General features: G+C 50.2%; 8 protein-coding genes across 8 annotated transcripts; 4 read left to right on the top strand and 4 right to left on the bottom strand.

Annotated features, from left to right (window-relative positions):
- Positions 1 to 3,688: 3,688 nt before the first annotated feature.
- Positions 3,689 to 27,779, bottom strand: nwd1 (NACHT and WD repeat domain containing 1). Its single transcript, XM_072388830.1, has 19 exons — positions 27,674 to 27,779; positions 26,895 to 26,980; positions 24,180 to 24,296; positions 23,524 to 23,878; positions 22,163 to 23,453; positions 21,225 to 21,428; positions 19,724 to 19,877; positions 18,300 to 18,417; positions 16,744 to 16,908; positions 16,463 to 16,660; positions 15,899 to 16,021; positions 14,589 to 14,782; positions 10,629 to 10,886; positions 10,275 to 10,365; positions 8,149 to 8,297; positions 7,726 to 7,999; positions 5,947 to 6,500; positions 4,560 to 4,665; positions 3,689 to 3,999 (listed from the first exon to the last, which is right to left on the bottom strand). The coding sequence occupies exons 1-19, from the start codon at positions 27,777 to 27,779 to the stop codon at positions 3,689 to 3,691; spliced, it is 4,854 nt and encodes a 1,617-aa protein (XP_072244931.1).
- Positions 27,780 to 35,738: 7,959 nt separating this feature from the next.
- Positions 35,739 to 44,165, top strand: LOC140311460 (uncharacterized). The gene is made up of 3 exons (XM_072388835.1): positions 35,739 to 36,008; positions 39,480 to 39,929; positions 41,998 to 44,165. The coding sequence occupies exons 1-3, from the start codon at positions 35,837 to 35,839 to the stop codon at positions 43,470 to 43,472; spliced, it is 2,097 nt and encodes a 698-aa protein (XP_072244936.1). The 5' UTR covers positions 35,739 to 35,836; the 3' UTR covers positions 43,473 to 44,165.
- A 1,633-nt stretch (positions 44,166 to 45,798) lies between these two features.
- LOC140311458 (nardilysin-like) lies at positions 45,799 to 75,155 on the bottom strand. Its single transcript, XM_072388831.1, has 31 exons — positions 75,070 to 75,155; positions 73,340 to 73,543; positions 70,818 to 71,040; positions 70,620 to 70,701; positions 70,291 to 70,444; positions 69,660 to 69,733; positions 69,485 to 69,580; positions 69,278 to 69,400; positions 66,536 to 66,593; positions 66,110 to 66,183; positions 65,885 to 65,954; positions 65,370 to 65,447; positions 65,170 to 65,290; positions 64,984 to 65,042; positions 61,529 to 61,583; positions 61,284 to 61,388; positions 60,736 to 60,859; positions 60,428 to 60,514; positions 60,216 to 60,335; positions 59,128 to 59,179; positions 58,823 to 58,973; positions 57,646 to 57,773; positions 54,097 to 54,259; positions 53,466 to 53,497; positions 52,800 to 52,938; positions 51,222 to 51,269; positions 49,655 to 49,707; positions 48,385 to 48,468; positions 48,091 to 48,298; positions 46,863 to 46,952; positions 45,799 to 46,379 (listed from the first exon to the last, which is right to left on the bottom strand). Exons 2-31 carry the CDS (start codon positions 73,516 to 73,518, stop codon positions 46,167 to 46,169), a joined length of 3,243 nt encoding a protein of 1,080 aa, XP_072244932.1. The 5' UTR covers positions 73,519 to 73,543; positions 75,070 to 75,155; the 3' UTR covers positions 45,799 to 46,166.
- Positions 75,156 to 78,361: 3,206 nt separating this feature from the next.
- Positions 78,362 to 93,461, bottom strand: rab3b (RAB3B, member RAS oncogene family). Its single transcript, XM_072388817.1, has 5 exons — positions 93,244 to 93,461; positions 90,271 to 90,495; positions 83,307 to 83,425; positions 82,530 to 82,654; positions 78,362 to 80,480 (listed from the first exon to the last, which is right to left on the bottom strand). Exons 2-5 carry the CDS (start codon positions 90,493 to 90,495, stop codon positions 80,296 to 80,298), a joined length of 654 nt encoding a protein of 217 aa, XP_072244918.1. The 5' UTR covers positions 93,244 to 93,461; the 3' UTR covers positions 78,362 to 80,295.
- Positions 93,462 to 98,265: 4,804 nt separating this feature from the next.
- On the top strand, positions 98,266 to 104,058 carry dbt (dihydrolipoamide branched chain transacylase E2). The gene is made up of 11 exons (XM_072388816.1): positions 98,266 to 98,368; positions 99,394 to 99,526; positions 99,857 to 99,932; positions 101,047 to 101,228; positions 101,302 to 101,429; positions 101,615 to 101,867; positions 101,950 to 102,116; positions 102,194 to 102,271; positions 102,349 to 102,540; positions 102,636 to 102,707; positions 103,329 to 104,058. Exons 1-11 carry the CDS (start codon positions 98,324 to 98,326, stop codon positions 103,494 to 103,496), a joined length of 1,494 nt encoding a protein of 497 aa, XP_072244917.1. The 5' UTR covers positions 98,266 to 98,323; the 3' UTR covers positions 103,497 to 104,058.
- A 1,826-nt stretch (positions 104,059 to 105,884) lies between these two features.
- On the top strand, positions 105,885 to 114,132 carry lrrc39 (leucine rich repeat containing 39). The gene is made up of 9 exons (XM_072388815.1): positions 105,885 to 105,933; positions 106,493 to 106,708; positions 107,044 to 107,152; positions 107,226 to 107,382; positions 107,484 to 107,620; positions 107,908 to 108,053; positions 108,122 to 108,274; positions 113,353 to 113,534; positions 113,779 to 114,132. The coding sequence occupies exons 2-9, from the start codon at positions 106,578 to 106,580 to the stop codon at positions 113,802 to 113,804; spliced, it is 1,041 nt and encodes a 346-aa protein (XP_072244916.1). The 5' UTR covers positions 105,885 to 105,933; positions 106,493 to 106,577; the 3' UTR covers positions 113,805 to 114,132.
- Positions 114,030 to 121,253, bottom strand: trmt13 (tRNA methyltransferase 13 homolog). Its single transcript, XM_072388814.1, has 11 exons — positions 121,102 to 121,253; positions 120,727 to 120,779; positions 120,534 to 120,600; positions 118,383 to 118,442; positions 118,220 to 118,289; positions 117,880 to 117,986; positions 117,508 to 117,693; positions 116,778 to 116,850; positions 116,624 to 116,698; positions 116,075 to 116,465; positions 114,030 to 114,468 (listed from the first exon to the last, which is right to left on the bottom strand). The coding sequence occupies exons 1-11, from the start codon at positions 121,210 to 121,212 to the stop codon at positions 114,294 to 114,296; spliced, it is 1,368 nt and encodes a 455-aa protein (XP_072244915.1). The 5' UTR covers positions 121,213 to 121,253; the 3' UTR covers positions 114,030 to 114,293.
- Positions 121,254 to 121,697: 444 nt separating this feature from the next.
- Positions 121,698 to 137,998, top strand: map1sa (microtubule-associated protein 1Sa). The gene is made up of 7 exons (XM_072388809.1): positions 121,698 to 121,865; positions 123,980 to 124,081; positions 125,117 to 125,199; positions 125,317 to 125,457; positions 132,179 to 135,272; positions 135,664 to 135,878; positions 135,957 to 137,998. The coding sequence occupies exons 1-7, from the start codon at positions 121,736 to 121,738 to the stop codon at positions 136,110 to 136,112; spliced, it is 3,921 nt and encodes a 1,306-aa protein (XP_072244910.1). The 5' UTR covers positions 121,698 to 121,735; the 3' UTR covers positions 136,113 to 137,998.
- Positions 137,999 to 139,073: the final 1,075 nt, after the last annotated feature.

The raw sequence follows: 139,073 nt of genomic DNA, 5'->3' as shown, positions 1-139,073 counted from the left end.
ATGCCGGTCAGCCACTGAGGCAGCAGCCGCTCACTGGTGTTCGGCAAAGCTGTGATGAGGATGGAGGGGTCAGAGGGTCAGGGTTCATACAGTATATATATATATACAGTTAATACCTGTTCCATACAGACAGTATAGAGCAAGTATTTCTTTTGTCATATGGATTATAAATATGGAAGTTAACAGGCTTTGTGCTGACAACACAACTGTAATGATTTTACATGATTTAGGAATTAATTTCACTGTACCACAGACCAGAATCACTGGTTTTACATCACTCTTACGTCCCAATAGATTATGTACAGAAATCCTATTTTCTGTCTGTCAAACTGTGTTTTCTTTGCTGTTTTTCATAGATGCAGCTAAAGAAATGGGAACAAATGATGTGTCTTTGTGACAGGCTGCTGGTAACAAAGTGCCTAAAGATCTAAAGATCTGAAAGAGCTTCAGAAAGCTGGAGAACTACTGATCAGGACACTTTAAAGGTTACAGAAAGCTGCAGAACTGTTGATCAGGACACTTTAAAGGTTTCAGAAAGCTGCAGAACTATTGATCAGGACACTTTAAAGGTTACAGAAAGCTGCAGAACTATTGATCAGGACACTTTAAAGGTTTCAGAAAGCTGCAGAACTGTTGATCAGGACACTTTAAAGGTTTCAGAAAGCTGCAGAACTGTTGATCAGGACACTTTAAAGGTTTCAGAAAGCTGCAGAACTATTGATCAGGACACTTTAAAGGTTTCAGAAAGCTGCAGAACTATTGATCAGGACACTTTAAAGGTTACAGAAAGCTGCAGAACTGTTGATCTGGACACTTTAAAGGTTTCAGAAAGCTGCAGAACTGTTGATCAGGACACTTTAAAGGTTTCAGAAAGCTGCAGAACTGTTGATCAGGACACTTTAAAGGTTTCAGAAAGCTGCAGAACTGTTGATCAGGACACTTTAAAGGTTTCAGAAAGCTGCAGAACTGTTGATCAGGACACTTTAAAGGTTTCAGAAAGCTGCAGAACTGTTGATCAGGACACTTTAAAGGTTTCAGAAAGCTGCAGAACTATTGATCAGGACACTTTAAAGGTTTCAGAAAGCTGCAGAACTGTTGATCAGGACACTTTAAAGGTTTCAGAAAGCTGCAGAACTATTGATCAGGACACTTTAAAGGTTTCAGAAAGCTGCAGAACTATTGATCAGGACACTTTAAAGGTTTCAGAAAGCTGCAGAACTATTGATCAGGACACTTTAAAGGTTTCAGAAAGCTGCAGAACTGTTGATCAGGACACTTTAAAGGTTTCTGAAAGCTGCAGAACTGTTGATCAGGACACTTTAAAGGTTACAGGAAAGTCTGGCAGAAAGAAACGTTTCTCTGAAAATAATTAATAATTAAGTGATAAAGTAGAAGTGGCACAAAAGAGAATTACTTTAAAGTAACAATACCTTTAAACTAAATGAACATAAACAGATTAGGCATTTGATTACCAAAGTTTTATGACCACAATAACAAGAGTAGCAGGAAATAACAGCAGCTTCCTGGATGTTCCTCCGAAACACTGAAATATGAAGAGAAAACTGGGTCCGAACTGACCCGGTACTCAGAACCCTGTCGGATATTTACTTTATCTTCTTTAAACAGTGTTGAACTGATGCTGCTTCCTGCTCCATTATGTGAGCAGCTTCCATGGTTTTCTGTTTCAAATCAACTAAAACTCTTTGTTTAGGAGGTTCGGTTGGAGTGTTTCCCGTGATTTACAGAGAACTACTGAAGAAAACATGGTTCAATCAGTCAGAAAACACGGCTGGTTGCTGCTCTGAGCTGTTCTGGTGTCGGTGTATCTGTAGAAGAAGCACTTTCCACAGATCTTACCTGTCTGGGCCGTCACTTCGCCAACAGCCAGCAGCAAACAGGACGTCAGCACAGATGCTTTTCCCATGTCTCAGTCTGAAAATGCTGAAAAGCTGAGCAGGGAAACAGAAGCTCCAGCAGGGAAACAGAAGCTCCAGCAGGGAAACAGAAGCTCCAGCAGGGAAGCAGGAGCTCCAGCAGTGAAGCAGTGCGAGTGTTGCAGGTATTCTCGGTTTCTGTGGATGGGCACGGCAGATTGTTAATGTTTAACTCAGACTCTGCTCTGAGAGCCTGAGTCGATCTTCGCTCTGTTTCCTCTCAGCTCAACATTTCACTTTAAATCCCTACAAACGCCGTCATGTGTGCAGTTTGGAGCTCAGTCGGGCTTCTTTACTGTTACTTTCCTGTAGAAAACTGAGGACACCTTGGTGTTGAAGTGTTCCCGGTATCTCCTGTTTACACACAGTTGTTAAGGTAACCACCGGTAGAGTTTGTACCGAGAACAGAGCCACTCTGTCATGATTTATTGAGGAGTTAGTTTGAATGTTTCAAGATGATTTCAGCTGCTGCTGCACAGAAAGCAATGTTTGTTCAGGAGTTTCTATAAATCACGTCATTTAATTAAATAATTTACTGTTCAATTCAGTTTTATTTATAAAGCGCCTTTTATCAATGAGGCACTTTAATGACAATTAATTCAATTCCAAATGAGTCCAATTCATTCAGAGCCAATTAAGAGTTTCTTCACTAAGGAAACCAGCAGATTAACTGAAACTTCTCTCTGATCCTGAGCTGCAGGAGAGATCTGTGGAGAGAAAAAACTCCTTTTTAACAGGAAGAAACCTCCATCAGAACCAGAACCAGGAAGGGTCCATCTGCCTGGACCAGCTGGGGCTGAGAGGACAGGAAAGAGGGGACAACAAGCAGCGTAACACCAGGCCAGAGATCCCTCTGAGATGGTACAAACTATTTAAGTGGTTTGTTCTCATAGATCTTTGTCATTGTGACACATCGAAGGGATTCTGACCAGATGCCCAAACCACCTCAGCTGGTCTCTTTCCATGTGGAGCGACTCGACTCATTTCCAGAGCTTGTATTAACGATCTCTTTCAGTCTCTACCCTCAGCAGAGGTTTGGAACAAAGATGACCTCGTAAATCTAGTTTTTTCACTTTTTCTTCACCACAACAAACCAAGCTCCACTCTAACTGCTGTTGGTCGTCAGCTGATTCCACAATGTGGGCTTGATGTGTGAGAGGAGATGCTGGGCTTTACTGCCTCTGTTTGGCATGAGAGCAGCAGGAGCAGTGGCAGGTTAGGCATGAGACCAGCAGGAACAGTGGCAGGTTAGGCATGAGACCAGCAGGAACAGCAGGAACAGTGGCAGGTTAGGCATGAGACCAGCAGGAACAGCAGGAACAGTGGCAGGTTAGGCATGAGACCAGCAGGAACAGTGGCAGGTTAGGCATGAGAGCAGCAGGAACAGTGGCAGGTTAGGCATGAGAGCAGCAGGAACAGCAGGAACAGTGGCAGGTTAGGCATGAGTTTTGAAGCTGGTACTTTTATACTTCCAGTTGAGTAAAAAGCTTAAGTTGATACTGTTTAAACTCTGGTGTCTGTTCTGGTACTCGGGTAATGAATGTGAACACCTCTGACGAGCAGCCACTGTTTAATCATCTAAAACAGATGTTAAAAACAAGATAAACAGCAGTTTACTGAGCATGTGCAGTAGGTTTACAGGGCAGCAGGTGCATACATATCAACTCCTAAACTTTTCAGTAAAACTACATTTTTCCTCATGTCTTGGAAGCGGCTGCTGGAGGTCTGGGAGCCTGGGGTTGGACCCTGGTGTCCTACAGAATGGTGCAGGTGGAGGACGGTTTGTCTCCAAACATGTTCGGGAGGCTCAGGTTGAACTGGGCCGGGTTGAAGTCCTTCAGGTCAGACGCAGAGTTCTGCTGGCTGTTCTGGTCTTTGTCTCTGGAGGTGACCCGGTACTGGGCCTTGATGTTCTTTAGTGGGTTGTAGTCTGGGCTGATCTGGTCCGGGCAGCGGAACGCCTCCCTGATGACAGAACCCTGCTGAGACAACGCCACGAAGCCGTTCCTGAAGGTCACCATCCGGACGACGGGGGAGTAGACGTACTGAACGTACAGCAGCTGTCCTGGTGGGAGGAAACGTGTCAGAGCTGAGTGTTAGAGCTGCTGGCAGACTGAAACATTACAAAGCTTTTACTGTCAGTCTGAGGATATAAAGTACTGCTCTACAGCGCTCCTGACTGTGGAGATCCTCAGGGTCACGGTCAAAAACTGGTCCATTTTTAGCAGAGAGAAGGTTTCCCTCCATTGTTTCAGATGATGATCAAATAAAAAGTTAAACAGCCTTTACTGGATGGTCAACTGACATTAAAACATTGTGAATCTTAGTGAGAAGGAGATGGTTTCCTTGGGTTCAGCTCAGTTATCAGGACAAACTTCTCTCGGTTCAGACTTTTAGCCAAAGTCAAACTCTGTCTCAGAAAGAGTGAAAAACTCATTTGTGCTTTGGTTTAACTCGGCTGTGGCGCCTGGAGGAGGAAGATCGCTCATCTCTTCTTCTACTGCAGTTCAGCGTCGGTCTCAGTCCACCAGCTTCCTGCTGCAGGACAGACTTCAGGGCCAGTCAGGTGGTCCGGATCCACACGCCTGGCCGGATGAACCACGTTGAGCACACCTGAACACTCACCTGAGGCCACATCCCACACTTTGATGGTTCTGTCCAGAGATCCGGTGAAGACGAAGCGGTCGCTTTCGGAGAACGCAGCAGAGAGGACGCCCTCGAAGAAGAAACCCTGATCGTGACAGAAAAGCAGGAAATTAGACCTACTGACGGCCGTGAGCCGCTTCACCGGCAGATGACATCACAATAGTAACAGGATACACACACATATCTCTGGCTCCATCAAAGGTTGCTAGAAACTTGGGTGTCCTGACTGATGACCAACTGACCTTCAAAGATCCCGTTACCTCGGTTACTCGTTCTTTGCATTACTAAACATAAGAAAGATCAGACCATACCTGACCCAACATGCCCCCCAGCTCCTGCTGCAGGCCATGGTCATCTCCCACCTTCACTACTGCAACGCTCTCCTAACTGGTTTCCTAACTGGTCTCCTAACTGGTTTCCTAACTGGTTTCCTAACTGGTTTCCTAACTGGTTTCCTAACTGGTCTCCTAACTGGTTTCCTAACTGGTTTCCTAACTGGTTTCCTAACTGGTTTCCTAACTGGTCTCCTAACTGGTCTCCTAACTGGTTTCCTAACTGGTCTCCTAACTGCTCTCCTAACTGCTCTCCTAACTGCTCTCCTAACTGGTTTCCTAACTGGTCTCCTAACTGGTTTCCTAACTGGTCTCCTAACTGGTCTCCTAACTGGTCTCCTAACTGGTCTCCTAACTGGTCTCCAGCCTGTGAAACCTCTGCAGATGGTCCAGAACGCGGCGGTGCGTCTGGTCTTGGATCAGCCTAAAAGAACCCGCCCCCCCTCTGTTCATTGAGCTCCTCTGGCTGCCCTTAGCCGCCAGCATCAGGTTCAAGTCCCTGATGTTAGCTACAAAGAGCTTAATGGAACGGCTCCATCTACTTGAATGCTCTTGCAAAGGCTTCTGTCCCAACTGGGTCCCTCCGTTGGTCCCAGGATTGTCGTCTAGCAGCTCCTACACCACGCCTAAGACAATCCAAACTCTGTTCATGTGTCGTCCCACGATGGTGGAATGACCTACCGAGCGCTACCAGAACAGGGGCGTCCCTGTCTATCTTCAAGAAGCTCCTGAAAACCCAGCTCTTCAGAGAGCATCTCCTATCCCAGCACTTACCTTGTACTTCCCTACCCCCTCTATCTCTGCACTTTATCTTTCTGCACTTCCTTCTATGCCTGCACCCTATCTCTACTCTGTCCCCTCTGACAGAGTCCGACTCCTGGGTTCCTTCTATGTAGCTTATTGTTAGCTTTTTATATAGCTGTTATATCTTCATTTGTAAGTCGCTTTGGATAAAAGCTTCTGATAAATACAGAAACAGAAACATATTGAATCCATCTGTCCTCGGAGGACTGAGCTCTGAGATCTGCTCTGACCTTGAACTCCATCGTGTGCTCCAGGGCCGGCGGGTTCAGGGCCCAGAGCCTCTGCACGGCGTCCTCGGAGCCCACCAGGGCGTGTGTGCCCCAGTTACTGGCCGTCACACAGGTCACTCTGCTGCGATGAGGCTGCAGGTCGGCGCCGCCGCCGCCGCTGAAGGCGTGGAGCTTCACCTCCCCGCAGCCCGTCCCGTACAGCAGCCTGCGGTCGGGCAGCAGGGCCATGGCGGACAGCGGGGCGTGCAGCAGCGACAGGGAGAGCCTCTGCAGGGGCCCCTCCACCGTGGGGAAGCTGTCTCTGGTGGTTATCTCAAACAGACACACCGAGTCCATGTAAGCCACCGCCACCTGTTTCTCCTGGGAGCTGACGGCCAGGCAGAGCACCCCGGACAGGCTCTCCGGAGGGGGGATGCAGAGTGTCTCCTGGGGAAGGTTTAGTGGGTAGATGAGGACGGTGCCGCTGGTCAGACCGCAGAGGAGCAGACGTTTGCTCTGAGCTAACTCCAGACAGCAAACCTCCGTGGACACGGGCAAACGGTCCGATAGGGAACCTGCAGGGGGCAGCAGGGGGCAGCAGGGGGCAGCAGAGGGCAGCAGGGGGCAGCAGAGGGCAGCAGGGGGCAGCAGAGGACAGCAGGGGGCAGCAGGGGGCAGCAGAGGGTAGCAGAGGGTAGCAGGGGGCAGCAGAGGGTAGCAGAGGGTAGCAGAGGGTTCAGGTGCAGTTAGCAGAGGGCAGCAGAGGGTTCAGGTGCAGTTAGCAGGGGGCAGCAGGGGGCAGCAGGGGGCAGCAGAGGGTAGCAGAGGGTAGCAGGGGGCAGCAGAGGGTAGCAGAGGGTAGCAGAGGGTTCAGGTGCAGTTAGCAGAGGGCAGCAGAGGGTTCAGGTGCAGTTAGCAGGGGGCAGCAGAGGGCAGCAGGGGGCAGCAGGGGGCAGCAGAGGGTTCAGGTGCAGTTAGCAGAGGGCAGCAGAGGGTTCAGGTGCAGTTAGCAGGGGGCAGCAGGGGGCAGCAGGGGGCAGCAGAGGGCAGCAGGGGGCAGCAGGGGGCAGCAGAGGGTAGCAGGGGGCAGCAGAGGGCAGCAGGGGGCAGCAGGGGGCAGCAGGGGGTAGCAGGGGGCAGCAGGGGGCAGCAGAGGGCAGCAGGGGGCAGCAGGGGGCAGCAGAGGGCAGCAGGGGGCAGCAGAGGGCAGCAGGGGGCAGCAGGGGGCAGCAGAGGGCAGCAGGGGGCAGCAGGGGGTAGCAGGGGGCAGCAGGGGACAGCAGGGGGCAGCAGAGGGCAGCAGGGGGCAGCAGGGGGCAGCAGAGGGCAGCAGGGGGCAGCAGAGGGCAGCAGAGGGCAGCAGAGGGTTCAGGTGCAGTTAGCAGGGGGCAGCAGAGGGCAGCAGAGGGTAGCAGGGGGCAGCAGGGGGCAGCAGAGGGTAGCAGGGGGCAGCAGAGGGTTCAGGTGCAGTTAGCAGGGGGCAGCAGAGGGCAGCAGAGGGTTCAGGTGCAGTTAGCAGGGGGCAGCAGAGGGTAGCAGGGGGCAGCAGAGGGCAGCAGGGGGCAGCAGAGGGTTCAGGTGCAGTTAGCAGGGGGCAGCAGAGGGTTCAGGTGCAGTTAGCAGGGGGCAGCAGAGGGTTCAGGTGCAGTTAGCAGGGGGCAGCAGAGGGTTCAGGTGCAGTTAGCAGGGGGCAGCAGAGGGTTCAGGTGCAGTTAGCAGGGGGAGCCAGTGTGGAGGCATCAGAGTTATGTTTTAAAACAGCAGAACCACAGTCCAAAGTGATAAAATCATCCTCCTGACCTGTGACGCTGTTCCAGCTGATGACCTCCCTCTGGCTCCGATGGCGGACGTAGAAAACCTGATCACCATCTTTGGTGACGGCAACGTGGGCGGAGCCTGCGGGGATGTGGGCGGGGGGTTTGTGGCGGGTGTCATATTTCAAACTCCAGAGCCGGATGCAGGCTGCAGCCGACGAGGCAGAAACCACGAATCCGTCGTAGAAAAGCACAGAAGTGACGGCAGCGTCTGAACCACAGAGTGTGTCCAGCAGCGCTCCGGTGGTCACCGACCAGATCTGCGGAGAAAACGCCACTGTGAGGTCAGAGGTCGTGTTATTAGCAGCAGTTTACTCTGAAAGCTGCAGCGAGCTGGTTCTTTTCCACGTTTAAACCCATGTTAACAGGAATGTTAGCTGGAGGCTGGCCTCGTGGTTAAGCTGCTCACTCGGATCAGCTGGTCAGCTGCTCCGGAGGCGAGATGGCGGCGGTCTGAGGAGACGCAGGCGGACAAAACGCTGTCGTCGTGCTGCAGGTCGAGGAATCGGTCCACGGAGTCGCTGTTAATGTTGAAGAGGCTCAGAGTGCGTTCACAGCCTGCGTGGACAGAGACAGGAAGTGAGGCTCAGGCTCTGGGTCGGTCTGGGTCAGACTCTGGGTCAGACTGGGTCAGGCTGGGTCAGTCTGGGTCAGACTCTGGGTCAGTCTGGGTCAGTCTGGGTCGGTCTGGGTCAGTCTGGGTCGGTCTGGGTCAGTCTGGGTCAGACTCTGGGTGAGTCTGGGTCAGGCTGGGTCGGTCTGGGTCAGTCTGGGTCAGTCTCTGGGTCAGTCTGGGTCGGTCTGGGTCAGTCTGGGTCAGACTCTGGGTCGGTCTGGGTCAGTCTGGGTCAGACTCTGGGTCAGTCTGGGTCGGTCTGGGTCAGTCTGGGTCGGTCTGGGTCGGTCTGGGTCAGTCTGGGTCAGGCTGGGTCGGTCTGGGTCAGTCTGGGTCAGTCTGGGTCGGTCTGGGTCGGTCTGGGTCAGGCTGGGTCGGTCTGGGTCAGTCTGGGTCAGACTCTGGGTGAGTCTGGGTGAGTCTGGGTCGGTCTGGGTCGGTCTGGGTCAGTCTGGGTCAGGCTGGGTCGGTCTGGGTCAGTCTGGGTCAGACTCTGGGTCAGTCTGGGTCGGTCTGGGTCAGGCTGGGTCGGTCTGGGTCGGTCTGGGTCAGTCTGGGTCAGGCTGGGTCGGTCTGGGTTGGTCTGGGTCAGGCTGGGTCGGTCTGGGTCAGTCTGGGTCAGACTCTGGGTGAGTCTGGGTGAGTCTGGGTCGGTCTGGGTCGGTCTGGGTCGGTCTGGGTCAGTCTGGGTCAGGCTGGGTCGGTCTGGGTCAGTCTGGGTCAGACTGGGTCGGTCTGGGTCAGTCTGGGTCAGACTCTGGGTCAGTCTGGGTCGGTCTGGGTCAGTCTGGGTTGGTCTGGGTCAGACTCTGGGTGAGTCTGGGTCAGTCTGGGTCAGTCTGGGTCGGTCTGGGTCGGTCTGGGTCGGTCTGGGTCAGTCTGGGTCAGACTCTGGGTGAGTCTGGGTCAGTCTGGGTCAGTCTGGGTCGGTCTGGGTCAGTCTGGGTCAGACTCTGGGTGAGTCTGGGTCGGTCTGGGTCAGTCTGGGTCAGTCTGGGTCGGTCTGGGTCAGTCTGGGTCGGTCTGGGTCGGTCTGGGTCGGTCTGGGTCAGTCTGGGTCAGGCTGGGTCGGTCTGGGTCAGTCTGGGTCAGACTCTGGGTCAGTCTGGGTCAGACTCTGGGTGAGTCTGGGTCAGTCTGGGTCGGTCTGGGTCGGTCTGGGTCAGTCTGGGTCAGTCTGGGTCGGTCTGGGTCAGTCTGGGTCAGACTCTGGGTCAGTCTGGGTCGGTCTGGGTCGGTCTGGGTCGGTCTGGGTCGGTCTGGGTCAGTCTGGGTCGGTCTGGGTGAGTCTGGGTCAGTCTGGGTCGGTCTGGGTCGGTCTGGGTCGGTCTGGGTCAGTCTGGGTCGGTCTGGGTCGGTCTGGGTGAGTCTGGGTCGGTCTGGGTCGGTCTGGGTCGGTCTGGGTCGGTCTGGGTCGGTCTGGGTGAGTCTGGGTCAGTCTGGGTCGGTCTGGGTTGGTCTGGGTGAGTCTGGGTCAGTCTGGGTCAGTCTGGGTCAGTCTGGGTCGGTCTGGGTCAGGCTGGGTGAGTCTGGGTCAGTCTGGGTCAGACTCTGGGTCAGTCTGGGTCGGTCTGGGTCAGGCTGGGTGAGTCTGGGTCAGTCTGGGTCAGTCTGGGTCAGACTCTGGGTCAGTCTGGGTCGGTCTGGGTCAGGCTGTGTCAATCTGGGTCAGTCTGGGTCAGTCTGGGTCAGACTCTGGGTCGGTCTGGGTCGGTCTGGGTCAGGCTGGGTCGGTCTGGGTCAGGCTGGGTGAGTCTGGGTCAGTCTGGGTCAGTCTGGGTCGGTCTGGGTCGGTCTGGGTGAGTCTGGGTCAGTCTGGGTCGGTCTGGGTCGGTCTGGGTCGGTCTGGGTCGGTCTGGGTCAGTCTGGGTCAGTCTGGGTCAGTCTGGGTCGGTCTCAGAGCAGCCGGCTGCTTTTACCTGTCAGCAGCGTTCGTTCATCTTCAGTCACCGAGAGAAAAGACGGCCGCAGAGGAAACTCAGCCGCTGAGTGTTGCCCTGTCCTGCAGATCTGCTCTCAGGAGATCAATCAGGAGATCAATCAGGAGATCAATCAGGAGATCAATCAGGAGATCAATCAGGAGATCAATCAGGAGATCAATCAGGAGATCAATCAGGAGATCAATCAGTCACAAACTAACTCAGCTTTTCAGAGTCGGACAGTGAATTATTAAAGCTTTTATCTGATGTTAGATTAAATTTCTGTTCATTTTATCCTGAAATGTGTGAATACTTTGCTCTGATTGGTCAGCTGGGAGACGGCGCCGAACACACCTGGTACAGAAAACCTTCCTCGGACACCACGAGCACCTTCCCCCGTTTGGGCAGCGCCACCGAGTCCAGCGGAGTCACGCTCCCCGCCGAGCCCCCCAGCTGAGTCGCCACAGTTTGGGTTCCGTCTGGATTAGAAATTCTGACCCGATCCAAGTCGAACAGACACACCACAGAGTCTCCCAGAACCCCCAGAACCTGTGAGGCCTGCTCAGTGCTGCTGAGGGGGAGCTCCGCCCCGTCCGACCGCCACACCTTCACCTGCAATGACATGACAGCTAGGGTCAGGACCAGGGGCCTGAGGGGCCAGGACCAGGGGCCTGAGGGGCCAGGAGGGGCCAGGAGGGGCCTGAGGGGCCTGAGGGGCCAGGAGGGGCCAGGACCAGGGGCCAGGAGGGGCCAGGAGGGGCAGGAGGGGCCTGAGGGGCCAGGAGACCCAGGACTAGGGGCCTGAGAGGGGCAGGAGGGGCCAGGAGGGGCCAGGACCAGGGGCCTGAGGGGCCTGAGGGGCCAGGACCAGGGGCCTGAGGGGCAGGACCAGGGGCCTGAGGGGCCAGGAGGGGCCAGGAGGGGCCAGGAGGCCCAGGACCAGGGGCCTGAGGGGCAGGACCAGGGGCCTGAGGGGCCAGGAGGCCCAGGACCAGGGGCCTGAGAGGGGCAGGAGGGGCCAGGAGGCCCAGGACCAGGGGCCTGAGGGGCCAGGAGGCCCAGGACCAGGGGCCTGAGAGGGGCAGGAGGGGCCAGGAGGCCCAGGACCAGGGGCCTGAGGGGCCAGGAGGGGCCAGGAGGGGCCTGAGGGGCCAGGAGGGGCCAGGAGGGGCCTGAGGGGCCTGAGGGGCCAGGAGGGGCCAGGACCAGGGGCCAGGAGGGGCCAGGAGGGGCAGGAGGGGCCTGAGGGGCCAGGAGACCCAGGACTAGGGGCCTGAGAGGGGCAGGAGGGGCCAGGAGGGGCCAGGACCAGGGGCCTGAGGGGCCTGAGGGGCCAGGACCAGGGGCCTGAGGGGCAGGACCAGGGGCCTGAGGGGCCAGGAGGGGCCAGGAGGGGCCAGGAGGCCCAGGACCAGGGGCCTGAGGGGCAGGACCAGGGGCCTGAGGGGCCAGGAGGCCCAGGACCAGGGGCCTGAGAGGGGCAGGAGGGGCCAGGAGGCCCAGGACCAGGGGCCTGAGGGGCCAGGAGGCCCAGGACCAGGGGCCTGAGAGGGGCAGGAGGGGCCAGGAGGCCCAGGACCAGGGGCCTGAGGGGCCAGGAGGCCCAGGACCAGGGGCCTGAGAGGGGCAGGAGGGGCCAGGAGGCCCAGGACCAGGGGCCTGAGGGGCCAGGAGGCCCAGGACCAGGGGCCTGAGAGGGGCAGGAGGGGCCAGGAGGCCCAGGACCAGGGGCCTGAGGGGGGCAGGAGGGGCCAGGAGGCCCAGGAGGGGCCAGGAGGGGCCAGGACCAGGGGCCTGAGGGGCCAGGAGGGGCCTGAGGGGCCAGGAGGGGCCAGGAGGCCCAGGACCAGGGGCCTGAGGGGCCAGGAGGGGCCAGGAGGCCCAGGACTAGGGGCCTGAGAGGGGCAGGAGGGGCCAGGAGGGGCCAGGACCAGGGGCCTGAGGGGCCAGGAGGCCCAGGACCAGGGGCCTGAGAGGGGCAGGAGGGGCCAGGAGGGGCCTGAGGGGCCAGGAGACCCAGGACTAGGGGCCTGAGAGGGGCAGGAGGGGCCTGAGGGGCCAGGAGGGGCAGGACCAGGGGCCTGAGGGGCCAGGAGGCCCAGGACCAGGGGCCTGTGGGGCCTGGAGGGGCCTGAGGGGCCAGGAGGGGCAGGACCAGGGGCCTGAGGGGCCAGGAGGCCCAGGACCAGGGGCCTGTGGGGCCAGGAGGGGCCTGAGAGGGGCCTGAGAGGGGCAGGACCAGGGGCCTGAGGGGCCAGGAGGGGCCAGGAGGGTCAGGACCAGGGGCCAGGAGGGGCCAGGAGGGGCCAGGAGGGGCCTGAGGGGCCAGGAGGGGCCAGGAGGGTCAGGACCAGGGGCCTGAGGGGCCAGGAGGGGCCAGGAGGGGCAGGACCAGGGGCCTGAGGGGCCAGGAGGGGCCAGGAGGGGCCTGAGGGGCCAGGAGGGGCCAGGAGGGTCAGGACCAGGGGCCTGAGGGGCCAGGAGGGGCCAGGAGGGGCAGGACCAGGGGCCTGAGGGGCCAGGAGGGGCCAGGAGGGGCAGGACCAGGGGCCTGAGGGGCCAGGAGGGGCCTGAGGGGCCAGGACCAGGGGCCTGAGGGGCCAGGAGGGGCAGGAGGGGCCAGGAGGCCCAGGACAAGGGGCCTGAGGGGCCAGGAGGGGCCAGGAGGGGCCAGGAGGGGCAGGACCAGGGGCCTGAGGGGCCAGGAGGGGCAGGACCAGGGGCCTGAGGGGCCAGGACCAGGGGCCTGAGGGGCCAGGAGGGGCAGGAGGGGCCAGGAGGCCCAGGACAAGGGGCCTGAGGGGCCAGGAGGGGCCTGAGGGGCAGGACCAGGGGCCTGAGGGGCCAGGAGGGGCCAGGAGGCCCAGGACAAGGGGCCTGAGGGGCCAGGAGGGGCCTGAGGGGCCAGGACCAGGGTCCTGAGGGGCCTGAGGGGCCAGGACCAGGGGCCTGAGGGGCCAGGAGGCCCAGGACCAGGGGCCTGAGGGGCAAGGAGGGGCCAGGAGGGGCAGGACCAGGGGCCTGTGGGGCCTGGAGGGGCCTGAGGGGCCAGGAGGCCCAGGACCAGGGGCCTGAGGGGCCAGGAGGGGCCTGAGGGGCAGGACCAGGGGCCTGAGGGGCCAGGAGGGGCCAGGAGGCCCAGGACCAGGGGCCTGAGGGGCCAGGAGGGGCCTGAGGGGCCTGAGGGGCCAGGAGGGGCCAGGACCAGGGGTCTGAGGGGCCAGGAGGGGCCAGGAGGGGCAGGACCAGGGGCCTGAGGGGCCAGGAGGGGCCTGAGGGGCCAGGGGCCTGAGGGGCCAGGAGGGGCAGGACCAGGGGCCTGTGGGGCCAGGAGGGGCCTGAGGGGCCAGGAGGGGCAGGACCAGGGGCCTGTGGGGCCAGGAGGGGCCTGAGGGGCCAGGAGGGGCCAGGAGGCCCAGGACCAGGGGCCTGAGGGGCCAGGAGGGGCCAGGAGGGGCCTGAGGGGCCAGGAGGGGCCAGGAGGCCCAGGACCAGGGGCCTGAGGGGCCAGGACCAGGGGCCTGAGGGGCCAGGAGGGGCAGGACCAGGGGCCTGTGGGGCCAGGAGGGGCCTGAGGGGCCAGGAGGGGCCAGGAGGCCCAGGACCAGGGGCCTGAGGGGCCAGGAGGGGCCAGGAGGGGCCAGGAGGCCCAGGACCAGGGGCCTGAGGGGCCAGGACCAGGGGCCTGAGGGGCCAGGAGGGGCCAGGAGGCCCAGGACCAGGGGCCTGAGGGGCCAGGAGGGGCCAGGAGGGGCCTGAGGGGCCAGGAGGGGCCAGGAGGCCCAGGACCAGGGGCCTGAGGGGCAGGACCAGGGGCCTTAGGGGCCTGAGGGGCCAGGAGGCCCAGGAGGGGCCAGGAGGGGCCAGGAGGGGCCAGGAGGGGCCAGGAGGGGCAGGACCAGGGGCCTGAGGGGCCAGGAGGGGCCTGAGAGGGGCAGGACCAGGGGCCTGAGGGGCCAGGAGGGGCCAGGAGGGGCCAGGAGGGTCAGGACCAGGGGCCAGGAGGCCCAGGACCAGGGGCCTGAGGGGCCAGGAGGGGCCAGGACCAGGGGCCAGGAGGGGCCTGAGGGGCCAGGAGGCCCAGGACCAGGGGCCTGAGGGGCCAGGAGGGGCCAGGACCAGGGGCCAGGAGGGGCCTGAGGGGCCAGGAGGCCCCTGGTCCACAAACAGACACAAAAGAATGACAGAAATCTGACATGAAAATGCAAAACAACTTCAAAATGAAATAAAACAACAACAAAGAGACGGAACACAAACAACTTTTCTGACTTTGGAAAAGGAAGCATGAAGGACGTGGCTCCGCCCACAGCGCACCTGTGTCCTGGTGTACACAAACAGCAGCTGCTCCGACAGGTGGAGGTGAACAGATGAAGCAGTGCCGGGCACCGCCTCCTGGATGCAGAGCAGCTGTCGGCCGCTCTTTAGGCTCCACCTCCTCAGAGAGCTGTCAGCAGCCAATGAGAGGCAGTGGGCGGAGTTATCGATCAGCTTGACCGACAGGACGGCAGCTGCAGGACGAAGTTAGACACAAAGTTAGGATTTCAGGAGGTTTTCTAACGTGTGTCTGATCAGTAAAATGTTCTGATGCAGCAGTTTGGACCCAGGACTCCTTTAAAACTAGAGATGTCCCGATCCAGACTTTTTTACCTCCCGATACAATCTGATGTTTCTAGTGATTAGTCCTGCCGATCCAGAAAAACAGCGCGGAGTTATGTTAACAAACGGTGAATTTCATTCTGTGGAAAAGTCTGGGATCATTCTTTTGTGCAACATCAGACTTAAAAGTTTCTTTCCTATTTTTTAAAAACAAACAGATATAAATATACTGAATTACTTATTTATTTAATAATTGTGCAAACAATCTTAACCATAAAAATATAACAAGTGTAACTGGTTCTGTTCAAAATCCAATTTAAAACAAAATATTAAAAGATAAAGGAGCTGAAATTCAGAAATAAAACAACAGAAACTGTTGGTAAAAACTTTAAAAAGTACATGTTTTCACCACTAGAGGGCGCAGAAGGCCCTTGAATGAATGCTGGACAGAGGGAAATTAAAAATAAAGCCGGTATGGATCGGCCCATTATACCTGATCCAAACATCGGATCAGTGCATTTAAAACATTTTCTGTTCTTATTTCACTCTATTCCACTAGAATTCTCTTCAGTTTGCTGTGAATCAGTGAAACTGCAGAAATATCACACAAGGACAATAAATCCACCTTAAAAACCAGAGGGTTCAGTTCTAATCTTTTTCTTTCTGATGCCACCTGCTGCAGTATGTGACGTGGTGATGATGTCACGCATGAAGTCGTATCAGCTGCTCGTCTCTCTCCGCCTCTGCTGCACGCCACGTCCTGGCGCCATGTTTAAAGTTTGCTGCTGGTTCCTCTGTGGCGCCGGATCTTTTTTAGACCTCAGTGAAAGTAAAACTGAGGATAAAACCCTCTCTGCTGGAGTCAGAACCAACAGCATCAGCTGAGCTGGGAGCCTTGAACAGGAACCAGAACCTTAAAGAAGCCCGGCGGATCCCAGCCTCTTCTCTGGGTCTGTTACCTGCCGTTTCCTCCTCCATCTTTGCACATTAACCCTTCACATGTGGCTTCAACAGCCCATCAGACTGACCTGTGTGACCCTGCAGAGCGTGCACCAGCTGCCTGTCCACGAGGCTCCAGACCGCCACCACGCCGCCGTCTGAACCCGCCACCAGCAGCCTCAGCGCCGCGCTGACCTCCACGCAGACCACATCTGGAAACACAGTCCGTCTGTGAGCTTTCTTCTCAGGTCAGAAACCTCTCATCATATGTGGAATAAACTTAAATGTGTTTTTTGGAGATAAATTTACACGAATGTTGGATCAGATGTAAAAACAGCAGATGAACAGAGTGGAAAGAAATCAGTTTGTTGCAGGTTTCTTCCTGTTTAAAGTGAGTTTTCTCCCCTCAGCTCAGGGATCGGATCAGACAGAAGCTTCTCTGATTGTTTTCTTAGATACTTTATAAAATCTGACTTTGTAGGAGCAAAGAGACACAAAAACCATCAGAAAACAACTGCTGCAGGAAGAAAGAGACGATGGAGTTTGGGCCGTTTTTCTCCATCAGAACCTCCTCAGACTGGAAGCTTTTTCACAGACTTGCTCGGTTCTGCCTGAGTCCGTTTGGTGTTTTCTGTGTGTCGTGTGACTCGGACCTCCGTGCAGAGCGCTCAGCGTGTGCTGCAGCGCCCCCCCCGGCTGCTGCAGGAAGCTGCTCTTTGGGATGAGAACCGCTTCTGGACACGTCCGGAACCACTCGTCACACTGGCTGCACAGTCGGCCAATCACAGCGGGGAAGGCGGGGCGCAGGGAGGAGAGTCGGGCCAGCAGCTCGGAGTAAAACAGGGAAACATCTGGAATCACAGACAAACAGCAGCTGCCCACGGAGTTCTGACCCAAACAGGCTGGAAAATAACAGAACCTGAACCGCACCCACCCTTGTGACCATCCAGGAAATCCAGGCTGGGCTTAATAAGGACCAGAGTGTCTCGGACCAGTCCCATTTCAGGGCAGTCCATGTACTGGGAGCACTGGTCCAGGTCGTCGATCACACTGGAAACCCCACAGACCCGGATCTTACAGAACAGCCAGTCAGCGCTGCCTGAACAGAGCAAACACAGAGAGACTGGAGACGCTGGGTCCATTGGACCTCACAGGGGTTAAAGTGGGTCAGACAGGGGTTAAAGTGGGCCAGACAGGGGTTAAAGTGGGCCAGACAGGGGTTAAAGTGGGCCACACTGAGGTTAAAGTGGGCCACACTGGGGTTAAAGTGGGCCACACTGGGGTTAAAGTGGGCCACACAGGGGTTAAAGTGGGCCACACAGGGGTTAAAGTGGGTCAGACAGGGGTTAAAGTGGGCCACACAGGGGTTAAAGTGGGCCACACAGGGGTTAAAGTGGGCCACACTGGGGTTAAAGTGGGCCAAATGGTGGTTAAAGTGGGCCACACAGGGGTTAAAGTGGGCCACACTGGGGTTAAAGTGGGCCACACTGGGGTTAAAGTGGGTCAGACAGGGGTTAAAGTGGGCCACACAGGGGTTAAAGTGGGCCACACTGGGGTTAAAGTGGGCCAAATGGTGGTTAAAGTGGGCCACACAGGGGTTAAAGTGGGCCACACTGGGGTTAAAGTGGGCCACACGGGGGTTAAAGTGGGCCAAATGGTGGTTAAAGTGGGCCACACAGGGGTTAAAGTGGGCCACACAGGGGTTAAAGTGGGCCACACTGGGGTTAAAGTGGGCCACACTGGGGTTAAAGTGGGCCACACAGGGGTTAAAGTGGGTCAGACAGGGGTTAAAGTGGGCCACACTGGGGTTAAAGTGGGCCACACAGGGGTTAAAGTGGGCCACACAGGGGTTAAAGTGGGCCACACTGGGGTTAAAGTGGGCCAAATGGTGGTTAAAGTGGGCCACACAGGGGTTAAAGTGGGCCACACTGGGGTTAAAGTGGGCCACACGGGGGTTAAAGTGGGCCAAATGGTGGTTAAAGTGGGCCAAATGGTGGTTAAAGTGGGCCACACAGGGGTTAAAGTGGGCCAGACAGGGGTTAAAGTGGGCCAGACAGGGGTTAAAGTGGGCCACACAGGGGTTAAAGTGGGCCAAATGGTGGTTAAAGTGGGCCACACAGGGGTTAAAGTGGGCCACACGGGGGTTAAAGTGGACCTCACAGGGGTTAAAGTGGGCCACACTGGGGTTAAAGTGGGCCACACTGGGGTTAAAGTGGGCCACACAGGGGTTAAAGTGGGCCACACAGGGGTTAAAGTGGGCCAGACGGGGGTTAAAGTGGGCCAGACGGGGGTTAAAGTGGGCCACACTGGGGTTAAAGTGGGCCACACTGGGGTTAAAGTGGGCCAGACAGGGGTTAAAGTGGGCCACACAGTGGTTAAAGTGGGCCACACAGGGGTTAAAGTGGGCCAAACGGGGGCTAAAGCCCAGCTGGGTTTCATGTACAGAACGAAATACTTGACCTGGTTCTGGTTTAAACTTCCTTATCTCACCTACGACCTCCTGCTGGAGCTCCTCCCACAGGCCGGCGTGCAGCAGCTGATAGGGCAGCTCCTGGAGCTTCCTGACGTTGGCCAATCCCGGGGCAAACCACAGCGGCTGGGGCGGGACCTTTGACAGCACAAGGCCAATCAGAATGTCAGCTCAAAGGTTTTTATTTGTTTCTACTGAAAGACAAAATGTGAGTTTCTGGTTTGATTTTCACATTTTTCAGAATTAAAGATAAATATTTTAACCGCTGCATTTATCAGATCAGTAAATGAAGCTCAGTTCCTGCGGCGTTTCCATCTTACTGGCTTTTACACGATGTTCTGTTCATGGTTTGTTCCTGAGAGTCGGATCTGGACCTTGGATCAGAAACAACCACCAGAACACTTGAGACCACAATGAACCGGACTCAGCTGGACTGAACCTTTAAGGTGCCTTAAGGTGCACGCCTGTAAGTAACCTGAACTGAACTGAAGCTGGATTAATCTCACGTGCACATCTCACGTGCACAGGGTCACACGCTCATGGAGACAGATGGCGTCTACACTGGAGCGGTGGGCAGCCAATCACAGCGCGCCTGGAGCGCCTTTGCCTTGCTCAAGGGCACCTGGGCCGTGGAAAGGAGGAGGACCTCCAGCTGTCAGTTCACCAATATTTGAGCAGGGAAAGTGGGAATCGAACCGCTGACCTTGGGAATCGAACCTTCAGGTCACTGTTTGCTGACTTCAGTTCAGCTTTAACTGCGAGTCAGACTGAGACGCCAGCACCGTCCTTAACTCTGGCACCCGGCTGAGTTCTCAGTCCAACCCAAACCCTCCTCCTACATTCAAACTGTTCAGGTTCAGCCGGGCCCAGATCCTACAGAAGGAGGTCAGTTTCCTGGTGTCACTCCAACAGTTTCACCAAGAAAACTAAGTAAATCCTCAGGGATTTCAGAGAGTTGTGGGGCGCTCCCATGAAGTCAGTCGTTTGGTTTAAGGCGGTCATAAAACCTACATAAAAGGCTGTTTTAAGGTGGTATTTCTCACATGAAAATCAGTGACTCATTCTAACCTTTTCTTTAAGATTTTCAAAGCTGTCCCGTGTATTTTACTGTTAACCTTCAACTAATAACCAGGTAATTGATTTACAATTAATCTCTTCATGTTCATTTTACTTTGATACAGTGAGAGGAAAAACAACTAAAGCGGCAGAAGAAGAGCTGCTGTGGGAACTGGGATTTTAGAGTAGGGAGTCGTGGAAAGTAAAGGTTTTAGAGGCAGTGATGCTGATGATGGGCTGAAGCTCTGTGGCCAGCTGCTGCCGCTGATCTGGGAGTTATAACATGAATTAATCTGTTCTGGTATCATAACCCTGGTTAGAAACGTGATGTCACAGCCTCTGTCAGTGCAGGTAAGATTCATGGTCGCTGTTTAAGAGTCGTTTGTACCTTTCTGTCGGACAGCAGCAGCGACAGACCTGGCAGAGCCGCCGGCTTCAGTTTCCCCGACCACCGGCCCAGGAAGTACTCTGCCAGGATCCTGTGACTCCGCCCCCGTCGCTCTGATGTCAGATAGCGAGCTGTGACTGCCTCAAACAGACGCCTAAAGAAAGAAGCATCTGAACATTACTGAATAAACCGGTGTCACCAGAGGGGGCGCTGTAGGCTGCGCTGTTAGTGGCTGTAATTCAGTAGAAGAAGAAGTTCTAACAGAAAACAAACCTGGAGGACTGTGGTGGACATCCATAAGATGAAAATGGAGAGAATACCTGGAATATTCTGTTAAATCTGGGTGTATGTGGGATATTATATCACAGGCACTTCATAACAATACCCTTTACGAACAGTTCCAGTCCGGATTCTGCCCACAGAAACAGTAACGACCTCCTGATGGCAGCTGGTTATTATCCATCCTCATCCTCCTCGACCCCCCACCCCAGGACTGGTTTAAATCTTATCTCTCTGGAACGCTGGAGTTCATCCAGTTGAAAACCTTCACATCACAACCATCTCCCTTCTCCTCTGGTGTTCCCAAGGCTCTGTATTCGGCCCTATCCTGTTCATCTTCTATCTTCTCCCCCTTGGTCAGATTTTCCACTGATTTAAGATCCACTTCCATTGTTACGCAGATGACACCCAGCTCTACCTTTCTACCAAACCCACCTCCACCTGCTGATAACAAATCAAAACCCTGTTCCCTTCTAATTTTCTGAAACTGAACAGTGATCAAACAGAGGTTCTCCTCATTGGTTCCTAAACCATTCTTACTAACACTCCGAGTTTCCCCGATAACTCCTCTGTTTCCCCCTCCCTACAGGTTAAGAGTCTGGGTGTCATTCTCTCACTTCATACCCACATCAATAACGATACCCGGTCAGCCTATTACCATCCCGTCCATCCTTTACTCTGCTACCACACACTCTGGTTACATCCCGCCTGGATTATTGCAACTCCCTGCTCTTTGGTCTCCCCCACAACTCCACCCATAAGCTCCAGTTGGTCCAGAACTCCATCATCACCAGGATTCCACCCATCATTCACTTTACATCCGTTCTCCAACAGCTTCACTGGCTTCCCGTCAAATTTCGCTTTGTCTTTAACATTCTGCTCCATAAGCTTTCTCCCCCATTCCTCTCTGACCTCCTCCTATCAGCCTCATTGTCCCTCCTGGCCGTCTGTCCACCATGGGGCCCAGAGCCTTCAGCCGCTCTGCCCCCCGTCTCTGGACCCCCCCGGGAATATGTAGGATATTATATCATATCTGGGAATACCTGGAAATACCTGGAAAATTCTATCATATCCGCAAATACCTCTAATCAGGGTCTTCTGGTTGGACCTCGTTCCAGAATCACAACTAAAGGGGCCTAAACCTTCAGGTTCTGGCTCCTAAACTCTGGGACTGTGTTCGTTTTTAAAAACTTTACAAACGATCAATTATCTGATCTTTTACCGGCTCTTGAAGGCAATGGTGGCAACTCCGCCAGTCCAGCGTTCCTCCAGCTGGTCCTCGAGGTCCCACCTGAGCCTGGCCCAGAGGAGGGGGGGCAGCCGGATCAGTGAGGGGGTCGGAGGGAGGGAGTGTGTGTACACCTCTCTGATGACATCATCATCCAGGGACATGACATCACGCAGCTCTGCCTCCAGAAGACCCTCCCTGTGGAGACATCACTGCAGTTTTTAAGCATAGAGACACAAACTTCCATCTTCTATACCCGCTTTAATCCAACTGTAGGGGCTGGAGTCTATCCCAGCCATCATTGGGCGAGAGGCAGGGGTCACCTGGACAGGTCGCCTGGACAGGTCGCCTGGACAGGTCGCCTGGACAGGTCGCCTGGACAGGTCACCTGGACAGGTCACCTGGACAGGTCGCCTGGACAGGTCACCTGGACAGGTCGCCTGGACAGGTCGCCTGGACAGGTCGCCTGGACAGGTCGCCTGGACAGGTCGCCTGGACAGGTCACCTGGACAGGTCGCCTGGACAGGTCGCCTGGACAGGTCGCCTGGACAGGTCGCCTGGACAGGTCGCCTGGACAGGTCGCCTGGACAGGTCGCCTGGACAGGTCGCCTGGACAGGTCGCCTGGACAGGTCGCCTGGACAGGTCGCCTGGACAGGTCGCCTGGACAGGTCGCCTGGACAGGTCGCCTGGACAGGTCGCCTGGACAGGTCGCCTGGACAGGTCGCCAGTCCATCACAGGGCCACTCAGAGACAAACGACCACACACACTCACTGCTAGAGACAGTTTAGAGTCACCACTCAACCTCACATGTACACAAAAATCTAAATGTTGAGCCCAAATTCAAAGGTTAAAGACTAAAGTTCATCAATTAGTTATTCAAAACAAAGCTTAAATTAAACTGATCAGGTGACGTTATTGATGTCATCTCACCTTGCCAAAGCAATGTACCCCAAAGCCCCGCCCACCAGCTCCTTCCCATGCTTCTCCTCCAGCCTCAGCAGGAGCTGTGACATCACTTCCTGCGTGCTGGCTCCCAGCTCGGTCCGTGGGGTGAAGGACCTCCAGCGTTTGGCTGCAGACAGAATCAGTTTGAGGTGGAGCGGACAGCCGGTCAGTTGGAAGCTCTGCAGCACGGCGCCTTTCTGCTCGCCGGTCAACGTTCGCTGAGACGCTCGCAGATACGACTCAGTGATGCGTTCGCCTTCATCAGGAGACAAACGCTCCACCTCAAAGAAACCGTTCAGAGTGGCGATCTTCAGTCGCATGCTGGCGAATGCCTCGCTGTTGGTGTCCATGGAGACGAGCAGGTGCACATTGGGCGGGACGTCGGCGGGCAGCCAACGCAGGCTGTGAGCGTGATGCCGGTCTGCGAGCTGCTCCAGAGAGTCCAGGACGATGAGCAGAGTGTTCCCGAGCCGAGAAACCTCCTCCAGGATGTTCCTGAAGACCCGCAGCAGCTCCAGGTGAGCGCCGGCCCTCAGCTGCGAGGGCGGAGCCAGACCACAGGTCAGGCACACCTGCAGGCAGACACCGCGGAGCACGTGGTCGAGGTCAGGCCTCTTAGGATGGCGAGCCGCCAGCAGCCTGATCACCACTGCCGCCCTGGCATCCAGGACACCTTGCATCTCCTGTGCAACTTTGCACAGCAGAGTGGTCTTCCCCATCCCGGCAGCGCCGTGCACCACCAGCGGGCTGTGACGGACGTTGGTGGACTCCCACATTGTGAGGCAGATCTTACCCAGAAGCCCCTCTCTGCCGTGGACACCCTCAGCGCTCATGGCGTGCTGCCTCCCCTCTTCAACCACCCAATCTGCCACGTCCTGCTCTTCCTCAGTGCTTCCCCAGAGCTTTCTCCGTCTCCCTGCCTCCAGTGAATCCACGGCTGCTCCAATCCGAGCCTTCACCTGCGAGACAAACTGCTGGCAGATGCTGTCCAGGTACTGAGCGTGCTCTTTGCGCTTCGGCTCGACGTTTCCTTTGCTGAGCTCCACACTGTGCAGGTTGAGGATCTTCTGCGATGAGGCGTACAGCCGTGCCTTCAGCCTGGTGAGGAGCTCCTGAGCTTCAGCGTCCAGCAGCTCGGCGGCGGTCAGGTCCGTAAACTTGGCGATACGTTTGGGTCTGTCCTTCATCTTCTGCCGAGGGGTCTCTCTGATGAAGAGCAGAGCGGAGGATTCGCAGCCTTCCCCCCACAAACCCTGCTGGAACTCCTGCTCTGTGCCTGCGGACCAGGGAAAGACACTGAAGGTTAACGCTGTGAGAGGATGAACTGCGAGGGAGTTCGCTCTCACCTGATGTGTAGAAGTGTTGTTTCTGCTCAGCTGTGATGTCACCGGCGACCTCAGCAGCTGCAGCTGCAGAGCGGAGCAGCTGCAGCAGGCGACCCTCTGTGAAACGCCACGAGAGCACGTTGTTGTCATGCTGCTGCCTACTCTCAGGTCGAAGGTCGCAGTAGTGGGGGAAGTGAGTTGGGATTGGCTGCAGGACGTAGGTCGGCGGGACAGCATTGGTGTCCTTTAAGTACCATTGCTGCAGCTGCTTGACACCTTCTGGGTTTTTGGAGAGTTTGGACAGAAGAACCTCAAACTGTTTTTCTGGAATGAGACGAGGAAGAGCTCGGTGGCCGTACCTGTACCCCAGCAGGGCCTTTGGAACCCACAAGAAGTTAAGTGAAGAGAAGAAGAATGATGGGTATTGGTAAGTCTTGTTTGAATTGGGCTGTATCTTTTGAAATGTGTTGGGATTTGGTGCTTTATAAATAAAACTGAAATTAATGGGAAAAAAAGTGGGCCAAAAGACTGAAAATGTCAATAAATAATTCCTCTGAGGCTGGATTTACCTGCTGAGGAACAGGACTTTCTTTACAGCAGTTACCTACCTCCCACAGAGCAGCAGAGCAGACACATACAGGTTCATTAATTAATTAGTTATTAGTAGGAACACTCACAATGAAAGCTGGACCAGCTGAAATCCTCTTGCACTGTTGGAGCTCAAGCAGGGAGATCTCACAGGCCTCGTGGTCCCCAAACGGGACGCTTCGAATCCCCCAACGCAGATCCACCACCTGGACAGGAAGTGTTTCTGTATTTATCAGACGCTTTTATCCAAAGCGACTTACAAATGAAGATATAACAGCTTTATAAAAAGCTAACAATAAGCTACATAGAAGGAACCCAGGAGTCCGACTCTGTCAGAGGGGACAGAGCAGAGATAGGGTGCAGGCATAGAAGGAAGTGCAGAAAGATAAAGGGCAGAGATAGAGGGGGGAGGGAAGTACAAGGTAAGTGCTGGGATAGGAGATGCTCTCTGAAGAGCTGGGTTTTCAGGAGCTTCTTGAAGATAGACAGGGACGCCCCTGTTCTGGTAGCGCTCGGTAGGTCATTCCACCATCGTGGGACGACACATGAACAGAGTTTGGATTGTCTTAGGCGTGGTGTAGGAGCTGCTAGACGACAATCCTGGGACCAACGGAGGGACCCAGTTGGGACAGAAGCCTTTGCAAGAGCATTCAAGTAGATGGAGCCGTTCCATTAAGCTCTTTGTAGCTAACATCAGGGACTTGGATCTGATGCTAAGGGCAGCCAGAGGAGCTCAATGAACAGAGGGGGGGCGTGTTCTTTTAGGCTGATCCAAGACCAGACGCACCGCCGCGTTCTGGACCATCTGCAGAGGTTTCACAGGCTGGAGACCAGTTAGGAGACCAGTTAGGAGAGCAGTTAGGAAACCAGTTAGGAGACCAGTTAGGAAACCAGTTAGGAGAGCAGTTAGGAGACCAGTTAGGAAACCAGTTAGGAGACCAGTTAGGAGAGCAGTTAGGAGACCAGTTAGGAAACCAGTTAGGAGACCAGTTAGGAAAGCAGTTAGGAAACCAGTTAGGAGACCAGTTAGGAGACCAGTTAGGAGACCAGTTAGGAGACCAGTTAGGAAACCAGTTAGGAGAGCAGTTAGGAGAGCAGTTAGGAAACCAGTTAGGAGACCAGTTAGGAGAGCAGTTAGGAAACCAGTTAGGAAACCAGTTAGGAGACCAGTTAGGAGACCAGTTAGGAAACCAGTTAGGAAACCAGTTAGGAGACCAGTTAGGAGAGCAGTTAGGAGAGCAGTTAGGAAACCAGTTAGGAGAGCGTTGCAGGAGTCAAGGTGGGAGATGACCATGGCCTGCAGCAGGAGCTGGGGGGCATGTTGGGTCAGGTATGGTCTGATCTTTCTTATGTTTAGTAATGCAAAGAACGAGTAACCGAGGTAACGGGATCTTTGAAGGTTAGTTGGTCATCAGTCAGGACACCCAAGTTTCTAGCAACCTTTGATGGAGCCAGAAATAGGGATTCAGTTTGGATGCAGATGCTGTGGTGTTTGGTTGGTTTGGCTGGGAAGACCAGCAGTTCAGTTTTTGGGAGGTTAAGTTGGAGGTGATGGGCTTTCATCCATGTTGATATGTCAGAGAGACAGTCTGAGGTTCAGCTGAGAGCGTGAGGTCGTCAGGTGGGAATGACAGATAGAGCTGGGTATCATCAGCATAACATTGGTATGAGAAGCCAAGTGATTGGAAGATCTGTCCCAGTGAGTTGGTCTATATGGCAAAGAGAAGAGGTCCCAGTACTGAGCCTTGGGGGACCCCTGTGGCGAGGTGGTGCGCTGCAGAAGTGTGACCAAGCCAGGATACTTTGAAGGACCGACCAGTGAGGTATGATTCAAACCAGGAGTGTGCTCTCCCTGTGATGCTAGAGAGTATGGACAAAAGGATAAGTACAGAGGACTTAGCTGTCGCTCTGGCTTCTTTTAAGGCTTCTGTCACAGCCAACAGAGCCGTTTCGGTGGAGTGTCCACTTTTAAACCCAGATTGGTTTGGGTCAAGGAGGTTGTTCTGTGAGAGGAAATCGGTGACCTGCTTAAAGACCTTTTCAATGGTTTTAGACAGAAACGGGAGGAGAGAGACCGGCCGATAATTCTCCATGAGTTGGAGGGAGGGAAGGTTTCTTGAGCAGCGGTGTAACCTGAGCTTGCTTGAATGTGGAAATGTGCCCGATGTCAGTGAAGCATTAATCACATGCTGCTGCAGTTACAGTAGGAGCAATGGACTGGAGAAGATTAGTAGGAACGGGGTCCAGCGGGCATGTAGTAGGACGGCTACATGTGAGGAGTTTAGACACACTGCTCTGAGTCAGAGGGGTGAATGATGCAGTAGGACTTCTGCCTGCAGAGTTTGTGGTACCAGGTTCGGTGAACGGTTTGCTTATAGCTGCCACTTTGTCAGTAAAAAATGGGGCGAAGGTGTTAGATTGGTCATCAGTAACCGCAGAGCAGGTATTTAATACAGAGACAGCATTCATAATAACCACCAAAATGAGTCATCAAGGAGATATTTGGAACAGCTGTTGGGAAACAATAACATAAAAATGGCCATAATCTTTGACTAACATCTCAAGACTTTATAATCAGAAGTAGAAGTAATGGTGCCCCCTGGTGGTGAATTATTATCTTAACAACTAGGCAAACCCATTTCTGACTCATATCTCTAAATAATAACATTTAATGATGAACAAGAGTCCAATAAAACTTTTCATGGAAACTGTATTTCTTTAGTCTCCTCTGACTTTTAGTGATCTTCTTATTGAATTTACTGCAGGCAACATGTTCTTTAAGAAGAAAAGCAGTTAAAACTGACCTCAAAGTGCAGCCCCAGACTGCGGCAGAAGGACAGGACTTCTGGGTAAGCTTTCTCCAGCAGAGCTTTCCTCTCGCTGCTCATATCTGAGCACAGAGCAGAGAACGGGTCAGTTTCACCAGGAAGAGTCTGTGGCGGCGTTCAGAAAACAGCTGACATGCAGCTGCAGTTCAAGGATATTATAGAAGGGTTTACTGTTCCTTTTACTGTTAATTCTTCCTGAACTTCATTCAAATCTTAGCTCAAAGTTAATGAAACGTTTTCAATTTGCTGTATTTCAACTTTTTCAATTCTTTTTAGAGTTTAAAATGTATCAAGTTTAAAATGTATTTTCTACAAAATGAGCTGAATATAAAAACAACATTAAAAAATATTATTTTTAGATTCTCTCCTATCAGGACATTATTTCACCTGCACCTATAAAATGGAGGCAGTTGCATTTAATTTAATTTAACATGGAAATAAATGATCAAACTAATTTAAGACCAGCTGATAAAAAAAGTATTTTTATTGAATAAACACACATTGACTCTAATTAAATGATAGATTTAAAGCATATTCTGTTGATGCCATTAAGCTCAAACTTTCCACAGAAGATGTGCAGAGAACTGAACTGATGGAATAAAGCTTTTCATCAGGATAAAAACATGAGACATAAGGTATAATCTCTTATTTCTGAGGCAGAAACTTTGGGACACGTGTCTCCGTGAAGCTTTGAGATGAACTCTGAGCATCTCCTCAGATCTGAACATCAGGAAACACGGATGAGTTAAACTCACCTGTAAAGGTGGAGCTGAGGAACAGCCGGATCATGTTGGTCCTCTGAGCTCCATCCGTCCGCACCGTCAGGATGTCTCCTGCTGCTGCTGCTGGACGCTCCGCCATCACCTTCCACCTGAAACCACTGTCTTCTTCTTCTTCTTCTTCTGCTGCTGCTGGACGCTCCGCCATCACCTTCCACCTGAAACCACTGTCTTCTTCTTCTTCTTCTTCTGCTGCTGCTGGACGCTCCGCCATCACCTTCCACCTGAAACCACTGTCTTCTTCTTCTTCTTCTGCTGCTGCCGCTGCTGTCTGATCTGTCCTCCCTCGGCTGCTTCCAGCCTGTTGGTGCCTCAGAGAGTTTCCTCCACGACAACCTGCCCTCCCAGAGGAGCTGCAGGTGTACCTGCTGAACACCTGTCAGTGTTTCTATTCACGGTTGTAACGTTGTCCAAAACATCGACTTCAGTCCTGACTGGATGTTTCTGCATCATGTGACCTGCCAGAAGCTGACAAGGTGGCTGCTGCTGCTGCTGCTGCAGGTGTCATTATGAACCCATTAGTTGTTGGATTATTAACAATTAACCAGAGAGTAAAGCATGTTCGGCCCAAATATGGCCCACATGTGATCTTTAAGCCCAGAATAAACTTGCTATTAACCACAGATACGTGTTTATCATGGCTTTGGGGCATCATGTGTGCAAGCTGCAAAATGGAGGTGACCTGTAGGGGCAGCGCATGGTCAACAAGCTGCAATATGGAGGTGACCTGTAGGGGCAGCGCATGGTCAACAAGCTGCAATATGGAGGTGACCTGTAGGGGCAGCGCATGGTCAACAAGCTGCAATATGGAGGTGACCTGTAGGGGCAGCGCATGGTCAACAAGCTGCAAAATGGAGGTGACCTGTAGGGGCAGCGCATGGTCAACAAGCTGCAATATGGAGGTGACCTGTAGGGGCAGCGCATGGTCAACAAGCTGCAATATGGAGGTGACCTGTAGGGGCAGCGCATGGTCAACAAGCTGCAAAATGGAGGTGACCTGTAGGGGCAGCGCATGGTCAACAAGCTGCAATATGGAGGTGACCTGTAGGGGCAGCGCATGGTCAACAAGCTGCAATATGGAGGTGACCTGTAGGGGCAGCGCATGGTCAACAAGCTGCAATATGGAGGTGACCTGTAGGGGCAGCGCATGGTCAACTGGTCAGACGTCAGATCATAGGGTGGAGGCAGTTAAAAATGGCGGGAAGTTTTAAAGATAAGCTTGTAGAGACAGTCGTCAGTGACTCGAAGCCACTGCACAGGGACAAACTCTGTTTGTCAAACTCGCTGACAGGAGGTTTGTACCATTCTGGAAATCTGTGCCTGGAGGAAAGTGTTGGAGAAACGGAGTGGGGATGGGGATGTTCCTGGCCTCTATGACCTGTTGGCTGCCTAACTACAGACATGGATTATATTTAACCACATCTCGCTGGTGCCGTTACAGAACCCAAAGTACCATATCTGGCCCAGATTAGCCCCTCATGAGTCTGCTAGCTTACCTTCCCATGTGAGCAGGTGAGCTGAGAGTCGGCTCTGGCCACAGCTCATGGTTAGTGAGCCACTCCTGGCCCAGTGATGGTGGCTAGGATGTGATTTTTTTTGGTCTGATCAGTTCAGAATGAGAATGATTTGGTCGTATTTGACAGTGGACCTTCCATTGATGGTTAATACACGATGGATAACACTGCTCTGATGTAACCTGCTGGTTTTATGCTGTCAACATTTTGCCCTTTCTGTAGAAGACCAGAAGTGACCATTTTTGGACAAGAAGGCGGATCTGGACGAAACCAGGAAGCTCATTGGACTAAAGTGCGTTTTATTCTAATTACATTACAAAGATGTCATAATACATATTGGAGGATGTCATGTGTAAGGTTTTACAGAACCGGCCCTCTGTTGTTGTTTCAGCAGTTGAATTATTTTAAGGTTCTGATTCTGTGGTGATCCAGAATCCGACCGGTGTGTGTTTGACAGATTATTTTGTTCAGAGAAGAAAGAATGCTCCTTTAAACATCTTCCTCCTGAAGGTTACAGCTGAGCTTAGCTGCTCAGGTGTTAATGTCTCTCACCTGAGTGTTTACTGAGCGGGGCCAGGGGGAGTGGGGCCCTCAGGGGCCACCGCTCACAGCTGCAGCCCAGCCTAATTACGCCACAGAAGGGAGAGGAATATGAGGACAACAGGTGTGTTCAGAGCACAAACAGTTACAAACTTATGACATCACAAAGGTGCTGCTTTAACACCTGTTTTCTGAGTCTGTTAATGCAGAATATTAAATATCACCTGTCTGCAGCTGCAAGGATCAACATCTCTCATCAACCATTAATAAGTATTAAAAGGCTAAAGTAGTTCATTAGGTTATACCACAGGGGGGGGGGTCTGTATGTGATGTGTTACTGAAATCTTCAAGGTTTTACTACCTTTAACCACAGTTTGTAACGACACTTTGTATTCATGACGATACAATAAGAACCGTAGGAGCAATTTGACAAAATGCTGTGAAAAAACTAAATTAATCTATATGAAGTTAGTTAAAAACAAGCAGTTTGTAGCAGATGGAATAACTGGAATTATTGATTAACTGAGAGAGAAGCAGATCTTTAATTTCTTTGGATCAATAATAATAATGAGAAATTTTTCCCCAATAGTTGGGATGGTAAAAGTGAAGTGATTCTTTATTTAAGCTTTACATACCGAACGGATGGATGGAACATATCTATGGGGGGGTGGGGGGGTGATAAACAGGTGGTGACACAGTAATGTGGAAACAAAGCCAACTGAGGACATTCACAGAAAATAAAAAAATAAAATCCAAAGACAAGAGCCAAACTACAAAAGTATGAATTAAACTATAAACACAGAAGATAAGACTAACGAAATAAAACAAGAAATGGACCAAAGACCTATTTAACGACAGAGCAGCTGTGAAGCAAAACTCACTGAATTACAGATGAAATGATTTTAAAGTTGTTTAAAATATAAGAGAACAAAGGATTACCAAATAAAACAGCCAGATTTCCTTAACTATCAGAGCAAATCTTATTAAAAAAATCCCCAAAAACAAACATGAATCCGACTCGTTTCCATCGATGGTTTGAAGTGAATAAACCGGCTGTGTGGTGTCACCAGAGGGGGCGCTGTAGGCTGCGCCGTTAGTGGCTGTAATTCAGTAGAAGAAGTAGTTGTTCTAACAGGAAACAAACCTGAAGGAGGAATAAACAACAACGGCTGTGGTGGACATCCAGAAGAGGGAAATAGGGACCTACTTTCATCTCTGGGAATATCAGGGATATGATATAATATGAGCATCAAATCTTCTTAGAAACAGATAAAACCGCCTTAGACAGAATAAACTGACTATTTCTGGAAGTTCCTTTCATCTTTTTTATTCACATCTTTGAAACAGGAATCAGTCTAAGGATGGAAGTTAGTGGTTTTCTATCTGTACCTGAATACCTTTTATGCCTTCAACTTTGCTAACTTCACCTGTGAGATGAAACTTTTAGAGACAAACTAACCTGAAACAGCTGGATCCACAACAATCTCCTGTTTTTTATTATTATTTCCAGTGTCTGCAGGAAACACAGGTTTTACTCCAGGATCTGAGCGTCAGCAGCTTTGGGAAGGCTGATGGGTCACCTCTCTGTTGACCTTTTATAGATTAATTGCTATTCAATTCAATTCAATTGATATTTATATAGCACCAAATTACAGCAAATTTCATCTCAAGGCACTTCAATAATACAGTCCAATTCAAGCCAGTTGGAGTTCAGTTCATTGTAATCATAATCCAATAAAATCCAATTAATTAAATTCCAAATTAGTCCAATTAATTCAATCAGAGCCAATTCAAAACAGTTTCCAGCTCAGGAAACCAACAGATTAACTGAAACTTCTCTCTGATCCTGAGCTGCACGAGGCGACTGTGGAGAGAAAAAACTCCCTTTTAACAGGAAGAAACCTCCATCAGAACCAGAACCAGGAAGAAACCTCCATCAGAACCAGAACCAGGAAGGGTCCATCTGCCTGGACCAGCTGGGGCTGAGAGGACAGGAAAGAGGGGACAACAAGCAGCGTAACACCAGGCCAGAGACACCTGCTGAGAGAGAGAAACACAAGTTAATGACAGCAATGATGTCATCTGTACATGGAGGGAGGAGAGGTGCATCATGGGAGCTCCCCCAGCAGGCTGGGCCTATAGCAGCAGAACATGGAGGGAGGAGAGGTGCATCATGGGAGCTCCCCCAGCAGGCTGGGCCTATAGCAGCAGAACTATGGGATGTTTGACAGTTGCTAACCGGAGGATGGAAGTGGTCTGAACGCCGTTTCCACTGGTTGTGTTTCATCTGGAGCTGTTTGCGGTGCAGTTTTACCTTCAGGCTGTTTTTTTGGCCTGCAGCTCTCTGAGGACGTTACACCATCAGCTCCAGCTGGGAAACACCACCTGCTCACCCTCACTTAGCTGGAATACAACATGGTGTGAGTTCTTCCTGACACTCGTGTGCTCTCTCTGCTGCAGGTCTTTAGATTAATGCTTTAACTGCATGTGAGGAGAAGGAAAACACATGGTTGTTGTACCGTGCATCTGTAACAGGACACTGTGCAAAAGTGGAGAGCTGTGGATACTTTCCGGATGCAGTGTAACTGTCCACCGATCCTTCAGATTGCACAGAAAACCTTGTTGGCATTATTGCAGAGAGAAGAAACACTGCCCTCTACAGGAAGTAAAAGTGGCAGTAAATTGGTGCCACAAATGGTCATTTTTCATCATTTTATTTTTTTAAACAATGTCTTTTAATCGGCTCTTTTGTTCACACAGAGTTCTCCAAACAGCTGGGTGGTGACTGTGAGCTCCGGTCTGCAGCAGCTGGAGTCAGAAGTGTCCTGATCAATAGTTCTGCAGCTTTCTGAAACCTTTAAAGTGTCCTGATCAATAGTTCTGCAGCTTTCTGAAACCTTTAAAGTGTCCTGATCAACAGTTCTGCAGCTTTCTGAAACCTTTAAAGTGTTCTGATCAATAGTTCTGCAGCTTTCTGAAACCTTTAAAGTGTCCTGATCAACAGTTCTGCAGCTTTCTGTAACCTTTAAAGTGTCCTGATCAACAGTTCTGCAGCTTTCTGAAACCTTTAAAGTGTCCTGATCAATAGTTCTGCAGCTTTCTGTAACCTTTAAAGTGTCCTGATCAACAGTTCTGCAGCTTTCTGAAACCTTTAAAGTGTCCTGATCAACAGTTCTGCAGCTTTCTGTAACCTTTAAAGTGTCCTGATCAACAGTTCTGCAGCTTTCTGAAACCTTTAAAGTGTCCTGATCAACAGTTCTGCAGCTTTCTGTAACCTTTAAAGTGTCCTGATCAATAGTTCTGCAGCTTTCTGTAACCTTTAAAGTGTCCTGATCAACAGTTCTGCAGCTTTCTGTAACCTTTAAAGTGTCCTGATCAATAGTTCTGCAGCTTTCTGTAACCTTTAAAGTGTCCTGATCAACAGTTCTGCAGCTTTCTGTAACCTTTAAAGTGTCCTGATCAACAGTTCTGCAGCTTTCTGTAACCTTTAAAGTGTCCTGATCAACAGTTCTGCAGCTTTCTGAAACCTTTAAAGTGTCCTGATCAACAGTTCTGCAGCTTTCTGTAACCTTTAAAGTGTCCTGATCAATAGTTCTGCAGCTTTCTGTAACCTTTAAAGTGTCCTGATCAATAGTTCTGCAGCTTTCTGTAACCTTTAAAGTGTCCTGATCAACAGTTCTGCAGCTTTCTGTAACCTTTAAAGTGTCCTGATCAACAGTTCTGCAGCTTTCTGTAACCTTTAAAGTGTCCTGATCAACAGTTCTGCAGCTTTCTGTAACCTTTAAAGTGTCCTGATCAACAGTTCTGCAGCTTTCTGAAACCTTTAAAGTGTCCTGATCAACAGTTCTGCAGCTTTCTGTAACCTTTAAAGTGTCCTGATCAACAGTTCTGCAGCTTTCTGAAGCCTTTAAAGTGTCCTGATCAACAGTTCTGCAGCTTTCTGAAACCTTTAAAGTGTCCTGATCAATAGTTCTGCAGCTTTCTGAAGCCTTTAAAGTGTCCTGATCAACAGTTCTGCAGCTTTCTGAAACCTTTAAAGTGTCCTGATCAATAGTTCTGCAGCTTTCTGAAACCTTTAAAGTGTCCTGATCAATAGTTCTGCAGCTTTCTGAAACCTTTAAAGTGTCCTGATCAATAGTTCTGCAGCTTCCTGAAACCTTTAAAGTGTCCTGATCAATAGTTCTGCAGCTTTCTGAAACCTTTAAAGTGTCCTGATCCACAGTTCTGCAGCTTTCTGAAACCTTTAAAGTGTCCTGATCAACAGTTCTGCAGCTTTCTGAAACCTTTAAAGTGTCCTGATCAACAGTTCTGCAGCTTTCTGTAACCTTTAAAGTGTCCTGATCAACAGTTCTGCAGCTTTCTGAAACCTTTAAAGTGTCCTGATCAACAGTTCTGCAGCTTTCTGTAACCTTTAAAGTGTCCTGATCAACAGTTCTGCAGCTTTCTGAAACCTTTAAAGTGTCCTGATCAACAGTTCTGCAGCTTTCTGAAACCTTTAAAGTGTCCTGATCAACAGTTCTGCAGCTTTCTGAAACCTTTAAAGTGTCCTGATCAGCAGTTCTGCAGCTTTCTGAAACCTTTAAAGTGTCCTGATCAATAGTTCTGCAGCTTTCTGAAACCTTTAAGTGTCCTGATCAACAGTTCTGCAGCTTTCTGAAACTCTTTCACAGTTTTTCTGCTTTTTCCCTCATCTTCAGTCCTTGTTCCTGAGCATTTTCAGAGGAATGTGTTTTTTCTTTGTTCAGAAATGACTTAAAGAAATGACAGAAAGCTTGTCTCAGAGGGTTCAGGCTGTGTTGGAGAATAAAGGAGCTCAGACCAGAGATTCACTTTAAAGCTGCTGAGAACTGATAAAAACTCTGTTTCTGCCTCAGATTCTGGATTTCAGTGGCAGGCCGTGCATTTCACACCTTGGCCTTCAGTGATGCTCCGTCTGAATCAATCCACCATCAATAACTATTTTATGGCTGTAAAAAACATCTTTTTATGCAGAAATGCAACATAAAGAGCTGTTGCATCGCAGATAGATAACTGCTGTAGTCAGAATAAATGCATTTACTGAAGAAACAAACTCGGGTGCACAAGTCTCCTTCTGCTGCAGCCGCACACATAAAAAAGCACCAATAACAACCTCAAATTATTTATTAAAGTAGCAACAGTCTATTTCTGGCATAAGTTTCATAAGTTTTAAAGATTTAAATCCATTTCTTCTCCTCCTTCAGCCATTGTGGGTTGACAAAACAGTTATAAAATCAACACAACTATATTTTGCTCGTGCAGCTCGCTACAGATGCAGTTTGCTCGCTCCGGCCGGTTCACTCCCTGATATCCAATCAAAGGGCACGAATATGCTGACGTCACCGTCCGCCTGCTGGAACATAGACATTATAAAGATATATAAAAATATAAATATCTTTATATCACTATGTGCTAGAAGGCCTTGGTGTCGCCAACTCAAAACCTGATTGGTTGAAGCAACAGTTTAATCAACGCTACAGGGTGAAGGCCTCCGGGCAGATTTCTTTCACCCTGGCAACAAATGATGGCTGAAATGTGATTGGTTAAATGCTTTAATATGAAAATACACGTCTGGAATCAGCGCGACCAAGAGAAAAGATGTGAAAGGAAGCGGACAGACTATTTGGAATTATTTAATAAGTATTCATGGACAAAATATAGTTAACATCAGTCTGTGGTTCAGATGTTTTAGGCCAGCAGAGAAGGCCTCGCAGGCCCTGACGGCCCAACACTGCTGTATATATTAATGTTTGACCATTATAGAAAGAAATGGGGGCTGATCAGGACTTTTGAACTGTACCGTTCATTCATTTTATAATCAGAAATAATAATGAACTGTGAGTGAGCAGCTGATTGTGTAAATCAGAATAACAGCGAACAACATTTTGTTTGCGGTCGCAGGCGGAACTGAATGTAACTTCCTGTTTCTGGTGGGACATCTCAGTGTGACTTCCGGCGGATGTGAACAACACAAAAGACGATAGCAGCGTTAGCTTCCCTTTTGTTTGGAGGCATTTGGCTCTTTGTTTTGGTGTCTGAGCTGAATATCAGAGAGTGAGCAGCAACGATGTCTTCAGCTCAGCATCTGAGAGAGTTTATCAGCCAGCGACTAACTGCTGCTGCTGAAGAAATATTCTCAGAGTTTGAGAAAACCATCGTCCAGTACAAGGAAGAGATCGACCGCCAGCGCAGACTGCTGGATATCACCTGGAAACCCCGAATAAAGCTCCACAGAATAGGTATGAACCACTGACCGTTTCAGGCTGTTTGGGGCCTGTTGGCCATCATCACGTCTCACTAAGTTCAGCTCAGGAAGTTTCACTTCATCCTGTGGATAAAATCCGGCTCTTCCTCCGTGTTTGTGTCCAACATTTCTTCAGCCACATGCACGGAGGCACCGAGCCGTTGGGAATGATCCACCGGCCTCACCTGCTCTGCAGCGGTCTCTAAGGTCTGGTCGGGACACACGTTTGATGCCAAAAAGACTTTTTGTTGTCTAAACGCTCGTGTGACGGTAAACTACAGGAACAAATGACTAATGTTGGTTTCATGATGATGTCATCACCACACAATTGACTTTATTGGGCTCGTTTAGTCGACCTCAGAAATGACTTAAAATGCCAAGTCGGATCAATAGATAACAGAGTTTTTTGCCCAGCTTTATGGGCCACTGGAACAGTCTGAGCTGTGGGCCGCTCTTGGTGGTGTTGGTGCCGCTCTTGGTGGTGTTGGTGCCGCTCTTGGTGGTGTCGGTGCCGCTCTTGGTGGTGTCGGTGCCGCTCTTGGTGCTGTCGGTGCCGCTCTTGGTGCTGTCGGTGCCGCTCTTGGTGGTGTCGGTGCCGCTCTTGGTGGTGTCGGTGCCGCTCTTGGTGGTGTCGGTGCCGCTCTTGGTGGTGTCGGTGTTGCTCTTGGTGGTGTCGGTGCCGCTCTTGGTTGTGTTGGTGCCGCTCTTGGTCCTTTGGTGCTGCTCTTGGTTGTGTTGGTGCCGCTCTTGGTCCTTTGGCTCTGCTCTTGGTTGTGTTGGTGCCGCTCTTGGTCCTTTGGCTCTGCTCTTGGTGGTGTTGGCGCCGCTCTTGGTCCTTTGGCTCTGCTCTTGGTGGTGTTGGCTCTGCTCTTGGTTGTGTTGGTGCCGCTCTTGGTCCTTTGGCTCTGCTCTTGGTGCTGTTGGTGCCGCTCTTGGTCGTTTGGCTCTGCTCTTGGTCCTTTGGCTCCGCTCTTGGTCCTTTGGCGCCGCTCTTGGTCCTTTGGCTCTGCTCTTGGTTGTGTTGGTGCCGCTCTTGGTCCTTTGGCGCCGCTCTTGGTCCTTTGGCGCCGCTCTTGGTCCTTTGGCTCTGCTCTTGGTCCTTTGGCTCTGCTCTTGGTTGTGTTGGTGCCGCTCTTGGTCCTTTGGCGCCGCTCTTGGTCCTTTGGCTCTGCTCTTGGTTGTGTTGGTGCCGCTCTTGGTCCTTTGGCGCCGCTCTTGGTCCTTTGGCTCTGCTCTTGGTCCTTTGGCTCTGCTCTTGGTTGTGTTGGTGCCGCTCTTGGTCCTTTGGCTCTGCTCTTGGTGCTGTTGGCGCCGCTCTTGGTGGTGTTGGTGCCGCTCTTGGTTGTGTTGGTGCCGCTCTTGGTCCTTTGGCTCTGCTCTTGGTCCTTTGGCTCTGCTCTTGGTTGTGTTGGTGCCGCTCTTGGTCCTTTGGCGCCGCTCTTGGTCCTTTGGCTCTGCTCTTGGTTGTGTTGGTGCCGCTCTTGGTCCTTTGGCTCTGCTCTTGGTTGTGTTGGTGCCGCTCTTGGTCCTTTGGCTCTGCTCTTGGTGGTGTTGGCTCTGCTCTTGGTGCTGTTGGCGCCGCTCTTGGTGGTGTTGGTGCCGCTCTTGGTCCTTTGGCTCTGCTCTTGGTTGTGTTGGTGCCGCTCTTGGTCCTTTGGCTCTGCTCTTGGTGGTGTTGGTGCCGCTCTTGGTTGTTTGGCTCTTCTCTTGGTCGTTTGGCTCTGCTCTTGGTTCTTTGGCTCCGCTCTTGGTCCTTTGGCGCCGCTCTTGGTCCTTTGGCTCTGCTCTTGGTCGTTTGGCTCTGCTCTTGGTCCTTTGGCTCCGCTCTTGGTCCTTTGGCGCCGCTCTTGGTCCTTTGGCGCCGCTCTTGGTCCTTTGGCTCTGCTCTTGGTCCTTTGGCTCTGCTCTTGGTCCTTTGGCTCTGCTCTTGGTTGTGTTGGTGCCGCTCTTGGTCCTTTGGCTCTGCTCTTGGTTGTGTTGGTGCCGCTCTTGGTGGTGTCGCTGCCGCTCTTGGTCCTTTGGCTCTGCTCTTGGTTGTGTTGGTGCCGCTCTTGGTCCTTTGGCTCTGCTCTTGGTGGTGTTGGTGCCGCTCTTGGTCGTTTGGCTCTGCTCTTGGTCCTTTGGCTCCGCTCTTGGTCCTTTGGCGCTGCTCTTGGTCCTTTGGCGCCGCTCTTGGTCCTTTGGCTCTGCTCTTGGTCGTTTGGCTCTGCTCTTGGTCCTTTGGCTCCGCTCTTGGTCCTTTGGCGCTGCTCTTGGTCCTTTGACGCCGCTCTTGGTCCTTTGGCTCTGCTCTTGGTCCTTTGGCTCTGCTCTTGGTTGTGTTGGTGCTGCTCTTGGTCCTTTGGCTCTGCTCTTGGTTGTGTTGGTGCCGCTCTTGGTGGTGTCGCTGCCGCTCTTGGTCCTTTGGCTCCGCTCTTGGTCCTTTGGCGCTGCTCTTGGTCCTTTGGCGCCGCTTTTGGTCCTTTGGCGCCGCTCTTGGTCCTTTGGCTCTGCTCTTGGTCCTTTGGCTCTGCTCTTGGTTGTGTTGGTGCCGCTCTTGGTCCTTTGGCTCTGCTCTTGGTCCTTTGGCTCTGCTCTTGGTTGTGTTGGTGCCGCTCTTGGTCCTTTGGCTCTGCTCTTGGTTGTGTTGGTGCCGCTCTTTGTGGTGTTGGCGCTGCTCTTGGTCCTTTGGCTCTGCTCTTGGTCCTTTGGCGCCGCTCTTGGTCCTTTGGCTCTGCTGTGTTGGTGGGAGTGAAAATAAAAGTTAAATAATGGAGATTGTCCAAAGTAGCTGCTGTTGTTTTTTTTTGTTTTTTTTTTTGGAGCTTTGTTCTCTAACTTTCAACCAATCAGGGATCAACACACATCGTCACCTCTGAGGTTTATGCACAGCTTGTTTTAGTTGATCAGTGATGGTTAAAATACCCACAATCCTTCACTCTGCAGTGGCTGGGTCTCACCGGCAGTCCAATCTCTCAACTCAGAAGTTGTTGTTTCACACACCTGACGCAGCTTTCAGCTGGATTGACTCGGATAGGAACACTTAGATGGAAATGAGCCGTTCCAGGTTTGGTTTTAAGCATTAAAATGTGAACTGTGAGGGACTAACACCAGGAGAAGAAATGAATGGGTGGAAATAAGGAACAGGAATAAGTTTATCTGATTGGCTGACAGCTTCACTAACGTCACGATTTCTTCTTCGTTTCTCCCCCAGAGAGGCTGTAATGTGCCTTATTTCTCATTTTCCACTTCTGGACTCCGTGAAACCGGCTGCATTTTTGTTTGTAGCCGTGGTTCAGTTTTATTTCTCCTTTTCACTTCCCTGGAGATGTGATATGAAGAACATTTCTCTCTAAAGGTGTTTCTCTTGCTGGTTTCAGCCACCTCTGGGAGTCGGGTTTCACTTCACCTCGAGCAGGTTTTAATCGTACAATGTGGACTTTTCTGCTGCGACCATTAACAAACCTTTTCTCCTGTTTTCATCCAGACCCGCAGCAACGTGACGATAAGGAAGACGACGTTCTCACTCTGCAGCAGCTGTGTAACCAGGAGAGGAGCTCCAGTCTGGACCAGGGGGTTCAGACTGGACCGGTGGAACCAGAACTTCCTCAAATTAAAGGAGAACAACAGGAACTTTTCACCAGTCAGGAAAATGAGCAGCTTGTTCTGAAGGACGAGACTGATACTTGTATGGTGACTGTTAACTTTGACCAAAGTGAACTAGAACTGAACCGAAAGCAGCTCCTCTCCCCAAACTCTGCTGTAACCGAGAGCCTCCATCAGGGAAGAATCAAGCATGAAGAGCCGGAGTTAAACACAAATGAAGAGCCGGAGCCAGAGGACAAACTTCACAGAAACAGAACTGACTTGAACAGAAGTCGCAGTAATACTGTGGACAACTCTCCCGTGTCAGAGAGTCATTGTAATGCTGATGCAGGTAAAAAGTCTGTAAAGTGTGATGTGTGTGGAAAAGCTTTTAAATATCAGTATCTATTGAATACACATAGGAGAATCCACACAGGTGAGAAGCCGTATTCCTGTTTAATGTGTGGCAAAACTTTCATGAGAAGTAACGGCTTGCTCGTCCACATCAGAGTCCACACAGGGCAGAAACCGTTTTCCTGCAAAATATGCGGTAAAAGTTTTACGCAGTGCAGCGGTTTGACTTGTCACATGAGAAGTCATGCAGGTGAGAAGCCTTACTCCTGTAACACCTGTGGTAAACGTTTCACTGCCAGTGGTCAGTTGACGACTCATGTGAGAACCCACACGGGTGAGAAGCCTTACTCCTGTAACACCTGTGGGAAACGTTTCACTACCAGCGGTCAGTTGACTGTCCACACGAGAACCCACACGGGTGAGAGGCCGTATCCCTGTAAAATGTGCGGGAAACGTTTCAAACGGAGTGATGATTTGTTGAGCCACATGAGAATTCACACAGGTGAGAGGCCGTATCCCTGTAAAATATGTGGGAAAAGTTTCGCCCAAAGTGGCAATTTGACACTGCACATGAGAAGGCATGGCGATGAGAAACCTGACAACACTTAAGGGAACATTCACTCTGCTTAAAAAGCACCATGGAGCACCCAGATGGGCTTATCAATGTGTTTGATAAGCACAGCAACGTCGAGTAATGCTTTGGACATCTCACGAGCATCTTATTTTTGCAGATGCTTGGATTTCTTTTTTGTTGTTGGGGTTGGATCCATAATTTAGATTTGTTTTAAATCATTTTAGTGCTTTAAAGAAATGAGGATTGTGTTCAGCAGTTCTCATACTTCCTGTTAATCAGCTGACAGTAACAACTGAACTTCCTGTCTGAGTTCGATGTAAATAAACATTGTTATCAGAGAACGAGCATGAAGTACATTTAAATACATTGTGTTAATATCATGGAGTCACGCATAGATTTTCTATCTTCTTGGGACTCATAAAAACATGTTTTAGTTTTTTTTATACTTCCAGTGGACATGGATTGAGCATTTTTATCATGAGAAGTGAAAAATGACTAATATGCTTACAGAAAGTGTCTGTGTGATGGGAGTGAATTGAATACGGTCTCAGTGACATCAGTGGGAAGTTAGAAAAACAGTGTTCGACTATCAAAGCTGCAGCACCGAGGTCAAATAAGTCCAATAAAAGCAGGTTTTAAATCCCATTTTACACCTGAAGTCTCCCAGATTGATGCTTTTCACAACGATTATACAAGTTTATGAAATAATTTGATTAAAAACAGACTTTTCTAAAATGTATAAACTGGTCTGTAGTTAAATATTCATCAAAATCTGAACATCTTCGCTATTTCCATCAAATTTTAATTGGAAAAGTTTTAAGTTGTGTAAATGGGACCTAAAATGTGTTTCCAGCATCTGAGCAGCGGTTTGTGCTGAGATTAAATTTGAAATTAGTGAACATGAGAACGAATTAAAGTGGATTCTCTGGTTGTTTTGGTTTTTCTGTTCATTTGAAGTGGTCAGAACATTATACCTTATTGTAAATTATACGGTTTTATTTATTCTGGTTGTTCTGTTACATCTTAAATGTACACAAATATAAAATTTCCCTTTTTGAATAAAGGTTACATCTTGGTGTTCGGTGCATCAAAAACGTGTGAAAACTTTTGTATAATCAATATTTGGGTTTAGTATGAATGGATTATATCTGCTGCAGTTATTATTACTGCAGCTGTTCTCCTGAACCCGATAACGGTACCGATGGACTCATTGGTGTTTCAGCTCTAGGATTCAGAGGCTGGGGTGTGAATACTTGCTGTAAATGATATGAAGTGTTCAACATGGTCAGAGATGCTCCAGATAAAAGGCTGAAACCTACTGAAAACTGATATTTTAAATGTCAGCTGTGATGATCGCTGTCAGGACTCACTCTGGTACCAAAATAATTTGCACACTTAAAAAGTTTCCTGATTTGAACAACCTGCTGGTGCTTGAAAACAGATTTTCTCTGATGTGACATTCTTCTATATAAACCTTTTCTTGTCTTTTCAGACCTCCCACAGCAGCATGACTGCAAGGAGGAGGTTCCTGTTGACAAACTGTTCTGTAAGCAGAATATCTTCCGTTTGGACCAAGGAGAACCAGAACCTCTTCACATTAAAGAGGAACAGGAGGAACTCTGCACTAGTCTGAAGGAAGAGCAGCTTGCTCTGAAGGATGAGACTGATATTTCTATGGTGACAGTTAATTTTGGCGAACCAGAACTAGATAGTGACGACCTCCTCACTCAGAACTCTCCTGTCCCGAAGAGCCAATATGAGGAAAGAATCAAGCATGAAGAGTCGGGACCATCTGGAACTGGAGAGCTGGAGTCAAAGAATAAACATGAACGAAACAGAAGTGACTTTGACAGAAGTCGCAGTAATAATACGGACGACTCTCCCATGTTGGAGAGTCATTTTAATACTGACACAGATAAAAAGTCGGTGAAGTGTGATGTGTGTGGAAAAGCTTTCAAGTACAAGTATCTTGTGAGAATACATCAAAGAATCCACACAGGCGAGAGGCCATATTCCTGCAAAACTTGTGATAAAAGTTTCTCCCAACTTAGCAATTTCACATACCACATGAGAAGGCATGCAGGTGAAAAGCCTTATAACTGTAACACCTGTGGGAAACGTTTCATTGCCAGCGGTCAGTTGACTGCTCATATGAGAACCCACACGGGTGAGAAGCCGTATAGTTGTAACACTTGCGGGAGAAGTTTCAGTCAAAACGGCAGTCTGAAAGCCCACATGAGAACTCACACAGGTGAGAGGCCGTATCCCTGCAAGATGTGCGGTAAAAGTTTCCAAAGAAATGATGACTTGTTGAGCCACATTAGAATTCACACAGGTGAGAGGCCTTATTCCTGTAAGACATGCGGTCAAAGTTTTAACAAAAGCTGCAATTTGACTGTCCACATGAGAACTCACACAGGTGAGAGGCCTTATTCCTGTGAAATGTGCAGTAAAAGTTTCAAAAGAAGTGACGATTTGTTGAGCCACATCAGAACTCACACAGGTGAGAAGCCATATTCTTGCAAAACATGTGGTAAAAGTTTCACCAAACGCTATCATTTGACTGCCCACATAAGAACTCACACAGGTGAGAGGCCTTATTTCTGTGAAAGGTGCGGTAAAAGTTTCACACGAAGTGATGACTTGTTAACGCACAGCAGAACTCACACAGGTGAGAGACCGTATTCCTGCAAGCTGTGTGAAAAAACCTTCACCCAAAGCTGTCATTTGGTTGTTCACATGAGAACTCACACAGGTGAGAGGCCTTATTCCTGTAACACCTGTGGGAAATGTTTTTCTGAAAATCGTATTTTAACTGTCCACATGAGAACTCACACAGGTGAGAGGCCATATTCCTGTAAAACATGCGGGAAAAGTTTCACCCAAAGTAGCAATTTGAGTGTCCACATGAGAATTCATGCCGGTGAGAAACTTCTCCCCAACAATCACGTGTTGGACGGCGTTTAAGACTCATCAGCTTATCAATGTAATGTACTCTGTCTTGTAAATTATAGGAAAGCTGAAATCATTTTTGTTGGATATGGAATAGAAGCCTAAAATATTTATGAATGTCTCCAAAGTTATTTTACAGTTGAAATTGAATGTTTTTGACTACGTTGTAATGCCTTCAATGGCAAAAGCATGATGAAGGACAGCTTGTATTGTTTCTGTATCACCTTATAAAACAGATGCTTTGTTTTCTTTTTTGCTAGACTAACCCGTCTCCGCTTCAGTAACTTAATTCTCTGACTTGTGGATATTGTTTTCATGCCTTAGTTGTACCGATTGTGTTTATCATTCTTGCTCTTTTAATTGAATTAAATTAAATTCAGTTTTATTTTTATAGTGCCAAATTACAACAAATGTCATCTCAAGGCACTTCAATAATTGGACTCCATTAACTCAGCTGACTCAGAGGACGGCTAAACTTTACTCCAGTAGAACTTGACTCTCTTGTTGACAGCACTATAGCTTCAATGCGTACAACACTGGACAATGTTGCCCCTCTGAAAAGGAAGGTAATCAGTCAGAAGAGGTTGGCTCCTTGGTATAATTCACAGCTGCTTTAAAGCAGACTGAAGAAAGCTGGAGAGACAGTGGCGTTCCTCTAATTTAGAAGAGTCTCAATTAGTCTGGAAAGATAGTTTAATAACGTATAAGAAAGCCCTTCGTAAAGCTAGAACTGCTTATTATTCATTATTGATAGAAGAGAATAAGAATAATCCCAGGTTTCTTTTCAGCGCTGTTGCCAGGCTGACAAAGAGTCCGAGCTCTGTTGAGCCATGTATTCCTTTAACTCTCAGCAGTGATGATTTCATGAGATTCTTTACCAATAAAATTGTTTCTATCAGAGATAATATTAATGGAATCCTTCCCACTATTATCACTGATGTATCATCAAGTAGAGCAGCTTTAGAAGTATGTTGTTTAGAAGGATGTTATTGGGATTAAAGGAACTGCATTAGGCTGGATTTAGGCTGGTTTTAGGCTGGTTTATCCTGGACACCTCGAACCCTTGGACCGCCCGAACAGCTCAGGCAGACTCCTGTTTGCTGACTTCTCCTCAGCATTAAAAACCCTCCAGCCTCACATCCTGGCCAACAAACTCTCCTCCTCCTTCCACCTTGATGACTCCACCTCATCCTGTGGCTTCTCAGGTCCCACAGAGTGTATATCAACATCTTCACTGACACACAATTCACCTCAACTGGCTCCCCACAGGGCCATGTGCTGCCCCCCCCCTGCTGTTCATCCTCCACTCAGTGGGTTTACATGATGAGATGAACTGGATTATAGCTATATTTGGGTTATGCTCCTTATCTGAGGGGAATTATCCTTATTTTCGTCGTATTTCAATGGACACGACTTACTCTGTTTGTCCATTCTGGTCACAGCCTCTCCCAGATGTTTTCCATGTTGCGGTTAATGACCACAGTAATGGGTAACACAGCTCTTGGGGTAGTTTTGTTTCCTTGTGGGGTTTTAAACTGTTCTCCTGCCAGTTTCTGTTTTCTTTGCTGTGATTCGGTGAATCAAACATTTCATGGCTGAGATGCTTGAGTAGAGATTAAGGTTCCTCCTTGTTTCTGGACTCTGAAGTATTTTTGCATTGAAAGATTATTTTGAGTAATGTGCAAAATGCAGAGCAGCTTTTCTGTGTTATGCACTAAAACAGATGAAATTTCAGGCTTTTCCTGACTGTCGTTTCTTTGTGCCTCGAGGTCCCAAAGGTATTCAGTTATTTATGGGCTTTTGTGGAATGTAGGATGATGATGAGGATAAATTTGGACACTGAAGTATGAATGTTGCAGTTGCCAGCTGTAATTCTTTGGGAAAACATGGTTTTGAACATCCTGGTTTATTTTTTCCTTAGTTTCATCTTTGATGAACCTTAGAGTAAAACGAGTCCCCAGTTCGGATTCAGACAGTTTGATCTGCTCTGGATGGCTGATGAACTGTGAAAGAGACTCAGGATCAAAGAGAAGTTTCAGTGCAATTTGTTGGTATTCTTAGCTACTTTTTAACTGGTTCTGTATGAATTGGACTCATTTGGACCTGAGACATTTGCTGTAAATGAAACTGAACTGAAATTAATTGAACACAAGCAGCTGAAATGAGTTCAGCCTTAGAAAAAGGGGGCGGGGCTCCACCAACCAACCCAAACCTGGGTAATCTTCAGCGTGAGAATAAGGCCTTCGGGACAAAGGTTTAACTCAGGGTTCTGAAACGTGCTGCACTGGAAATGTTTTAATATGAACAGGACAAACGAGGCGTCCACCTCGACACGTTTGAGTTAAAATGGTCGACCGTCTTTATTTCACACCAAAGCCCTGAGACAGCATGCTGCATTCACTTCTCCTAGGAATTCTGACTACTTCACAGTTCAAAGCTTCGTGTATTCTGATTGGCTCCTACCCTCAGACTCTATCAGTGACTGAACTGAGATCTGAGCCACTGCTAAGCAACCGCCTTCGACCAATCAGAGGCTCAGTGTCGCACCGACGCAGCAGTTTCCTACAGGAAGTGAATGCAGCTTTATTACAATGAGATGAAACAACACCAGAAGAGACGAACATTCCTCAGTCCTTCATGTTGCCACGGTTACTCCTCGCACGCTGACGGAAAGCACGTCAGGAGGCGTCCTGCTGCAGTGGGAGGGGCCTAGCTGAGGATTTTGTGGTAAGGGTGGAGGGGGAGGGCGGAGGTGAACGCTCTGATGTCGTCGATGAGCACGGCGTCCCGCAGGGCCGGCGACGAGGCAGACAGAAAGGTCAGCTCGCTCACTTCACCGTAGGCCGAGGGGGGGCTGTCGTTGGGGCCGCTGGAGGAGCTCTGATCGGGGGGGTCGTTCTCCTCTACCCCGAAACCCACCACCTGACGGGTAGCAGAAAGGTCAAAGATCAGAAAACACAACAAAGAGTCCAAAACTGTGACGGACAGTTGAACCTGGTGTCCCACAGGGGGGGGGCTTCCAGCTGAGTCTGAGCTCATGCTTCAACATGGTGGGAATCAAGCTACTGACTCCTCAGGTTTGGTCAGCAGTGAGAAAGATTGGACCGGAGCCGTTCTGGGGCCCATCACTGTGATTATTCTCCAGTTTCCTGTGAGGAGGGAAGCTTCTGATGATTTTCCATCTAACAGGGACAACCCCCGGCTGGCCATCCACATCCTCTGAGGGGGGAGGTGTGGGGGGGCATTAAAGTGAGCGCCTGCACCTCTGTGAAAGACACCAGCAGGTGAACCTGAACCAGGAGCATCTCCCACCTCGTCAAACTGGGTTCAGCTCAACTCTACAGGAAGTGAGTCTGGGACAAAGAGTCGCCACAGCGGCACAACATCATCACCGCCTTTACTCACGTGCACGCTGAGCCTCCTGCTGCTGCCTCCCCGGTGCTCCTGGAACCAGGAGACCAGCTCCTCCTTAGTGAAGACCTTCAGAGCCTCGATCTGCAACAGAGACCACGGAGAGTCAGAACCGGTCCAAACACCTACAGCCTGAGTCCTGACCTGTGTTTGTAGAGTCTGGACCATGAGCTGGATCCATAAAGACCTTTATGGATCCATAAAGACCTTTATGGATCCATAAAGACCTTTATGGATCCATAAAGACCTTTATGGATCCATAAAGACCTTTATGGATCCATAAAGACCTTTATAAAGACCTTTATAAAGACCTTTATGGATCAATAAAGACCTTTATGGATCCATAAAGACCTTTATAAAGACCTTTATAAAGACCTTTATGGATCAATAAAGACCTTTATAAAGACCTTTATGGATCAATAAAGACCTTTATAAAGACCTTTATGGATCAATAAAGGTCTTTATTGATAAATAAAGACCTTTATAAAGACCTTTATGGATCAATAAAGACCTTTATGGATAAATAAAGACCTTTATAAAGACCTTTATGGATCAATAAAGACCTTTATAAAGACCTTTATGGATCAATAAAGACCTTTATGGATCTATAAAGGTCTTTATGGATAAATAAAGACCTTTATAAAGACCTTTATGGATCAATAAAGACCTTTATGGATCCATCCATAAAGACCTTTATAAAGGTCTTTATTTATCCATAAAGGTCTTTATTGATCCATAAAGGTCTTTATAAAGGTCTTTATTTATCCATAAAGACCTTTATTGATCCATAAAGGTCTTTATAAAGGTCTTTATTTATCCATAAAGACCTTTATGGATCCATAAAGACCTTTATAAAGACCTTTATGGATCAATAAAGACCTTTATAAAGACCTTTATGGATCCATAAAGACCTTTATAAAGACCTTTATGGATCCATAAAGACCTTTATAAAGACCTTTATGGATCCATAAAGGTCTTTATGGATAAATAAAGACCTTTATAAAGACCTTTATGGATCAATAAAGACCTTTATAAAGACCTTTATGGATCAATAAAGACCTTTATACAGCAGCTGACTGAACTCATGGAGAGAATTTGAAGTTCTATCGGTCCAGAACATCCTCCGCCAGCATCTCCAGGTGTAACTCTGGGCGGGTTTCTGGCTCCGTGTTGGAGAACATGCGAACACGCCGTGCACCTGGGGGCGTCCAGCAGCACTCACCTCTTTGTAGAGCCGGTCGAAGACGTACTGCTGCGTGATGACCTCGAACCAGTTCCGGTCCACCTCCTCTCCCAGGTGAGCGTCCTCGCACTCCTTCAGCTTGACGAGGGCCGTCACCTGGGTTTTAAAGGCCTCCTCCGTCAGAGCCGACAGACACTCGCCAAAACTCACCAGGAACTCCTCGATCTTCGCCTCCACAAACTCTGAGCTGCGAGCAGAAGGAAGCTTTTCAGGTCATTTACAGAGGAACCCGGCCCGGCTGCACAGAACACCGCCTCACTGGGCTCAACTCACCTGAACTTGGTGGCCTGCGTTTCCACGGTGACGGAGAATCCCAGCACCCCGGAGGTGTTCCTGCAGGTGGGATACACCTGGTACCTGAAGGGGAGCAGATCAGAGGGGCAGCATCAGAGGAGCAGCATCAGAGGGGCAGCATCAGAGGAGCAGCATCAGAGGGGCAGCATCAGAGGAGCAGCATCAGAGGGGCAGCATCAGAGGGGCAGCATCAGAGGGGCAGCATCAGATCAGAGGGGCAGCATCAGAGGAGCAGCATCAGAGGGGCAGCATCAGAGGGGCAGCATCAGAGGGGCAGCATCAGAGGGGCAGCATCAGATCAGAGGGGCAGCATCAGAGGAGCAGCATCAGAGGGGCAGCATCAGATCAGAGGGGCAGCATCAGAGGGGCAGCATCAGAGGGGCAGCATCAGATCAGAGGGGCAGCATCAGAGGGGCAGCATCAGATCAGAGGGGCAGCATCAGAGGGGCAGCATCAGAGGGGCAGCATCAGATCAGAGGGGCAGCATCAGATCAGAGGGGCAGCATCAGAGGGGCAGCATCAGAGGGGCAGCATCAGATCAGAGGGGCAGCATCAGATCAGAGGGGCAGCATCAGATCAGAGGGGCAGCATCAGAGGGGCAGCATCAGAGGGGCAGCATCAGAGGGGCAGCATCAGATCAGAGGGGCAGCATCAGAGGAGCAGCATCAGAGGGGCAGCATCAGAGGAGCAGCATCAGATCAGAGGGGCAGCATCAGAGGAGCAGCATCAGATCAGAGGGGCAGCATCAGAGGGGCAGCATCAGAGGGGCAGCATCAGAGGGGCAGCATCAGAGGGGCAGCATCAGATCAGAGGGGCAGCATCAGAGGGGCAGCATCAGAGGGGCAGCATCAGAGGGGCAGCATCAGATCAGAGGGGCAGCATCAGAGGGGCAGCATCAGAGGGGCAGCATCAGAGGGGCAGCATCAGAGGGGACCCTAACCCTAACCCTGATCCAAACCCCAGGTTAAAAGCCTCCAGTTCATGTTAGTGAAAACTGAAAAATGTATTTCAGTTTTAAGTGAACTGTGTTTGTAACTTTAAGCAAACTAATGATTGAAGCCGTTAAAGACAGAATATCCATAAAACTAAATGTGTTTTCTCTCTTCTGAGGGTGGAAATAATCAGCTGAGTCAGCTCAGGGAGATGACTCCTCCTCAGTTCGACACATCTGTGAATGGTTAACGTTTCTCTGGTGTTCTGAAGACGCCAGCTGTTTGTTTCTGTTGTAAGGAGGCTGTAAATCGCTCACCCCAACGTCTCCTTGGTCCTGAGGAAGTCAAAGCAGGGCTCCTCCATGTGCATCTGTAACAACAAACAACCTGAAGCTTCAGCTGGTCCTCAGCTCACTCATTTTCCTCTGGTTCTGAATTAATATTTCAGGTTTGTGGAATTAATAGGGCCGGGACTTTAACGCGTTCATTAAGATGAATTAATTACACAAAAATTAATGCGTTAAAAATGAAGCCATTTTAATCGCACTTATTTTTGCAGGCGGAACGTTTCTCACTGGATGAGTTTTAGGCGTACCGATTATACTGAAGCACCAACTAACGTTCATGACTTCAGACACAGGCGCCCCCCCGGTCTCTTTTTATCTGTCCTGTCCATTAAAAGGTATAAAAACCAGATGGAAGGCAGCGTTGATAAGAGCTCGGTTGGGTAAGTCCCACCTTGAAAAAAAACAAAGTTTTGTTGCTTAAGTTTATGTATTCAGTCATTATTCAATGTTATGCTAAAATCCATGTGGAAAAAAAGAGCTTCTCACTTTTGTCAGGTCAAATATTTATATGCGATTAAAATGCGATTAATTTCGATTAATTAATCACAAAGCCTCTAATTAATTAGACTAATTTTTTTGATCGAGTCCCGGCCCAAATAATTAACCTCGCAGGAGGAGCAGCAGCTGATGGAAGAATCTGTTCCACATCTTTGGGTTTGACCCTCAGAGCTGAATAAGGTCAGAAGCCTTTCTGAGAGGTGAAACATCTGGAACAATAAGGGTGCAACGATCAAAAATCGATAACATAATTAGTCGCCGACGTATTTAATTGTTGATAATTGTCGGTTACGTCATCACGTCTTTTTCACGCTGTCGAGCTGAACATCATTTTTCGTACGGAGTGAGTCTTCTCACTTCCCTCCTATCTCTGCTCAGAGACACGTGCGCCTTACGGTGAATAATAGCGGGAGATGACCGTATAAACAGTGAAATGGCTGCGGCTGAATTATCGTCCTCTCCTCCAAAAGTGTCCAGGGTCTGGCAGCATTTCACCCTCAACACCCAGAAAAAATAGATCACCTGCATGTTTAGTAAAGCTGAATCACGGGAGCATGTTATCATGCACGAGCATTTGGAGAGGAAGCAGGCTGGAGCTCTGGGACTCACCATGGTAAGATATTTAGCTTGTTAGCGTAGCCTGCTAGCTAAAAATGAGTGGATTTGCCTTGGATTTAAACATGAAAGTGCAACATTAAAACTGTATTATTCAACTTCAGTCCAAAGTTAAAACCAGGCTGTGTTCTTTTCACTTTTTCATATTGATTTGACTGTTTGGTGCATTACTGCCGCACTCTTCTTAGCATTTTCAGTTCATGTTAAAAGACAAGATGAAATATGGCTTGAATGCATCCTTTTGTAGTTTTAGATTGTTTTAATTAGTAATTAATCGATTAATCGTTTCAATAATCGATGACTAGTTGCAGCCCTATTGAACAACTAAGAAGAAGAAGTCCAGCAGACCTTATTCAGCTCTGAGGTTTACCTGAGAATCTACAGCATCTCTGAGTGTGTTAAAGGTGAACATGTGAATACTCACCACCATCAGCTCCATCAGAGCATGCTCCCTGAGCCTCTTCAGACCCGACTGTAACACAAAGAGTGAGACCAGTTACACTCCAACGCACACAGAGTGAGACCCGTTACACTCCAACACACACAGAGTGAGACCCGTTACACTCCAACACACACAGAGTGAGACCAGAGTTACACTCCAACAGAGTGAGACCAGAGTTACACTCCAACGCACACAGAGTGAGACCAGAGTTACACTCCAACAGAGTGAGACCACAGTTACACTCCAACACACAAAGAGTGAGACCCGTTACACTCCAACGCACACAGAGTGAGACCAGAGTTACACTCCAACAGAGTGAGACCAGAGTTACACTCCAACAGAGTGAGACCAGAGTTACACTCCAACAGAGTGAGACCAGAGTTACACTCCAACGCACACAGAGTGAGACCAGAGTTACACTCCAACAGAGTGAGACCAGAGTTACACTCCAACGCACACAGAGTGAGACCAGAGTTACACTCCAACAGAGTGAGACCAGAGTTACACTCCAACACACACAGAGTGAGACCAGAGTTACACTCCAACACAGAGTGAGACCACAGTTACACTCCAACGCACACAGAGTGAGACCACAGTTACACTCCAACACACACAGAGTGAGACCACAGTTACACTCCAACACAGAGTGAGACCACAGTTACACTCCAACACAGAGTGAGACCACAGTTACACTCCAACGCACACAGAGTGAGACCAGAGTTACACTCCAACGCACACAGAGTGAGACCACAGTTACACTCCAACGCACACAGAGTGAGACCACAGTTACACTCCAACGCACACAGAGTGAGACCAGAGTTACACTCTAACGCACACAGAGTGAGACCACAGTTACACTCCAACACACACAGAGCGAGACCAGAGTTACACTCCAACGCACACAGAGTGAGACCAGAGTTACACTCCAACGCACACAGAGCGAGACCGCAGTTACACTCCAACACAGAGTGAGACCAGAGTTACACTCCAACGCACACAGAGTGAGACCAGAGTTACACTCCAACGCACACAGAGCGAGACCACAGTTACACTCCAACGCACACAGAGTGAGACCGCAGTTACACTCCAACGCACACAGAGTGAGACCAGAGTTACACTCCAACAGAGTGAGACCAGGGTTACACTCCAACGCACACAGAGTGAGACCGCAGTTACACTCCAACGCACACAGAGTGAGACCGCAGTTACACTCCAACGCACACAGAGTGAGACCGCAGTTACACTCCAACGCACACAGAGTGAGACCAGAGTTACACTCCAACACAGAGTGAGACCAGAGTTACACTCCAACACACACAGAGTGAGACCAGAGTTACACTCCAACACACACGGAGTGAGACCAGAGTTACACTCCAACGCACACAGAGTGAGACGGTTGTTTTGCACTAAGCTGGTTATAGAGCCTTCTGCACAGAGGCTGGTGCACATTTTATCCAGTCATGGTCATCAGTTCTTACTGAAGCTGCAGCTTCAAGGAAAGAATGAAATCCCTCCGTCTCCCACCTTTAAACACTGCAGGTGAAGGTGTGTTTCTCTCACCTGGAAGTACACAGTGACCTCAGAGTTGGCGTCTCCTTTGTTCAGGGATTTGACTTTACACAGATGATACTTCTGGGGTAGTTCCACCACCTGGAACAAGACGGGAACATCTGCAGAGAGAGGCTGGAACTGCAGCTTCCTGTAGGCACACATATAACACGGAAACACGAGTTGTCATGGTTACAGCTCTGCTTATATCCACTTTTATGGGCTCACATAGGCTTTACGTCCTAATGAGTCTAATCTAAAACTCTGTGTTTTGTAACGTGATGAAATGTGATGTCTGAACAGTTTGAAGAAGTTTAGCGTTCAGCTGTGAGCAGAGCCAACATGTGACTGAACTTCCTGCTGGAACATTGGTTATTTATCAGGAATATTCACAGACTTTTTCTTCCTCTTCTCTGTGAACAGAACTGAGCTACATTCCTGCTTCTTCTCATCAGAATCAAACTGCTGATCCTCAGCCAAGAAGCTTCCAGAACAGCTGTGATTGGCTCAGGTTTGAATAAATTGGATTAATTGTGCAGCACAGCTGTGAACAGTCACAGCAGAGAAGAAGGTGAACGCTGTCTGCAGGTAATAACAACTCAGAGCGATAAAACCGTCAGGAGGAAGCAGCCAATCAGAGCAGCTGAAACACGACTGGTGTGTGGGGAGGATACTCACTCAGTGAAGCACTGCAGGAACTCTCTGGACTCCTGTTGGAGGACACGACATCACACAGATCAGAGCTTTATTCGCTTCCTCACTACTCATAAAATGACGACACGTTTCCCCCCGAGGGGTCAGGCAGGCTGGAGAAACCGTGGAAATGAGGACATAACTGGACAGATGCCTTCTCGCCTCTTTAAAGAAGGCGATGGCTACAAACAGATCCAGCTGCTCAGATATTATTACAGAGAGATGGAAAGACTGAGCAACCTATTACAATTACCACAATTACAATAAGGAACTTTCCTGCTGTTTGCCCTGTTCTCTGCCTTACAGGAGCTGCATGGGAAACCCTCGCAGGTACAGCTTATTGTCTGTTAACATCTGCTAAAACACAGAGCTGCGACACATCTTTAATCTACAGCTGGGAGGTTGAAGCAGTGATGAAGCAGCAGCTTCTTCCAGCTGAAGTGTTGGCTTTGATCCAACATTTCAGAGGTGGAAAACGTCCACAACAAGACCGAAGAAAACCCTTCATCTGAACCCTCAGAGACATTTCAGGACTGCATGCCACAGGTCAGTGTGTGTTTCCGTGCACGTGTGTGTGTGGTGTTTCCGTGCACGTTTATCCACGTGTGTGTCTCACCAGGCTGGTGACGTTGCCCTGGACGAGCCCCTCGGCGTAAAGCTCCGCCTTCAGCCCCATGACGAAGTCCAGGAGGCGGTCGACTGTCAGGCCGTCAGAGAGGACCCGATACTTCTGGATGAGGGACCAGCGGCAATGTTCCAGGATCAGAAGGCGCACGTCTCTGACAGGTGGACCACACACACACACACACACACACACACACACACACACAGACAGACACACACACACACACACACACACACACACGTGCACACACACACACACACACACACACACACACACACACACACACAGACACACACACACAGACACACACAGACAGACAGACAGACAGACAGACAGACAGACACACACACACACAGACACACACACACAGACACACACACACACACACACACAGACACACACACGTGCACACACAGACACAGTTATTGACTGTGGGCTTTAAAACTGGTAATCAGACGTGTTGCTGCCAGCCGCCTGTGCTGAACCACAGTGATGGATCTGCTCTGTCCACCCACAGACTCAAACTTTGGCATATTCTCATTCTTAAACTATTCTCGGTGTGTTCCCAACTTATCTGCAAACTTATAACCTTCAAGAAAGTCCTGAAAGGTGTTATTCTGAGGAACCAGCCCTGCTATACGTCCCTAGGGAGGTTCAGTGAAGAAACGAACACTCGAGGCGCCGTGTGGCCCACCTGGCTGAGCTGTTTATCATATTTACACATCGTGTTGTTCCATGTGACCTGCGTCTGTCAGAGTGAGTTTTATGTCCTTGTTGAATAAAAAAACAGCAGAGATGAGACAACAAAGTGCAGCTGTGTGCCCCTGTGTGCCCCTGTGTGCAGCTGTGTGCAGCTGTGTGCAGCTGTGTGCCCCTGTGTGCAGCTGTGTGCCCCCGTGTGCAGCTGTGTGCAGCTGTGTGCAGCTGTGTGCCCCCGTGTGCCCCCGTGTGCCCCCGTGTGCCCCCGTGTGCCCCCGTGTGCAGCTGTGTGCCCCCGTGTGCCCCCGTGTGCCCCCGTGTGCCCCCGTGTGCCCCCGTGTGCCCCTGTGTGCAGCTGTGTGCAGCTGTGTGCAGCTGTGTGCAGCTGTGTGCAGCTGTGTGCAGCTGTGTGCCCCTGTGTGCAGCTGTGTGCCCCTGTGTGCCCCTGTGTGCAGCTGTGTGCAGCTGTGTGCCCCTGTGTGCAGCTGTGTGCCCCTGTGTGCAGCTGTGTGCAGCTGTGTGCAGCTGTGTGCAGCTGTGTGCCGCTGTGTGCCGCTGTGTGCAGCTGTGTGCAGCTGTGTGCAGCTGTGTGCAGCTGTGTGCAGCTGTGTGCCCCCGTGTGCCCCCGTGTGCCCCCGTGTGCCCCCGTGTGCCCCCGTGTGCCCCCGTGTGCAGCTGTGTGCCCCCGTGTGCCCCCGTGTGCCCCCGTGTGCCCCCGTGTGCAGCTGTGTGCAGCTGTGTGCAGCTGTGTGCAGCTGTGTGCAGCTGTGTGCCCCTGTGTGCAGCTGTGTGCCCCCGTGTGCAGCTGTGTGCAGCTGTGTGCAGCTGTGTGCCCCCGTGTGCCCCCGTGTGCCCCCGTGTGCCCCCGTGTGCCCCCGTGTGCCCCTGTGTGCAGCTGTGTGCAGCTGTGTGCAGCTGTGTGCAGCTGTGTGCAGCTGTGTGCCCCTGTGTGCAGCTGTGTGCCCCTGTGTGCCCCTGTGTGCAGCTGTGTGCCCCTGTGTGCAGCTGTGTGCCCCTGTGTGCAGCTGTGTGCAGCTGTGTGCCCCTGTGTGCAGCTGTGTGCCCCTGTGTGCAGCTGTGTGCAGCTGTGTGCAGCTGTGTGCAGCTGTGTGCCGCTGTGTGCAGCTGTGTGCAGCTGTGTGCAGCTGTGTGCAGCTGTGTGCAGCTGTGTGCAGCTGTGTGCCCCTGTGTGCAGCTGTGTGCCGCTGTGTGCAGCTGTGTGCAGCTGTGTGCAGCTGTGTGCCCCTGTGTGCCCCTGTGTGCAGCTGTGTGCAGCTGTGTGCAGCTGTGTGCCCCTGTGTGCAGCTGTGTGCAGCTGTGTGCCCCTGTGTGCAGCTGTGTGCCCCTGTGTGCAGCTGTGTGCCCCTGTGTGCAGCTGTGTGCAGCTGTGTGCCCCTGTGTGCAGCTGTGTGCCCCTGTGTGCAGCTGTGTGCAGCTGTGTGCAGCTGTGTGCAGCTGTGTGCAGCTGTGTGCAGCTGTGTGCCGCTGTGTGCAGCTGTGTGCAGCTGTGTGCAGCTGTGTGCAGCTGTGTGCAGCTGTGTGCAGCTGTGTGCCCCTGTGTGCAGCTGTGTGCCGCTGTGTGCAGCTGTGTGCAGCTGTGTGCAGCTGTGTGCCCCTGTGTGCCCCTGTGTGCAGCTGTGTGCAGCTGTGTGCAGCTGTGTGCCCCTGTGTGCAGCTGTGTGCAGCTGTGTGCCCCTGTGTGCAGCTGTGTGCAGCTGTGTGCCGCTGTGTGCCGCTGTGTGCAGCTGTGTGCCCCTGTGTGCAGCTGTGTGCAGCTGTGTGCAGCTGTGTGCAGCTGTGTGCCCCTGTGTGCAGCTGTGTGCAGCTGTGTGCCCCTGTGTGCAGCTGTGTGCAGCTGTGTGCCCCTGTGTGCAGCTGTGTGCAGCTGTGTGCCGCTGTGTGCCGCTGTGTGCAGCTGTGTGCCCCTGTGTGCAGCTGTGTGCCCCTGTGTGCAGCTGTGTGCAGCTGTGTGCAGCTGTGTGCAGCTGTGTGCAGCTGTGTGCCCCTGTGTGCCGCTGTGTGCCCCTGTGTGCAGCTGTGTGCAGCTGTGTGCAGCTGTGTGCAGCTGTGTGCCCCTGTGTGCCGCTGTGTGCCCCTGTGTGCCCCTGTGTGCAGCTGTGTGCCCCTCTGTGCAGCTGTGTGCCCCTGTGTGCAGCTGTGTGCCCCTGTGTGCAGCTGTGTGCCCCTGTGTGCCGCTGTGTGCCCCTGTGTGCAGCTGTGTGCAGCTGTGTGCCCCTGTGTGCAGCTGTGTGCAGCTGTGTGCAGCTGTGTGCAGCTGTGTGCAGCTGTGTGCCCCTGTGTGCCGCTGTGTGCCCCTGTGTGCAGCTGTGTGCAGCTGTGTGCAGCTGTGTGCAGCTGTGTGCCCCTGTGTGCCGCTGTGTGCCCCTGTGTGCCCCTGTGTGCAGCTGTGTGCCCCTCTGTGCAGCTGTGTGCCCCTCTGTGCAGCTGTGTGCCCCTGTGTGCAGCTGTGTGCCCCTCTGTGCAGCTGTGTGCCCCTGTGTGCAGCTGTGTGCCCCTCTGTGCAGCTGTGTGCCCCTGTGTGCAGCTGTGTGCCCCTGTGTGCCCCCGTGTGCCCCTGTGTGCAGCTGTGTGCAGCTGTGTGCAGCTGTGTGCCCCTGTGTGCCCCTGTGTGCCCCCGTGTGCCCCTGTGTGCAGCTGTGTGCCCCCGTGTGCCCCCGTGTGCCCCTGTGTGCAGCTGTGTGCCCCTGTGTGCCCCCGTGTGCCCCTGTGTGCAGCTGTGTGCCCCTGTGTGCAGCTGTGTGCCCCCGTGTGCCCCTGTGTGCAGCTGTGTGCCCCCGTGTGCCCCCGTGTGCCCCTGTGTGCACAGGTGTGCGCACGTACTTGCCCAGCCGGTCAGGCCTGATGAGGATGTTGAAGTAGGTCTTCTTGAGCTGCTCGGTGAACATGTTGAAGACGCCCGGCTCAGTGCTGAAGTCAGCCAGCTGATCGACGATCAGCTTCAGCAGCAGCTGGAAGGAGGAAGAACAGTGAGGAAGGGTTCGTAAGAAAGGGCGGCCGGCGTGAGCGTGTAACACAGCGAGGCGCCCTGCGCTGCCTGTGCCACCGATGATGACCACACCGGGGCGTTCGGAGGGAGCTGGCCAGCTAATCCGAGCCGAGCCTGGGATCTTTCCAGAGTTTTCCTCAGAAAGTTCAGCTCAGAGTGCAGTGATGTCACACTCTGAATTCTGGGAAACATTTAGCTTTAAACCACTTTCATGCTGACAGTTTGTCTTCTACATTTACAGGTTATCCATCCAAACGCAGGTGTTTCTGCCTTCTTTCCCTCAGTGTGACTGTCAGAGTGAGAGGCCTCACAGTTTGATCTTAAACCCCCTCAGAGCCCCCCCCACACTCCAGTTCACTCCCATTATATCTGAGCTGCTTCCTCCTCAGATCTGGAGGTGAGGCTCTCTTTAACCTGCCAGAAAAACTATAGAAAACCGGAGATGAATGAATCCAGAACAAGATTCTGCTGCTCACAGTTCAACAATCGTTTCAATCCAGCTTAGGAATCCTAGGAATCACCATGGCAACCAGTGACTCAGACTCTGATCAGAACTTATCAAACAGGAACATTAAGGGGGAGGTTCGTCTAGAGTCAAATATTACTTTAAAGACAAACAGGAAGTATATCAGTCAGATTTTCAAAATAAATGAAAATGTGTTGAACATGAAATTAGAAACAGGAAGACTTTTCATCATTAAATATTCTAACTACCTGCAGCTGGTTGTTTTAAGGTGGATTTTCTAAATAACAGCAGCTGGTTGTTTTAAGGTGGATTTTCTGAATAACAGCAGCTGGTTGTTTTAAGGTGGATTTTCTAAATAACAGCAGCTGGTTGTTTTAAGGTGGATTTTCTAAATAACAGCAGCTGCTTGTTTTAAGGTGGATTTTCTAAATAACAGCAGCTGTGTTCACAGCCTTCAGTCTCATTGGGTCTGAACGGGCCAAAGACCAAAAAGAGACCTGCAAGTTCTATCATGCACATACGTGTGCACGTGCACGTGTCCTCACCGGCAGCTTGTGGTTGAAGCCCTTCAGCCGGATCATCAGTCCGTGCTCTCCAGCCACCAGCTTGTACTCCAGCTGGGCCACGTCAGCCTCATAAGCCGGTTCTGCCAGGTTGTGGGCCAGTATGTTGACGAAGAGGTCAAACAGAACCAGGCTGTTGGAGGAAAAAGGGCAGAGTGTTACTCAGTCAGAAGCCACATGAAGCTCTGCAGAACCTCCACGGTGCTGAACCCAAAAGCCCATCAGCTGTGGTCTCTACAGACTCCCTGCAGCAGCATTATCACAGGTACTGAGTGTGTGTCTCTTACTTTTCAGGACTGTCCTGGATCATCGGGGAGATCAGGTTGAAACGAATGTAGGCTGCAACACAGAAACACATTCACAGCCGTCACAGAACAGAACCGTCCGAAGGTTCTGCTGCTCATCGTCTGCAGGTCAGCCTCAGGCTCTAATGTTTAAACCAACTCAAACTTCATGTAGCCGCTATGAGACGAATCAGATGCAGACAACGCGGTGCCACACTGTGTTGGATGGAGGTCAGGTCCAGTTCCTCTGGACTGGCAGCACCACAGATGGGCCAAACTTCTCCGTAAAGAGAGGCTTTCTGGGAGGGTTCTGGAAAGATTCAGGAGCAGCAAAGTTGGGTTTCGCTCTGGTCCTGGAACACTGGAGCAGCTCTTCACCCTCACATGATGCTGGAGGGTTTGAGGGAGCCTGTCCATCCAGATTTATGGGTTTTGTCCTTCTTTATGTTCAGTCCCTGCACAGCCAGACTGAGAACCTGCAAAGCAAAAACCTCCTGACTCCAGCTCTTTGTCACAGACTTCTGTCGCAGCCAGAAGGAGGACGGCTTCCTGCTCGGTCAGTTTAGGACTGGCTCAATGGCTTCATCGTCAGAGACCTGGGATGAGAACTGGCACCTCCCAGTTTGAGGTCATGGTCCTCAGTCAGAAAATGGTAGATTGTCCACTCGAGGTTGGGGGCGAGTTATCAAAGGGGAGGAGTTTAAGTATCTCCTGCTGAGGGCAGCATCTACAGTGATGTTGACTCTGTTACAGTGAAGAAAAAAGCCAAAAGGCAGAGCTGCAGATTTACCAGTGAACCCGGTCCTGGACGGGTTAATAGATGGATGATAGAATGATGGATGGATGGAGAATCAGCTGAGATAATCAATAATCAATGAAAATGCGTCATCATCTCTGATTCCAGCTTCTCCAAACTGTTTTTCTGGTTTTCTTCATCTCTGATGGTGAACTGCTCATCTTTGGGAAGTTCAAACCTGATTATTTCTATGTTAAACAAGTTCACACAGGATAAAAGTGAGCATCAGCAGTTGGACCCCTGGTGGTGCTCCTCTTGGGTCAACATGTTATCGACAGATCACACGAGGGCTCACCTTTGGGGATCTTGAACTTGTTGTCCTTCTTATACCACAGACTGCCTCGCTCACTGTTCACGATCCTGACAGGAAACTCTGTGTCGGGACAGTCCGACGCTTTCAGGGTGAAGTCCGTTGCTGCAGGAGGACGAAAACAGGCTCAGATCAACTGGTGGAGCCAACAGCAGCACCAGCTACACTCATTTTTGATGGAATAAGTTGAGTCTGACCGATGAATTTGTTCTCAGCAGGAAGCTGGAGGTCAGGGTTGAGCTCCAAGTCTCCTGCCCAGCGCTGCTCCCACTCCTCTGGGATGTCTGCCCACACAAAACAAACAGCCAACATTAACCATCAGACTTCTGAAGCTCATTTTTCTACAGCTGACGTCAGGATCAGGTGGAAGAGGCAGAGTTTGAACAGGAAAGCAGCATGTTGGCTTCAGCCCACTGTGAGGTCATAATTAACATCTGTGAGGATGAGCAGAGGAAACATCTGGTGTCAGTCAGAGGCTGATGTGCACGGGGTCCGAGCCTCGTACCCTCGCAGCTGTAGCTGGTGCCGAACCACTTCTCTCTGAGGGGGCAGTGGCCTTCGTTCTCAGGCGACAGCAGCAGAAGGTTGGCTCTGTCAGGCGTCAGCAGGGACAGCGCCGCTCCAATCACCTGAGCACACCAAACACGAGTGAACACACGACCGGATCCCAGTCTGGATCCGAGTCTGGATCAGAGACTGGATCAGAGTCTGGATCAGAGTCTGGACCAGAGTCTGGATCAGAGTCTGGATCAGAGTCTGAGCCACAGTCTGGATCAGAGTCTGGATCAGAGTCTGGATCCCAGTCTGGATCAGAGTCTGGATCCCAGTCTGGATCAGAGACTGGATCAGAGTCTGGATCAGAGTCTGGATCAGAGTCTGGATCAGAGTCTGGATCAGAGTCTGGATCAGAGACTGGATCAGAGTCTGGATCAGAGTCTGGATCAGAGACTGGATCAGAGTCTGGATCAGAGTCTGGATCAGAGTCTGGATCAGAGTCTGGATCAGAGTCTGGATCACAGTCTGGATCACAGTCTGGATCAGAGTCCTGCTTACCTCGGGGTCATACTCAAACATAAGCTGGTCTCCAGTCAGGAAGTCCTGTTTGGGAAACAGCTGCATGTTCTCACAGATGTTCTCCACAAACTCGATAGGATCCGTCTGTTGGACAGAACCACGATCATGTGACAGTCGGGAACGAATCAAATTATTTTCTTTAAACGAATGAATAAGACCATGGATGTTCCGTGATGAGTAGCGTTAGCTGACAGTGTTTGTTCTGGTCTGGTGGGGTTCTGTACCTGCTCCTGATAATGGAACTCGTTGGCTTCAATCTTCTGGATTTCCTCATAGATCCTAAAAGAACACATTCAAACAGATGGAGACATCAGTCAGAACCATTACGGCCGCCCCGGGCTGGTACCGAACTTCGGTTCCTTTAAGGCACCGACCAAAATGCTTCGTAGCACCGAGTATGAAAACACGCCTCCTCTGTCGGTGCCAAGTATCGGTCCCCAGAGATTAATCACGTGACCAATAACTGATCACTCAGTATCACTCAGGAACCGGTATTGAAGCGAAGGTATCGGAACATTTTGATTGATACCCGGCCCTACGGCCGCCTCGTGTTCATGTTCTGGTCCGGCTCTTAACTGGAGGAATATTAACTGTGAATAACTAGAAGATGCTGCATGCAGGCTTCAGGGATGGACTGTCCCAAAGGAGGCAAACAGTTACTCTTTATCTACCAACCAGGTTCTGCTTCTGGCTCCAGATGAGAGCTGGTTGAACTGTAGAACCTCGTAGAATGTTTTTTTCTGTCTGTTCCAGCAGTGTTTCTGTCTGAACCTCCTCTGGTGTTCAAAGTTTCTGCAGAGGACCACAGAGACACTTTATGTCCAAGGAAGATGTTTAGATCACTTCAGATCTGCGTATATCTATAAACTGCAATAGTACGCTTTCATTCATTCTTCTTAAAGTATTGGTGAAATAAAGACAGATAATGCCTTATTTAGAGGCTCTAAGCCCCGTTCACTCCGTTATATGGATCTCCAGTTATCTAAATATCTTCTGAAGGACGCCGACTTTCACCAAACTGTTCTCTGTGAGCAGATGAACGTATTTCATGCCAGAAATAAGGTCCAGGTTTAAAAAAAAAAACTAAATTCCCCTTTAACACCTGAGCTCATGTACTTATTCAGCTGCTGCTTTACGTCCATGTTGAAGCTCAGTTTTCATTCTGCTCCCTTGGACCAGAAGGACCAGAACTGCACTGGTTCTGGATTTAAACAAAGGTTCTAAAGGTTCTTCAGAGAGTGTCTTGTCTCCTCGGTGTGGAACAGCCATCTGCTCTGTCCGACCTTGTCAGCATCTTCTAAGCTGACTCAGCAGGTTGAATTGGTGCCGATTCTGTGTGTGACAGAGTTGGATCTGGTGGTTCTCTGGTGGTTCTGCCCCCTTTATGTGGTTCTTCTCTTCTAAAACCAACAGAGCGAGTGATCTAATCTCCATGTTCTACTGACCATCTCCTCCAGCTGCCCACAAACGTCTAACAACAGTGTGACAACAGACGCGCTAACGCAACAAACCAACGCGCTAACGCAACAGACCAACGCGCTAACGCAACAGACCAACGCTAACGCAACAGACCAACGCTAACGCAACAGACCAACGCTAACGCAACAGACAAACGCGCTAACGCAACAGACAAACGCGCTAACACAACAGACCAACGCTAACACAACAGACCAACGCGCTAACACAGACCAACGCGCTAACGCAACAGACCAACGCGCTAACACAACAGACCAACGCGCTAACGCAACAGACCAACGCGCTAACACAGACCAACGCTCTAACGCAACAGACCAACGCGCTAACGCAACAGACCAACGCGCTAACATAACAGACCAACGCGCTAACGCAACAGACCAACGCGCTAACACAACAGACCAACGCTAACACAACAGACCAACGCGCTAACGCAACAGACCAACGCGCTAACACAACAGACCAACGCGCTAACACAACAGACCAACGCTAACGCAACAGACCGACGCGCTAACGCAACAGACCAACGCTAACACAACAGACCAACGCTAACACAACAGACCAACACGCTAACACAGACCAACGCGCTAACGCAACAGACCAACGCGCTAACACAACAGACCAACGCGCTAACACAACAGACCAACGCGCTAACACAACAGACCAACGCTAACGCAACAGACCAACGCTAACGCAACAGACCAACGCTAACGCAACAGACAAACGCGCTAACGCAACAGACAAACGCGCTAACGCAACAGACAAACGCGCTAACGCAACAGACAAACGCGCTAACACAACAGACCAACGCTAACACAACAGACCAACGCGCTAACACAGACCAACGCGCTAACGCAACAGACCAACGCGCTAACACAACAGACCAACGCGCTAACGCAACAGACCAACGCGCTAACACAGACCAACGCTCTAACGCAACAGACCAACGCGCTAACGCAACAGACCAACGCGCTAACATAACAGACCAACGCGCTAACGCAACAGACCAACGCGCTAACACAACAGACCAACGCTAACACAACAGACCAACGCGCTAACGCAACAGACCAACGCGCTAACACAACAGACCAACGCGCTAACGCAACAGACCAACGCGCTAACACAACAGACCAACGCTAACGCAACAGACCGACGCGCTAACGCAACAGACCAACGCTAACACAACAGACCAACGCTAACACAACAGACCAACACGCTAACACAGACCAACGCGCTAACGCAACAGACCAACGCGCTAACACAACAGACCAACGCGCTAACACAACAGACCAACGCGCTAACACAACAGACCAACGCGCTAACGCAACAGACCAACGCTCTAACGCAACAGACCAACGCTCTAACGCAACAGACCAACGCGCTAACGCAACAGACCAACGCGCTAACACAACAGACCAACGCGCTAACACAGACCAACGCTCTAACGCAACAGACCAACGCGCTAACGCAACAGACCAACGCGCTAACATAACAGACCAACGCGCTAACGCAACAGACCAACGCGCTAACACAACAGACCAACGCTAACGCAACAGACCGACGCGCTAACGCAACAGACCGACGCGCTAACGCAACAGACCGACGCGCTAACGCAACAGACCGACGCGCTAACGCAACAGACCGACGCGCTAACGCAACAGACCGACGCGCTAACGCAACAGACCGACGCGCTAACGCAACAGACCAACGCGCTAACACAACAGACCAACGCTAACGCAACAGACCGACGCGCTAACGCAACAGACCGACGCGCTAACACAACAGACCAACGCGCTAACGCAACAGACCAACGCGCTAACGCAACAGACCAACGCACTAACGCAACAGACCAACGCTAACGCAACAGACCAACGCGCTAACGCAACAGACCAACGCTAACACAACAGACCAACGCGCTAACGCAACAGACCAACGCGCTAACACAACAGACCAACGCGCTAACACCAAACACTGCTTTGTTACTGCTGGCATCACAGCTGGTTCTTGTTGGTTTTGTTCAAAAGAACTGGAACTGGTTCTACATCAGGAACTGGCTGAACAAGAACCTGCTCAGTTTTAAAGGTGTAAGAGTGAAGGTGGACCAGATCAAGATCAGTAGAACCAGGCTCAGCAGAACCCGATTTAGTGGAACATGAGGAAGGTTGTTTTCAAGGTGATGAGGGTGTGAGTTGTGGTGAAACCTGACCTCTGCTGTGGGCCCAGCTTCTGCAGCATCTTCAGGTACTGGAACACAAAGTGGACCACCTGCACACAAACAACAGAGAGGTACAGTGGGGTGAAAACTCTGCATCTGAGAGCACCTCCACCTGTCTGACACACCTGAAACTCCATCTCAGCTGTTCAGGTGAAAATAAATGCTGTGTGTGTGGACCTGGTAGAAGTTCTGGTAGCCCTGGTTGGTGAGGGTGATGGAGATGGAGAAGATGGAGTAAGTGGTGTTCTGGTCGAAGCCCGTCTCACTGTTTCCTCCGAACAGAGCCAGAGCCCAGCACCTGAACACACATACATGCACACACAGTGACCGGTGCACTCAGCCCACCTGGTGACCTGGTTCAGGTGTTTTGGACTCACTTCTTCCTGAGCAGAGAAAGGATGCTGCCGGCTCCCTCATGTCCGATCAGCCAGGAGATGTAATGAAGAGGCTTCACTCTGACAGAAACGCACACAGAGCTGATGATGTCACATGTCCATCTTTAGTTAAAGCCATTCAGCTCAGTTCTACAGAACGTGAGAGGTTACAGACACCAACTTCACAGCAGGAACGGAACCGGATCATTTCCCATGAGGCCATGATGCATTTTAGGTGTGGAAAGCATCAGTGTCAACTCATGTTGGTGTGTCCCAAGGTTCTGAATGAGGACTTCTGTTATTTCATGAAACATCTACGTCTGCAAGACATTTTATGTGAATAAACTAAAGGTAAACCCGCCCGTGTTTCCAGGACTAATTTTTATCTCACGAAGCCAGAGGTCTTCTCCATCCTGGAAAAGTTCTGCTGCAGGAGAGAAAAGAGGAACTTCCTCTGACAGACTTCAGTTTGTCCAGAATCAGAACATCAGCAGGTTTACGGGTCGGGTCGGACTCACCTGTAGTGTTTCCCCTGCGGTGGGACGGCCCAGCTGATGGTCAGGGCGTGAACCTTCCTCACAGGAACCACTGCAACACATGTGGTGATGTACACGTCACATTTCTCCAGTTTGAACAGTTAAAAACAGAGAAACACACCCCAGAGACGGGCAGGAGGATAAAACTGAGACAGTTTGGACACATCTACTTCCTAAGAAAGAAGAACCACAGGAATAAAAAGTCACCTCTGTAGAGCTTGTTGAAAGCTGGTGTGTCAAACGGCTTCTGCAGGTCGGAGAAGTCGGGATGAGGTTCACCGCTGGAGACAAAGCAGCACAAACAGGTTGGAACATGTGACCTCATCCATCGAGGTCGCTGCGTGTGTGTGTGCATGTGCGTGTGTGTATGTGTGCGTGTGTATGTGTGCGTGTGTATGTGTGCGTGTGTGCGTGCATGTATGTGTGTGTGTGTGTGTGCATGTATGTGTGTGTGTGCGTGTGTGTGTGTGTGCGTGTATGTGTGTGTGTGTGCGTGTGTGTGTGTGTGTGTGTGTGCGTGTGTGTGTGTGTGTGTGTGTGTGCATGTATGTGTGTGTGTGTGCGTGTGTGTATGTGTGCGTGTGTGCATGTATGTGTGCATGTGCGTGTGCATGTGTGCGCGCTGCTTCTTACTTGTTGGGAATCTCGATGAAGACCTCCCTGACCCACTCCTCCAGAGTGTCCAGAGTTTCTACACAACAGAAACACAAAGTTCAGCTTCAGAAAGTTAAACTCAGGGGGTTTCTGATGACATCACAGGTGGGTGTGGCTATAAACAGGTGACAGCTCCATCAACACCTGAGCCGTGCAGCTGCCAGCATCACACCTGTGATCTGAGAAGAACCCTGAGCCCACTTCATCGTTGTGACAGGTGTTGGCAGAACCTGGGTGAGTTCATTATTCAGGCAGAAAGGTCTGTTTAGGAGTGTTTAGGCGTGTTAAGGCGTGTTTAGGAGTGTTAAGGCGTGTTTAGGAGTGTTTCGGCGTGTTTAGGCTTGTTTAGGCGTGTTTAGGAGTGTTTAGGCGTGTTAAGGCGTGTTTAGGAGTGTTTAGGCGTGTTTAGGCGTGTTTAGGCTTGTTTAGGCGTGTTTCGGAGTGTTTAGGCGTGTTTAGGAGTGTTTTGGCGTGTTTAGGCGTGTTTAGGCTTGTTTAGGAGTGTTTAGGCGTGTTTAGGAGTGTTTAGGCGTGTTTAGGCGTGTTTAGGCGTGTTTCGGCGTGTTTAGGCGTGTTTCGGAGTGTTTAGGCGTGTTTAGGCGTGTTTAGGCTTGTTTAGGCGTGTTTAGGAGTGTTTAGGCGTGTTTAGGCGTGTTTAGGAGTGTTAAGGCGTGTTTAGGAGTGTTTAGGCGTGTTTAGGCTTGTTTAGGCGTGTTTCGGAGTGTTTAGGCGTGTTTAGGCTTGTTTAGGAGTGTTTAGGCGTGTTTAGGCGTGTTTAGGCTTGTTTAGGCGTGTTTAGGAGTGTTTAGGCGTGTTTAGGCGTGTTTAGGAGTGTTTAGGCTTGTTTAGGCGTGTTTCGGAGTGTTTAGGCGTGTTTAGGAGTGTTTTGGCGTGTTTTGGCGTGTTTAGGCGTGTTTAGGCTTGTTTAGGAGTGTTTAGGCGTGTTTAGGAGTGTTTAGGCGTGTTTAGGCGTGTTTAGGAGTGTTTAGGCGTGTTTCGGCGTGTTTAGGCGTGTTTCGGAGTGTTTAGGAGTGTTTAGGCTTGTTTAGGCGTGTTTAGGCGTGTTTAGGAGTGTTTAGGCGTGTTTAGGAGTGTTTAGGCTTGTTTAGGCGTGTTTAGGAGTGTTTAGGCGTGTTTAGGAGTGTTAAGGCGTGTTTAGGCGTGTTTAGGCTTGTTTAGGCGTGTTTCGGAGTGTTTAGGCGTGTTTAGGCTTGTTTAGGCGTGTTTAGGAGTGTTTAGGCGTGTTTAGGCTTGTTTAGGCGTGTTTCGGAGTGTTTAGGCGTGTTTAGGAGTGTTTAGGCTTGTTTAGGCGTGTTTAGGAGTGTTTAGGCGTGTTTAGGCTTGTTTAGGCGTGTTTAGGAGTGTTTAGGCGTGTTTAGGCTTGTTTAGGCGTGTTTCGGAGTGTTTAGGCGTGTTTAGGAGTGTTTAGGCTTGTTTAGGCGTGTTTAGGAGTGTTTAGGCGTGTTTCGGCGTGTTTCGGCGTGTTTAGGATTGTTTAGGAGTGTTTAGGTGTGTTTAGGAGTGTTTAGGCGTGTTTAGGCGTGTTTAGGAGTGTTTAGGAGTGTTAAGGCGTGTTAAGGCGTGTTTAGGAGTGTTTAGGCGTGTTTAGGCTTGTTTAGGCGTGTTTCGGAGTGTTTAGGCGTGTTTTGGCGTGTTTTGGCGTGTTTAGGCTTGTTTAGGCGTGTTTAGGCTTGTTTAGGCGTGTTTCGGAGTGTTTAGGCGTGTTTAGGAGTGTTTTGGCGTGTTTTGGCGTGTTTAGGCGTGTTTTGGCGTGTTTAGGCGTGTTTAGGCTTGTTTAGGCGTGTTTAGGCGTGTTTCGGAGTGTTTAGGCGTGTTTAGGAGTGTTTTGGCGTGTTTTGGCGTGTTTAGGCGTGTTTAGGAGTGTTTAGGCGTGTTTAGGAGTGTTTAGGAGTGTTTAGGCGTGTTTCGGCGTGTTTCGGAGTGTTTAGGCGTGTTTAGGAGTGTTTAGGCTTGTTTAGGCGTGTTTAGGAGTGTTTAGGCGTGTTTAGGAGTGTTTAGGCGTGTTTAGGAGTGTTTAGGCTTGTTTAGGCGTGTTTAGGAGTGTTTAGGCGTGTTTAGGAGTGTTAAGGCGTGTTTAGGAGTGTTTAGGCGTGTTTAGGCGTGTTTAGGCTTGTTTAGGCGTGTTTCGGAGTGTTTAGGCGTGTTTAGGCTTGTTTAGGCTTGTTTAGGCGTGTTTAGGAGTGTTTAGGCGTGTTTAGGCTTGTTTAGGCGTGTTTCGGAGTGTTTAGGCGTGTTTAGGAGTGTTTAGGCTTGTTTAGGCGTGTTTAGGAGTGTTTAGGCGTGTTTAGGCTTGTTTAGGCGTGTTTCGGAGTGTTTAGGCGTGTTTAGGCTTGTTTAGGCGTGTTTAGGAGTGTTTAGGCGTGTTTAGGCTTGTTTAGGCGTGTTTCGGAGTGTTTAGGCGTGTTTAGGAGTGTTTAGGCGTGTTTAGGCTTGTTTAGGCGTGTTTCGGAGTGTTTAGGCGTGTTTAGGAGTGTTTAGGCGTGTTTAGGAGTGTTTAGGCGTGTTTCGGCGTGTTTCGGCGTGTTTAGGATTGTTTAGGAGTGTTTAGGCGTGTTTAGGCGTGTTTAGGCGTGTTTAGGCGTGTTTAGGCGTGTTTAGGAGTGTTTAGGAGTGTTTCGGCGTGTTTCGGCGTGTTTCGGCGTGTTTAGGCGTGAGTATCCTCATCGGGAGGTTCTGTGAGGTCGTGACAGTGGCGAGTACCTCTGGACTGAACGGCGAGCGTCATGTAATGAGCCGAGTAGAACCTCCTCCAGAAGTCTCTCAGCCTCTCGTAGGTGTTGATCTGCTTCTCTTTGGGCTCATGCTTCAGCGTCTGGGCGTTACCTGACGGGACAAAGGAGGCTCTTCATCTCTTCAGAACACAGCCGGATCAGAACACGACACTGGACCTGAGTGCGTGTCTCTCACCCCAGCAGAACTTGCTCATCGGGTGTCCCGGTTTGGCCAGACTCCCGAACAGCATCTCCTTCCGATGGGAGTCCGAGGGCCGGGCCAACTGGTACTCTGAGGTGGAAACAGAACCACAGATGAAGCAGAACCGGAGCCGGACTCAAAGGGTTCTGAGCAGAACCTGCAGACTCACCGCTGTCCACGGCCTCCACCTCTCTATCGATGGCGTCCTCGATCATCAGAGGGCAGATGAAGAACTGAGCCCATCTGGAACACAGGTACCACACGCATGTTGCTATGGTTACAGCGAGCACCTGTCCATCACAGCATAGCCCCGCCCACTCTGCATATTCTGCACTGTTTAAATATCGGTCAGGATTCCTGCTGGTTTCAGCTCAGAGACTTTCTGTCTGACTGAGCTCTGTTTCAACACCTCTTAGCAGACTTAGCAGGTGATTCCTCCAAGCCGGAGATGTGCAGCGCAACTCGCAGTAATGCATGTGAACCGTTAATTACTGCGTTTAAACATGTTGGATTTATTAACCTCATTAAACAGTTGCACCTGGAGACCTCCATCTTTATCAGAAACATGCCGATAATGTAACGCTAACACAGGGAGATGCTCCCAGGGATTTTTAGTGAAAAGGTGTCTTTATCTACCTGGGATCATCATCCGCACCACGGACACTGACTGCTGTGACAGCTTCATGACCCACTGATCTCCAACCAGAAAGCTGTCAGCTTTGACATTTCTTACCAATCCTGTTTCATATCAGTGAGTCATCCAGCAGAACAGCGCTGAGCTCCCAGCAGGTGAAGCTCACCTGTCCAGCGCCTCTCTGAAGTACTTCCTCTGCACGTCGAACTGGAAGATGGTTCTCTCGCAGTCGGTGGAGGCGTTGTCGCTTCCTCCGTGCTTCTTCAGGAAGGCGTCGAAGCCGTTCTCGGCCGGGTATTTCTCGCTGCCCATGAACACCACTGAGCAGAGAGCAGACCCATAATCTGTTTACCAGCTCTACCAGGTTAAGAACAGCTGTGGGACCAGTAGTTTTAAAGCAACATGTCCGCAGAACTGCTTTTTAACCAACAGAAGGTCACTGACATGCAGAGGCGGCGCCTCACAGGCACCTGCACAAAATGACACCAAACTCACTGTGTTCCAGGAAGTGGGCCAGGCCCGGCAGCTCGTCCGGGTCGCTGAAGCTGCCCACGCTGATGCAGAGGGCGGCGGCAGCCTGTAACACACACACCCATCAGCTGTGTCACATGACCAGCTGCAGAGTTCAACTTTCACTCAGACGGAGAGGAAGACGCAGGCCTCCATCAGTGGCTCCGCCCATCTGTTATTAACCTGCTTCTCAGAACTCCTCGTCTTCTTCAATGCATTCTCCTCATCCAGCTCATCAGAGTCAACGCCTTCATCTTCCTCCTCGCTGTTCTCCTCCTGCTCCTCGGAGCCCTCCCCAGAGTCGCCCTCCTCCTCCTCCTCCTCCTCCTCGCTGCCTCCTGTCCCATCAGCGCTGCTGAAGTCGGAGATGAGAAGCACTCGGAGGCCGTTGCTCAGCTCGATGTATCTGTGGAGTCATCACAGTTCAGCCTCTGATCACTTCACACCTGAGAAAGGTGAACCACCTCCAACCTGCGCTCAGCGCCGCATCATCAACCACGAACCTCAGGAAACTAAACAAACCTGTCGGCTTCCACGTCGTCATGGTGACGGACGGCAACAGAGCTTTGGTAACAACAATAAAATAAACCAAGGATTTTATAACTGGGAGTCCTGATCAGCCTCATTTCTCTCACTCTCCTGTAACCTTTAAAGTGTCCTGATCAATAGTTCTGCAGCTTTCTGAAGCCTTTAAAGTGTCCTGATCAATAGTTCTGCAGCTTTCTGAAACCTTTAAAGTGTCCTGATCAACAGTTCTGCAGCTTTCTGAAACCTTTAAAGTGTCCTGATCAACAGTTCTGCAGCTTTCTGAAACCTTTAAAGTGTCCTGATCAACAGTTCTGCAGCTTTCTGGAACCTTTAAAGTGTCCTGATCAACAGTTCTGCAGCTTTCTGAAACCTTTAAAGTGTCCTGATCAACAGTTCTGCAGCTTTCTGAAACCTTTAAAGTGTCCTGATCAACAGTTCTGCAGCTTTCTGAAACCTTTAAAGTGTCCTGATCAACAGTTCTGCAGCTTTCTGTAACCTTTAAAGTGTCCTGATCAACAGTTCTGCAGCTTTCTGAAACCTTTAAAGTGTCCTGATCAATAGTTCTGCAGCTTTCTGTAACCTTTAAAGTGTCCTGATCAATAGTTCTGCAGCTTTCTGAAACCTTTAAAGTGTCCTGATCAATAGTTCTGCAGCTTTCTGAAACCTTTAAAGTGTCCTGATCAACAGTTCTGCAGCTTTCTGAAACCTTTAAAGTGTCCTGATCAACAGTTCTGCAGCTTTCTGAAACCTTTAAAGTGTCCTGATCAATAGTTCTGCAGCTTTCTGAAACCTTTAAAGTGTCCTGATCAACAGTTCTGCAGCTTTCTGAAACCTTTAAAGTGTCCTGATCAATAGTTCTGCAGCTTTCTGAAACCTTTAAAGTGTCCTGATCAACAGTTCTGCAGCTTTCTGAAACCTTTAAAGTGTCCTGATCAACAGTTCTGCAGCTTTCTGAAACCTTTAAAGTGTCCTGATCAACAGTTCTGCAGCTTTCTGAAACCTTTAAAGTGTCCTGATCAATAGTTCTGCAGCTTTCTGAAACCTTTAAAGTGTCCTGATCAACAGTTCTGCAGCTTTCTGAAACCTTTAAAGTGTCCTGATCAACAGTTCTGCAGCTTTCTGAAACCTTTAAAGTGTCCTGATCAACAGTTCTGCAGCTTTCTGTAACCTTTAAAGTGTCCTGATCAACAGTTCTGCAGCTTTCTGTAACCTTTAAAGTGTCCTGATCAACAGTTCTGCAGCTTTCTGAAACCTTTAAAGTGTCCTGATCAATAGTTCTGCAGCTTTCTGTAACCTTTAAAGTGTCCTGATCAATAGTTCTGCAGCTTTCTGAAACCTTTAAAGTGTCCTGATCAATAGTTCTGCAGCTTTCTGTAACCTTTAAAGTGTCCTGATCAACAGTTCTGCAGCTTTCTGTAACCTTTAAAGTGTCCTGATCAATAGTTCTGCAGCTTTCTGAAACCTTTAAAGTGTCCTGATCAACAGTTCTGCAGCTTTCTGAAACCTTTAAAGTGTCCTGATCAACAGTTCTGCAGCTTTCTGAAACCTTTAAAGTGTCCTGATCAATAGTTCTGCAGCTTTCTGAAACCTTTAAAGTGTCCTGATCAACAGTTCTGCAGCTTTCTGAAACCTTTAAAGTGTCCTGATCAACAGTTCTGCAGCTTTCTGAAACCTTTAAAGTGTCCTGATCAACAGTTCTGCAGCTTTCTGAAACCTTTAAAGTGTCCTGATCAATAGTTCTGCAGCTTTCTGAAACCTTTAAAGTGTCCTGATCAACAGTTCTGCAGCTTTCTGAAACCTTTAAAGTGTCCTGATCAATAGTTCTGCAGCTTTCTGAAACCTTTAAAGTGTCCTGATCAACAGTTCTGCAGCTTTCTGAAACCTTTAAAGTGTCCTGATCAACAGTTCTGCAGCTTTCTGTAACCTTTAAAGTGTCCTGATCAATAGTTCTGCAGCTTTCTGAAGCTCTTTCACAGTTTTTCTGCTTTTTCCCTCATCTTCAGTCCTTGTTCCTGAGCATTTTCAGTGTTTTTTCTTTGTTCAGCCACTTAACTCTGACCTTTGAACCCTTCAGGCAGAAAAAAGGCTCCTAACTCAAGGGATGAACCAGTGTTGTGTCGACACAGAACAGACAACTTAGCAAAGAAGCCATTTTAAACTGGATCTTTCTCTCCCACCTGTACTTCTTTGGGTCGCTGGGTGATTTGATGATCTCTGGGTCTCCCTCCTCATCTGTGGCAGATTCTCCATCAGCAGCCGTCCTGCTGTCCTGTGGAGGCGGGGGCTCACCCTGCTCTGGGACTGCCACCTGACCCGGTACACCGGCGCCGCTCACAGACTTGTTGGTCTGAGGCATCTCCACCAAGACCTGAGTGACAGTGCTGGGAAACAGGATGGAAGATTCAGCTGAAGTTCAGAAGAGTTTTAACTGTTTAACGGAACCTTTAATTCATTCACTCAGGTTTTATTTTTACTGAAAGCTCTTTGAAACGCGGAATTCATTCAAACTGAGATGATTTTAAGATGCAAATTAAAATAATGTAAAATTTGTAAAAAGTCAAAATGTTTACTGATTTCAGAGATATTCTGTGAATCTAATGAAAGGAAATGATGCACATGTGTTATTACACTGTTGACTGATATTCAAGACAGGCCTGCAACCATTAACATCTCCATTAACATCTCCATGTACAGCGCAGATCCTTCAATGTGTGCAGGAAGAGGCTGGAGATCTTCCACCAGTCTGTGATGGCATCTACTTTGCTGCAGTCTGCTGGGGAGCAGCATCAGCACCAGGGAGGATCAACAAACTCATACGAAAGGTTGGCACACTTATTGGACTGAAACTGGAGATGTTTGAGTCAGTGATGAGCAGGAGAACACTGAACAAACTGCTCTCCATCACGGAGAACCTTCCCTCCATAAAATCCTGCAGGGACAGCTCATTCTCCAACAGACTGGTTCAGCGCCGCTGTCACAAAGAACGGTTCAAGAAGTCTTTCTAACCGTCACCATCAGACTTTTCTACAGTCATTACTCTGTTTGCATCTATCCTATCAGTTCATTTTTAGTTTGGGCTCAGTTTAGTGTTAGTTTGCACCAATCATATCGGTTTACAGTTTATTAATCAGAATTACTTTATTCTGTGAATACATGTTTATTTTTATTATTTCTATATTATGCATCTATCGCTTCGTCTTGTCCTCCATTTCGGTTGTCTATAGGATAACTTGGGTTATGTGTGCTTACTGTTTGCTTCTTCATCAAAATAATTTCCCCTGTCGTGATTAATAAAGTATTTTGATTTGATTTTGATTTCATGATCAGCAAATTGTTTTCATAGGACTCAAAATGTGCAGTATTGGGATAAAATATGAGCCGAATTCACAAGTCTCCTGTAATATTTAAAACACTTAACGATGTAACATTTAGTCACTTAAGATTTGGCAGATAACACAGAAAGAACCGAAATGTCTGATTTTACTAAGGCAGTTCCCTCTCTGCTGGGGAGCTGCGTGGAACGTCACGCCGATCTTCGTTGCGTCCGTCAGGGAACCAAACCTCACTTTAAATTCAGGGAATTTAACAAAGAGGCTCACAGTTTAGCCTACAGAAGCAACGTAGCGCCAACGGGCTAAATGCTGGAGCTAAAGTTGCATATTCTCAGAAACGTTGCTACACATTACTCTGAGAAGAAGCAGGGATTTGAAGTTAAACCGTTTAACCAGCTGGTAACTCGTCACTAAGCAGCGGAGCGGCTCTGTTAGCTGTCACTTAGCTAATCCTGCTAATGGTTAGCTCTGCTGCTTCTCCCCGGGGGCGGTTCGGTTCTACCAACAGGTGAGCAGCTCCACCTGGACTCTGAGTCGCGACGCTGTTTGGACTCTCGGTAGAAGAATACACTCACCGTGGTGTAGGTCGGACAGGTGCTGCTGGAAGTTTAGAGTTTCAGTGAAGCAGCCTAGCTTGAGCCGAACTACAACTGGTCAAAACAAAGCCACTGATTGGCTGAGAGTGCATCAATCACACCTCAATGAGCTGTCTGATTGGTTGAATATATGATGACGATATTAGGTTGTTTGAAAATAAAAAAAAGAATCTGCCGTTGACAAAAACTTCTCCAAAAAACAACAAAAATATGTTTAAATATTTTGATGAACTAACAAGGAAATAAACAGAAAGTAAAAAGTAGTTTGTAACAGTCTCTTACGATTTACTGATGGAAATACAACCTTTTAGAAATATTTAATTAAAATACAGAGGAATTTAATAGTTTTCAGTTTGTAGTCCTCTTTAATAATTTCTGTCTTTAGTTGGTACATCGGAACAGCATCACAGTTCATCACAGAGTTGAGCATCTTGGTTAAATAGTCAATATGACATTTTTATTGAACTATTATTAAAGTAACACCAGAGAATTGGTCAGTTTTTTGCTCTTTGGCTGTGCCTACAGCTGTGGGACATAACCCCTCTGTAGGGGCAGCCTTCAGTGAGAAAGAAGTAGTAAATAGTATGTCATCTTTAAATGAGCTGCTACCTGGTGCCAGCTACAACAACACCATGTTCCTTCAGGTCAGGAGGGGTTAACTTAATCTGAGGAGGGTGGTCATAATGTTCTGGCTGATCAGGGAATCTCTGCAGGCCTTTTAGCGTTCATTCAGTATGAACAATAAAGTACCAGTAGAGTGGTGGTATTTGTTGTCCCAGAGGCTGAATCAGCATCAAACTAAAACCCAAAGAGAAAAACTCTCAGAGAAACAAAGAGACACATGTTCTGATTAAAGTTTCTGGTTTTATTATACTAAATTGAATCTATAATATACAAACATTAACAATATTTTGTACAATCACTTTGTGCTTCTCCGTACGGAGTGAACTGTAAGACAACAAGTTTACAGAAACTCTCTATAGAATAAGTCCATGGTTCACACTCAACACCATAATATTCAGCTCTAACTATCATTTACAAATCCACATGAAAAATAATCATATGAGCACGATATCACTGTATGTTCACACCAATATGAAGACACGTGCTGGGAATTACACGGTAACGTGCGCTGTGTACTCAGCTGTTTGGCAGGTTATATTTTTTCATTGTTCAGAAACACACAAATCCCAAAGAGTCACACACTTCTGTACACAAACACAGCAAACTCACAACTGAACACGCAATAAATATCAGAACCATAACATCGCGCGCACACCTGCGGACACACTGCCAACATGGCGGCCACATGAGGACACCTGCTAAATGGAGGGGGCGGTGCTAATCACTCATCAGCTGTGTGTGTGATTTTAAAACACCTTCAGTGTGTGTGTCAGCCATCATGAGGCCAGCTGCTCTGGTCCGAACCGGACCACTGAACCAGAATGGATTCAACTGCACTGATGAGGCAGGGCTGAAGTCTGAGACGTACTGAGTCGGGTTGGACCAGACTGCTGAGGCAGAGCTGCCTTCTGGAGAAGGAACAGGGAAAGGAACTAAACAGATTCCCTCTGTGAGAATGAAGGACCTGAACCTGAAACAGAATTTGTGTTTCTGGGCTTTTTGCTGGGAGGTTGGACTCTTTCCTACGTCCTGTAAACAAAAGACGACAAGGTCACATTGGACCACTTCAGTTGAACTTACATTAATTCTGGTGCCAGTGTTCTGTTAGATCATCTGAGCAAAACTGAAAGCTGTCATCTGAAACGTGGATCATACCAAACAAACAGACCCTCTGAGGAGATGGGTCTCGGTCCATTTTGAAACAAACATGCTACATAGACTGAAAACATCCTAACCTGCAGAACCTGATTATTTCTGTCAAACTGATATCTTTAAAATATGGGAGCTGATGTTTATGACACGAGAGCTGGTAACAACCAGAGACCTCATAAAAACTAGAGATCAGGAAACAACTAGAGGTCTGGATACAACTGGAGACCTGGATACAACTAGAGACCAGGATACAACTGGAGACCAGGATACAACTAGAGGCCTGGATACAACTGGAGACCAGGATACAACTAGAGACCCGGATACAACTAGAGACCAGGATACAACTGGAGATCAGGATACAACTAGAGACCAGGATACAACTAGAGGTCTGGATACAACTAGAGACCAGGATACAACTAGAGACCAGGATACAACTGGAGATCAGGATACAACTAGAGACCAGGATACAACTAGAGGTCTGGATACAACTAGAGACCAGGATACAACTGGAGATCAGGATACAACTAGAGACCAGGATACAACTGGAGATCAGGATACAACTAGAGACCAGGATACAACTAGAGGCCTGGATACAACTGGAGACCAGGATACAACTGGAGACCAGGATACAACTAGAGACCAGGATACAACTAGAGGTCTGGATACAACTAGAGGCCTGGATACAACTAGAGGCCTGGATACAACTAGAGACCAGGATACAACTGGAGGCCTGGATACAACTGGAGACCAGGATACAACTGGAGACCAGGATACAACTAGAGGTCTGGATACAACTAGAGGTCTGGATACAACTAGAGGCCTGGATACAACTAGAGGCCTGGATACAACTAGAGGCCTGGATACAACTAGAGACCAGGATACAACTAGAGGCCCGGATACAACTGGAGACCAGGATACAACTAGAGGCCTGGATACAACTGGAGACCAGGATACAACTGGAGACCAGGATACAACTAGAGGCCTGGATACAACTGGAGACCAGGATACAACTAGAGGCCTGGATACAACTGGAGACCAGGATACAACTAGAGGCCTGGATACAATTAGAGGCCTGGATACAACTGGAGACCAGGATACAACTAGAGACCAGGATACAACTAGAGGCCTGGATACAACTGGAGACCAGGATACAACTGGAGACCAGGATACAACTAGAGGCCTGGATACAACTGGAGACTAGGATAAAACTAGAGACCAGGATACAACTGGAGACCAGGATACAACGGGAGACCAGGAAACCACTGGAGACCTGGATACAACTAGAGGTCTGGATATAACTTGAGGCCTGGATACAACTGGAGACCAGGATACAACTGGAGACCAGGATACAACTAGAGGCCTGGATACAACTGGAGACCAGGATACAACTTGAGACCAGGATACAACTGGAGACCTGGATACAACTCGAGACCAGGATACAACTTGAGACCAGGATACAACTGGAGACCTGGATACAACTCGAGACCAGGATACAACTGGAGACCAGGATACAACTAGAGGCCTGGATACAACTGGAGACCAGGATACAACTTGAGACCAGGATACAACTGGAGACCTGGATACAACTCGAGACCAGGATACAACTTGAGACCAGGAAACAACTGGAGACCTGGATACAACTAGAGGCCTGGATACAACTTGAGGCCTGGATACAACTAGAGACCAGGATACAACTAGAGGCCTGGATACAACTAGAGACCAGGATACAACTTGAGACCAGGAAACAACTGGAGACCTGGATACAACTGGAGACCAGGATAGAACTGGAGACCAGGATACAACTAGAGACCAGGATACAACTAGAGGCCTGGATACAACTTGAGACCAGGATACAACTAGAGACCAGGATACAACTAGAGGTCTGGATACAACTAGAGGCCTGGATACAACTGGAGACATGGTAAAAACTAAAGACCAGGATACAACTACACTTGCTAATAATCAAACTCATAACCATGAGCACTGAAGGTTACAACAACACAAAGTGGCCTGCAGAGTTACAGCTGAGAGAAAAATAAACTGACCTGGAGCTTCAGCATGTTCAGCTCAACAACAAACACTGTGACATCACTGTGACATCACTGTGACATCACTGCTTGCTCTCATATTTACGGCGGTTCAATGTTTGTCATCGACAACCTTCCATGAGAACGAAATGGAAGCCTGTTGGCGCTCAGTCGTCATGTGATCATCATTCAGAGATAAATTTGATCTGATCCATGAGACCAAATTTAAAATAAAAAACATCATCTGGACAGCAGATCTCTGTGTTTATCGTTAAAACTGATGTTCACCTGTGTTACTGGTACCTGATGAGTATAATTAATGCCCAGAATGGTTGGTGTGGTTTCAACTTCAGCATCAATCTTGTTGGGTCATAAAGAACATCTCTGAACCAGGTCAGGTCAGAGCAGACTGATCTGGGAGCAGACCTCTAGGACTCAGCTGCAGCCCTGCCTGGCTGCTGTGTACAACACGAAGTAAGGCCAGTAACAGTATGAGCAGCCATCTGCATTGTGTATTGGACCAAACTGGCCCGGGCCAGACCGAATGATCTGCAGCATAAGGATGTTGGGTCAGGTAACTGTGAAGGAACCTGTAAACACTGAGGGAGGCGGAGCTGAGCTCACCTGCAGCTTATCAACGTGGCGTGTTTGAACTCTTGATTGATTGGACCTGTAGTTTACCTGTGTGCTACCACCTGAACACTCTTCATCATGCACACAGACAGTGGCACATCTGGAGATCTGGGATATTTCTGGTGTCTGAAGAGGTTTTGTTTGCTCCTTGGATCAGAACCTTTTAGCTTCTCTGGACCAACCTGTAAACAGCATGTTGGTCCAGATGTTCCTCTAAGCTTGTCCTGGAGGATCAGTTTTCAAACCTCTGCTGGGTTCTAAGTCAACCTGCTGAGTATGGCGTGCAGGAGGATCCACTTCACATGATGAACCACCTCAGCTGGTTCTGGTCAACATGGAGGAGCAGGTCTGCTCTGTGGGTTCTGATCACTGCCTTCATTCCCCTTATAAGCAACAAGACTTTTTAGAAGACAAAAACATCTCAGGACATTGGATGTTTCAACCAAGCTTCTCTAATGCAACATGATAAAATGTGCAATTAGAAAACATTGATAGAAACACCATGAGTCACAGAGGAGGCCAGGCCTGCTCCCCCATCGCACCGCGAACCAGCCTGCAGAGACACCAGCAGCCTGTTCAAACATGCCACACTAATGCTGCTGCGGAGTCGACATCCAGCCTCAGGCAGATGTTAGCCAGCAGGACCTGCAGCTGTGATCACTGACGGCTCACAAACATGAACTGAAGCTGAACGAGTGCGGAGGAATGTAACAATGATTTTCTCTACAGCTCAGGACGGGGGCGGGGCAACGTGGGGTTCAACGAACGATCAGCAGCACTTCTGAGGTAGCTGGGTGGGCTTGTCAGTCAATCTGGTGGTCTTGGCTCCGGGAGCCGCTGGCACCTCCACGTCCACGCGCTCAGACATCTTCACACAGATGATATCCACCAGGCGCTCAAACACCTGCCGCACGTTGATGTTCTCCTTCGCACTCGCCTCATAGTACTCGAAGCCTGCGGGAGGAAGCAGACGGTCAGATTTCTGACTCCAGTTTCAGAAAACAAGACTCAGCTGTGGCGTGGAGATGAACACAATTAACTAAATTAATTGGACTGTATCCTTCAAGTACCTTGAGATGACACTTTGGCGTTTTATAAATAAAACTGAACTGAGTTGAACAGAAAATAAAGTTCACTTTTACGCTGATAACGCTGTGTTTTATAGCTGAGAGACTGGGTGGTTCTGATCCTAAACTGTGAAGTCAGAGTCAGGTGCTTACCTCTGGAGTAGTTTTTAATTCTTGTGTTTACTTGTGTAAACATTTTCATCATCTTATAATTTTATAATCAGTTGAATAACAAGGGAACAGTGATTGATATTCTCTGATTATTCTCTTTTTAGGTCAGGTTACCAAGTAGTTAACATTAAATTATGGAAGCACCAGTTACCACAGTGAGGCATTCAGCACCAGTTACCACAGCGAGGCATTCAGAACCAGTTACCACAGTGAGGCATTCAGAACCAGTTACCACAGCGAGGCATTCAGAACCAGTTACCACAGCGAGGCATTCAGAACCAGTTACCACAGCGAGGCATTTAGAACCAGTTACCACAGCGAGGCATTCAGCACCAGTTACCACAGCGAGGCATTCAGAACCAGTTACCACAGCGAGGCATTCAGAACCAGTTACCTCAGCGAGGCATTCAGAACCAGTTACCTCAGCGAGGCATTCAGAACCAGTTACCACAGCGAGGCATTCAGAACCAGTTACCACAGCGAGGCATTCAGAACCAGTTACCACAGTGAGGCATTCAGAACCAGTTACCACAGCAAGGCATTCAGAACCAGTTACCACAGCGAGGCATTCAGAACCAGTTACCACAGCGAGGCATTCAGCACCAGTTACCACAGCGAGGCATTCAGAACCAGTTACCACAGCGAGGCATTCAGAACCAGTTACCACAGCGAGGCATTCAGAACCAGTTACCACAGCGAGGCATTCAGAACCAGTTACCACAGCGAGGCATTCAGAACCAGTTACCACAGCGAGGCATTCAGAACCAGTTACTACAGCAAGGCATTCAGAACCAGTTACCACAGCGAGGCATTCAGCACCAGTTACCACAGCGAGGCATTCAGAACCAGTTACCACAGAGAGGCATTCAGCACCAGTTACCACAGCGAGGCATTCAGCACCAGTTACCTCAGCGAGGCATTCAGAACCAGTTACCACAGCGAGGCATTCAGAACCAGTTACCACAGCGAGGCATTCAGCACCAGTTACCACAGCGAGGCATTCAGAACCAGTTACCACAGCGAGGCATTCAGAACCAGTTACCACAGCGAGGCATTCAGCACCAGTTACCACAGCATTCAGAACCAGTTACCACAGTGATCCAGCAGGTTAAGCATCACAAACGCTGAAAACTTGAAACTGATGTCTATCAATCAGCTGATACAACTTTTGATTGAGACCAGGAGGACCAGGAGGAGAGGAGTGTCTGAGTGAGCTCTAACAACCAGTCCCTATGTGAGAGACAGCAGCAGGCCTGGGATCAGCCTCAGGTCTTCATGTCAGAATCAGAATGGAGTTAAATTACAGTAAAGTACAAATCTGAATAAAGCTCTTTGGGGTTTTGTTGGTCACTACCTGGTTTACTTTTAAATGTTCTAACCTCATATACTTGTGGTGGGTCTGGTTCTTCTCTGGTCTGGTTCTTGTCTTGTCAACACATCAGTGCATGTGACAGAATAAACAAGCTGCATGTCAGTGAGAGTTTGAGCTTTGCAGCAGAACCGGATGCAAATGTGTTTTCAGATCCAGACTGCACCAGTGGACTGTCTGAAACCTTTTATTCACAGAACAAATCACCACATTTGTGTCTCCTGTTATCCTCAGCTCAGTCTATCAACTACATTACCCATGAGGCTCAGCGGCTGGTTTCTCTACAGATGATGGTGAAACAGATGAGTCACGTTTCAGCTGATTATTTTCTCCCTGACTCTTCCATCAGACATTAAAACTGAAGGTTTCCAGCAGATTTTCACAGCAGCGTCTCACCAAGCTGGTCGGCCAGGTGTTTTCCTTTCTCTGGAGGTACAACCCGCTCCTCGTCCATGTCGCATTTGTTGCCCACCATGATGACCTGGGCGTTGTCCCACGAGTACGTCTTGATCTGCGTGGCCCTGCAGAGACACAGTAATAGCAGTCATCAGCTGACACCATATCTGGGCTTTGTGCCTGTTGATGGCAACATCTTCAAGGTCACCGAAAAACAGGCAGATTCTACTTTATGAAAACCCACAGTAGTCATGTTTCCATCCCAAAGGGATTCAGATCATTGGGAAATGCGCATTAAAAGATATTTGAGTCATGTGTGTTTCCATCAAAAGTACGGACTTTGGTGAAAACTTCTAACTCGCGCAAGTTTTCCGCAGGTTGGCATGACAACCAGCCTGTAAACGTTTTACCGGCTTCCCGAGCCGGAATGTGTCACCAAGGAGAGAGGACTTGAACCTTTATTAAGAATCAGGCAAGTGGTATTGGAGCTGTCAGCCCAGTTAGTCCAGTTAGTCCTGGCAGTTAGAGGGGCTGTCATGCAAGAGGTGTTATTTAATGCTGGTCCAGGCAAAGATCGGGGTGAAAGTGCGCTCCGTCAGACTTGATGCGAACACAGCTGTTTCCATCAATCTGGGATTCTGATACGCACCTTGTTGAGAATAAAAGTTTCTGTGTTCGACCAAGTCTGTGTCAGCAGAGTTCTTCCTGCATCCTCTACAGGCTGTTTGAAGGCGACCATCCCCAACACACCACACAGCCTTCCAGCCAATCACCTACCAGTCTTGGACGGCGTTGAAGGACTCCTCGTTGGTGATGTCATACATCAGAATGAAGCCCATGGCGCCGCGGTAGTAAGCTGTGGTAATGGTGCGGTACCGCTCCTGCCCCGCCGTGTCCTGGAAACAAAAACACAGAAAAGTCATCATGAAGCCGTCAGAACAATCAGAACCGACTCCAGAACACAACCCACTGCAGGGTCCTGCAGGGTCCACTGAAGCATCACCGTCACTGCAACACTCAGAGCTCAGAGCCGGAGGAGCAGAAAGAGCAGAAAGAGCAGAAAGAGCAGAAAGAGCAGGAGGAGCAGAAAGAGCAGAAAGAGCAGGAGGAGCAGAAAGAGCAGAAAGAGCAGAAAGAGCAGAAAGAGCCGGAGGAGCAGAAAGAGCCGGAGGAGCAGAAAGAGCCAAAACCAGAGCAGAAACCGAACAAACCGGACTGAGCCTCATCAGGTGGACAGAACCACGGCGAGTTTGTCATGAGTTTACAGGTGAGAGATTCTGCTGCAGCTCCCAAGACAGAAAACACATGGTCCTGTGACACACCTGTTCACCTGACAGCAACCTGACCAGCTGTGTTCTTCATCAGTCAAACATCATCACTGTGAGGGGCCACAGCGTCTTTTTCACCATTTCAGTCATTGTTGATTTGATGGAGACAGCTGCTGACTTCAGGTGTTGAAATGAAACAGGTTCACACAGTTAAAAGCACGTTTTCTAAACCCTAAGTCTCAAAGAAAACCTCTCGAGTCATGGTTGCCAGGTACAGTCACCTGTTATACTATTGGTCATGTGGAAAAGAAAGCTTTACACATCAGGACACAATAAAAACATCATCTGCTCCTCATCAGGTGGTAAAACTCAGTAAATCCAACCTCAGGTGAACAAAAACACGGGACATATTACAATATTTACCACAATTTCACCACAAATCAACCTGTTGAGTCTCTTTGTGGATTTTGTCTGCAGACCAGTGTCCTTACTAAACATTAAAGGATCATTCTGCTGTATTTCAGCTGCTGTCTCCATCTGTTGGGTGTTGGGTTAGGAGTGAACACAGAAACCAGCCTCCTACCATGAACATGTGAGATCCTCTGAGTGAATCTGAGTGTCTGTTGCTCAAAACTGAAATAGTTTGAGCCGTTCCTGATCTGAAGCTGACTTCTTCCATCGATCTGCTCTGCAACAAGCTGAGTCTCACTTTGACTCACAGCCATCTCCACCCTCCGTTCTGCTAAATTTAGCTCTTTGTGCGTCTCTGCTGTGACTCAACGATCCCAATTTGAATCATTTCATTGAACGACGCAGTCGGGGCTCATTTATGGTTAATTCACTGAGATCTGATGTGGAGCGTCATCATATGTGCACGCCCAAGCGTGCGCGCCCAAGCGTGCGCGCCCAAGCGTGCACGCCCAAGCGTGCGCGCCCAAGCGTGCACGCCTCAGGCAGCAACTGATTTAGCTCAGAAATGTGTTTTTGGGATGACATCACAGTGTTCTGACGTGTCCAGAAGTAACGGACGGCTGCCATTCATCCGTGGCAGTAACTACTGTCCTGCTGGAACAGGAAGTCAGATGAACCCAACTATGGAACAATTCCTCACAGTCAGGCTGATCAACAGAACCAGAACCTCCGGTCAGGGATTAACCTAAGACCTTATCTTTAGTCTTTAGTGTCTGAACACGCTCACATGAAATGGGACATTTTACCCGTCATTTAAGGCTTCTTCCTCTTCAGTCCTCTGACCAACTGACACAGAGCAGGTCGTCTGAGACCTGAAGAAGATCAAACTCATTCAGAGCCAAAAGGACAGCTGTTAGTTGGAGTTCATATCTGCCTGCTGTTCATGGAGCTGCACAAAGCCCTGAACGTCATCCTCAGCAGCTACTTCAGCTCTGACCCTGTTCTGGAATAATGAGGAAATCTCAGAGCAAATCAAAGAGAAATTCATGACTATTCTCTGGTTATTCTCTGATTATTCTCTGGTTATTCTCTGGTTATTCTCTGGTTATTCTCTGGTTATTCTCTGATTATTCTCTGGTTATTCTCTGGTTATTCTCTGGTTATTCTCTGGTTATTCTCTGGTTATTCTCTGATTATTCTCTGGTTATTCTCTGATTATTCTCTGGTTATTCTCTGGTTATTCTCTGGTTATTCTCTGGTTATTCTCTGATTATTCTCTGATTATTCTCTGGTTATTCTCTGGTTATTCTCTGGTTATTCTCTGGTTATTCTCTGGTTATTCTCTGGTTATTCTCTGGTTATTCTCTGATTATTCTCTGATTATTCTCTGGTTATTCTCTGATTATTCTCTGGTTATTCTCTGATTATTCTCTGATTATTCTCTGATTATTCTCTGATTATTCTCTTTTTAGGTCAGGTTACCAAGTAGTTAACATTAAATGATGGAAACACGTGTTCAGACTAAAACATCAGATCAACATCAATTTATTGACTTTAAGACGAAGATTAAATGATTGATCATCTGTCAGTTATTGGATCAATCGGAGGCTTGTGGTTAGATATTCTGACCACATTTGAATTTAGTTTCAGTCTGATTTCACTGTCTGATCATAAGATACAAAATATTTAAAACCTAAGGACCAACCCGAGGACCAACCTAAGGGCCGACCTAAGGACCAACCCGAGGACCAACCTAAGGGCCGACCCAAGGGCCGACCTAAGGACCAACCCAAGGGCCGACCTAAGGACCAACCTAAGGGCCGACCTAAGGACAAACCCGAGGACCAACCTAAGGGCCGACCTAAGGACCAACCCGAGGACCAACCTAAGGGCCGACCTAAGGACCAACCCGAGGACCAACCTAAGGGCCGACCCAAGGGCCGACCTAAGGACCAACCCAAGGGCCGACCTAAGGACCAACCCAAGGGCCGACCTAAGGACCAACCTAAGGGCCGACCTAAGGACAAACCCGAGGACCAACCTAAGGGCCGACCTAAGGACCAACCTAAGGGCCGACCCAAGGACCAACCTAAGAGCCGACCCGAGGACCAACCTAAGGACAAACCCGAGGACCAACCTAAGGACCAACCCGAGGACCAACCTAAGGGCCGACCTGAGGACCAACGTAAGGACAAACCCGAGGACCAACCTAAGGACCAACCCAAGGACCGACCTAAGAGCCGACCTAAGGACCAACCTAAGGACAAACCCGAGGACCAACCTAAGGACCAACCTAAGGGCCGACCCGAGGACCAACCTAAGGACCAACCTAAGGGCCGACCCAAGGACCAACCTAAGAGCCGACCTGAGGACCAACCTAAGGACCAACCCAAGGACCAACCTAAGAGCTGACCTGAGGACCAACCTGAGGACCGACCTGAGGACCAACCTAAGGACCAACCCAAGGGCCAACCTAAGGACCAACCTAAGGGCTGACCCAAGGACCAACCTAAGAGCCGACCCGAGGACCAACCTAAGAGCCGACCTAAGGACCAACCTAAGGGCCGACCTGAGGACCAACCTAAGGGCCGACCTAAGGACCAACCCAAGGGCCGACCTAAGGACCAACCTAAGGACAAACCCGTGGACCAACCTAAGGGCCTACCTAAGGACCAACCCAAGGGCCGACCTAAGGACCAACCTAAGGGCCGACCTAAGGACAAACCCGTGGACCAACCTAAGGACCAACCCATGGACCAACCTAAGGGCCGACCTAAGGACCAACCCAAGGACCGACCTCAAGACCAACCTAAGGACAAACCCGTGGACCAACCTAAGGACCAACCCGAGGACCGACCTAAGGACCAACCTAAGGGCCGACCTGAGGACCAACCCAAGGGCCGACCTAAGGACCAACCCAAGGACCGACCTCAAGACCAACCAAAGGACAAACCCGTGGACCAACCTAAGGACCAACCCACGGACCAACCTAAGGACAAACCCATGGACCAACCTAAGGACCAACCCATGGACCAACCTAAGGGCCGACCTAAGGACCAACCCAAGGACCGACCTCAAGACCAACCTAAGGACAAACCCGTGGACCAACCTAAGGACCAACCCGAGGACCAACCTAAGGGCCGACCTAAGGACCAACCCAAGGACCGACCTCAAGACCAACCTAAGGACCAACCCATGGACCAACCTAAGGACAAACCCGTGGACCAACCTAAGGACCAACCCATGGACCAACCTAAGGGCCGACCTAAGGACCAACCCAAGGACCGACCTCAAGACCAACCTAAGGACCAACCCAAGGACCAACCTAAGGACAAACCCGTGGACCAACCTAAGGACCAACCCATGGACCAACCTAAGGGCCGACCTAAGGACCAACCCAAGGACCGACCTCAAGACCAACCTAAGGACCAACCCAAGGACCGACCTCAAGACCAACCTAAGGACAAACCCGTGGACCAACCTAAGGACCAACCCGTGGACCAACCTAAGGACCAATCCATGGACCAACCTAAGGGCCGACCTAAGGACCAACCCAAGGACCGACCTAAGGCCCAACCCAAGGACCGACCTAAGGGCCAACCTAAGGACCAACCTAAGGACAAACCCGTGGACCGACCTAAGGGCCAACCCGTGGACCAACCTAAGGACCAATCCATGGACCAACCCGCGGACCAACCTAAGGCCCAACCCAAGGACCGACCTAAGGGCCAACCCATGGACCAACCTAAGGACAAACCCGTGGACCGACCTAAGGGCCAACCCGTGGACCAACCTAAGGACCAATCCATGGACCAACCTAAGAGCCGACCTAAGGACCAACCCAAGGACCGACCTCAAGACCAACTTAAGGACAAACCCGTGGACCAACCTAAGGACCAACCCGTGGACCAACCTAAGGACCAATCCATGGACCAACCTAAGGGCCGACCTAAGGACCAACCCAAGGACCGACCTCAAGACCAACCTAAGGACAAACCCGTGGACCAACCTAAGGACCAACCCGTGGACCAACCTAAGGACCAATCCATGGACCAACCTAAGGGCCGACCTAAGGACCAACCCAAGGACCGACCTCAAGACCAACCTAAGGACCAACCCGAGGACCAACCTAAGGACCAACCCGGGGACCAACCTAAGGCCCAACCCAAGGACCGACCTAAGGGCCAACCTAAGGGCCAACCCAAGGACCGACCTCAAGACCAACCTAAGGACAAACCCATGGACCAACCTAAGGACCAACCCGTGGACCAACCTAAGGACCAATCCATGGACCAACCTAAGGGCCGACCTAAGGACCAACCCAAGGACCGACCTCAAGACCAACCTAAGGACCAACCCGAGGACCAACCTAAGGACCAACCCGGGGACCAACCTAAGGCCCAACCCAAGGACCGACCTAAGGGCCAACCTAAGGACCAACCCGGGGACCAACCTAAGGCCCAACCCAAGGACCGACCTAAGGGCCAACCTAAGGGCCAACCCAAGGACCGACCTCAAGACCAACCTAAGGACAAACCCATGGACCAACCTAAGGACAAACCCGTGGACCAACCTAAGGACCAACCCAAGAACTGAAGGATGCTGAAAGATGTTGTGGAGGCGTCTCACACAGATGTTAAACATGTTGTCTGTCACATACTTTCACACCTGTGACCACTTTACTGCTGTTCTGGGTGATTTTGAGTGTTCAGATTTGCTGCTGCAGCATGATAAAAACTACACTTCCCATGATGCACGTCTGCAGGAGCAGAAACTGCAGCTCCTCCACACATCTGACTGTTACTGTGTGTCGGTTCTATATTTACATCTCAGAGGATGCACACAAACACACAAATATAAGCACACACACACACACACAAACACACACAAACACACTCACACACACACACACTCACACACACACACACAAACACACACAAACACACTCACACACACACACACTCACACACACACACACACACACACACACTCACACAAACACAGACACACACTCACACAAACACAGACACACACTCACACAAACACACACACACACACACACTCACAAACACACACACACAGTATTGTCTTTGGTGGCAATTAAAGGGACGTCTGAGAGACACAGTAGGAGAAGTCTGTGTTTGTGTGTGTGCGTGAGCGTGAAGAGCTGTTGCCATGGCAACACCATCACCCCAGACAAAGCGAGCTGCAGTCTGAGCGTCAGAACATCATGTCTCTTTGAGCTGTTCGGCCTCAGTTTTACATCGTCACATTTCACACGTTACAGAGCGATCTGATGATGTCATGTGGTCAGACGAAGCCTCGCTGAGTCACAGATGGTCAAACATGTCCACCATGTTTACCTCGTTCACCAGATCAAACACAGTGGTGTGTTCAGGAAACTTCGTCCAAACCCACGCAACCCGAACCTACGTCATGGTGAAAGTAGGCGGGGCTAAAGCTCAGCATGACGCTGGTCCATAAACAGGCTGCAACAGAACATCAGGATGGAGATTAAACTGATAAGATGAGATCTGATTAAAGATGAGGAGCAGGCGGGCGGCTACAGGAGAACTTCAGGGAGGGAACTCCTGATGCGTCCGCATCATGTGACCACATAGGAGGAATAAAGCGAGACAGGCAGCGTGTGGACCTGCCGCCCAACTGAACCGGGACTGTCAGATCAGGCTGAGAAAAACCTGTTTCTTTTACAGGTCCAGTGAATGCATCACTGTGAAAGTAAAGGTTCACCTGTCCATCACCTGCCCCGCCTTTCAGCCGGTCACCTGACCAGCTGCTCAGAGTTAGCTTCATGATTTCTGTATGAAAGCAGCTGAATGTGTTTATATTTCCACCCTTTTTGATTCAGGTTTGCTCAGGTATTTCTCTGAGCCGCAGAGTTTCTGTCAGTGTTCATGTCGTCGATTCTCCTTCTGGGTTTAATAAGACTAAAATGGAGACGCTGACCCCTGACCCCTGACCCCCGAAGCTCCACCTGAGGTAACCCGAGTCCTCTGCCTCCCCTGCTCCACACACACCTGAACCCTCCCCTCCAGCCTCACCCAGATCTGCAGCTTGATCCTCTTGTCGTTGCGATACACCGTCTTCACCTTGAAGTCGATGCCTACGGTGCTGACAAAGGAGTTGCTGAAGGAGTCGTCAGCGTAGCGGAACAGGAAGGAGGTCTTCCCTACGCTACTGTTCCCGATGATCAGAAGCTTGAACATGTAGTCGAAGTTTTGGTCAGAGCCGTCCCGCTGACCGAAACGCTGGTCTGCCTTCGCCATCTGAGGAGGAGAAGACCAGACCCCGGTTATCTCCCAGCATGCACAGGAAACCATACAGATGAGGACCGACCCAAGCAAGCGACACACAGAGAGTTTCAGGGTTAGTGATGAGCCTCAGAGCGCCATGGCTGACTATCTGATGCATGCATGTAAGCAGCTCTGTTTCTGGTCTGAAAGACTGGATTCTAATGAAGAAACTGACCTCAGCCACCAGATATTCTTCAGTATTTGTATTAAAATACTGACTCCATCAGAAAATATGAAAATAAATCATAGATGGGAGGTTTTGGGGCTTTGCTTTTCCTTTTGAATGCATCATGAGTTTTAAACTGGTTAAACTGGATGAAACGTTTTCCCAGACTGAGCTCGACCCACCGGCCTCTCCTCATCGGTCTCTGTGAAGGTGAAGAAAGACTCAAGTATACAAAAGTAACTGAATAACGATTATCATGTTGATAAAATGTTAATTATTCATCCATCCATCCATCCAACATCCATCCATCCATCATCCATCCATCCATCATCCATCCATCATCCATCCATCCATCATCCATCCATCCATCATCCATCCATCCATCATCCATCCATCCAACATCCATCCATCCATCATCCATCATCCATCATCCATCCATCCATCCATCCATCCATCCATCCATCATCCATCCATCATCCATCCATCATCCATCCATCCATCATCCATCCATCCAACATCCATCCATCCATCCATCCATCCATCCAACATCCATCCATCCATCCATCCATCCATCCATCCATCCATCATCCATCCATCCATCCATCCATCCATCCATCCATCATCCATCCATCCATCCATCCATCCATCATCCATCATCCATCATCCATCATCCATCCATCATCCATCCATCCATCATCCATCCATCCATCATCCATCCATCCATCCATCCATCCATCCATCCATCCATCATCCATCCATCCATCCATCATCCATCCATCCATCCATCATCCATCCATCCATCATCCATCCATCCATCCATCCATCATCCATCCATCCATCCATCATCCATCCATCCATCCATCATCCATCCATCCATCATCCATCCATCCATCATCCATCCATCCATCCATCCATCATCCATCATCCATCCATCATCCATCCATCCATCATCCATCCATCCATCATCCATCCATCCATCCATCCATCCATCCATCCATCCATCATCCATCCATCCATCATCCATCCCTCTCTCCAGCTTCTCCTGGGCGATCCTGAGGCCAGATGGGAAATATGATATATGTGTTTTTCTTAATATTGTATTTTCTTTGTTTGTTTCGGTGAAATCTGCTCAGAAAAACGTTGCATTTAGGGTCTACTGAAGGTGGAAAGAGCTTCAGCTTCAGTTCTTCATCATCAACATTTATCAGTTTATTTATTTTATTTTTTATTGTTTTGAAAAAGAACATTTTGATCATTAAAATAGCATCATAATCCTAAAATATATGAAGTGTTCATGCTGCAGATTCTGATCTCAGGTACATTCACACCTCAGCTCTGTGACCTTTGAGTGAAACTCTGGTCATGTGACTCCTTTTCAGTCCATTGAAGCCAGCGACTCCCTCTGAGCACGTGCTAACAAAAGCACTGTCTCCATGACAACGGAGCAGGCTGCAGCTGATGGAGGCTGGGAGAGGAAGGTCTGTGAGTCCATATTTTCTCAGCTGTGGATCTGAAAGTGAGATTCTGTTTCATCACGAAGGAAATCTGTGACACACAAACACAGCATCTCACCTGAGTGCCGTCACCATGGAGACGCACAGAGCAAACACAGGAGACGCTCTCCGGGTGAGACAAGACCAGGTAAATAACACAAAGCTGTGAACCAGAGCCCAAACAAACCACACTGGTTTATTTCAAAAGTGTCCACTGATTCCAGTCCAGAGTCCTGACCCCCCCCTCCCCCCCCCCCCCTCTTCACAGTTTTCACAGTTTCACAGTTTTAATTTGGACATTTTCTGCTTTTTCCCTCATCTTCAGTCCTTGTACCTGATCATTTTTAGATGTGTTTTTTCTTTGTTCAGCCGCTTAACTCTGACCTTTGAACCCTTCAGGCAGGAAAAAGGCTCCTAACTCAAGGGATGAACCAGTGTTGTGTCGACACAGAACAGACAACTTAGCAAAGTTAAAGGCAGCCCACATCCAAAGAAGAGCTTTGGGATGTCCTTCAAGAAGCCTGGAGAACTATTCCTGAAGACTCCTTAAAGAAATGACAGAAAGCTTGTCTCAGAGGGTTCAGGCTGAGTTGGAGAATAAAGGAGCTCAGACCAGAGATTCACTTTAAAGCTGCTGAGAACTGATAAAAACTCTGTTTCTGCCTCAGATTCTGGTTTATGTTCATGTTTCAACATGTTTCAGTGAATCTCTGCAGCTGCTTCCTGTTTTTATATAAATTATAGGAATAAATGAGGCTGATCAGGACTGTGGAGCCACTCGGTCTCAGCAGCAACATTAAACCGCCTGTATGACAGCATCAGACACGTCCTCGGTGTGTTTTAGATGATTTCATCAATAAATCTGAGGGTATAGATCAGAAATCAGCCGATTGATCGAGCGCGAGGAGGGTGGCGGCTCATCGCGCTGAAATAAACATACATGTGAGGCTCAGTGTGATGGAGAGGAGCCAATCAGATGATCAGAGTTTTGGAGCCTGCTATGTGCACGAGCTCAGGTTCTATATGTTCGTCAGTGTGCGTGTGTGTGCGCTCACGTCTCACCTCTGCTGGGCGGGTCTGACGCGCGCTCTGTGCACCTGATGAGGACGACAGAAGCTTCCTCTTCTTTCTCAGCGGCGGGTCCTGGTCTGAGCTCAGAGTCCGGGATCGGTGCGTTTTTCCTCGCGCGCAGCTGCTTCACGCACGGCTTTACGCGGACATGCTGCGATGATGGAGGGTGGAGCAACGTTTGGACGCGCGTGCGCTGCTGCCGCCTCCTCTTCCTCTCTGTGAATGAAGAAAGCGGTGTGCGCACGCGGCTCTTCTGCGGCCAATCACAGCGCGCGCTGTGAGTCATGACTGGATCAGGACACCTGGGGAGACACAGACCATCTGCAACACACACGCACGCACATGCGCAGGTTCACTGTGGAGCAGCTTCAAATTCAGAGGATCAATAATCAACTGATCATCAGTTCCTGCAGCGTCACAGAACATGTTTGTCAGCCTGAGGTTCTCCTGGGGTCCAGAGGAGGTTCTGAGGTCCAGAGAAGGTTCCCTGAGGTCCAGAGGAGGTTCTGAGGTCCAGAGAAGGTTCCCTGGGGTCCAGAGGAGGTTCTGAGGTCCAGAGAAGGTTCTGAGGTCCAGAGAAGGTTCCCTGGGGTCCAGAGAAGGTTCCCTGAGGTCCAGAGAAGGTTCTGAGGTCCAGAGAAGGTTCCCTGGGGTCCAGAGGAGGTTCTGAGGTCCAGAGAAGGTTCCCTGGGGTCCAGAGGAGGTTCTGAGGTCCAGAGAAGGTTCCCTGAGGTCCAGAGGAGGTTCTGAGGTCCAGAGAAGGTTCCCTGGGGTCCAGAGAAGGTTCCCTGAGGTCCAGAGAAGGTTCTGAAGTCCAGAGAAGGTTCCCTGAGGTCCAGAGAAGGTTCTCCTGAGGTCCAGAGGAGGTTCCCTGGGGTCCAGAGAAGGTTCCCTGGGGTCCAGAGAAGGTTCCCTGGGGTCCAGAGAAGGTTCCCTGGGGTCCAGAGGAGGTTCCCTGGGGTCCAGAGGAGGTTCTGAGGTCCAGAGAAGGTTCTGAGGTCCAGAGAAGGTTCCCTGAGGTCCAGAGAAGGTTCCCTGGGGTCCAGAGAAGGTTCTGAAGTCCAGAGAAGGTTCCCTGAGGTCCAGAGAAGGTTCCCTGGGGTCCAGAGGAGGTTCTGAGGTCCAGAGAAGGTTCCCTGTGGTCCAGAGAAGGTTCTCCAAGGTTCTCCTGAGGTCCAGAGAAGGTTCCCTGGGGTCCAGAGAAGGTTCTGAGGTCCAGAGAAGGTTCTGAGGTCCAGAGAAGGTTCCCTGTGGTCCAGAGAAGGTTCTCCAAGGTTCTCCTGAGGTCCAGAGAAGGTTCCCTGAGGTCCAGAGAAGGTTCTGAGGTCCAGAGAAGGTTCTCCTGAGGTCCAGAGAAGGTTCTGAGGTCCAGAGAAGGTTCTCCTGAGGTCCAGAGAAGGTTCCCTGAGGTCCAGAGAAGGTTCCCTGAGGTCCAGAGAAGGTTCTGAGGTCCAGAGAAGGTTCTCCTGAGGTCCAGAGAAGGTTCTGAGGTCCAGAGAAGGTTCTCCTGAGGTCCAGAGAAGGTTCCCTGAGGTCCAGAGAAGGTTCTGAAGTCCAGAGAAGGTTCCCTGAGGTCCAGAGAAGGTTCTGAAGTCCAGAGAAGGTTCCCTGAGGTCCAGAGAAGGTTCCCTGAGGTCCAGAGAAGGTTCTGAGGTCCAGAGAAGGTTCTGAGGTCCAGAGAAGGTTCCCTGGGGTCCAGAGAAGGTTCCCTGGGGTACAGAGGAGGTTCTGAGGTCCAGAGAAGGTTCCCTGGGGTCCAGAGGAGGTTCTGAGGTCCAGAGAAGGTTCCCTGAGGTCCAGAGAAGGTTCTGAGGTCCAGAGAAGGTTCCCTGAGGTCCAGAGAAGGTTCCCTGAGGTCCAGAGAATGTTCCCTGGGGTCCAGAGAAGGTTCTCTGGGGTCCAGAGAAGGTTCCCTGGGGTCCAGAGGAGGTTCTGAGGTCCAGAGAAGGTTCCCTGAGGTCCAGAGAAGGTTCCCTGGGGTCCAGAGAAGGTTCCCTGAGGTCCAGAGAAGGTTCTCTGGGGTCCAGAGAAGGTTCCCTGGGGTCCAGAGGAGGTTCTGAGGTCCAGAGAAGGTTCCCTGTGGTCCAGAGAAGGTTCTGAAGTCCAGAGAAGGTTCCCTGAGGTCCAGAGAAGGTTCTCCTGAGGTCCAGAGAAGGTTCCCTGAGGTCCAGAGAAGGTTCCCTGAGGTCCAGAGAAGGTTCTGAAGTCCAGAGAAGGTTCCCTGAGGTCCAGAGAAGGTTCCCTGAGGTCCAGAGAAGGTTCCCTGGGGTACAGAGGAGGTTCCCTGAGGTCCAGAGAAGGTTCTGAGGTCCAGAGAAGGTTCTGAGGTCCAGAGAAGGTTCCCTGGGGTCCAGAGAAGGTTCCCTGGGGTACAGAGGAGGTTCTGAGGTCCAGAAAAGGTTCCCTGGGGTCCAGAGGAGGTTCTGAGGTCCAGAGAAGGTTCCCTGAGGTCCAGAGAAGGTTCTGAGGTCCAGAGAAGGTTCCCTGAGGTCCAGAGAAGGTTCCCTGAGGTCCAGAGAATGTTCCCTGGGGTCCAGAGAAGGTTCTCTGGGGTCCAGAGAAGGTTCCCTGGGGTCCAGAGGAGGTTCTGAGGTCCAGAGAAGGTTCCCTGAGGTCCAGAGAAGGTTCCCTGGGGTCCAGAGAAGGTTCCCTGAGGTCCAGAGAAGGTTCTGAGGTCCAGAGAAGGTTCTCTGGGGTCCAGAGAAGGTTCCCTGGGGTCCAGAGGAGGTTCTGGGGTCCAGAGAAGGTTCCCTGTGGTCCAGAGAAGGTTCTGAAGTCCAGAGAAGGTTCCCTGAGGTCCAGAGAAGGTTCTCCTGAGGTCCAGAGAAGGTTCCCTGAGGTCCAGAGAAGGTTCTGAAGTCCAGAGAAGGTTCTCCTGAGGTCCAGAGAAGGTTCTCTGGGGTCCAGAGAAGGTTCTGAGGTCCAGAGAAGGTTCTCTGGGGTCCAGAGAAGGTTCCCTGGGGTCCAGAGGAGGTTCTGAGGTCCAGAGAAGGTTCCCTGTGGTCCAGAGAAGGTTCTGAAGTCCAGAGAAGGTTCCCTGAGGTCCAGAGAAGGTTCTCCTGAGGTCCAGAGAAGGTTCCCTGAGGTCCAGAGAAGGTTCTGAAGTCCAGAGAAGGTTCTCCTGAGGTCCAGAGAAGGTTCTGGGGTCCAGAGAAGGTTCCCTGGGGTCCAGAGAAGGTTCCCTGAGGTCCAGAGAAGGTTCTGGGGTCCAGAGAAGGTTCTGGGGTCCAGAGAAGGTTCTCCTGAGGTCCAGAGAAGGTTCCCTGAGGTCCAGAGAAGGTTCTCCTGAGGTCCAGAGAAGGTTCCCTGAGGTCCAGAGAAGGTTCTCCTGAGGTCCAGAGAAGGTTCCCTGAGGGTTTGAGGAACTAAAGCCTCCAGAGTTCCTGCTCGGTTGTGTTCTGCAGTTTCTGACAGTTTATTTAAAACATTTAATTTCAGTTTTATATTTAAAGCATTTCAGATAAAGTCCGATTCACTTCGGTTCAGTTTTATTCATTTTGCATAAAATAATCCAATATCGAGCCAGTTTTAAAACGTCGGTGAGGAAACCAACAGGTTTTAATTAGAACAGAAAAGTCAGATTTTGACAGTTAATCCGCTCAAAGGTCAGATTTAATCCCAGTTTTTCACGTAACCCCTAACCCACCCACACAAATGTGTCGTCAAGCTAAAGAAGCCACAAAAACCTCAGGAGACTGTGAGGCAGCCAGGGTGGATGGAGCCTTTAGGGTCACAAACTTATCTCATGCTGCTTTACATTTACTGGCATCCAGAATATTTATTCTGTCAGAAAATATCACAAATCAAATGATGGTTCCCTCCTACTTAAGCAGAAACACTGAAGCTTGCCTCTACACCAAGCTTCCAACACTGGACCGGTCAGTGCTTTGTTTTCTCCCTTAAAAGGTTATTATTTCCTGGACTTACCCCCATCAGAGCTTATGTTACATCATGAGTCACCTTTTTGCGTTGTGGACCTTTAATAAAACATTCACTCAGTTACATTCATGTCATTCATCCATCTCAGTGCCATCGGATGCCAAAGGAAATATAAAGAGCAGAGCGCTTGTACAAGTGTTGAGGTTCCTGACTGATGCTGGCAGATGGTAATAGAGTCTAATGGCTTTGGGATAGAAGCTGTTCGTGCATCTTGTTGTGCGTGTTCTGATGGACCGACAGCTGAGGGCAACAGTTCCAACGGATAGTTGGCAGGATGGGACGAGTCTTTCAGGATGCTGTGTGCCTTCTTCAGGCATCGAAGTTGAACATGGCGTCCATAGCCTGGTCTATTTGTTGCTGTGTGTCGCCCACCTGGCCCTTATTCTGAGTTTCTGTCTGAATTCTCAGTTTTTATCCCAGTTAGTGCTGAGTACAGATAAAGTCATTGTAGTGACTTTAATATTCATGTAGATGTTGAAAATGACGCCTAAATATTAACTTTAATTCTATATTAGACTCTATTGGATTTTCTCAAAGTGTTCACAGACCGACTCACTGCCTTAATCACACCCTTGACCTTTGACCTATGGCATTGAGAGTGAACAGTTAACAGTGTTCCCTCATAACTCTGTCTTATCTGACCATTTTTTAATAACTTTTGAGTTTACATTACTTGACTACACGGCTTCTGAGAAGAATTCTACATATAGAAGGTGTCTGTCAGAGAATGCTGTAACCAGATTTAAAGAGTTGATTTCATCATCCTTTTCTTCACTGCCATGTGCAGATATGACAGAGGACGGCTACCTAAACTTTACTCCAGTAGAACTTGACTCTCTTGTTGACAGCACTATAGCTTCAATGTTGCCCCTGAACAGGAAGGTAATCAGTTGGTCAGACTACCAGCACGGCATAAACACCTGGATGACTCCATTTTCTGCTTCTAAATGCAGACAAACTGAAGTTATTGTCTTTGGACCTTCGGGAAGAAATTTCTCGCAGCTGCTGCTGTTCAACTATTGGCCGCCAGGTGGCGACCTCACGCCCATCCTGAGTTAAAGCTGCCAGAAAAGGAGAAGAAGATGCTCGGTGGTGATTGGTTGTGGAGAGGGGCGTGCTGCAGAGGGGAAAGATGGCGGCGGTGACCAGAAGCTCCTTCAGTGTGTTTAGACGGCTGGTGAGAAACAAACTTGTTTAAAGTTCACGCGCAGCGGCTTTTCTGCGCACGTGCTGCTGTTGCAGATGCTCGCTGCGGCAAACGCTGCATGACGCCGTCGCTGCGAAGCTCGCGCTCATCTCGTTAACCATTGTGCTAATTTTGATGCTAATAGGCTAGCTGCTAACAGTTCTGTCAGAACTCCTTAAAAACACACCGAGGGTTGTTGACATTCAGCGGTTCTGTTGGACCTCCTCTGTCTTTAGTTAAAGACGTCCAGAATCAGCGGTTCGGCCCTTTTTGGTGCTGCTTCTGCGTCTCCTGTTTCAGTCAAAGAGTCTGAATAATGAAAAAAGAAACCGGCACCAGATTATGCGAGATTAGTCTGACCCAAACGGTGAAGGAGCCGAACCCGCACAGGACCCGGATACTGTAGGCAGTTAAAGTCAGTAAAGTTTCTGCTTTAATGGGAACAGTCGGAACCAACAAGTCACAGAACACTTTAATTAGACCGTGACATGTGCGCGTGTTGTTCAGCTGTTCGGTGTCATTTTATTGAGTTTTATTTAAAAAGGACCAAATCACAACAAGTTTCATCTCAGGACACTTCAGAGATAGAATCCAATTCATTCTAACGCAGTCACAACCCAATCAAATCCACTTCATTAGATTTCTTACTTTATTCTAATTCATACAGAGACATTTAACAGTTTTATAGCTCAGCGGTGTTTCTCAGTTCCGGTCCTGCATGTTTCCCTCCTGCACGCCTGATCCAAACGAACTCTGGCTGCAGGGTTTTGGATCAGCTGGAGGCTTTCAGAGACTCTGTGGGACAGAACAATAATAAGGAATTACAGCAGTTCAGTCCTGAAGGAGCAGATGCATGGAGCAGCTTCTCTGCTCTGAGACTCTGAGGATGGAGGGAAACCCAAACCCACGGAGCAGTTTTTTCATCTCAGACAGAAACCCGACAACACGAGGCCTCACCTTTGTGTGAGACATGAGACAACCGACGGGTTCTGACCGCTTTCTGTTCTCTCTCTCAGCTGAGTCAGCAGTACTGCCGCCGATGTTTCCGGCTGCAGAACTTCAGGTCCAACAGAACCGTGCAGCCGCTGACCTTCACATGGGACAGAAACCTCCAGGTGTTCAGCAGCAGGTCGCTGCACAGCGCCGCCGGTAAGTCCAGCCCAGCAGAACCCGCTCACCTGGCCACAGCCCGGCAGGTGATTTATCTGTAGATAAAACCTGTTGCAGCATGATGTCATCAAACCGTAATGATGTCATCAATGAAGTTACCACAACAAGGAGTCCGGGCTTGTTGCTCTGGTCTCACAGGGGCCTCCAACCTGTAGATTTTATCTGTTACCACCCAAAGAAGGCGCCACATCTGCAGATAAAACCTGTTGCAGCATGATGTCATCAAACCGTAATGATGTCATCAAACAGTAATGATGTCATCAAACAGTAATGATGTCATTGAATGTGTCACCATTGTGCTTTTGGCAGTGTGTCGAGGACCCATCGTTCAGTTCAAACTGTCAGACATCGGAGAGGGAATCATGGAGGTGACGGTCAAGGAGTGGTACGTGCACACACACACGTGCACACACACGTGCACACACACACACACACATGCACACACCTGGAACCAATAGCTGCATTCAGAGTTCTAAGTCCTTCCCCAGGGGAACCGTTTAATTTGCATTCTCACATGAGTCGGGGGCCTCGACAGGGACTGATGTGACGCCGCCGCCGACAGACGTGTTACTTTAGCGCCACTCAGCAACAGAACAGAACCCGGGAAAGTAAGGAGAGAAGGAAACAACACAAGAAGCTAACATGGAGAGCGAGGAGGCCACCGTGTTCCTTATTAAACATTTCAGAGAAGGGGCGGAGCTACAGCCACCAAACACCTACATCATGTTCCTGTGGAGCCCAGGAAAGACCCTGAAGGAGCTGAAATGGTTCCAGGAACTGAGGGCCGTGGTCCCTGGTTCCTGAGGGCCGTGGTCCCTGGTTCCTGAGGGCCGCGGTCCCTGGTTCCTGAGGGCCGCGGTCCCTGGTTCCTGAGGGCCGCGGTCCCTGGTTCCTGAGGGCCGTGGTTCCTGAGGGCCGTGGTTCCTGAGGGCCGTGGTTCCTGGTTCCTGAGGGCCGTGGTCCCTGGTTCCTGAGGGCCGCGGTCCCTGGTTCCTGAGGGCCGCGGTCCCTGGTTCCTGAGGGCCGTGGTTCCTGAGGGCCGTGGTTCCTGAGGGCCGTGGTTCCTGAGGGCCGTGGTTCCTGAGGGCCGTGGTTCCTGGTTCCTGAGGGCCGTGGTCCCTGGTTCCTGAGGGCCGCGGTCCCTGGTTCCTGAGGGCCGCGGTCCCTGGTTCCTGAGGGCCGCGGTCCCTGGTTCCTGAGGGCCGCGGTCCCTGGTTCCTGAGGGCCGCGGTCCCTGGTTCCTGAGGGCCGCGGTCCCTGGTTCCTGAGGGCCGCGGTCCCTGGTTCCTGAGGGCCGTGGCCCCTGGTTCCTGTAAGTCCGAATGAAAAAACGTCCCGATTCCTGAAAAGGTTCCAGGAGCTGCAGAAGGTTCCTACAGTGGGAACGAGCCGATGGAGAGGCACCCCCCAGCTTCACAAAAGGCCTCTTTCTGCCTCTTCTTTCTGCTGTGAGAACATGGCCCAACAGAGAGCTAAAGCTGGCGTGTTTCATCTCACAGGTACGTCAAGGAGGGCGACAAAGTGTCTCAGTTCGACAGCATCTGTGAGGTGCAGAGCGACAAGGCATCGGTCACCATCACCAGCCGCTACGACGGGGTCATTAAGAAGCTCTACTACGATGTGGACGCCACCGCCCTCGTGGGCAAACCACTGGTCGACATCGAGACTGAGTCCAGCTCAGGTGAGTCACCAGCAGCTGGTTTCACTGCTCTGTTCCTGGAAGTTCTGCAGGCTGACGTCTGAATGTCGTTCAGAGGTCATCCAGGAGGAAGACGTGGTGGAGACGCCCGCCATGGCTCGAGAGGAACACACCCACCAGGAAATCAAAGGTCACAAGACCCAGGCCACACCCGCCGTCAGGCGCCTCGCCATGGAGAACAACGTGAGTCTGCCTCCTACCAATCCTGCCCCGGTCCTTTCTGAGAGGTTTCGGTGTCCTTCCTGTTTTAACCTGTCAGTTATGTCAGTTATTCCTGCTTTCCTCCCACTGCATCTTCTCAGTATTCCAGTTATTGTTCCAGTCTTTCACAGCTCAGAGTCTCTAAGCATTTTGTTTTGTCCTGTCAGATTAAACTCAGCGAGGTGGTGGGGACGGGGAAGGACGGACGGATCCTGAAGGAGGACATTCTGAACTTCCTGGCCAAGCAGACTGGAGCCATCTTGCCCCCGACCCCGTTCCAGGAGATCCAGACTCCAGGTCCAGCCCCCACTGCTGCTGCTCCTGCTGCCAAACCTGTGAGCCCTCAGGCAGCAGCTAAACCTCCCCCCGCCACACCCAAACCCGTCTTCACCGGCAAGGATGTGACTGAGCCACTCAGAGGTGGGAGTTTACTGAGGAATCTGAGCTTTGCAGGCATGTGAGACGAGTGTCCCGGGGAATTAAGGGAGTCATCTGTCTGCAGGTTTCCACAAAGCGATGGTGAAGACCATGACGGCGGCGCTGAAGATCCCTCACTTTGGCTACTGTGACGAGGTAGACCTGAGCCGGCTGGTGGCTCTGAGGTCGGAACTGAAGTCCATCGCTGATAGCCGGGGGGTGAAACTCAGCTACATGCCCTTTTTCATCAAGGTGAGGCCAAGAGGTTAGAGACCGTGATGCTTTGGTTTTAACTGGGTACCTAACGGTGGGCTTTGGCTGGTTCTCAGGCCGCCTCCCTTGGTCTCCTCCACTTCCCGATCCTGAATGCTTCAGTAGATGACGGCTGCCAGAACATCACCTACAAGGTGAGCACACAGTGTTTGACAGGATCGGCACAGCAGCAGCTGTTCAGGTGAGGATGAAACGACTTTTTGTGCTGCAGGCGTCTCACAACATTGGGCTGGCCATGGACACCAGTCAGGGTCTGCTGGTTCCTAACGTGAAGAACGTTCAGCTGCTCAGCGTGTTTGAGGTCGCGCAGGAGCTAAACCGTCTGCAGGCGCTGGGCTCCGCCGGGCAGCTGAGCACCACCGATCTGACCGGGGGAACCTTCACGCTTTCCAACATTGGATCCGTGAGTCCAGCACTGTTGTCCGACTCTGTGTCACTGCTGTTAACCAAGGAGGTGGAGCTCTGCTGTGACTAAGATGAACTTGTGGTTTTATCCAGATTGGAGGGACATACGCCAAACCAGTCATTCTTCCTCCTGAGGTCGCCATCGGAGCACTGGGAAAAATCCAGGTGAGTTCGTAACCAAAGTCTCTTCTAGTTTCCAGTTGGCTGGAACAGTTGGACTGCGGCTCCAGCTGCGGCTCCAGCTGCGGCTCCAGCTGCGACTCCAGCTGTGGCTCCAGCTGCGGCTCCAGCTGCGGCTCCAGCTGCGGCTCCAGCTGTGACTCCAGCTGTGACCCCAGCTGTGACTGACTGACTCCAGCTGTGGCTCCAGCTGCGGCTCCAGCTGTGGGTCCAGCTGTGACTCCAGCTGTGGCTCCAGCTGTGGCTCCAGCTGCGGCTCCAGCTGTGACTCCAGCTGTGACCCCAGCTGTGACCCCAGCTGTGACCCCAGCTGTGGCTCCAGCTGTGGCTCCAGCTGTGGCTCCAGCTGTGGCTCCATCTCTGGCTCCAGCTGCGGCTCCAGCTGTGACTCCAGCTGTGGCTCCAGCTGTGACTCCAGCTGCGACTCCAGCTGCGGCTCCAGCTGTGGCTCCAGCTGTGGCTCCAGCTGCGGCTCCAGCTGCGGCTCCAGCTGTGGCTCCAGCTGCGGCTCCAGCTGCGGCTCCAGCTGTGACTCCAGCTGTGGCTCCAGCTGTGTTCTCTGCAGCTGTTTCACACATTGCTAACGTGCCTCACCTGTGTGTGCAGGTGTTGCCGCGGTTTGCCACCGATGGTCAGGTGATCCGAGCTCACATCATGAACGTCAGCTGGTCAGCAGATCATCGCATCATCGACGGCGCCACCATGTGCCGCTTCTCCAACCTGTGGAGGGAGTACCTGGAGAACCCGGCCAGCATGGTGCTGGACCTTAAATAGACTGAGATTTCCCATCAGCCCTGGTGGGGACGAGACGCCACACTAACAAACCCCTTAGCCCCGCCCACCCACCACCTTCACTTCCTCTTCCTGTTTGAGGCCTTTTTCCTGTCGCTTCCTTGATTCCTTTAAGCAGGGCGCTGGGGGGAAGGGTTAGCCTGTCAGTCAGTGTCACCATGACGACACTCAGAGTAGGTAGAAGCAGTTTACTTTGTTTAGCTTTGGATTTCAGAGTGAAGGTTTAAATGTGTCGTCTCTCAGAAGATCTGGCTGACCCAGTCCGACTGTGACTCAAAGCAGTTCCTCCTCCTCCTTCTCCTCCTCCTCCTTCTTCTTCTTCCTCCTTCTTCTTCTTCCTCCTTCTTCTCCTCCTCCTCCTCCTCCTTCTTCTTCTCCTCCTTCTCCTCCTCCTCCTTCTTCTTCTCCTCCTCCTCCTTCTCCTCCTCCTCCTTCTTCTTCTTCTCCTCCTCCTCCTTCTTCTTCTTCTCCTCCTCCTTCTTCTTCTTCTTCTCCTCCTCCTTCTTCTTCTTCTTCTCCTCCTCCTTCTTCTTCTTCTTCTCCTCCTCCTTCTTCCTCCTTCTTCTCCTCCTCCTTCTTCTTCTTCCTCCTCCACTTCCTTCTTCTTCTCCTCCTCCTTCTTCTTCTCCTTCTCCTCCTCCTCCTTCTTCTTCTCCTCCTTCTCCTCCTCCTCCTCCTCCTCCTTCTCCTTCTTCTTCTCCTCCTCCTCCTCCTCCTTCTCCTCCTCCTTCTTCTTCCTCCTCCTCCTTCTTCTTCCTCCTCCTCCTTCTTCTTCTCCTCCTCCTCCTTCTTCTTCTTCTCCTCCTTCTTCTTCTTCTCCTCCTTCTTCTTCTTCTCCTTCTCCTCCTCCTCCTTCTTCTTCTTCTTCTCCTCCTCCTTCTTCTTCCTCTCCTCTTCCTCCTTCTCCTCCTCCTCCTCCTCCTTCTTCTTCTTCACAGTGAAACGTGTCGCAGGTCTTTCATGCTTCAGGTGAGGTCACTTTTTTCCTCGTCAGCTGAGACTCCATCAGGTGTGAAACTTCCTGCCTCAGATCCGTTATCCGCCTCTGATGAGGGAGGAGAACACTTTGAGGTTAAAGGTCGGTTAAACGAGGCTGAGGAGCAGGAAGTGTCAGTCTGATCTGGTCTCATATAAAACCGAGAGGGCATCCAGAACCGACCCGTCTTTCTTTCTTTTTCCTTCCAGTTGGACAGATTGATTGGGTCCAAAGTGCCTTAAGCCTGCAGTCCCGCTCACGGCCAGCAGGGGCAGCTCACCTGATCTGTAATATTTTCAGGTTGCAAGTTTTCTTGTTCAGCTTGACCTTCATTCTGTAAATTCTGGTACCGCTTAGAGGGAAATGGACCAATGGAGCAGGGCGTGCTGTGGGGCGGGGCTACTTCGTGATTGACATGTGAAACCAATCAGTGATGTCATCACGGTCAGCTTGTAGAACACAGTGAAGCTTTTAGAGGTTCTGAATCAGAACCAGTCCCTCGTCGAATGTCTCCGTATTAATCAGAACCGGGTTTTGTTTCTGCCGGATCAGACCCAACTCTTTCCTTCAATCAGAACTGGATTTGTCCTCCTTCTGGGTCCGGTCGGGGTTTTTTAGATTTGATCTACCAGCGCAGAACCGGGTTCTGTGACGTGTCCTCTGCACCAGAACTGTCTGTCTTTGCCGGGTCACTGATGACTGCATTGTGTGATTTTTGGGTTCGAGCTTTGGTTCTAGGTGCTGCTGTGAGTTCTGTTCCTGAAGACCTAAACCTTGTTGGTTCTGACCTGCTGTAAGAATCCTCCAGATGCCCTCACAGAACCAGGTGCTGACCCACGGTCCAGACCGGAGATGAAACCCGGTTTTAACAGCAGACAAACACGGCTCAGACTTCTAAACTGGACGATCTGCAGCTGGTTCTGTGTTAATGTTCTGGATCTGACCCGTAGAACCTTCTTCATAAGTGTGTTTCGCTTCCTTCGGGCCATAAAACCCAAATGTTCCATAAACCGACAGCTAAGCCCTCAACTCTTGAAGCTCAGCTTCATCTCCAGCTGACTCGGTCCTGATGAAGATGACGGCGGTCTTCCTCCCGGGTGCCCTGGGTGCCCCGGTGGCTGCTGGGTAATGAGCACATGGCGTCAGCTGTTTCACGTCTGCGTTTGTCTCCTGTTTTTCCTGCTTTGTGTTGGTTGTAGCCTCAGATAAACTGGAAGCACTGCTGGTTTTCTATGTTTCTCTGATGATTGCGTGTGAAGCCTTAAAAATGATATCAATAAACCTGATGTGCACAAATCTGCGTTTGTTCCTTTAAATGCGTTGTTTACTGAAGCTTCTGAGGTCAGCTGAGCAAACTGGGGTCATGTGACCTGTGGGCTAAAATTATCCCGTGGGTCTGAGGTCAGATTTCAGCAGCATGGAGGACCGCTGCGCTGCCACAAGGTGAGAGCGTGCACTAACCCGCCGTGCACTAACCCGCCGTGCACTAACCCGCCGTGCACATGAATACTGTTTCTGTATTTATCAGACGCTTTTACCCAAAGAGACTTACAGATGAAGATATAACAGCTTTATAAAAAGCTAACAATAAGCTATCAATAAGCTAACATTAAGCTAACAATAAGCTCCATAGAAGGAACCCAGGAGTCCGACTCTGTCAGAGGGGACAGAGCAGAGATAGGGTGCAGGCATAGAAGGAAGTGCAGAAAGATAAAGAGATAGAGGGGGGAGGGAAGTACAAGGTAATACTTCCACAGTATGCTGTGATACTAACACACGGTACTGATGACCCAATATAAATCACTGCTCTGTTAAGCTCTAATATTACTATTACATCATATTACAGCCATGTTCCAAGGAGTGAAAATAGGTGTTAAAACTCAGTAAATCCAACCTTGATGAACCGTATCACGATGTTTTTCTACAGTACGGAAACTTAAAGGTTCTGAAGTCATTAACCAATCACTGCCTGCCACTTAGACTGATCAGTGATGTCACACAGGGTGGTCCATGGGGGGTCCGTGCAGCTCAGAGGTCAGAGGTCATCCTTCCCCTCACCCTGTGCGCTGTGACTTCTCGTGGCCGTCATGGTGGGCGTGGTGGCGTGTGGCTCGGTGAGCTCCATCAAAGCTCTGTGGGAGACCAGGATCAGGAGGAGGAAGGAGGAGGACAACGAGGAGCAGAGGAGGAGGACATCCAGGGGTGGAGCTGCAGGAAGGTCAGACTCCACCTGCTCACATTGGTCAAACTGCCTCCTGCCGCCATGTTTCTGACCCAGCAGCCAGCCTGGCTCCTAACGAGGCCCGGTTGTTGAAATGTCATGTGTCTGTTGTGGTTTTGAATCTTTTCTTGGTGTTTGGGGCCGTGGCCCCCGGGTCCCGCTCAGTAATCAGTATGTTTACTGCTTTTTAAGGAACTGAAGGGGTTCTGATGTGGTCTCAGACGCTATTCAGAGGTGGTTTGGGCCTCAGTTTGAGGTTTTTGGTGGCTGTGATCATCAGACCTGGTTCTGGTCCATGTGTTTTCTTACTGGTCTTCATGTTGCTGAACCAGAATCGGTGTTGGAGTCTGGGAGGACCGGGCTGCTCTGGCTCGACTGAAGGAGAAGCTGCAGACTGAGGATGGTCGGCTGATCCTCCGAATTGAGCAGGAGGAGTGGAAGGTACTGTCAGTGGTCTGAACTGATCCGGGTCAGACAACAGAACCGCTGACTGACATGTTTTTACATTTCCCAGTCTTTGCCGGGATGTCTGGTTCAGCTAACTCAGGTCCAGGAGTGGCAGATCCACCGGACCGGACTGCTAAAGATTCCACATTTCATCTCCAGCTTCCAAAACCTTCTGGTTCTGGACCTGTCCCGTAATGCGGTCACTGATATTCCAAAACATATCGGTGAGTACGCCCAAACTTCTGACTTAAGTTCCTCTGAAGTGGTTCCAGCTGACTGAACAGTCTGTTTGTTGAGACTTCTCATGCTTTGGTTCTGGTCTCAGGGAAGCTGACCCGGCTCAGGGAGCTGCTGCTGAGCTACAACAGAATCCAGTTTGTTCCTGAGGAGCTGAATGGATGCGAGAGTCTGGAGAGACTGGAGCTGGCCATGAACCGGGACCTGAACAAGCTACCAGATCAGGTTTCCAACCTTTTCATAGCACCTCAATCAGATTCTACTCCAAAACAGACCCGAACCAGCCTAAAACCAGGTGAATTAGCTGGTACTGTACCTGGCCCAGATTTTAAACCAGTTTGAAAAATAATTCTGAACCACTACGCGAGACCACTTCTAGACCAGGATCATAAATCCAAACCGGCCTCAGGCTTGAGCCGTCCACAGGTGTGGAACCGGATCATTTCACTGTGGACCTGAATCTGCAGAACTGGTCCAGCTAATCTGAGGTCTGTTTGCTCTCTGAACTCCAGCTGAGGAACCTGACAAGGCTGCAGCACCTGGATCTGTCCATGAACAACTTCAGCTGTCTGCCAGACTGTGTGGTCGCACTGCCAGCGCTCGAGTGGCTCGACATGGGAGGGAACCGCCTGCAGCACTTACCTGAGGACATACACAGGTAGGTGCTGGTTGAACACCTTAGCCCCGCCCCCTCTGCAGCAGCCAATGAGATGTGTCTGTCCTCAGGATGGAGAAGCTGCACACATTGTGGCTGCAGAGGAATGAGCTGGAGAAACTTCCAGAAAACATCAGCAGGATGGCGAATCTGGACACTCTGGTGCTCAGCAGCAACAAGCTGAGAGACATCCCGCCGCTGATGGAGGACATGATCAACCTCAGGTACGTCTGTGCAGCCTCGGGTACGTCTGTGCAGCCTCGAGTACGTCTGTCCAACCTCGGGTACGTCTGTCCAGTCTCGGGTACGTCTGTCCAACCTCGGGTACGTCTGTCTGACCTCGGGTACGTCTGTCCAACCTCGGGTACGTCTGTCCGACCTCGGGTACGTCTGTCCGACCTCGGGTACGTCTGTCCGACCTCGGGTACGTCTGTCCGACCTCGGGTACGTCTGTCCAGTCTCGGGTACGTCTGTCCGACCTCGGGTACGTCTGTCCAGCCTCGGGTACGTCTGTCCAGCCTCGGGTACGTCTGTCCGACCTCGGGTACGTCTGTCCAACCTCGGGTACGTCTGTGCAGCCTCGGGTACGTCTGTGCAGCCTCGAGTACGTCTGTCCAACCTCGGGTACGTCTGTCCAGTCTCGGGTACGTCTGTCCAACCTCGGGTACGTCTGTCTGACCTCGGGTACGTCTGTCCAACCTCGGGTACGTCTGTCCGACCTCGGGTACGTCTGTCCGACCTCGGGTACGTCTGTCCGACCTCGGGTACGTCTGTCCAGTCTCGGGTACGTCTGTCCGACCTCGGGTACGTCTGTCCAGCCTCGGGTACGTCTGTCCAGCCTCGGGTACGTCTGTCCGACCTCGGGTACGTCTGTCCAACCTCGGGTACGTCTGTGCAGCCTCGGGTACGTCTGTCCAGCCTCGGGTACGTCTGTCCAACCTCGGGTACGTCTGTGCAGCCTCGGGTACGTCTGTCCAACCTCGGGTACGTCTGTCCGACCTCGGGTACGTCTGTCCAACCTCGGGTACGTCAGTCCAGTCTCGGGTACGTCTGTCCAACCTCGGGTACGTCTGTCCAACCTCGGGTACGTCTGTCTGACCTCGGGTACGTCTGTCCAACCTCGGGTACGTCTGTCCGACCTCGGGTACGTCTGTCCAGCCTCGGGTACGTCTGTGCAGCCTCGGGTACGTCTGTCCAGCCTCGGGTACGTCTGTCCAACCTCGGGTACGTCTGTCCAGCCTCGGGTACGTCTGTCCAGCCTCGGGTACGTCTGTCCGACCTCGGGTACGTCTGTCCAACCTCGGGTACGTCTGTGCAGCCTCGGGTACGTCTGTCCAGCCTCGGGTACGTCTGTCCAACCTCGGGTACGTCTGTGCAGCCTCGGGTACGTCTGTCCAACCTCGGGTACGTCTGTCCGACCTCGGGTACGTCTGTCCGACCTCGGGTACGTCAGTCCAGTCTCGGGTACGTCTGTCCAACCTCGGGTACGTCTGTCCAACCTCGAGTACGTCTGTCTGACCTCGGGTACGTCTGTCCAACCTCGGGTACGTCTGTCCGACCTCGGGTACGTCTGTCCAGCCTCGGGTACGTCTGTCCGACCTCGGGTACGTCTGTCCAACCTCGGGTACGTCTGTGCAGCCTCGGGTACGTCTGTCCAACCTCGGGTACGTCTGTCCGACCTCGGGTACGTCTGTCCGGCCTCGGGTACGTCTGTCCAGCCTCGGGTACGTCTGTCCAGCCTCGGGTACGTCTGTCCAGCCTCGGGTACGTCTGTCCAGCCTCGGGTACGTCTGTCCGACCTCGGGTACGTCTGTCCGACCTCGGGTACGTCTGTGCAGCCTCGGGTACGTCTGTCCAACCTCGGGTACGTCTGTCCGACCTCGGGTACGTCTGTGCAGCCTCGGGTACGTCTGTCCAACCTCGGGTACGTCTGTCCGACCTCGGGTACGTCTGTCCGACCTCGGGTACGTCTGTCCGACCTCGGGTACGTCTGTCCAGCCTCGGGTACGTCAGTCCAGTCTCGGGTACGTCTGTCCAACCTCGGGTACGTCTGTCCAGTCTCGGGTACGTCTGTCCGACCTCGGGTACGTCTGTCCGACCTCGGGTACGTCTGTCCAGTCTCGGGTACGTCAGTCCAGTCTCGGGTACGTCTGTCCAACCTCGGGTACGTCTGTCCAGTCTCGGGTACGTCTGTCCAACCTCGGGTACGTCTGTCCAACCTCGGGTACGTCTGTCCAACCTCGGGTACGTCTGTCCAGTCTCGGGTACGTCTGTCCAACCTCGGGTACGTCAGTCCAGTCTCGGGTACGTCTGTCCAGTCTCGGGTACGTCTGTCCAGTCTCGGGTACGTCTGTCCGACCTCGGGTACGTCTGTCCAGTCTCGGGTACGTCTGTCCAACCTCGGGTACGTCTGTCCGACCTCGGGTACGTCTGTTCAGTCTCGGGTACGTCTGTCCAGCCTCGGGTACGTCTGTCCAACCTCGGGTACGTCTGTCCAACCTCGGGTACGTCTGTCCAGTCTCGGGTACGTCTGTCCAACCTCGGGTACGTCTGTCCAGTCTCGGGTACGTCTGTCCGACCTCGGGTACGTCTGTCCGACCTCGGGTACGTCTGTTCAGTCTCGGGTACGTCTGTCCAACCTCGGGTACGTCTGTCCAACCTCGGGTACGTCTGTCCAGTCTCGGGTACGTCTGTCCAGTCTCGGGTACGTCTGTCCGACCTCGGGTACGTCTGTCCGACCTCGGGTACGTCTGTCCAGCCTCGGGTACGTCTGTCCAGTCTCGGGTACGTCTGTTCAGTCTCGGGTACGTCTGTCCAGCCTCGGGTACGTCTGTCCAACCTCGGGTACGTCTGTCCAGTCTCGGGTACGTCTGTCCAACCTCGGGTACGTCTGTCCAGTCTCGGGTACGTCTGTCCGACCTCGGGTACGTCTGTCCGACCTCGGGTACGTCTGTCCAACCTCGGGTACGTCTGTCCAACCTCGGGTACGTCTGTCCGACCTCGGGTACGTCTGTCCAGCCTCGGGTACGTCTGTCCAGTCTCGGGTACGTCTGTCCAACCTCGGGTACGTCTGTCCAGTCTCGGGTACGTCTGTCCAGTCTCGGGTACGTCTGTCCAACCTCGGGTACGTCTGTCCAACCTCGGGTACGTCTGTCCGACCTCGGGTACGTCTGTCCGACCTCGGGTACGTCTGTGCAGCCTCGGGTACGTCTGTCGGACCTCGGGTACGTCTGTCCAACCTCGGGTACGTCTGTCCGACCTCGGGTACGTCTGTCCAACCTCGGGTACGTCTGTCCGACCTCGGGTACGTCTGTCCGGCCTCGGGTACGTCTGTGCAGCCTCGGGTACGTCTGTCCGACCTCGGGTACGTCTGTCCGACCTCGGGTACGTCTGTTCAGTCTCGGGTACGTCAGTCCAGTCTCGGGTACGTCTGTCCAACCTCGGGTACGTCTGTCCGACCTCGGGTACGTCTGTCCAACCTCGGGTACGTCTGTCCGACCTCGGGTACGTCTGTCCGACCTCGGGTACGTCTGTCCAGTCTCGGGTACGTCTGTCCAGTCTCGGGTACGTCTGTCCAGTCTCGGGTACGTCTGTCCAGTCTCGGGTACGTCTGTCCGACCTCGGGTACGTCTGTCCGACCTCGGGTACGTCTGTCCTACCTCGGGTACGTCTGTCCAACCTCGGGTACGTCTGTCTGACCTCGGGTACGTCTGTCCAACCTCGGGTACGTCTGTCTGACCTCGGGTACGTCTGTCCAACCTCGGGTACGTCTGTCCGACCTCGGGTACGTCTGTCCAGCCTCGGGTACGTCTGTCCGACCTCGGGTACGTCTGTCCAACCTCGGGTACGTCTGTGCAGCCTCGGGTACGTCTGTCCGACCTCGGGTACGTCTGTCCGACCTCGGGTACGTCTGTCCGACCTCGGGTACGTCTGTCCAGCCTCGGGTACGTCTGTCCGACCTCGGGTACGTCTGTCCGACCTCGGGTACGTCTGTCCGGCCTCGGGTACGTCTGTCCGGCCTCGGGTACGTCTGTCCAGCCTCGGGTACGTCTGTCCAGCCTCGGGTACGTCTGTCCAGCCTCGGGTACGTCTGTCCAACCTCGGGTACGTCTGTCCAACCTCGGGTACGTCTGTGCAGCCTCGGGTACGTCTGTCCAACCTCGGGTACGTCTGTCCGACCTCGGGTACGTCTGTGTAGCCTCGGGTACGTCTGTCCAACCTCGGGTACGTCTGTCCGACCTCGGGTACGTCTGTCCGACCTCGGGTACGTCTGTCCGACCTCGGGTACGTCTGTCCGACCTCGGGTACGTCTGTCCAGCCTCGGGTACGTCAGTCCAGTCTCGGGTACGTCTGTCCAACCTCGGGTACGTCTGTCCAGTCTCGGGTACGTCTGTCCGACCTCGGGTACGTCTGTCCGACCTCGGGTACGTCTGTCCAGTCTCGGGTACGTCAGTCCAGTCTCGGGTACGTCTGTCCAACCTCGGGTACGTCTGTCCAGTCTCGGGTACGTCTGTCCAACCTCGGGTACGTCTGTCCAACCTCGGGTACGTCTGTCCAACCTCGGGTACGTCTGTCCAGTCTCGGGTACGTCTGTCCAACCTCGGGTACGTCAGTCCAGTCTCGGGTACGTCTGTCCAGTCTCGGGTACGTCTGTCCAACCTCGGGTACGTCTGTCCGACCTCGGGTACGTCTGTCCGACCTCGGGTACGTCTGTCCAACCTCGGGTACGTCTGTCCAACCTCGGGTACGTCTGTCCGACCTCGGGTACGTCTGTCCAGCCTCGGGTACGTCTGTCCGACCTCGGGTACGTCTGTCCGGCCTCGGGTACGTCTGTGCAGCCTCGGGTACGTCTGTCCGACCTCGGGTACGTCTGTCCGACCTCGGGTACGTCTGTTCAGTCTCGGGTACGTCTGTCCAACCTCGGGTACGTCTGTCCAGTCTCGGGTACGTCTGTCCAACCTCGGGTACGTCTGTCCAACCTCGGGTACGTCTGTCCGACCTCGGGTACGTCTGTCCAGTCTCGGGTACGTCTGTCCAACCTCGGGTACGTCTGTCCAACCTCGGGTACGTCTGTCCGACCTCGGGTACGTCTGTCCAACCTCGGGTACGTCTGTCCGACCTCGGGTACGTCTGTCCGACCTCGGGTACGTCTGTCCAGTCTCGGGTACGTCTGTCCGACCTCGGGTACGTCTGTCCAGCCTCGGGTACGTCTGTCCAACCTCGGGTACGTCTGTCAACAGTCAGAGTTGCTTCCTGTGTCTCTGTTTCCTGGATTGATTGTTCTTCTCTTTTGTTGGAGCAGGTTTGTGAATTTTCGGGACAATCCTCTGACTCTGGACGTGACTCTTCCTCCAAAGAAGATGGCGACTGAGGACTGCGAAGACGAAGATGACCGGGAGATGTTTGGACGCGAGTTCATGCAGATATACATCCAGGAGGCCAGAAAGAGAGCATACGCCGTGCTCAACATGCACTGCGTCAGCCGTTAGTATCATTACTGTGACTGGACCTTTGGACACTAACACTGTAACAAAATGAGAAACCTTCTAATGCAAGATGTTTGGAATGCACCCACAACGCCTCACTAAACCAGAACCAGATCTCATCCACTGACCGGATTAATAAGATTAATCTCATTCTAATGTTAATCCCTCATCTGAAACATGAAGACATTGATGAGAATACTCACTGTTCTGATTCTGACCCATTTCTGTTCTCAACGTTTCAGAGACCAGCGATGACTTATCAGAGTAAAATAAGCCCTTCCTCAGTTCTTCTTCTGGGGTTCTGTTTCCTCAGCATGAGTGTAAAGACTCGTTTTAAGAATTTTTCAGCTGCCCTTGGGACTTCCAGCAGTGGGCGGGTCCTTCACTTCTGTCCAGTGCTTTTATTGAAGGTCATGAGCCCGGTCAGAACCAGGACTCTGGATCGAGTTTTTATCCATTTCTTTAAAAACATTTTCAAAGACTGAACACTGCAAACAACAAACTCAAAATGCTTTAATAGAAACTTTACAAAACATGTCAACATCCATTCTGATGAAGATTCTCACTTTAATTAAAGACTTTTGTAGAAACACAAATCTGCTTCTCTTGTTTGAGCCTGTACTGATCCATGTATTGATCATTCTTTGAGCTGATCAATAGTTTGGTCCGTGACGTCAGAAAACACAGAACTGGCACAAAGAGGTTTGACTTAAAGTGAAAGAAACAGAAATATATTTTCTTTAAATGTGGACGACCATCAGCAGGATGAGGGTACAGCGGTCAGTAGGACGTTCTCCAAAGTCACCTGCGGGTTCACATAATGAGTCAGTTTGCTGCAGAGTCCTCTCGTCTTCAGGAAATGACGGCGGCCGCTGTCGATCAGCAGTTTGCAGAGACGACCGAGCTGCTGCCGCTCGGCTGCTGACAGGAAGCTGCAGACACCACACACATAACTTATTTAATAATAACTTATTTATTCATAAATCATCTCAGAACCAGGAGTCTCTCAACCACTCAGTCTAAACTTATTAAAGTCCAACTGCAGCAGTTAAATCCTCTACAAACCCATCTCGAAATTGTACATCTAATCTGAGCCCACATCTCCACCCGCCAGCAGCTGACACCGCCTTTCCTGTGTCTGCTAAGCAATGACCAGTTCGAGCATTTACACATCCAATGTGTTCAGTAAAACTCAGAAATCAACCAGCGATTGTTAAGAAAACATGTTAAAAAGATTGTGTGGAAGTATCATGATGATGCCTTCACTGTCTACATTTTCAGCAGTCAGGAGCTGTGCTAACTCTGAGCTATCAGCTAACATACAGCTGTTAGCTATCTCACAGCTGTTAGCTAACTCACAGCTGTTAGCCATCTCATAGCTGTTAGCTATCTCACAGCTGTAAGCTATCTCACAGCTGTTAGCTATCTCACAGCTGTTAGCTATCTCATAGCTGTAAGCTAACTCACAGCTGTTAGCTAACTCACAGCTGTTAGCTATCTCACAGCTGTTAGCTAACTCACAGCTGTAAGCTAACTCACAGCTGTTAGCCATCTCATAGCTGTTAGCCATCTCACAGCTGTTAGCCATCTCATAGCTGTTAGCTATCTCACAGCTGTAAGCTAACTCACAGCTATTAGCTAACTCACAGCTGTTAGCTATCTCATAGCTGTAAGCTAACTCACAGCTGTTAGCTAACTCACAGCTGTAAGCTAACTCACAGCTGTTAGCTATCTCACAGCTGTTAGCCATCTCACAGCTGTTAGCTAACTCACAGCTGTTAGCCATCTCACAGCTGTTAGCTAACTCACAGCTGTTAGCTAACTCACAGCTGTTAGCTAACTCACAGCTGGTCTGAACGGTCTGCTTAGAGCATTTGGACTGTGTGACCTCCATTTTCTGAGACTTTCAGTGGTGATCTGCAAACTTAAAGCAGCCATATAATTGATGGCTGATTTAGCTCGAAATATGTCTTACAACACAAAAAAATCATCCTATGAACATGTTAAAAAGGTAAAACTTGATTTTCAGTGAACTTTAATGGAAGCTAGGGATTAAAACTCAGACACACTAAACTGACAGGAGGAACCAGCATTGACGACAGGCAGAACTGCTGGTTCTCCTCGAGGTTCTGAACAAACTAAACAGAACCTGACAGGACCTGGAAGCTGCACCGAGGACGCAGCCGCTCGGTATGAATGAGAAACAAACGCTTTGTGTTTCCAGTGATGTCACACAGAGCCAGTCTCTGAGTCGCGATCACATGATGGAAATGAAGAAGCCAATAATAAGAGATGTGTGACACGGTAAGTTCGCCGTTAGCTTTCTGTGGTCTCTGGCGCCTTCATCCTCGTGCACCGACCAATCAGAGTGAGCTCTTTCACCACCAACCATGATGGCGATTCAACGGAAAAAAGATGCCGACAGGAGACAGATGTTCCAGATGTGCCGCCTGGTGTGTGAGAGCCTTGTTGGACATTTTAAAGTTGTCACAAAAAAGCTGGCTGAGGTGTTCCAACCGAGGACGGGTCAAACATTACCTGTTCACAGCGTCCGTCTCTTCCGCTGGTTCGTGCACGTCATCGTCTTCTCCCTTATTGGTCAAGTCCTTAGATGGACGGTCCTGATTGGCTGGTCTGAACCCACACGTGGCCCAGCTGGACATGCGACAGAAAGCGGAGAACTCTGCGGCCCCGAGTCCTCTCTGCAAGAAGAACCGCTGGCCGACATAGTGGCGCCACTCACAGCGATGGTGGCAGCACAGCGCCAGGGCCAGACCCTGCACTGGACCGGGCCCGGAGGGTGGCAGCGCCGTTTCTCCATCATCCCCAGGACTCGGCTCAGGTGGTTCTGAGGGTCGGAGGCGTTTTCGTGGCGGTTCGGTCTTTGCTCCGACTCCAGCTGTTTCCAATAAGCAGCACAGCGCCAGATCTGGGAACAGAATAGAACAGTTGGGTCTGCGTGCTAACGGGTCGGTTCTAGCTCTCAACCCAAGTTATTTTGTTTTCTGGGAGTCATGAAGCTGCAGCTGGTTGTTTCAGTTCAACTGACTGACAGCCAATCAGAGTTGAGTCTCTGGCTCGTCTAACCTGTTGCTGCTCCACACAGGTGCTTCCCGACTCCAACCAACGGGAGCTTCTTGTGCTGCAGCAGAGGAACTTTACCTGAGAACAAAGTCAGATCAGGAGATTTAACCCTCAGACGGACTTCAGACAGAAGCAAATCCAGATGTTGGTTTCTTACTCAGATCCAGGTGCTGAATGTCCAGCTGCAGCCTCTCAAACTGAACGCTGGCGTCCTGGTGTTTCCCATCCACCTGGAACAGAACGGAGCTCACACCTGGTCTCAGAAAGAAACTATTCAAACCGACGGTCTGTTCTGGGCTCCGTGAAGGTACCCCACCTTATCTGATGATGTCACCGTTTTCAAGGGAACTAACTATTGTGCTCGGTTGTGATCAGTTCTGATGGAAGTTGAACGCTTCGTAGGGCTTCTTGCTTGGAGTTTTAGACTTGGGAAGTTATAGTTTTGGTACATTTGTGTTTTGGGAGATTAGATTCTGGTTTCTGGGATTCAAGGGTTTGAGCCATGCATAGTTTTAGAAATGATCTCCGTTACCTTCAGGATTTTGGCCTTACAGGCCGAGTTCTACACTTTGGTTCTTAAGTTCAGGGGATCTGGACTTTTGAAGTTTAGGCATTCTGGAAGTCTTGGTTTTAGTTTCTAGACTTTTAGATTGTGTCAGTACTGTTATTGTTTATACGTTTGACATGTTGGGATTTTAGGGAGTTCTTGGGGGAGTTTCAGTCTATGAGTTGTAGAGTTTGGGCTCGTTTGTGTTGCTGGACTTCTGGTGTTCTGGAGCTCCTAAACTCAGAGCACCTTTAGAGTTTGGGGTCCTAAACTGTGAGAGTTTGAGAACATTTAGGGTATTTGACCTTCCAAAACACAGACTTTGATGCAAGTTTCCTGCCTTAAAGCGAGTACTGCAGCGCTCCACCAGGAGCATCTGCAGGTCCTCGGAGGTCCTGTTGCCCTCGCTGGTCTTCAGGGCCTCGTGGATCCAGTGAGACAGTTTCCCTCGACCTGCTCCAAACTCCACAAAGCAGCGCCCCCTTCTCAGCAGCCCCAGCTGCTCCAGGTGACCTAATATAGAGGACTGACGAGAGGCGGCAGGTAAGAGAGGAACAGGCTCCGCCTCCCCACAGGTGTGTTGTCATGGAAACATCTCTACAGTCAGTTTATTTGCATAGTTTTTACCTGGAGATAAATTCATTTGGTCTAAAAAACAGTTCAGAATCATCTCATAAACCCACTTGTCTCTTGGCTTCCTGTTTGCCCCTACCTGCTGCTTCAGATGTTTGTGGGCAGACTCTCCGTTCTTTGGGTTGCGGAGTTCGTCCTGAAGGACAGGGTGAGACAGATCGCTGTCCTCCGAGTCATACTGCAGCCCTGAAACAACAGTCATCCTCTGAGCCACCGTCCGACAGTCAGAGGCTGAGCAGACTCTGAAACAGTTACCTGTAACCATGAATCCAGTTCAACCAACCAAGGTTATCATCAGTCACAGCGCTGGTTCCTCTCTGAAACCTCAGAGCTGGACCTGGGGTTACCCGCTGACACGCACCTGGCTGGTTGTTGGGATTTACAGGTTTTATCAGGTGTTCGTGTCTAAAGAGACTCACCTTCGACAGCCGTCTTCAGTTTGTCCACCAGAGACTCCAACTCTGACCTGCAGCAGTCCGCCAGACTCACCTGAAACACATCATCATCATCATCATCATCATCATCATCATCATCATCATCATCATCACCATCATCTTAAACCTGCAGCAGCTGAGGCGTTACCTGTGGAAGCGTCTTCTCTCCATCAGCTGGTCCTGCGTTTATGTTCTCCACATAATAAACCTGCAACAGACAGAGTAAGAGCTGATGGATGGATGGATGGATGGACGGATGTTGGATGGATGGATGGATGGATGGATGGATGGATGGATGGATGGATGATGGATGGATGGATGGATGGATGATGGATGATGGATGGATGGATGGATGATGGATGGATGATGGATGGATGATGGATGGATGATGGATGGATGGATGGATGGATGGATGGATGAATGATGGATGGATGGATGAATGGATGGATGGATGGATGGATGGATGGATGGATGATGGATGGATGGATGGATGGATGTTGGATGGATGGATGGATGGATGGATGATGGATGGATGGATGGATGGATGGATGGATGGATGGATGGATGAATGGATGGATGGATGGATGGATGGATGGATGGATGGATGATGGATGGATGGATGGATGGATGGATGAATGGATGGATGGATGGATGGATGTTGGATGGATGGATGGATGGATGGATGATGGATGGATGGATGGATGGATGGATGGATGGATGGATGATGGATGGATGAATGGATGGATGGATGGATGGATGGATGGATGGATGGATGATGGATGGATGGATGGATGAATGGATGGATGATGGATGGATGAATGGATGGATGGATGGATGGATGGATGATGGATGGATGGATGGATGGATGGATGGATGGATGGATGATGGATGGATGGATGGATGGATGGATGGATGGATGGATGATGGATGGATGGATGGATGGATGGATGGATGTTGGATGGATGGATGGAGGATGGATGGATGATGGATGGATGATAGATGGGTGGATGATGGGTGGATGGATGGATGGATGATGGATGGATGATAGATGGGTGGATGATGGGTGGATGGATGGATGGATGATGGATGGATGATAGATGGGTGGATGATGGATGGATGGATGATGGATGGATGATGGACGGATGGATGATGGATGGAGGATGGATGGATGATGGATGGATGGATGGATGGATGGAGGATGGATGGATGATGGATGGATGATAGATGGGTGGATGATGGGTGGATGGATGGATGGATGTTGGATGGATGGATGGATGGATGATGGATGGATGGATGGATGGATGATGGATGGATGGACGGATGATGGATGGATGATGGATGGATGATGGATGGATGATGGATGGATGGATGGATGGATGGAGGATGGATGGATGATGGATGGATGATAGATGGGTGGATGATGGGTGGATGGATGGATGGATGTTGGATGGATGGATGGATGGATGTTGGATGGATGGATGGATGGATGGATGATGGATGATGGATGGATGATGGATGGATGATGGATGGATGATGGATGGATGGATGGATGGATGGATGATGGATGGATGATGGATGGATGGGTGGATGGATGGATGATGGATGGATGGATGATGGATGGATGGATGATGGATGATGGATGGATGTTGGATGGATGGATGGATGGATGATGGATGGATGATGGATGGATGATGGGTGGATGGATGGATGGATGTTGGATGGATGGATGGATGGATGTTGGATGGATGGATGGATGGATGGATGGATGATGGATGATGGATGATGGATGGATGATGGATGGATGATGGATGGATGATGGATGGATGGATGGATGGATGGATGATGGATGGATGATGGATGGATGATGGATGGATGGGTGGATGGATGGATGATGGATGGATGGATGATGGATGGATGGATGATGGATGATGGATGATTGATGAATGATGGATGATGGATGGATGGATGATGGATGGATGATGGATGGATGATGGATGGATGGATGGATGGATGATGGATGGATGATGGATGGATGGATGATGGATGATGGATGATTGATGAATGATGGATGATGGATGGATGGATGATGGATGGATGATGGATGGATGATGGATGGATGATAGATGGATGGATGGATGGACGGGTGGATGATGGATTGATGGATGGATGGATGGATGGATGGATGGATGGATGGATGGATGGATGGATGATGGATGGATGGATGGATGTTGGGTGGATGATGGATTGATGGATGGATGGATGGATGGATGATAGATGGTGGATGGACTGACTGACTCACAGGTTTGGGTTTCTCTCTGGAGTTACATTTCTTCAGGTGTTTGTTCAGTTTGTCTTCTGCCACGGTGCTGAAACACAGATAAACAAAGTTCTTGTGGTTATTGATCCTTGGGTTGGTCAATAACTGCTGGTGCTTTGACTGAGCCTCGTCTCCAGCAGCTGATCAATAACCTGATTGATAAGTAAAGACTTACTGTTTGGGGTCCAGAGGACAGACGATCCTCCTGCTGCTGCTTCCACCATCCTCCTGAAAACAGGAAATACATCACGGCTGAAATTTGCTGATCAGTTAGAACTGATCACATGGAACAGAAATGTGTTGCTATGGTTACTAAAGCTTCTCATGTTGCCATGACGTGGTTCTGCCTCCAGGTCAGTTTCAAGTGTTTTTGACCTGCTTTCTGGACTCAGTGTAGATCTGAGGTCAGTTAAAGAGACAAACTGCAGAACGGGGGCCACTGGGGCCAAATAGCTGCTCAAGGGTCCTTGAGGAGGTGAGCAGTTCCCTGCTGGACTCGGACCACGCGTCTCTGTGAGTCCGTGAACTCAGTACGTGTTCCTGAACTCACCATGGTCGCGTGCTCTCCGCAGAAGCGTTTCCCTTTTCCGACAATCATTTTACAGAAACGTTTCTTCTTCTCCACGAAGAAGCCGCACCTGCCGGGCAGCGGGGCCGCCATGTTGGAAACAACGGAGGCACGAGGTGTTCAGTGTCCACATAACTGTTGGACATGCCAGTGTCAGTCACTGCCAACAAAAATAACAGTACTGGTTATAAACAAACAAACAAAGATTACATTCAGGGCACATCAGACACAAAAAAGAAGAAAGTACTGACATCTAGTCCTTTACTAACGTTTTAAAGATGATTTTCAGTTTAGATGTGCACAGTGAGTTAAAGGAGCTGATTTCTGTATCACTCTGTGACTCTGACAGTTTCACTATATCAACAACTTGGAATTTATTTAGTTTTCAACTATTAAACCCGTGTTTTGTTGACCTTATCGTTAAAATGTCGACCTGGACGCTGTTGATGCTTATTTCTTCTGAGGTGCCCTGAACGCCCCTCACTCCTCTGACTGGTCAGTGGCTTCCTTCTCGTTCCTGATTGGTTGTACTTAAATAGAGCTTCCGCCTCTTGTGTCAGCGGGGCGTGGTTGTACGTGACCGTACGGATGACGTCATTAGTGGACAGTCCATGCCATGATGGCGGCGGAGCGGGGCGGCGGTCCCGGTTCTTCTCGGCCCACGGCGGATTATTCGGTGCTGGTGGTGGTGGGAGCGCTGCGGCCCGCTGGCCTGCTGGAGGGGCTGCTGCGGCAGATAGACTCAGGTGAGTGGGTTCTGGAGGACAGAAGAATCGAGCCGCCACTGGACCTCACGGCGGGAAGTTGACCCTTCACAATAAAAGTGGAGGTAGGGGAAGTTCGGCTGCTGGGGTTCCGGCGCCCTTGTGCGGGAGTTCTGGTCCTTGTTTGGGTGTTTTGTCGGGTTTGAGTGTGGAGTGAAGAACCAGGGTGTCTGTTTTGGAACTTTTGGGTCTTTGAGTTGCTTTTATACTGACAATAAAACACTTTAATCGGTGGTTTCAGTCAAACTTCACCCGAGTCATTGTTAGCATGTTGGTTAACTTCCGGTCCAGTTCATGGTTCTGCTATAAGACCTTTATTCACGCTGGTTCCGGTTGGGTTCCTTCATTTGATCCCCCAAACCTCTTCGTCTGGATCGTGTGGTTCTGATTTAATCAGACCCATTCCATATGAGATCCGGGTCAGTTCTGCAGGGTCCGGTCCAATGTTTCCATTGTGTTGGTGAACCCCCGTGGACAGTGTAGATGGACAGGTTCGGTTCGGTTACATAACCCGTCTCTGTCCGAACTTTCCGCCGTCAGAGGTTTTACTTTGAAAATCTGTGTCACCGGATGTTGTTTGCACCGGGTTTTCCCGGAGTAAAGTTAAACTGGACTAAAAACAGAACTTTACTCCATTTTTAGTCTGAAACCGGAACACGGCGGCATCGATCACTGATCAATAGAACTCATTGATGACGTCAGAACGCCTGTCAATACATTTTCTGATTGATCAGAAGTTCTGTTTTCTCTGGTTCTGGTCTCAGTGTTCTGTATGTTCTGGACCTGGTTTCCCTGTGTTAGCAGGCTCAGCTTAATTAAACCTGAGGTTTGTTCTGTAAAACTTCAGAACCTGTGGACCGGTCCGGTTCAGGCCCGGCTGGAGTAACCCATATGGCTGGTATCTGCTCACAGACACGGGTTGGGTTCTGGTTGAATGAGAACAGAGGATTTGTGGCAGAACCAGAACCTTTGGGCTTCAGTTTCACAGAATAAAAACCTGGAGTTACAAAGTGTTTGGACCGGTACACGATTCTGTTTGTGGTTCTGACACCGGCGGTTTCAGTGTAACCATGGAAACATGCCTCTGCAGCAGTCAAACACTTCCTCCTGTTGGTTCTGTTTGGACCTGTGTGGTTCTGCAGCTGAAGCTGGCCTCAGAACACGGGCCCACTCTGTTCTGGGTTTTTGGGCCGCATTGGGTGCGATTTACAGATGCAGAAGCGCTGGTTCAGACCATTTTAAGCAACTCGGTCAAACAGGAAGTTGTGTTTCTAAATATCACGACTTCCTGTCAGCGCAGGAAGCTGCAGAGATGTCTCACTCTGACTGATAAAGCAGCCTCCGTGTGTGAGAGATCGCTGTGGCTGGTGTGTTTGGGCTTATCAGCCGTCTCTCTGTACTTGTGAGGAAGCAGCGGTCACACGACACAGCGTGAATAATCGGACCGACGGTTCAGTTTGAGGTTTGATAACATTTGGTGAAACGAGGACGTCCTTCCAGCAGAAACTTTTCTTTTTAGCTGTAAAAATAGCTTTATTGTGATTGTATCGGAACACAACTCAGACTCTGCTGTTCGTGCAGCTGATCTGCATCATGTGACCCGTCCCGCAGCTTTGAGAAAACGCATCAAAACCTGCTGCTTCATGTCCTGCTTTTAAAGATGGAGACAAAGCTTCCCTCAGAGAACAGACTGATGTGAGAGGAAGTGGGTCCTGAGTGGAGCCTGTAGCTCAGACCCTTTACAGCAGAAGCATCATTCAGAGGCTCAACAGCTCACAGGAAGCTGCACTTTTACTGCCTCGGGCTGGACTTTGGGATCTTTCTGCACAATCACAGTTTAAGCTTTTTAAACTTCAGCAGGTTCAGGTTAGCGTGATGTCACAGTTTCTTCTCTACACCTTCAGCTGCTCCTGAGGTCTTCATCAGCTGCTGAAACTCGGTTCTGTAGAACCACAGAGATACTCGGCTCTGAAAGCTGGGTTTTGTGTCAGAGTTGGAGGTCAAAGGTCACCGGTTAAGTGTACCAGCGCAGATGTGTGAAGCGTGACGAGGCGCTTCGGCGCCGTGTGGCTGATCATGTGACCCGTGTGCTGCAGGTGTGCGCTGTTGGCCGGTGAAGCTGGATGTTGGCGTTCTGGATCAGCAGCTGAAGCTCTTCGTCTCCAGACACTCGGCCTTCCTGTCGGAGGACGTTCCAGGTGAGACACGCACCAACATGATGACTCACAGCGAGCGGCGTCCAGACTTCCTGTGGGGGCGTGGCCTCGCCGCCTGGGACGACAGAAAGTGTGGAAACTTCCGGGTCGTGAGATTTCCTTTATTTCCCAGTAAAATAAACGGATGAATGACACAAACTGAAGGTTTAATGTTCAGGCCCTAAGCTGAGGAGGGGGGGGGGGGTTAGTGATGAATCTGCTGCTTGTGTAATTCAGACACATGAAGGCAGTCAGCTGAGACTCTGCTGAGCGCAGACACACACACACACACAGACACACACACACACACACACACAGACACACACACACACACAGACACACACACAGACACACACACACACACAGACACACACACACACACACACACACACACACACAGACACACACACACACACAGACACACACACACACACAGAGACACACACAGACACACACACACACACACACAGACACACAGAGACACACACACACACACAGACACACACACACACACAGAGACACACACACACACACACAGACACACACACACACACACACACACACACAGAGACACACACACACAGACACACACACACACACAGACACTCGGGGTTTCCCCCTCCCTGCCTGGGGGGGGCAGCACCCCCCCACCCAGCAGAGGAGTTATCCACATTATTAACTCAGCTCCACAGAGACGCAGAACCCTCTGACAGCAGGAGAACAGAAGAAGGTAAAGACTTCTGATTATTTATCTGCTCTCAGCCGGTTCTGTCGGCTCGGTTCTGAGTCCAGGAGGGAAAGTCGGGGTCTTTGGTTCTTTTTTCTTTAAACTAGTCGTTTGATTATGTTGTAACATTAGAGCGTGGAAAAGAAGGACGAGGGGTCTTTTAGGTGGAGCTGTGGGTGGAGCTGTGCTCCTGAGCTGAGCTTCAGAGGAACTGCTCTGATGACGCCTCAGATCTGACAGGAAACTCGGTTCTTCTGTTCTTCTTCTTCTTCTTCTTCTGTGTTTGATGTGCTGCTGTCGTGCTTCTGCAGGTCAGCGCACTCTGCAGCACGCTGGAGACGTCCTGGACACTCAGGTGGTTCTGAACCCGGCCCACGCCTTCGTCTGCTCAGAGGTGAGAGTCCAGAGTAAGACTTCTTCTGTGAGTCAGGGTGCCTCCTGAGTCCGGTACCGACCCGGTTCAGACCATTTTCAGAGCTAAGAGCTCCTTACTCTGTGTGTTTGCGCTCAGGTGCGGCGGCTGCTGTGTGACCCGTCCCGACACAAACTTCTGGTTCTGGCCGGTCAGTGTGTTGAGGACAGCGGGGACATCGTGCTGCAGCAGGGCTGCTTCTCCCTCAGAGACTTTATCCGGATCATCGCTGATGAGGAGGTAAGAACCCGATGTTCTGGGTCAATAGAACCGTAACTTTAATCAGAACCCGATGTTCTGGGTCAATGGAACCGTAACTTTAATCGGAACCCGATGTTCTGGGTCAATAGAACCGTAACTTGAATCCTATGTTCTGGGTCAATAGAACCGTAACTTTAATCAGAACCCGATGTTCTGGGTCAATAGAACCGTAACTTTAATCAGAACCCGATGTTCTGGGTCAATGGAACCGTAACTTTAATCGGAACCCGATGTTCTGGGTCAATAGAACCGTAACGTTAATCGGAACCCGATGTTCTGGGTCAATAGAACCGTAACTTTAATCAGAAAAAGATGTTCTGGGTCAATGGAACCGTAACTTTAATCAGAACCCGATGTTCTGGGTCAATAGAACCGTAACTTTAATCAAAACCCGATGTTCTGGGTCAATAGAACCGTAACTTTAATCAGAACCCGATGTTCTGGGTCAATAGAACCGTAACTTTAATCGTAACCCGATGTACCTGGTCAATGGAACCGTAACTTTAATCGGAACCCGATGTTCTGGGTCAATGGAACCGTAACTTTAATCGGAACCCGATGTTCTGGGTCAATAGAACCGTAACTTGAATCCTATGTTCTGGGTCAATAGAACCGTAACTTTAATCAGAACCCGATGTTCTGGGTCAATAGAACCGTAACTTGAATCAGAACCCAATGTTCTGGGTCAATAGAACCGTAACTTGAATCGGAACCCGATGTTCTGGGTCAATAGAACCGTAACTTGAATCGGAACCCGATGTTCTGGGTCAATGGAACCGTAACTTTAATCGGAACCCGATGTTCTGGGTCAATAGAACCGTAACGTTAATCGGAACCCGATGTTCTGGGTCAATGGAACCGTAACTTTAATCGGAACCCGATGTTCTGGGTCAATGGAACCGTAACTTTAATCAGAACCCGATGTTCTGGGTCAATAGAACCGTAACTTTAATCAGAACCCGATGTTCTGGGTCAATAGAACCGTAACTTTAATCGTAACCCGATGTACCTGGTCAATAGAACCGTAACTTTAATCAGAAAAAGATGTTCTGGGTCAATGGAACCGTAAGTTTAATCAGAACCCGATGTTCTGGGTCAATGGAACCGTAACTTTAATCAGAACCCGATGTTCTGGGTCAATAGAACCGTAACTTTAATCAGAAACAGATGTTCTGGGTCAATAGAACCGTAACTTTAATCAGAACCCGATGTTCTGGAACAATAGAACCGTAACTTTAATCAGAACCCCATGTTCTGGGTCAATAGAACCGTAACTTTAATCAGAACCCGATGTTCTGGGTCAATAGAACCGTAACTTTAATCAGAACCCGATGTTGAGGGGCAATAGAACCGTAACTTTAATCAGAACCCGATGTTCTGGGTCAATAGAACCGTAACTTTAATCAGAACCCGATGTTCTGGGTCAATAGAACCGTAACTTTAATCGTAACCCGATGTACCTGGTCAATGGAACCGTAACTTTAATCGGAACCCGATGTTCTGGGTCAATGGAACCGTAACTTTAATCGGAACCCGGTGTTCTGGGTCAATAGAACCGTAACGTTAATAGGAACCCGATGTTCTGGGTCAATAGAACCGTAACTTTAATCAGAAAAAGATGTTCTGGGTCAATGGAACCGTAACTTTAATCAGAACCCGATGTTCTGGGTCAATAGAACCGTAACTTGAATCCTATGTTCTGGGTCAATAGAACCGTAACTTTAATCAGAAACAGATGTTCTGGGTCAATAGAACCGTAACTTTAATCAGAACCCGATGTTCTGGAACAATAGAACCGTAACTTTAATCAGAACCCCATGTTCTGGGTCAATAGAACCGTAACTTTAATCAGAACCCGATGTTGAGGGGGAATAGAACCGTAACTTTAATCAGAACCCGATGTTGAGGGGCAATAGAACCGTAACTTTAATCAGAACCCGATGTTCTGGGTCAATAGAACCGTAACTTTAATCAGAACCCGATGTTCTGGGTCAATAGAACCGTAACTTTAATCGTAACCCGATGTACCTGGTCAATGGAACCGTAACTTTAATATGAACCCGATGTTCTGGGTCAATGGAGCCGTAACTTTAATCGGAACCAGATGTTCTGGGTTAATGGAACCGTAACTTTAATCAGAACCATATGTTCTGAACCAATAGAACCGTAACTTTAATCAGAACCCGACGTTCTGGACCAATAGAACGGTAACTTTAATCAGAACCCCATGTTCTGGACCAATAGAACGGTAACTTTAATCAGAACCCAATGTTCTGGACCAATAGAACGGTAACTTTACTCAGAACTCGATGTTCTGGGTCAATAGAACCGCAACTTTAATCGGAACCCGATGTTCTGGGTCAATAGAACCGTAACTTTAATCGTAACCCGATGTACCTGGTCAATGGAACCGTAACTTTAATCGGAACCCGATGTTCTGGGTCAATGGAACCGTAACTTTAATCAGAACCCGATGTTCTGGGTCAATAGAACCGTAACTTGAATCCTATGTTCTGGGTCAATAGAACCATAACTTTAATCAGAACCCGATGTTCTGGGTCAATAGAACCGTAACTTGAATCAGAACCCGATGTTCTGGGTCAATAGAACCGTAACTTGAATCGGAACCCGATGTTCTGGGTCAATAGAACCGTAACTTGAATCGGAACCCGATGTTCTGGGTCAATGGAACCGTAACTTTAATCGGAACCCGATGTTCTGGGTCAATAGAACCGTAACGTTAATCGGAACCCGATGTTCTGGGTCAATGGAACCGTAACTTTAATCGGAACCCGATGTTCTGGGTCAATGGAACCGTAACTTTAATCAGAACCCGATGTTCTGGGTCAATAGAACCGTAACTTTAATCAGAACCCGATGTTCTGGGTCAATAGAACCGTAACTTTAATCGTAACCCGATGTACCTGGTCAATAGAACCGTAACTTTAATCAGAAAAAGATGTTCTGGGTCAATGGAACCGTAAGTTTAATCAGAACCCGATGTTCTGGGTCAATGGAACCGTAACTTTAATCAGAACCCGATGTTCTGGGTCATTAGAACCGTAACTTTAATCAGAAACAGATGTTCTGGGTCAATAGAACCGTAACTTTAATCAGAACCCGATGTTCTGGAACAATAGAACCGTAACTTTAATCAGAACCCCATGTTCTGGGTCAATAGAACCGTAACTTTAATCAGAACCCGATGTTGAGGGGCAATAGAACCGTAACTTTAATCAGAACCCGATGTTCTGGGTCAATAGAACCGTAACTTTAATCAGAACCCGATGTTCTGGGTCAATAGAACCGTAACTTTAATCGTAACCCGATGTACCTGGTCAATGGAACCGTAACTTTAATCGGAACCCGATGTTCTGGGTCAATGGAACCGTAACTTTAATCGGAACCCGGTGTTCTGGGTCAATAGAACCGTAACGTTAATAGGAACCCGATGTTCTGGGTCAATAGAACCGTAACTTTAATCAGAACCCGATGTTCTGGGTCAATAGAACCGTAACTTGAATCCTATGTTCTGGGTCAATAGAACCGTAACTTTAATCAGAAACAGATGTTCTGGGTCAATAGAACCGTAACTTTAATCAGAACCTGATGTTCTGGAACAATAGAACCGTAACTTTAATCAGAACCCCATGTTCTGGGTCAATAGAACCGTAACTTTAATCAGAACCCGATGTTGAGGGGGAATAGAACCGTAACTTTAATCAGAACCCGATGTTGAGGGGCAATAGAACCGTAACTTTAATCAGAACCCGATGTTCTGGGTCAATAGAACCGTAACTTTAATCAGAACCCGATGTTCTGGGTCAATAGAACCGTAACTTTAATCGTAACCCGATGTACCTGGTCAATGGAACCGTAACTTTAATATGAACCCGATGTTCTGGGTCAATGGAACCGTAACTTTAATCGGAACCAGATGTTCTGGGTTAATGGAACCGTAACTTTAATCAGAACCATATGTTCTGAACCAATAGAACCGTAACTTTAATCAGAACCCGACGTTCTGGGTCAATAGAACCGTAACTTTAATCAGAACCCGATGTTCTGGACCAATAGAACGGTAACTTTAATCAGAACCCCATGTTCTGGACCAATGGAACCGTAACTTGAATCGGAACCCTATGTTCTGGGTCAATAGAACCGTAACATTAATCGGAACCCTATGTTCTGGGTCAATAGAACCGTAACATTAATCGGAACCCTATGTTCTGGGTCAATAGAACCGTAACTTTAATCGGAACCCGATGTTCTGGGTCAATGGAACCGTAACTTTAATCAGAACCCGATGTTCTGGACCAATAGAACCGTAACTTTAATCAGAACCCCATGTTCTGGACCAATAGAACGGTAACTTTAATCAGAACCCCATGTTCTGGACCAATAGAACGGTAACTTTACTCAGAACTCGATGTTCTGGGTCAATAGAACCGTAACTTTAATCGGAACCCGACGTTCTGGACCAATGGAACCGTAACTTTAATCAGAACCCAATGTTCTGGACCAATAGAACGGTAACTTTACTCAGAACTCGATGTTCTGGGTCAATAGAACCGCAACTTTAATCGGAACCCCATGTTCTGTGTCAATAGAACCGTAACTTTAATCAGAACCCCATGTTCTGGGTCAATAGAACCGTAACTTTAATCAGAACCCGATGTTCTGGACCAATAGAACCGTAACTTTAATCAGAACCCCATGTTCTGGACCAATAGAACGGTAACTTTAATCAGAACCCCATGTTCTGGACCAATAGAACGGTAACTTTACTCAGAACTCGATGTTCTGGGTCAATAGAACCGTAACTTTAATCGGAACCCGACGTTCTGGACCAATGGAACCGTAACTTTAATCGGAACCCGACGTTCTGAACCAATGGAACCGTAACTTTAATCAGAACCCGATGTTCTGGGTCAGTGGAACCGTAACTTTAATCGGAACCCGATGTTCTGGGTCAGTGGAACCGTAACTTTAATCGGAACCCGATGTTCTGGGTCAATAGAACCGTAACTTTAATCGGAACCAGACTTTCTGGACCAATAGAACTGTAACTTTAATCAGAACCCGATGTTCTGGACCAATAGAACCGTAACTTTAATCAGGACCTGATGTTCTGGACCAATAGAACCGTAACATTAATCAGAACCCGATGTTCTGGACCAATAGAACCGTAACTTTAATCAGAACCCGATGTTCTGGACCAATAGAACGGTAACTTTAATCAGAACCCCATGTTCTGGACCAATAGAACGGTAACTTTAATCAGAACCCCATGTTCTGGACCAATAGAACGGTAACTTTACTCAGAACTCGATGTTCTGGGTCAATAGAACCGTAACTTTAATCGGAACCCGACGTTCTGGACCAATGGAACCGTAACTTTAATCGGAACCCGACGTTCTGAACCAATGGAACCGTAACTTTAATCAGAACCAGATGTTCTGGACCAGTATAACCGTAACTTTAATCAGAACCCGATGTTCTGGGTCAGTGGAACCGTAACTTTAATCGGAACCCGATGTTCTGGGTCAGTGGAACCGTAACTTTAATCGCAACCAGACTTTCTGGACCAATAGAACTGTAACTTTAATCAGAACCCGACGTTCTGGGTCAATAGAACCGTAACGTTAATCGGAACCCGACGTTCTGGGTCAATGGAACCGTAACGTTAATCGGAACCCGATGTTCTGGGTCAATGGAACCGTAACTTTAATCAGATTCAGATGTTCTTGACCAATAGAACCGTAACTTTAATCAGAACCCGATGTTCTGGACCAATAGAACCGTAACTTTAATCAGAACCAGACGTTCTGGACCAATAGAACCGTAACTTTAATCAGAACCAGATGTTCTGGACCAATAGAACCGTAACTTTAATCAGAACCAGATGTTCTGGTCCAATAGAACCGTAACTTTAATCAGAACCAGATGTTCTGGTCCAATGGAACCGTAACTTTAATCAGAACCAGATGTTCTGGTCCAATGGAACCGTAACTTTAATCAGAACCCGATGTTCTGTGTCAATGGAACCGTAACTTTAATCAGAACCCGATGTTCTTGGTCGATAGAACCGTAACTTTAATCAGAACCAGATGTTCTGGTCCAATAGAACCGTAGCTTTAATCAGAACCCGATGTTCTGTGTCAATGGAACCGTAACTTTAATCAGAACCCGATGTTCTGTGTCAATGGAACCGTAACTTTAATCAGAACCCGATGTTCTGGACCAATAGAACCGTAACATTAATCAGAACCAGATGTTCTGGACCAGTATAACCGTAACTTGAATCAGAACCCTATGTTCTGGGTCAATAGAACCGTAACTTTAATCGGAACCAGGTGTTCTGGGTCAATGGAACCGTAACATTAATCAGAACCCGATGTTCTGGACCAATAGAACCGTAACTTTAATCAGAACCCGATGTTCTGGACCAATAGAACCGTAACTTTAATCAGAACCAGATGTTCTGGACCAGTATAACCGTAACTTGAATCAGAACCCTATGTTCTGGGTCAATAGAACCGTAACTTTAATCGGAACCAGGTGTTCTGGGTCAATGGAACCGTAACATTAATCAGAACCCGATGTTCTGGACCAATAGAACCGTAACTTTAATCAGAACCCGACGTTCTGGACCAATGGAACCGTAACTTTAATCAGGACCTGATGTCTTTGTGTGCAGGTGGGGGAGCTGCTGAGTTCTGCAGACTCGGCGCTGAAGGCCCACCTCACCCTCAGCTGCCCCCCCCACAGCCTCTGGAAGGACTCGGAGCTACAGAAGCATTCCCTGCAGGACTTCATCTCCATCCGGATCAACCCCCCCCTGGTGCTGCCTCAGATGGAGGGTCTGCAGGAGTTCACAGAGTACCTTTCTGAGTCCCTGGAGCCGGAGTCCCCCTTCGACCTCCTGGAGCCCCCCGGCACTGTGGGCTTCCTGAAACTGTCTCGGCCCTGCTGCTACATTTTCCCCGGGGGGAGGGGGGACTCTGCCTTCTTCGCCGTCAACGGTTTTAACATCCTGGTGAACGGCGGCTCTGATGCCCGCTCCTGCTTCTGGAAGCTGGTCCGACACCTGGACAGAATCGATTCGGTGCTGCTGACCCACGCTGGCGTGGACAACCTGCCAGGCCTGAACAGCCTGCTGCTGAGGAAGGTGCATGAGCAGGACGAGGAGGCCGCGGGGGGGCACTCTGAGGAGGACTGGATGAAGAAGCTCATCTCCCCTGAGGTCGGGGTGGTTTTCCTCAACGTTCCCGACAGGCTGAAGTCTGTGCAGCCAGATCCCAGCCAGCTGCGGAGTTGTGACCAGGTCGTGCTGACCCTTCAGCACTTAGAGCAGCTCGCCATCAAACCAGAACCCTTGAGCCGGCCCAGCGGAGCCAACATCGAACCAGTTATCCTGTTTCAGAAGATGGGAGTGGGCCGTCTGGAGCTCTACACCCTGAACCCAGTCAGAGGCAGTAAAGAGCTGGAAGCGTTCATGCGGCTTTGGCCAAACAGCAGCCCGAGTGTGAAGGGCTCAGACCTGCCGTGCCTAGTTTCCATCTGTGCTTTGCTGGTGTGGCACCCCTCCAACCCTCAGGAGAAGATCATCAGAGTGATCTTCCCAGGGTGCACACCACAGACCAAAATCCTGGATGGACTTGAAAAACTCCAACATCTAGATTTCCTCAAACATCCGTCCGTGTGTTTGAAGGACCTTGAAGCACCGAAACCAAAACGTGCAGAGAGTCGAGAAAGCCTTAAGTCCCAGTCCAAGGACCTTAGACCAAGCAGTGCCTTACAGAAAGACAAACCCGGACGAGTCGATGGCAAAAAACAAGAGGCGAAGACCAAGCCAAAGGCGGCTGGTGAGTCCACAGCCAGAGAAAGAAAGGAGGAAAAATTTAAGGACATAGAGGTTAAATCCAAGCCAGCAAAACCTGCAGAAAAGATAATTCCAAAGAAAGATGTTTCAAAGGAGGACAAGAAGGAAGTGAAGAAGAAGGATGAGAAGGCCTCTGCTGGGAGGAGAGAAGACACTGGAGAGAAGAAGAAGGAAACCGCAAGTACAAAACCAAAGAAGGAGCAGAAACCTGAAGCCAAAAGAGACGGTAAGAAGGATGGAAAAATGGAGGAGAAGAAACCTGCAAAGCAGGCTGTGAAAGAAGTCAAGAAAGTGGGCGGAGCCTTGAGTGTGGCGTCGACGGCAAGCACAGAACCAAGAAAACCTTTAGGTAAAAGTGGGACAGTCAAAAAGGACGGGACTCTTCCAAAGAAAGACACTCTGAGCAAAGGGACTAAAGGTAAGACTGGTCCAAAGGAGCAGCAGAACCACAAGGGGGCGGACCGGTCCAAGGTATCAACACCTGAGGACATGACGGCTGAATTTGAAAGACTCCGCCTGCAAGATGAGAATGGAAACAGCAGTCCAAAGTCCAAAAGTACCGAGGGAAAATCTGATGAAACGCAGGCCAACAAGAACCAGGTCTCAGCAGTAGAGAGTCCAGAGAAGTTCCGCTCTGTGGGAGCAGACCCAGACCGGGTTGTCACCACCTCGTCTATGACCAAAACACCCAGAGGTGACCTCAACGTTAACTTCGACCTGACTGCGACTACATTCCAGCCACCAGACAGAACCAGCTCAGAGGAGAAGCCTCTGGAGCTGGTCTCCCCTGCAGATTCTGCTCCCAACAGCGCCGGACACACCCCGTTCCAGCCGTCCCCCGAGGAGGACGTTCAGGGCTTTGTTGGGGACAGCAGCCTCGAGGCCCGAGGGTCCAGCCTCGGCTTCGAAGATTACAACCAAGGAGGCTCCTGCCGGACCTCGGACCTGAGCTCTCTGAGGGAAGGTCTGGAAAACTCCACATCTTCTCAGGATAAACAGTCCAGTCTGCTCAGCCCAGTCAGAGACATGATGGTGGAATCCTCCGCGACCATGACGTCCCTGCCGGCCGAGGTGGGCTCGCCTCACTCCACAGAGGTTGATGATTCGCTGTCAATTTCCTCCGAGCCAGTCCTGCCTGCGGCGCAGCCCAGAGGCTGCTCCAATGGACACATCAGCGGCCCGGACTGCAGCAGCAAGGCGTCCCATAACGGAAGCTGTGGGAATGGACTGGAGGACCACGTCCACGGGATGCCGGAGATTATCTTGGACGTCCAGCATGACGTTGACCTGTGCCTGGTCTCCCCCTGTGAGTTCCAGCATCCCAGAACTCCAGAGAGCCACCAGCAGCAGGTGAGCCTTGGTACTGGCCCGTCTCTGGACCTGTCGAACAACAACCACCACTCCCAGGATCAGAGCAGCGACAGCCCCTCAACTTACAGCCAGGAGACTCCGCCCACATCGGTCAGCGACTCCCTCCCAACCGCCACGGACTCGGATATCCCCCCTGGGACCGAGGACTGTCCTTCCATCACCGCAGACATAGAGTCTGATGAGGACTCCAGCAGCCTTTTCTTCCACGATCAGCCCGGTCAGCACTTCAGCCACAGGATGGGACAGTCCCCCCCCCACGACCCGCCCCCAGCCCCGGTCAAAGACCTCCCTCCTCTGCCCCCCCAGCCCGGAGCCTGTATGATCGACCCAGAGGCCGATAAGAGCCTGAAGACCTCAGCTGCCCGAAAGAAGCCGCTCCAGAGGACCACGTCAGGAAGTAGCTCCGCCCACAGCGGAAAGTCGAAGGCCGGCAGCTCCACTGGGACCCTGAGGGTGACCTCCAGCCTCGACACCAAACCTTCAGCTCGGAGTTCTGTCACTGGATCCAGAACTGGAGCTCCAAGACCACCGTCCTCAGGTAGGCTGAGTCCAGAAAACGCAGAAATGCAGGGAACGCCTGTGGGTCCGGAAAACACGTGGTCAATACTGACCATCGTGGGTCTTAGTTCCGACTTTAGGGACCATTAAGAAACCCAGAAGAGTTCTGATAAACAGTCAGTAGTGATGCGGTTAAGAGCCTTAAAACTTCAGTTTCTTCCAAAAGTGACAGGAAGCCAATGCAGAGGCTTTAAAACGGCTGTTATTTGTTCACTTTCTGGACTGGGTCAGAACCAGCTGAGTTCTGGTGGAGGGATGCATTCTGGGAGAAATGAAAGCGTGTGATAGGGTCTCTGCATCGGCCTGCCGCACACACCTGGGCGGAGCCTCATCCAAAGCAAACGGGTTTAACGTGTTCTTCTGACATTCAGGTTCCAGGGCTGCTGGTTCTGATGGGTCTGTGATGTACGTGGACCTGGCCTACCTGCCCTCTGGCTCCGCCTCCTCCACCGTGGACCTGGACCTGTTCAGGCGGCTGCGCTCTTCGTACTACATCATCAGCGGAGACGACGCTGGGAAGGAGGCGGCGATGAGGAGCATCCTGGATGCTCTGCTGGAGGGGAAGAGCAGCTGGCCGGAGGTCCAGGTGAGTCCAGGTGAGCTTCAGCGGTCCTGACCTTCCTGTAGCTGCTCTCTGATCTGTCCGTTTCCTGTTTGCCCTCAGGTGACACTAATCCCAACCTTCGATTCGCTGTCGATGCACGAGTGGTACCAGGAGACGCACGAGCGGCAGAAGGAGCTGTCAGTCACCGTGCTGGGCAGCAACAGCACTGTCGCCATGCAGGAGGAGACCTTCCCTGCCTGCAAGGTGGAGTTCTGAGCTGAGGCCCCGCCCCCCTCGGCTCAGGGGGCTGCTGTCGTTTAGCGAGCTCCTTTAGAAACTACACTTTCCCCAGCTGGATCAACAGCTTCAGCTCACCTGAGCATCGCGTCAGCATGGACCAAAAGTCAAACACCTGCACAGACATTGATCAGAAGTATTGATCGATTGATGGCAACGTCACATGATCAGGTGTTAGCATCAGTTAGCCTGACAGCTAACACTCACCTGGTTAGGTTTTGGTCAGATTTCCCTCCAAATTCACCCGATAAAATGAAAATACGACTTTTATCAAACATTGAAAGTCTTCTTTTCTTTTTTATTCCCTCAGATGCTTTTTATTTTAATTCCATGTCTGTAACGTGTGTTTTTGTTCATATCTAAGTGACCTTTGGCGGTTGATCACGGTTATAGACCAGAATGTGAAAGAGGATGCTCCTTAGTATCACCTCCAGCAGAGAAAGTAAACATTTAATGACTTTATGTTCATGAAAAGTTTATGAGGAAACTTGTCTTTAATCGAATCCCCCGTCCTGAGCAACCTCCATCAGAACCAGAACCAGGAAGAAACCTCCATCAGAACCAGAACCAGGAAGGGTCCATCTGCCTGGACCAGCTGGGGCTGAGAGGACAGGAAAGAGGGGACAACAAGCAGCGTAACACCAGGCCAGAGACACCTGCTGAGAGAGAGAAACACAAGTTAATGACAGCAATGATGTCATCTGGAGGGAGGAGAGGTGCATCATGGGAGGTCAGAACAACAGAGGCTGTCCTCCACCGATCGGGTGATCATTGATAAGTAGAACAGGTTCTCTGAGTGAATTAATCAATAAGATGAGAAAGCGACGGCTGCTGATTTAATCCAACTCTGAGTTCTGGTCCAAAGAGTCTTTTTGTTTATCAACTAGTTGATAATAAATTAAATTATGAAACATTTTAGGATTAAACATCACCAACTTTAAGATGGAGCTTCCGTGATCAATCCTGGGTCCAGTCTAAAGTTTGGACCCAGATGATGGTTCTGTGGTCAGTTTTATGTCAGAAAAACAACACAAAGATTAGTGAGAATTCTGGTTCTGAAAGCTGTTCTGGTTCTTCTGCACCCTGCTGAGTCTCCGGACCTTCGGCTCTGCTGCTGCTGCAGAACAAACGGAGGGCTGAGCGCCACAGGTTCTGTCATCGGGAGATAAAACGCTGAGTCGTAATATTTCTGCTTTTATGGCGGCTGTTTTTCTACAGACATAAAAGTGTTTCAGAGCAGGGACTGATCTCACCAAGAGATGAATGAGTAGAAGCTTCCAAAGGTTCTGTTTGGTGGATTCGACAGAAGGTTGAGATCCAGCAGGCGGTTCCTTCACAGACCGGGACCAAACCGCTTTAAACGGACCTCAGATCAGCTCTGACCCTGCATGGCATCATGGGAGTTGTAGTCTGTCAGCGCTTACAATCAGTCGATCGATAAATATCAGATCAGTTCATCTTTCACCTACTTTTGTTTTCAAAGTGACGAAACTCGACTGAAACAAACACATTTCAACTTTTTCACTAATTTATTGACCGCAGCTTTTCTTCCAAAGTGTCTTTTTAAATCAGAGTGACGTCTGGTACGAGCCGCCATCAGAACCGCCACCGGTTCTGAACTGAAGACTTGATCAGCAGCTGTTCGAGCTTCAGATAAACAACATTTCCTGCATGAGCTGACACTTTTCTGATTGAAACCTTTTCAGTGTTTTGTCCTGAATCGCAGATTTGAACCAGAATCTTTCGTTTGGTTCTGGTTGGACCTCCTGAATGTGTTGGTGGTTCTGAAATGTTTTCCTGTTTCTGTCCCCACAGCAGCTTTTGTCCCGAAACACTAATCTTCTTCTCTAAAATAAACAGCTGTTTAACAGAGTCTGCTGTCAATTTTATTTCCTTTTATGAGACAAAGTTGTGACAAAGTGGGCCGAGCCTCAGGGGAACTGGACTGATGAGGCCCACAGCGTCTGGTGACTTGGTCGGGGTGGGGGGGGGGGGTCGTTGGGTCCGACAGGCAGCAGCTCTGCTGGAAGGACTTCAGCTGGGAACTCTGGTAGTTTTTACCATGAGTAACCATGGTAACATGAAGGTTGTTAACCTGTTGGAGCAACCTGTTCCAAAGCCAAGTAATCCCTGCAATAAGACCTCAAAACCAGATGAGCTGAATAGGAGACGTCTGGGATGCAGAGCAGGAACTAAATGGAGGAAAAGGAGGAAGTTAAAATCAGAGCTGGTTAACAACAGATGGTGGAATCCTGGACCTGGCTGCAGGAACAACTCTAACAGCTCTCTGCTCAGCTTTAAGACTATCCGGGCAGACAGAGACTGCAGACAGAGCGCTAACAGTAAAGGAGGAGGATCACAAATCTGGTTAACAACAGATGGTGGAATCCTGGACCTGGCTGCAGGAACAGCTCTAACAGCTCTCTGCTCAGCTTTAAGACTATCCGGGCAGACAGAGACTGCAGACAGAGCGCTAACAGTAAAGGAGGAGGATCACAGAGCTGGTTAACAACAGATGGTGGAATCCTGGACCTGGCTGCAGGAACAACTCTAACAGCTCTCTGCTCAGCTTTAAGACTATCGGGGCAGACAGAGACTGCAGACAGAGCGCTAACAGTAAAGGAGGAGGATCACAGAGCTGGTTAACAACAGATGGTGGAATCCTGGACCTGGCTGCAGGAACAACTCTAACAGCTCTCTGCTCAGCTTTAAGACTATCCGGGCAGACAGAGACTGCAGACAGAGCGCTAACAGTAAAGGAGGAGGATCACAGAGCTGGTTAACAACAGATGGTGGAGTCCTGGACCTGGCTGCAGGAACAACTCTAACAGCTCTCTGCTCAGCTTTAAGACTATCCGGGCAGACAGAGACTGCAGACAGAGCGCTAACAGTAAAGGAGGAGGATCACAGAGCTGGTTAACAACAGATGGTGGAATCCTG

Source organism: Leuresthes tenuis, unplaced genomic scaffold, assembly GCF_036924035.1.
Source record: "Leuresthes tenuis unplaced genomic scaffold, fLeuTen1.0.hap1 SCAF_7, whole genome shotgun sequence".
NCBI classification, from domain to species: domain Eukaryota; kingdom Metazoa; phylum Chordata; class Actinopteri; order Atheriniformes; family Atherinopsidae; genus Leuresthes; species Leuresthes tenuis.
Note: the sequence above shows the minus strand (reverse complement) of the source record. Positions and strands in the feature narration are given on the sequence as shown.

Coding starts and splice junctions, on each gene's coding strand:
- nwd1 (XM_072388830.1), bottom strand. CDS start 27,779: ATGGCGGAGCGTCCAGCAGCAGCAGCAGGAGACATCCTGACGGTGCGG. Junction 23,879..24,179: donor CAGCTGGTCCAGCTTTCATT/GTGAGTGTTCCT, acceptor TGGGTTCCAAAG/GCCCTGCTGGGGTACAGGTA. Junction 16,909..18,299: donor GCTCCAGCAGGAGGTCGTAG/GTGAGATAAGGA, acceptor TGCTCTGTTCAG/GCAGCGCTGACTGGCTGTTC.
- LOC140311460 (XM_072388835.1), top strand. CDS start 35,837: ATGTCTTCAGCTCAGCATCTGAGAGAGTTTATCAGCCAGCGACTAACT. Junction 36,009..39,479: donor AATAAAGCTCCACAGAATAG/GTATGAACCACT, acceptor GTTTTCATCCAG/ACCCGCAGCAACGTGACGAT. Junction 39,930..41,997: donor TCATTGTAATGCTGATGCAG/GTAAAAAGTCTG, acceptor TTGTCTTTTCAG/ACCTCCCACAGCAGCATGAC.
- LOC140311458 (XM_072388831.1), bottom strand. CDS start 73,518: ATGCCTCAGACCAACAAGTCTGTGAGCGGCGCCGGTGTACCGGGTCAG. Junction 48,299..48,384: donor ACGCAGGCCACCAAGTTCAG/GTGAGTTGAGCC, acceptor TTCTGCTCGCAG/CTCAGAGTTTGTGGAGGCGA. Junction 46,953..48,090: donor TCGACCGGCTCTACAAAGAG/GTGAGTGCTGCT, acceptor TCTCTGTTGCAG/ATCGAGGCTCTGAAGGTCTT.
- rab3b (XM_072388817.1), bottom strand. CDS start 90,495: ATGGCGAAGGCAGACCAGCGTTTCGGTCAGCGGGACGGCTCTGACCAA. Junction 83,426..90,270: donor GGATCAAGCTGCAGATCTGG/GTGAGGCTGGAG, acceptor TTTTGTTTCCAG/GACACGGCGGGGCAGGAGCG. Junction 82,655..83,306: donor TTCAACGCCGTCCAAGACTG/GTAGGTGATTGG, acceptor GTGTCTCTGCAG/GGCCACGCAGATCAAGACGT.
- dbt (XM_072388816.1), top strand. CDS start 98,324: ATGGCGGCGGTGACCAGAAGCTCCTTCAGTGTGTTTAGACGGCTG. Junction 99,933..101,046: donor GAGGTGACGGTCAAGGAGTG/GTACGTGCACAC, acceptor TTCATCTCACAG/GTACGTCAAGGAGGGCGACA. Junction 102,708..103,328: donor GAGCACTGGGAAAAATCCAG/GTGAGTTCGTAA, acceptor CTGTGTGTGCAG/GTGTTGCCGCGGTTTGCCAC.
- lrrc39 (XM_072388815.1), top strand. CDS start 106,578: ATGGTGGGCGTGGTGGCGTGTGGCTCGGTGAGCTCCATCAAAGCTCTG. Junction 107,153..107,225: donor TTGAGCAGGAGGAGTGGAAG/GTACTGTCAGTG, acceptor TACATTTCCCAG/TCTTTGCCGGGATGTCTGGT. Junction 108,275..113,352: donor GAGGACATGATCAACCTCAG/GTACGTCTGTGC, acceptor TTGTTGGAGCAG/GTTTGTGAATTTTCGGGACA.
- trmt13 (XM_072388814.1), bottom strand. CDS start 121,212: ATGGCGGCCCCGCTGCCCGGCAGGTGCGGCTTCTTCGTGGAGAAGAAG. Junction 116,851..117,507: donor GCTGCAGTACTCGCTTTAAG/GCAGGAAACTTG, acceptor GTTCTGTTCCAG/GTGGATGGGAAACACCAGGA. Junction 116,699..116,777: donor CATTCAGCACCTGGATCTGA/GTAAGAAACCAA, acceptor CTTTGTTCTCAG/GTAAAGTTCCTCTGCTGCAG.
- map1sa (XM_072388809.1), top strand. CDS start 121,736: ATGATGGCGGCGGAGCGGGGCGGCGGTCCCGGTTCTTCTCGGCCCACG. Junction 135,273..135,663: donor TCCAAGACCACCGTCCTCAG/GTAGGCTGAGTC, acceptor TCTGACATTCAG/GTTCCAGGGCTGCTGGTTCT. Junction 135,879..135,956: donor GCAGCTGGCCGGAGGTCCAG/GTGAGTCCAGGT, acceptor GTTTGCCCTCAG/GTGACACTAATCCCAACCTT.